Consider the following 122,204-nt stretch of genomic DNA (forward strand, 5'->3'; position numbering starts at 1 on the left):
ATTAATTAAAGGATAAATCACGAACTTAAATTTTTACAATAATAATTAAGTGAATCACTGGAATGCGAATATAAAGACAAAGTTAATAGTTAATATCCTTTCTGTGTATTGGGTGAGTTCTATTCTTTTTCGTTTGCAATTGCTGATATTGTGAACCCTTTTTATTTATTAGCAAACTCTGTCATTTTACATTACCATACCGAACATGCGCGCGTGAAATTTCTTTACATTAATATTTCACTAACGTGGTGGTGTAGTTACAGTTGCTTTGACTTTGGATATCTGATCGAGAACGATCTATACAACCGATACTACTGGCTGTATAGGCTGCGCCACGATGAATATTCGCTCATAGAAAAACTCAGATTTGTAGTCTTATTGTTAAAAAGTGCTGAACTGTTAAATATTAAACATTATTTACGTGATAATCAAGCGTCTTGTTTATGCTTTGCCCTTGCAGTCTCAAACATGTCCTTTATTACTTTCCATGTTTCAGTTCTTCTAACACTTCTAGGTGTGAGCAGAAAATTCGGCCTTTCTTGCACTCATCAGGTGTCAATCCAGTCCTTCAATTGTTTGCTCCTGATCTACTCAGGGATGGGGGGTGGGGTGGAGGTATCGTAAGCTATCGATAGTTCTGTAAGTAGCACGAGGTGGGGGGGGGGGGGGGGTGTTGAGTCTATTGTTTCCAGTTGTTTATTTGTGACCGACTCATCAGTGCCAGTATGACGACACTTGGCAACGAGAGAGCGATTCCTTCGGCTTGGTCAGGTGAGCGGCTTTAATCGTGGGTACGCCACAACATGCAGAGGTCCTAAAAGGCTCAAGTTTAGTGCTTATATCGCTATTGTCATAGAAGCTGTTCACCACCGTGCTACACGTGGAACGGGTGAAACGTTCTGCATAAAGGGATGAGGATAGTATCTATCCCAACGTTGAAAATAATTTTTTTAAGAAAACTTCCAAATATACGGGAGACTCCGTGGCGCCCACTAAAAACCGCAATTAATTTAATCAGTCTCTTAGGCGTCTTGCTCACTTTTAATTCACTGATTCACAATTAACTCTCGGGCAAGTAGCGTTAATGTACTCGTTGAGACATTACTTTAATTAACCGGTATGAGTATTAATCTTAGCGTCAGCAGAATAAAAACGTGCCATTCCAAGAAGAACATCACACCAACTGTCAGTAAGACTTGAAAGTTTAATTTTCTTTCACATTTAAAAAAAAGACATTACAATACTATAAGTTTGTCCTCAAAGACTCTGAAGCTAGGAGTTTTAATACGCGCCTATTTTTTTTTTTCAGTTTTCTTCTTTCATTTATCTAATCAAACTCGATGTGCATGTTTCTCTTTAATAAGAACAAAACGTCGCCTATCTTAATTACATTCAGATTCAAACACCATTTGCAGTTTGAATTTTAAAGAGAAACCTTAACAAACGGCAATGAAGGCTGAAACTTTTAAAACCTACCTTTCGATTATTTTGGAGACGAAGGACGTCCAGTTTCGATTCTTTTTGTTTTTACGTTCAACTTTTTTTGAAGGCTAAATACTCTTCGTTTTACTCTGTTTATTTGTCTAACGTTGAAACAGAATCAGATAACAAGCACGCATTTTCATTGCGAATTTACCATACTAACAAAAAAGCTGTCTCAAGAAAGCTTGAAGTTGGGAATATTTAATTAATACGCGCCCCTTTTCATTAAATTCAAATTCAGCAGACCTATTTTGAATTTTCGACAGTAAAGTAAAAAGCAAAATGATTAATGGGTCTTCGCCTTCATTTTGTAAAGAAAACTCTTAAAATGTACAAGTGGGAGGAAAACAGCTGGAAGAGAACCGCAAGTAAAAATAGCGCTGATGGACCAAGGGAACAGGAATGCTAATTTAGCAGGGGATAGGGGTTTGCTTTGAAGCTGTTAAAACACGTTCATATCAGCTTAACCAAAATGAAGTAAATCCCCTCCCTCGAAAGAAAGAAAACAAACGGTAAGATAACATTAACGCCGGTCGTATAGCCAAGCATGTTCTGACACGAACTACATGAATACGTAATTAACACTTGTCTGTAAACAGCTCTTATGAAAACTACGCGGTGGGCGTCCAATTTGTTTTGTTAGGAGTGCGATAACAGACAAGAACTTCTGTTACCTACTTGAAATCCCATATCGAGAAGTACATTCAAAAATCCAAAGACAGCAAACATTAAAGAAAAAAATAAAAATATTTATTGTTTTGGGAATGTAAACAAGGCAGTGTACAGACACAAAAAGACAGGTGAATATTGTTACCAAACAAATTTAAAATCTTCGGTGCAAGCTGGTGTAAAGAAAGAAGAAAATGTTAAGAGAGAATGTATTTTTTTATCTTGCCAATCACACATAGGATACAGTCTTTTCTTCGGGAGAAGATCAGACTGATGATATCAGTTTTGCTCATCCCTGTGGCCGATATTTTATTAGCCAAAAGTCAATCAAGCGCTTAAATGAGAATTTTAAAAACGAACAAACAAACAAACAAACAAGGAAAAGAAAGAAAGGATGCAAAGATGTAGGAGAGTGATAACCAGTTACTGTTTTGTAGCTTTCTCTATGGCCAGCGAAATATGAAAGAATCTGAGACTAAAAGTAAATGGTAATGTTAATGGTAACACATTTTTAAAACGCATTTTCCATGTTAAACGTGCTTTACAATTAAAGTAAAAGGTGAGATCGGACGTAAGCATGTTATTCCTACCAACGTCAAAACAATGTCGTTAATTTTATTAATATTTTACGAGCAAGCCTGAATTTCAACCGTCTGCTCTTATCACCAACGAATTAGAAGGCTGACATTCAGGCTATATTTACGTGGGCGATTTTAAGTAGTACGTCAATGATTGTTATTTAAATACACAGAACTGATGGAAACTAGATAAAGACGTCAATTTTGTCGACATATTGTCAAACCATAATTATTAAACACACCCACTAAATACTCATTTAAGAAGTAATAGTGTTCCGTGAATGGCTAGCTCTTTCTGATATCAAGTCTCATTTCCACAAAATTTTGGAGCTTTTACGCAAGAAGGTAAGTTAAGTTAGCTAAAATAATAAAAAAAATTAATAGGAATTTAAATAAACGTCTTGTTACGGTTGTATGATGTAATGTTTTTCCTCACAGTGGGAATTTGTCCTTTAGGGAGACTATCCACCGTAAAAGGCAGCTTTTCATTGACAAGTAAGATGAAGCCTTGCTGAAACTAATTTTCTGTAAGTTTTTTATCTGTTGCTAAATTCTAGGGTGAATTTCCACTGGCACGTAATTACCACATAAGGGTCTGAATGGGGGGGTCCACATGTCGGTAGTCAGTTAAAATTTTATTACTTTGTCGGTTGTCAGTTATATTTTTCGACCTTTGTCGCTAGTCGGGTATGAATTGGAGGGTCCTCATGTCGGTAGTCAGTTAAAATAAAATTATTTTGTCCTTTGTCAGTTATATTTTTCGCCCTTTGTCGGTAGTCGGTTAACCCCACTCAGACCTTCCTACATAGCTGGTTTGACGTTTTTCGCGGAAGCAACCCGTCCATACATTTCCGTAATCTAAGGTATATACAAGACACTTCAATCAGCAGGGAAAATAATAGCGTTTCATGCTGAAATACTGATAAATCAAACCTACAAGGCTGGAATGCAGCTCAAACTAGCGAAAAAAAAAAACCGTTCACAAACCAAACTTTCAAGACAGAAAAGCGTAAACGTTAGCAATGCAAATTCAGCAGCTGCTGCACCTTTCTATCAAAACCTCTTCAGTAGGATATTGGCGTCGAAGCCTTCGGTGGTGTTGTTCCTAACAATCTGTTTAGTTTTCTTTGTTTTGTTTTTTTATTTTATTTCATGAGTTTAAGTAAACCAACGCGATGTAGTTATTCCAATTTTTCCATTCTTCCTGGTCCGAAATTTTATATCCTTTTGTTCTCTTTATGAGCGGTGATTGCTAATATAAAGGAAAATTCGAGCAATGAACGTAATGTGCTTCTTGCTCGGAGCGTTTCACTCGAATCATGCCGAATAGTTAAACAATTTATCCTATGATACACGACATTCGCGAGCAAGAATTTTTAAAAGCAACGATGAGAGTGTTTAGTTAATGTAAGACCAATGTTTTGAAGGGTAAAGGAAAAAACTTCGATCCTGTCTTTTAAGTATTTTACATATCTGGTGCGAATGGCTCTAGTAATTACGTAGCCTGCGTGGCCGGCGTTCAAAAGGGAAGGAAAAGGGGAGTTCGAGCTATTCCTAAAACGACGAGTAACTTAGAATCCAAAAGTTCCTGATTTTTCGTCCAAAACTCTTCAAACCGCATAAACGAAACAATCTGAAACTTGGCACGTACCTTTGAACTATATCGTGTTCTAGTGTAGCCTGAAAATTATGCACTACAAATCGACAATTTTTTTGCAAATTGCAATTACATCATTTGTTTGATTTTTTCACAATTTCGGCGTAAAATCCTCCAACTTTATTGATTGCTAAGATTTGATGTAATTCTCCGAACTTTTTAGTGATATCAACCTTAAACGTGGTGGGTATTTGGTCAAGACATCTATCACTTTTCTGCGGTAAAATCTACAGTCAGGATTACCATGTTACTTGCTGTGAGTGAACTTCAACAGTTTGCTATATTATAGCGGTTTTAATATTCAAAGAAATGTCAATTCTATTTGAGAGTTTTAGCATTTTTCATAACATATTTATCAACACACCCAACAGTTTATTTTGCTTTATTGAAAGCTGTTTTTTCTTTTATCAAAATGTGTTGTAAAGAAATCCTGAAGTTATTCCATTTAAGGTAAACTAAAAAAAAGGGGTTGATCTCTTTGACGTGAAGAACATCGCACCAATTGTCAGGTTTTTTTTTAATTCTTTACAATTTGTGAAAAAAAAAAATGACTAAGCATTTTATCTGAATAATGTCGTCTAAAAATACGCCGCAGGGCCAGCTTCTAGCACCACTTTAACCGGCTGTTTCCCCAATTTTTATTTATATTGGTTGTGTTTTCATTGAGACAATTTAAGCTAGATAAAGCCGTCGGAAAAGTCCGGAAATACAGTGAAAACACTTTGTTTAGTGTTAAGCGAGTTAAAAATGCAAACTGTTTTCACAAGGAAAAACAAAGGGTTTTCTCGCCTTTACTACAGGAAATTCACGCAGAGTAATACTACTTCACAAGATGGTTTAACTTGTCCTGACAAATACCGCAGTCAGTCACATTGCGTGTAGTGACTGCAGATGCCTGCCAAACAATCTGGCAATATTTTTTGCCAGACGCTCCCCTCATGGTTATGTTTGCAATACACAACTTTTAAAATGGCAAACGAGCTCAAAAATTCTTCCCGTTTCTTTCGATTTACAATTCCACCAGCTCCGTTAGACTTTTCAGTTCCTCGGCCAGGGCTATGTCTATTTCACAGCGCCAGCGTCTTGCGCTTACGGCGAGGATTGTTCAATGTTGTTTTGCTGCTGGATCAATAGCATTTCATCGCATGCATACTTCTCATTTGTAGAAACGTTCACTGCATCATATAAAAGAAAGTCCTTCTCCTTCGCATAACCATAGCAAGAGAAGTCATTAAAAGCGCTTCGACTCGCTATTTTTTTTTTAAATTTCGGGCGCTTTTGTAATTTGAATATTCTGAGTTAGCGGCTTAAATTTTGGGTTAAGTTTCACAGTGAAAACAGTTCACACGTTAAAACTAGTAAATGTCGGTCTGTGAACAAACACTTAGAAAGAATCGACCAAGTGAGAACACAACCATTGCTTTATGGATGAGAATAAAATGTTTTGGCTTGCTATGTTATTAATTTTCTTTACTGTGTTTCATAATAATTTTCTTTTACATTTGAAACAAAGACATTTACCATACTAAGTTTGTCCTCAAAGGCTCTGAAGTTAGGAGTTTTAATAAGTTGCTTATCTTATTAAATTCAGATTCAAACACCGTCATGCATATTTATCTTTGAAGTTTGAATTTTTAAATTTAAAGAGAAACCTTGATAACAATGTAGGTTGAAGACTTTTTAAACGTTCTTTCCGATTATTTTGGAGACGAAAGCCTTCCATTGTTGATTTTTTTTTAAGTTCAACCTTTTTTTGGAGACTAATTACTTCTTGTTTTAGTGTGTTTATTATTCACAGTTTTAAGTTTCAGATTAAGTTGGAATGGAATCAGATATAAAGCGTGCACTTTAATTGCGAAGTTGGAAATATAAATAAGAACGGTCTCCGCTCACTCATTAAATTCAAATTCAGACCCATCTTGAACTATATAAACGAAAGAAGAGTCTTTGAAGTAAGTATGTTTTTAAGAAAACTCTTAAAAAACTTATTTCAGTCAACAAAGCTCAAAGATTCGGACTAAAAAAAATACCCTGTTGTTTAGCGATGTTTTAGCTGTTGAACAAAATTGCTGAGATGAACTACTGGTTTAAGGTGGCTTACTACAGTTTTGAGGGGGTAAATGAGCCCAACTTGAACTCTTTTTTAAAATGTTCAGAAATGTTTTATCTTTCTCTTGTTACTGTTTGTTAGAGCATACAGCCATCATATGCATCATTTGAACGATACAAAGAGCCATTCTCGTCCCCATAGCCCTTTCGTTTCTCTTAGCTGGCTTGGCACGAGAAAACGGAGGGCTCTGGGGACATAGAATTTTTGAATTAATTCGAATTTTTTTGATTGGCTGTTTGGAACAAAGAATTCCTAAACGGAAGTCGAAAACGTAACGACTCTCTCATACATTCTTTTGAAACGTCATGACTGCATACATGAAGACCGGAAGTCCTAGAATCTAGGACTGGAAATCCTGTGTCCCCAGAGCCCTTTGTTTCCTCGTGCCAAGGCCTAGCCGGCTAAGAGAAATGAAAGGGCTATGGGGACGAGAATGACAATGAGCCAAAATGAACGACCGAGCGCTTAAGAGGAGACTGGGCACTAGTAGTTCCGATGGCGTTTTCCTCAAAATCTAAACGTAAGACCTCGCCTCAAAATTTCAGAAATTGGAAATCCCTAACTCTAACCCTAAACACTGATTGAACATTCATGCAAAATAAAATAAAAATCTTTAAGACAGATTTTTCGCAAAATAGGAAAATTTGAACTTTTGCCTATTTTAAAAAGAGCATACAAAAATGGATTTAGATATTATATCTAAACTAAAGAGAATTGTTTTGCGTTATGGGTATCTGAATAAATTAAGTTATAAAATTAAAATTATTAAGTAAAATAAGTTATTTAAGGCTAGTTTACACGAGCAATTTTTATTTTCCCGTGTAGACGAGGAAAATTGGCCAATTATTATGTGACAAATATATTTGCTGAGAAGCTGGCATACTATCTTTCATGTGACAAATAAAAGTTGTTACATACGAAAAATGGCTTGTGTAGACAACTCGTCACATAAACTGTGGAAAATACTGCTTCAGCATATGTGGTCCAATGGCCAATCTCACAATCTCCCAGTGGGCAGTGTGCGCGCGTTTCTCTGGGCGTATTATCTTCGCTGTCCGAGGTAATTACAGGCGCACTAAACTTTAAACTGCTGAAAAGTATTTGTTGTTTCATCTAAACGATCAAATATGTTTGTCACATAAAAATTGCTCGTGTAAACCCGGCTAAAGCGCCAATAAAATGCAGTAATCTTTTACAGAAGTAAATGTAAATCACTTAATTAGGCCACTCCATCCCTCGCCTTTTTTTGTTTGTAGCAAGAAATTTTAATAAACACCCTCTCTATTTTGAGCCCCCTTCCTTCCTCCCCTTCACAACCAAAAAAAGTGTGGATGTTAAATTCAGGAAAATTAAGGATGTTAAACTGGCCGATTTAAGGAATGTTAAATTCGGCCAATTTAAGGATATTAAAGTCGGTAGATTTAATGATGAATTAGATGTTAAATCGGTCGATTTAGTGATTTAAGATGAATAAATACCGAGAGTTATATAAGGCATTTTTGGTATTTTTATTAAGTTATTTTTATATAGAGTCCTATACTGATCCCATAAACGAGGAAACATATTGCTTCGAAAACATCACTTTATCTAAATACGCGTACACGCAACATTTTTTGTGGAGGCGATTTTTTAAATATATATTGCCTCGCAGCACGAATAATTCTTTTTCATGTTCTTGTAATTTTTCGGGAATTTTATTGAAGGTTTTTACAAATCGGGACAAAAAGATATTTGAAATGAATTTGCTATATATAAGGGCATGAAGGTTTTTACGTTTTACTTATTCAATTGCTCGTTCTTGAAAATAGGAGGTTGTTTAGTTTTCACTGTAAATAAAAGACGAGTCTTCTTTTTAATATTTTAAGGGTCAGCCTACCACATTGGACATTGGAACGTGCTACATTGTTTTCTTTTGAATAGTAATATTTTCTAAGTGGCAGCTCATTTCGGGGGAATTTCACTTACAGTAATTTGGTAGATATAAAACAGAAATAAGGCCCCTTTACACACCACAAGGAAGTTTTAAACGTATGTTTGAAACAGCATCACAGGCTGTTAAGATGACGTCATACTAGTACAAATCACGTGCATATTTCTTTAATAAAACTGGAGTGGTATAATTCCCAACGCAAAAAAAGACAGTAACTCACTGTATTTCTAAGAAAAAACCTTGCTGAGACACTTATAAATTAACTTTTCAGGTGCATGGTTAAGCAGAAAATGCTGTCACTTCCTTACATCCTCAGAGATGTATCATTTCTTGTGTTTTGCCTTACGAGCTGTTTTTGGAAGGAAATCGAAGGCAATGTCACAGGTAATTCACTAAAGAGAATATAAATACTACTCTTATCTCCCTTCACTCAATTCAGTCATTGTCCAAAAAATATTTTTCTATGCTGCACTGATGTCAATGCCCGCGATCATACTAGTTAAAAATGTTACCGTATTACGTACGGGCGTATACCTTTACCGACCTCTCTGATATCTTCCTAGGACCCACTCTTGACACTTTCCTTCTTAGTACTTTGCACCGCAACTGTAGTACTGATGGGATCCAAAGAAATGGTAGGGTTAAAAATGATTTCTTTTACCTGTATAGTCTAAGACGGGAATAAATTAAAAATGCCATCCTGAATTATAAATGGGCCTGAGTTTCTAAGCAACGTACGATAATTTATATAAGATGCGTCATGAAAAATACTGATGAAATGGCCCTTTCTGAGTCATTTTCTGTTGCCATATCCAAAAGCTAGGGTTCTCGCTAATATCTTTCTGACAGACGTCTTTTCTTCCGAATATAAAGCATATATATGATATTGGCTGTACGCACCTGATTTTTCTCGGGCATGCGTAAAAAAATGAATCTGTTTTATCTTCTCTCCTTTGCTTTTAAATCCCGTACTGATTTCACAAAACGAATAAAACCTCCTTTACTATGTGGTTAAAGACCATAACACCCTATTACGCTTCCTCAAATGGCTGTTAGAACCCTCAGTTGTGGCGAAGCTTCCCTGTACGTCATCTCAGTATGTCTTCACGGGGTTACAGTTACTCTTAGGAGATAAAAATCTCATTAAAATAAATAGTAAACGCCAAAGCAGTTATAGTCTGTTGTGTCATTCTTTCTTGTATTTCATACTATCTAGAATGGCAGTGGGAAGAAAACATACGTAAGTTTGCACAGCGCTTCTACATAAAAAGGTACATGTATAGCTGTGAAAGTCGCTGTGGAGTGCAAGAGAGAAACACTTTTTCGCAACCTAAATGTTTCTGTGATGAACTTTGTGAAGACTTTGGTGACTGTTGTTTTGACTTCAATTCATTGTGAGTATCAATTTTTAGCACGTGTAGGGGAATAATTCTAAATTACTTTTATGGCAAGCCAACTTCTTTGCAAGTCTTCTAATAGTTAGTTGAGTCAGTCTCTAGCTGCAGAATTCTTCCAAACGTACTTACTCCTCTACGTGCCCATTTAAGGAAAAAGGAACTGAATGGCGTCACACACGCGACGAAAAGGTGCATCGAGTCAATCGCATCATCATCGAGTATTTATAGCTGCTAAGTGTATAAACAATCTTTAAATCAAACTAATTAACCAATTCTGGTATTAAGAAGATTAAGAAGTTTAAGTCAATCTTTTCGCAGTACACATTGATAAAATATAGTATTGACAAAATAAATGTCTTTATTACATCCATTTTGAAAACACTTGTGATACTTGCAATCTGATTGGCTATTAGCGGTGTGATTTATTCACGAATCGTACTATTTTTTGCTCTAAATTGCATCATTTTTTCAGCCAATGAAAAGGAACAGTTAAACAAAACAACCAATCAGATTTCAAGGCCTGCTTAAAGTAACTAATCAAATTGCAGAAAAATTGTATGAGAAAGAAAGACATTGTCTATTGTTTAGTGAATTTTTAACTGTTTTTTCCAAAATCTTGCTTTAAATATGAATGAATTATTTCAGTTTCTGAATGACAATAATGTGCTTCTTCAGGCCTAAGACCTACATTTGAGGAAGTTTACAACTTTCAGCGTCATTTTGACAAATATTTTGCCGCTACGCGCTCGTTTCATTTTGAAATTACGCGTATGATTTCAGACCAAATTGCACTCCACTCAGTTCAATTATTAATTATTATTAATCACAACCTGAAAAACCACTACCGGAATCCGACCTCAAACCAAAAACCACAGCTGAAACCATCAACTTGGAGCAGTCACAAGTTTTTAAAGGTGAAATGAACAAAAATTTCGATTTTTTTTATTTTTTGTCCATGTGTTTATTAAGAGCCAAATTGCATTGCAGAGATATTGCAAGTTAAAAATGCTTTTTTTAGGCCTTCATAATCGTAGAGTGCTCGGAAAAAATGTCGAAAAATTGTCCGAAATAAAAACTTGTGACGTCATAAGTAGTGTTTTTGAAGACGACCGCAGACCGATTCCGCAGACTGCACCTAAGAATTTAAATACAGTGAAACCCGGTTTACGGACACCCGCTTAATACGGACACCCGGTATTACGGACAGTTTCGTTGGTCCCGACGAAAATGTCATACATTTTCTTTAAAATTAACCCGCTTAATACGGACACCCGTTAATAAGGACAGCGGACACTTTTCTGTGTCGCGAGTGACAAACTCTTATACATTGTCAACCCCGCTTTACTTTTCATTGTTGCGATTTTTTTCTAACCTGAAGACATTAGACCCTGGTCAAATAATAACAGAATTTTACGAGTTAAAACGATTTTATTACTAAGAGATTCCGGTGTTTGACCCTTGTACTTAAAGTCCTTTAATAAGGTTTTCTGACTGCTGTTCCTATTTAAAAGTTTTACTTTCTTTGCCTTTTGCTTCAGCCATCACTTGTACTCTTCTTCCTCTTTGAAGGCTTTGCTTGCCACTAACAGCAACAGCCTCTGTTCGTATCGCTGGGTTGTTGTCAATGGCTGCGGTCACATCTGGACTGCTAACTATAGTTAAGACGGCGTTAACTATAGTAAGCTATTTCGGTAATGTGACAGCTTCTCTGTTTATCCTAACTATAGTTAGAAAATTTACGCCTCGCTGATCCAAAAAAATACACATTAACTATAGTTATACCCAAGCAGGGTTCATGGGTTAGTCTTAAGTTTACAAACGAAAAACCAATCAGAATGCGACAATTCTCTTCCCACGTGAGAGATGGACATAAATATGCAAAACAAAGCGAGAAGGGAAATAAAAAAAGAAAAACACCATGCCAAGAAAGTACATATTACCAATGTTAGCAAAAATGAAGCTTGAATTCTTCGGCTTCCTTACTTCATTTTATTTTCTTCAACGCCAAGATGCCGTGCAAAAATAGAAAAAAATAGAGGAACAACTACACACAGATCAACAACAAGGGCTGTCATGAACTAATTTAAATTTCAAATTATTCAAAAGCTAATCATAACTAACTATAGTTAACTGCATTGGTGTTACCGCAAAGATGACTGAAAGCACTAACTATAGTTAGGTATGACGTCACGTAACTTGAGACTAGCTATAGTTGAACTTCAGTTACGTCTTGATGTGACCGCAGCCAATGTCTAGTAATTGTTTGAGTAAATCCACATGCAACATTTTCAAATAAGTCCACTGTTAAGTTTATTAACGTTTAGTTCGATTGTCTGACTAGATCGTGAAGTTTTCGTAAAAACTTTTAATTCTAGTTAGAGAGTTCACAGTTTGCATTTGTTACCGTAACAGTATAATTAAACATTTACTTTTGTCTTTTTGTCGATAAAACATGTATACGTGACTTTTTTCTGAGATCCGGCTTAATACGGACACCCTGTTTATACGGACAATTTGGCCTGTCCCCTTGGTGTCCGTATTAACGGGGTTCCACTGTAAATGTGTTTGTGACATTTCAAGTAGTTATTTCGTACTGTTCGGCCGTTTTTCAGTTGATTGATTGTTGGTTGTTGTTCACAGATGCGCATTTTTTAAATAAAATAGCTTAAAGTTTTGTTTGCTGTTGTTTTGCATATCATGTGAGACAAAGGTAGAATGCACGCTGGTATAAAAACAAATCAGAAATCTCTATTGTTCTTTCTCATTAGCATTTAACGTTAATGAGCAGTATTATGCACGTGCGTATATATTATGCACGTGCGTTAACTCTGCACATGCGTTTTGAATCTTGGTACAATTGAAAGCCGTTCTCTGCAGAACAACAACGTGAAATGACGAAATTCTGCGTATTTTGGACAACCCCAGCCACAACGGCCAATTTTTGTTTTGTTTTTTTCTATTTGGTGTTGAACACTCTCTTTGAATATTCAGTGGGAGCTAGTTCTTAGACGATAAATAAGCAGAATTCGTCCGAGAGATTACGAGATTCTCAAGTAAAATAAAAAATCATTTTCCATTACACGTTATCGTTGACGTTGCCGTCGTCGTTGCTTAAGCTCTCTATTGTCTCAAACTTTGACAAACAGTGCAGACTGCGGAATCGGTCTGCGGTCGTCTTCAAAAACACCAATTATGACGTCACAAACTCGTTCCATTCCCTCCATCTCAGTGCGCAGTCATTAAAAAACGTTTTCGAGAAACCTTCGGAAATTTTCGTATTTTTTGCTGTAATTCGCGCTTTAAGGTTCGGAAAGCAAACATCTCATTAAATTGCACTCAATAATTAGTCAGGTCGGTTAGCGTAACAATCGTTACTTGCGTGATAAAAGCACCAATTTTAGCATGCGGACTCCTTTCTATACTTTATTTAAGTTTATCCGTGGCTCCATCCGAATTATTTTATTTTTTCTTGAAATTTAAACCAGAACGTTTTTAGCTCATTTGCATATATTCATAAAAGCTGTTCCACAATGTCCCTTCGTAAGCAATCGATTAAATTTTGTGATAAAAACCCCAATTTTTTCATGCGGCCTCTTTTCGATACTTGTTTTAAGTTTATTCGTGGCTCCATCCGAATTTTTTTTATTTTCTTGAAATTTAAACAAGAACGTTTTTAGCTAATTTGCATAAATTCATAAACGCTCAGTTCTGCAATGTTCCCTTTCGTTAGCGGTCAATTAGTTTTTTCGGCGGGTGTCCGTCGCTATTTTGTATAGGAATTTATCGAAGTACTTGATTTTGATTGCCGATAAGGAAAATTGAAGAGAAAACCACGCGATTTCCAGCTTTCCTAACCCTAGCGTTCCACGCAGTCGTTTTTACTGACAAGAGAAAAAAATGCAGTGGCTTAAGGCTTGAAAAAATTAACTGTAATATCCTAGACAGGGGTGGATCTAGTGGCGTTGTATTAGGTGGCTAGCTACCCCCTTGATCCAAAAATAAACATAAAAACATGAAAATATAAGGAGAGTGAAACTCGATAAGGTGTAGAAATCGTTGAAATGTTCGGCTAAATAAAGTCTGGTGAAGGGATATTTTGCTGAGCATTAGTACAAGTGTTCTAGATTGAATGCCCGTCTTTTGAGTTCAAGCAAAGCATGGTCCGTCAGTGGCATCTATTCAATGTACGTTTTTTAAGACAGAAAAGTTAAATCATATATTGTTTAAGGGACAAGGAGGAACTCTCTTTGTCATAAACGATGATAATCAGCCGTTCAATTTTACGGAAGTGCTCACAGTCGGCATCAAAGGACTCAAACGGATGAGAGAGGCTGAATAGGCAATTGTTTCTGTTTCTTTTTTAAATGCCTGCCAAGTCTGCCCTTTCTCCTAAAACTGGATGTGGTGTTACAACCAGATAAAGCGTGGAACAGTAAACAGACCTTTCGCAAGCAGGCAGGGGATACAACTCCATCTTCGTCAAAGTGCTCGCACATGGCTTCTGCTGTCCACTCTTCAAGCTAAGGCGTTCGATCAGGCGTTCCTTTTTTGCGGCGGGAGGAGAAAAATCGCAGGTTAGTGTGACCCTTGCATAGGAAATAGAAATTTCCAGCTGGTGTAAATGCTGAATGATCCGCTTGCTTCTCGTCAATCTATGTATGTTCAAGTCAATGTAGACAGGCAGAGGCAGTTCACGATTTTGTTTTTTTTTCTTTGTCTTGCGGCCAACGGTAAGGCAAGCTTGGGACTCGTGCTTATCTTGCTTTTTCAAACCGTCTCCATCGAAAATTAAGAATATTAAGGTTTTGAGGCTAGATGGTAACGACGCTTCTTGACTATTTTATGGAAACAATCCGTTAAATTTATATGCCTCGTGGCTGAAAATGTATTTTCTTATTATTGAAGCTGCCTTGGCCAAAATTTGTGCGTCCACTGTATAATCTTGTTTCTTCAAGGCTTCCTTAAGCATGTCCCGCATCCCTCGGCGGCCACAAACTACAAGCGCATATATACAGTAGAACCCCGGTAACTCGAAATCTGATGGGAAACGAAAAACAGTTCGAGTTAGCGGGGTTTCGAGTAATATTTAATTTGCTAAGTTAATTGATAGTTACTGATTTTTCAGCACTTCAGTATTCAGTACCAGTACAGTATTCAGTATTCAGTATTCAGTACTGACAGTGCAAGTTAAACTTATCTCGTCAGAAACTCTATCACGATCATACATGAATTCTTATGATAAGAATGGAAAAAGGCTGTCAAATACGTGATCTGTTCGTTGCTCTAATCAATGGGTATCCGTGACGAGTTGCAAGAACCTGAATTCGAGTTATCGGTGTAAATTTGACCCAAATTTTGATCAACGGAAACGAAATTTAGTTCGAGTTAGCGGGGATTTCGAGTTATCCGACTTCGAGTTAACCGGGTAAAAATAACTGAAAAGTGGGTTCAAAATCCAAGGGAAATTAAAGTTAGTTCAATTTAGCGGGGTTGTTCGAGTTACCGGGATTCTACTGTAATTACCATAATAAACATTTTAGAAAACTGCACCTAAAAATAAAAATTTTAGCGAAAACTTCAACTTCATGTCTTCAATTTATATATATTTTGCAACATTTAAGCATAAAACTGCAAATTACTTACGGAGTAGAGAAATATTTCCTTCTTTCCCACTTTAATTTAATCAATTCAAAATGGCGTGGTAGCGGTGCTTGAGAGATCGTACGTGGTCAAAATGTTAAGCAAATTTTGCAAATTGCAAGAAAAAATCCAGGTGGAGCCACGGATAAAATTATTTAATAGTCTTTAAAGAATCATTCTGCAAAGTTTGGTGCTTTTATCAACCGTGTCACGATTTCTCCAAAAATTTGCGCTAAGCGACCTGACTAAATCGATAGTTTTAGTGTTTGGTTGGTTAAAATGGCATTTTGAAATTTCTGTTCATTTGACCTTTAAGCTATTTGTCAATTCAATTCCGCTCCCTTCAGCCACAATGCAAGAGCTGGAGTAAACACAAACAGAAATCTACCCTCGTCATGATTTACCGCAAACCATCATGAAGGCTTGACTACAAGCGGCAATGGCAAGAAATTTAATGATGCTCTAGTAAGAGCACCATGTTGCAACGCTTTCTGTCAGTCCTGTATAAATTACTCTTCTTTTTTATAGATGTCAAGGGCATGTTTATCCTCCGACTAGTCCTTTGAACTCAAATGAAACGTGTTTGGTACCACAAGGTGTAATACATCAATCGTATAGTAGCTATGCAGTTTGGAACACGTGCCCACAGAACTGGACCGATAGAATTGTGCGACAACAATGCCAGGATGAAGATCAAAATGACCTTTTGAGAAATCTGCCAGTATTTGACGAAGACAGTGAAGAACATTACAGAAATGTATTCTGCGCAAAGTGCAATGGTGCAGTAAACACAGCCTTCTGGAAGCTCCGATTCGATTGCAGCCGCAATAACAGATCGTTTAATGCGGAAACCTTTAATTTAGGCAATGAAAAGATTCTTTTACCTAACCCTGAGAATTGCTTGATTGACAAATTACCGCAAGCACGTGAGTTACCTAAGCAGTTAAAAAAATAGGTCACCAAGGGTGACATGAGTCTAATGCCGTATGGCATAGTGATACAGATTGCGCGGTTTTCGTAAGCCGGTTAAAATTGGTTAGAGGTTTGTGTTCGGGAGTTTAATTTAAAATGCTTATAGCAAGCTAGGGGCATCGTGGATGATTATGGATGAAAACGAAACAGTCATAAATGTTATATGCTTCCCATATTTTAAAGTATGAACAGGAGTTGATGTTACTTCTTCCGTATTGTCCGTAAAAGCAGAAACGATTAAACATTTGGACAAGGTTGCGTGACGATTTACAAAAAGCATGTTCATTACAACAAGGGTTGAAGAACTTCACATCGTTTTCTTTCAGATTTTTCACCATTTTGATGATGACTCTTGAAACAGATTTTGCAATAAAAGCACTTGAAATAGTGACTGTTACTCCATTGTACTGTAAGCACTTAGTGACAGATTTTCCTAAAAACGGGTGTAAATGCTCACGTCAATATAATGATGACCTTTTGAACGCTGGAAACTAGGCAATTATTATCGAGCTACCATACACAGGAGCGAAGACTGTTTATCATGATGTACAAATTTCGCGAATCATCACTTCCATATCAATGTAACCATTTTATGATTTTTCTAGCTGTAAGAAGAACTTAAGATCTCTGAGAGTCGTAAAAGCATGAAATTCGATTTCAGTGTATGGCAAAGGCCGGGACAGTGTAATACTGCAAAGCGGCCAAACAAACGCATTTTGATTTAGTCGCGTAACTTGATTTACATTTATCCATGTACATCTTTTATTTTTGAAGGTTTTTGTTTGCACTGTAAAGAAAAAATTGGTCAAAATTCGAATGACTTAAATACAAAAACCGAGGTAAAGTTTTCTATTTTTTAAAGCAAAATAAATATTTGGTCGCATTGTGTAAATAAACGCGAGTCGCCGTCGAAATATTTTTTCTCAAAGACGTCTTGCTTTTTAAGCAAGACGAAAACACAAGTGCTTAACTGAACTGAAAACGAAGATTTATTTTCACAAAAAGCTTACAAATGTCTTAACTGGAAAATTATTTCGTCCTGTTCAAGTGTTGAATAATCGTGACTTGAGAAAGAACTTTTAATTATGCGTGGGAACACGTGTCGCTGATTGGCTGTTTTTAATTGAAACTAATCGTGCGTGTCCGTACGGAGTCCGTTCTTGCAGCTGATCATTGTTTTCTACATTACAGCGAACGATTATCGATCCCGAACCATTCCCTTGGGATTGCTAACAGCTTTTTTCATATAACAAAGAGTCTAATGCGCATGCGCAAAGCGCACGCAAGCATTAGACTCAAAAATGTATTCCTAAATTCCAAGACTGCCACTATATCAGCCCGAATTCGAAGAAAAATGGATCTTACTGCCAAACTGAGTGTCTGAGATACGCTTTCCCAGTCTGCTCTCAAAACATAAGATTTAGAAACCCACAGTGCGCATTATGTAATGGTTTTAAGCTAAATGATCAGGATAGTGGATGTGAGTTTGATGATTATGGAACAACGCCATCGCTTACCATTCTCTTTGATTTTACTTCCACTTCTAAGTACATTGTTCACGTTAAAGATTGGAAAAATGATGTTTTTAAGAACACTGAAAAAGAGTTCTCATGTCAAACTGACGAGGTTTTCGATCCCTTCGTGGGAAATTGCAAAAAGATCGTCTCAACCAGATCACAAGCTACAAGTCACGGACCTGAAAGCAACGACACTGAGATACATAGGGGAATCAGAACAGAACTAGATAATACATCCGATGATGATCATCTACAAGGCAAGCACAACGAAAGCCAAAACTGGAATGCAAACTGTACTGTCATAGCGTTTAACAAAACCGACTTCGTGCAACTATCTAATGGCTCCATCTACTTGAAACCTCACAACAAGTTATACAACAATATGACTTACATGCTTCGTGACAGCAAATTACTGCTGTGCGTGAACTTTTCAAGAAATTTTTCAAGGACGGAGAAAGAAGGCGGCAAACAAACGATCACTAAAACGCCAGCATTACTCCAGCTTCTTTCTGCAATCGGATGTATAGTGTCAATGGTTTCTCTAGTTCTTCTGCTGATTACGTATATCGTGTTTGCTGAACTCCGCAACTTACCTGGGAAGATCATAATAAACTTGGCATTGTCTCTATTGCTGTACCAAAGCCTCTTCCTTTCAGCCGTTAAAACTGACGATCAAGACACGTGCCTGGCAATTGCAGTTCTTCTTCATTTCTTTGTTCTTTCCTCCTTTACGTGGATGACTGTTATGGCTTATGACATGCGTCGGATTTTCACAAACATTTCAGGTAACTTTATAATAGTTGACTTACTCAATAGTGTTCCAATTTAGCTCATAACATAGCTAGCATGAGCCGCGCAATCAAATTTAGTATACGTAAGCGTGCTAAAAATCCCGATAGTGCACGCTGATGACCACTGAGTAAAGCTCACACGCTGTGTTTTGCGAAAGCGATGACATCTTACCTTCGGAATATGGAAAGTAAATCCTTTCAATAATTTTCAAGAATACGAGCTACAAGGTAAGCTGTTTTTTTTTTTACGAGACGGAGAGCGAAAGAGAAAATAAATTCGATTTGCCGTCAAAGTTGTTTGTGTGCTTTTCTTCTTTCAAACAACAACTAACGCCCAAGTCTCGAAGGACGAAATTCATTTTTTTTTCATGGCCCTAACGTGGAAGAATGGGCCAGCCATAAATGACAACAGTTTGATGGCACTAAAACCTAGTTACCAAACAAAAGTTTTCGCGTTTTAAGCGTTACACCAAAGCGTCTACGGCTCTGTTGTGATTTTTGTCGCTCGGGAAAAATTTACTTCATCGGACGATTCATTCAAGTACCGTTTTTAAATAAAAAAACGTTTATTTTCATCACGACCCTAATTCTGCAACCACAAAAGAAATCGGTCATGTATTAAAAATACTTAAACTAAGCACGGAAGCGAATTCTTTGACTCTTTTAACCTTTGGAATCTGCTCGGCTGTTCGAGGTTGTTTTGTTTTAATTTCTTCCACTCGGGAGTAAAAATTTAAACTAACCTCAGAATCAACAGCTGCATATGCTGTTTTCGTCAGATGTTTTCCTTCGCTCTGCCATCGAATAAACTTAGTCAATTTATTGGCCATTTGCCACAAACTGCACCAATCGTGTGAACTTGTACATGTGTAATTCATTGCTCGACCGCTGTGTTTATTTTCTCACACAGCACACAATAAACACAAAGTATAATAAAGTTGTGAAGAAAATTATTCAACATGACTCGAGCGTGGGACAAAGACGGGAATCGAACCCATGGCCTCCCAGATACCGGCAGGGCGCTTTATTATTATTACCATCTTTATTATTTACTACACTTTTGATGATTTCGACATTGCTGATCCTAGCAGTATGCAGGACGCGTGTCATATATCAACCTAGTAAATGGCCGAGCTCACAACGAGTCTCTCGTAGCTCAGTTGGTTAGAGCGCCCAACCGGTATCTGGGATGCCATGGGTTCGATTCCCGTCGGGGACTCAGATTTTTTCTTTGTCCCACGCTCGAGTCATGTTGAATAATTTTCTTCACTATTTATCACCGAGCTTGAAATTTACCATCTTTATTATTTACTATAATAAAGTTCGCACTAAATGTGTTGAAAGGGCCTATGAAACAGTTCTAAGTTCCAAACGTTACGGGCTCAGCCCTACATCAGTGGAAAGTCAAGATTTCAGTTAAAAACGCTGGCTTGTGCTATGAAAAAAATTGTCTTCCGCATATTTGCACTATGCGTGAGAAGTGGGAGGGGGAGGGGGGTCATGGAGCTTGGACGGGTTTGTAAGTCCCATATAACAATAAATTTCGAACCGTATATCTTAGTTAAAGTTGCCTTAATTTATGTTTCTACGTGTATTTTTAGCCTTGAACGTAAAAGTTTTTTTTCGGAAACATTTTTAGGAGCTGTTAATTCATCCCTTGCGGAAATTTTGGTAGGTTAACTATGTGTCCATGATTTTTGACATTACCGCTATAACAAATTACAAGCAGGTGTGGCAAAAAATCGTAATTTTTGACATTTTTTCTGTTTTTTTTTTTTTTTTTTTTTTTTGAGAAATACGTATAATTTTACATTCCATTTGCATTTTGGCTTATTTTTCCCAAATTCTGTCATTTTCTGACTTTTTGTATGAAAGAAGTGAAATCTAAGATTACAATCAAAGTCTCTTCGAGATGTCGACGTTTTTGCATGAAGTATGAGTCGAAGGTTTATCCTGTGCATTGTTCTTCGAACTTATCATTACAGTTTCTTTGTAGTTTAGTTTAACAATTTCCTATCTTCGCGGAGGAAATGCAGCCATATAATTTTGTCAAAAATGGCTCGTCCGCGCCGGGTATTTATACACATATTCCTTAACATTACACAAATAAACAGTGCAAATTTCACCGATATCTGACAATTCTATACTTTAAAATTGCAAGGACCTTTCGAGGCAGTCGATTACGGCAGCGAAATTAGCAAATGAAACAGCAAAATATGCGTTCGACGCTTTGTTCTTGCGACGCCATATTTGAATTGTTATAGTCGGGTAGACCGCTGTTCAATGTGTTCAAGGCCGTATCGTTACGATTGCTCCACGAAAAAGCACGAAAAAAATACGGATAATTCCGACTACTGTCGGAGAAAACATTGCGCATATAATTGGGGCGTAAACAAATCGTTACACTCAAGCTGTGTTTTCTCTAGGCTCTGCAAGGGTCGGATATCAAGACCCAGGATTAAACAAAAGCCATATATACAGTGAATGCTTTCGAATTATATTTGAAGATGAAATACGAAAGAATTTTGCTGTCTTTGACTGAAATTCCACTCGAACTGCGTAGATACGATCGCATGTTGTAAAGCCGATTCATGCAACATTGCTGTCAACGCGAGGTCACGCCCCTAACGACCTAGGCTGATGACGAAATAGAATGGCGCTTCTAGCGACGAAATTTGGCCTAATTTTTAACCGCTCCTAAGCTAAAAGAAGCCCCCATCTCTTGCATTTGTTTTAACTTCAATAATATCTTTGAACAGAGCGAGTTTTTTTGGTATGGTTTATTTTTGACGTTTGTAATTTTGAAACGATGTAAGTGCTAGTGATTATTTATTCGTGTTTAAGCGTTAGTTACGCAATCCATTGTTTGTGCGACGCTTTTTATAGATCGCCTTTCAGACACACGTGCGTTGAGATAAGAAAGCTGACATGTCACTTTTAAAATTGTTATATAACGTTTGTAAATGTGACAAGTCACGTTTTTTCCACGAGATCGCAAGTGATCACCCACAGCGGAAAGTAATCCCTTGAGAAATTAAAACAGTCCCTTGATAAATTAAAAAAGTCCCTTGAGAGTTTACAAATATGTGGTTCCAAATTTTGTCCACTAACCCCTATTCTACGTTTTTAGCTTGTAAACAAGCAAAAACGTCGAAAAAAGGAGGTCAAATGACGTCACAGCCAACAGTCATGTGTAAGCTGAAGGCTTTGTACTTTTTTCTGCTGCGCATTAATAGAACGAAAACCTTTATGGGGGTGGGGGGGGGGGGGGGGTGACCGTCCAATCCCCGATCCCCCTTGTACCACGCTGGGGTATGAATTTGCATGCACGTCCGATGGTTAACTTACCCCAACATACATTAGTCTTAATAAATTTCTTGGTTATTTCTTTTAAAGAGGGTGTTGTGGCACATCGTCAAAATCAAAGCGGAGGCTATACGAAACGTCTCATGAATTATTGTCTGTATGCCTGGGGATCTCCAGTGTTGTTCGTGGTTGTCTGTGTTATAACTGATCATATCAAAAAAGGATCTATTGGATATGGTAAGTGCTACACTTCATTTAGAATGTTAATTGTATAATGTATGTATAAAGTATAAGAATTCGTGATTTCCTGATATCGAATGTGGTATCAAATTTAACTCAATTGCATAAGTTTTGTTTTATCACAACCAATGAAATACATTTTTACAGAACTACTGTGGGAGGCGCACAATCTTTTTGGTGATAAAACATTAAAATTTTATGTTTTCAGGATAAATAAATTTAATTCGAGGTAAAATAATGCTATAATATTATGCTTTAATTGAGCTTCTAACAATGTTCAAGAAGTGCCAAAACTTTATTTTTTTCTAACTTGTGCGCTTTTTCTGTGTAAACAGGGCAAGGAGAAGAGGAATGTTTCATATCTCAGCTTCAAGCCCTTCTTTATTCCTTTGTTTTGCCTGTTGCACTGCTGATGATCTTTAATCTAATTGCACTGGGACACACTGTGGTTCATATCATCAAAACTCGAAAGGTGAGGGAAATCACTGATTAGTTATCTGGATAGGTACTGCCATCAAGCCACTGGTGTATAAAGATAAGCTTTTAATTTACGCCTTATTCAAATACTTACAATATACGTGTACCTCTGATCCCCTCTGGAAGCAATGGATGGATGGATGGACAGATGGATGGATGGATAAATGAATGAATGAATGAATGAATGAATGAATGAATGAATGAATGAATGAATGAATGAATGAATGAATGAATGTAGGTTTGGATGGCTGTGGATGGATGGATGAATAAATTAAACAAGTGTACGAGTTATCGACTCACTGACTAACAGACTGCCTGCCTGACTGATTGACCAATTAATTGATTGAAAGATGGAGAGATAGATTGATTGATTGATTGATTGACTGATTGATTGATTGATTGATTGATTGATTGATTGGTTAATTTGCTGATTGGTATATCAACTGACCAAGTGAACGACAACTGACAGACCAAAAGACCAATCGACGGGCAGAGGTATGGACAGACCTACAGACCGGCAGACTAACCTACCGACTATTGGACTGGCTGTCTGGCTGGCTGGCTGGCTGGCTGGCTGACTGGCTGACTGGCTGATTGACCAAGTGAACTGACAGACCAAAAGACCAATCGACGGACAGAGGAATGGACAGACCTACAGACCGGCAGACAAACCTACCGACTGATGAAATGGCTGGCTGGCTGACTGACTGCCTGACTGCCTGACTGCCTGACTGCCTGACTGCCTGACTGCCTGACTGCCTGACTGCCTGACTGACTGGTTGGTTGACTGTTTAACTGGTTGGCTGATTATCTGGACTATAGAAGGGCGCATAGATAGGTGGATTTGGATTGGTTTGTTGTGGAGGATCATTTTAGCTATGAGCTCTCTTTCCATTTCAGAGAACGCAGCAGCAAAAAAATCGGCGACATGACACCAGCGTAGCCGTGATTTGTGTTAAAATGGCTTCAGTGATGGGTGTCACATGGATTCTTGGAATTGCTGCAAACTTGAAAGCTCTGTCGTTCCTGTGGTACCCGTATGTGGTTTTAAATAGTCTTCAAGGTACGTTTTCTCTAAAAACTTCAGTAAAATTGTGCAAACGAAACCACGAATCTTTGGCGTCAAGGTCAGCACAATAAAAATGGACTAGTTACTTGTAGAACCGAGCTGAAATATTATAGCAATATAGTTGATGTTCGCGGGTGTAAATATGTTCTTGGCCCGACTCAGGCTCATCTTAATAGCCCGAGCCGCAGGCAAGGGCTAAAATGACCTCTGTCTGAGAAGGGCCAAGAACATATTGGAAAAGGAAATTGCAGAATTCTGTAGACAGCAACGGCATCACAACATTTAGAAGGGTTAAAATTTAAAAAGTGTTCTGTTGACTAAACTGGCAGTTTTGCTCGACGAAGACAAACTTACATTCACTTTGCCACCTGGATTCTTCTTCGAGTTTCTGTAATTCCTCTCCATCAAGCTGAAAAGACTTAGAGTTTGCTTTGCCGTTAGGATTTTCAGCCATTTCGTCGTTATAACGTTTAAAAACGGAGGTTTGTAGTTGCAGATGGAAATACCTTGATTCAAATTAACTAAGAAAAACGGCACGAAAAGTTGAATGGTTTTTAGTTCTGATTGGCTTCGTTATTTTCTTGTTTTTGATTGGTCCACGCTGGCGAGCTAAAAATTCGCCACAATGACCGATGAATTATTATAATCAGCGTTTTTTAAGGTATTAGGACGATTATTATTATTTTGTTCCACTGTACACAAATTTTGGAGCTCACGATCAGCAGTTCTGTTGAAATTAATACCCCATTAACTGTTTGCTTGCCGGCCTCAAGAGTCCTCATGGGCCCAATGAGGATAAGTACGTAACTGCTTGCTGTTTAAAGTTAGTACCAAGGTGTCCATTTTGTACTAGGTAATCGTCAAATGGAAACTGGCTAGAGTGAGCCATATTTATACAAGTTTGTCTCTCCTCCGAACTTTGACAACCATAAATTTTTAACTTGTTATGCATCTCAAGCTTTTGGTTTCATTATCTTTCTTTCTGCAGGGCTGTTCATTTTCCTGTCTTTCGCTGCTAGCGGAAAAGCTTTGGAGTTGTACAAGAGTAAATTGGCCGGCATCCTGAGGAATCGCACAACACAGAGCGAAGAAGACAATAGAGGAAACCATAACTGTAACCACACTGATGAAAATCGACATTCACGGGATACGCGGTTGTAAATATATAACAGTGTAATAATATATGGTATTCATGAGGTATATGTTGTGGTTTAAATTTATTTTTGGTTTATTTTTTATTTACTTTTGTTTCAGAATAGATAATGAATAAGAGACAATGAAAAATAAATATCCAACTGGTTTGAAAAGTTGTAAGCCAAAGATAACTTTATAGTTAAACAACAACAACAACAACAACAAACTTTATTCACCCTAATTATTTACAAATTAAAAGGAATATATATATATATAGGGAGAGGATATTACACGATGGCGAGAAGATATGAATTTTATGTTCGAGTGGCAGAAACGATATCAAACGAGTGAGCGTAGCGTCGAGTGGGATATCGTTTTTGCCACGAGAACATAAAATTCATGTCTTTGAGCCAACGTGTAATGTTCTTTTTATTATATGGAGACCAGATGTAGTTGACGTTGCCGATTTTTAATTCATTGTTTTCGAATCAGTCAAGCCAGTTTTACAAATCAGCGTTCGTCTTCATAGAAAATACAAAGCACCCGTGCTCCATATAACACTAAAAACTGAATTCCGATCAAACAAAATACTGTTTAACTAAATAACACGTAAGAACTGAAACATTACTGACTTTGACTTGAATCCGATGCGGCAAAGTCGAAAGTTTTCAACTGCTTTTGTTTTTTTCTTCACGACCTCTTGCAATGGTGAAATCCCTTGCGAAGAATTCCCTCTAAAAACATTGAAATCGTCAAGGTTTCCATTATCGTGTGCTCATTCTTAACTTTTTTGGAAAACTCATTTTTTTCGTTGCTTTGTTAAACAAATTAAACCTTCGTGTCGGTGCTTGCATACAACAAACGACACAAACCAAGTTCATTCAGAAAAATAGAAATGGCGCGAATCGTGACGTCAATGAGCGATATGTCACTCGCAAGAGTGTCATACGGAAAATACGCCACTCGGATCCCGGGCGGAGTGGCGTATGGAATCTACGAGTAGTTTAGTACCCAGTAAAACACTCTCCTCCATATAATAAATTAGAATATTGATAAATAAAATAGCAGAAATATAAATAAGAGAACTTTTCAATTACCGTTACCAAAAGGAGTAATCAATTGGAATTGAAGGAAAAATCAGAGAAAAACAGCCTTATAGTTGAACAATACAGAAGCTAGCTAGTATCTTTCAAGATACTAGCTTATATGACTGTATATTTATTATTAATAACTAGGGGCGTAGCCAGCTTTCTGAAGAGTTGTAGGCCTGGCTAACCGGTTTTTGAGGCGTTTGGGCCGGGCGGGGGGGGGGGGGGGGGTCCACCAGGGAAGGGTTTGAGATCAAGACCCTAAGAAATACTTTCTTTCTCCTTCTAACTTTTTGGTGATTGATCTGTATGTATTTTGACAGCTTCTAAGTTCTAACATTTCATAACAAAGAATTGCCCAGAAGGCTCAAGTTGGCACCTGCTAAATAAGCCTTGATCTCACCAGGAAAGGAGAGTTGTAACATGTATGATGCTAAGATATGTTAAAAAATGCTTTCTATTTCATCTTGAGAGTACATCAGTTGAGTTTTGTTCAATTGTATGTTTTAAAAATATAAGTAGGCCAAAAAATTTGAAGGCCGGGGCCTTCGGGTCTATAGGCTAGCTTCGCCCCTGATAACACATTATTTGTCCTACATTCATGTCTAAGCAACCCGCAAGCAACCAAATTTAACCATTGCTGGTTGCTAAACCGAGAATAAATAAGAAGTTTTACTGCAAAAGGAAAACTGAACAAATGAAAAATTTGTTGCAAGAAAAAAAGTTGCAACTGGGGTAGACTAGCCTACAAGTCGAGCTCACCAGGGTCTACTACCACCGAACCGGAAACGAGAAGCGAACGACTTTTAGTAGAAAGTCTACAACTGGGGGCCGGGAATAAGCTCAGTCAGACTTCAACTTCTAGGATCAGCGGTTTTCTTTATTCTTCAGTTCTTACTCAGCCGTTGCCGGCAGTAACCCATCAACTTACATAAAAAACTGGCGATTAAGTATGCTCGCATTACGTCCATACTGTACTGTGATTGGCCAAAAGCTACATTCTTTTGAAGTTCGCGAAAACTATAGAAATTGCGGTGTCTTTTATAGTTTAACTTTCGCTCAGCTGAAAGTATCTTTAAAAGCTATCCCGATATCGGAATATTTTGTACCAATCACTGCAGTTACAGGACAGAATGCCTCGAAACCAGAATAAACGTGGTCCACTTTTCTTCAAGAAGCACAAGAGAATTGCAAAGCCATCGGAACATCGAAACTATTTCCGCAGTTCTTTTGAAATACACGGCCAACGCAAATACTAAAGAAGTTTTACGTCCAACGCAATTAAATAATGTCACATAACTTATCTCACGACATGTTTCTTTTAACTAAATTCACTCTAACCATATATAGCTAAAAGCACAAACACTAATATTGCCAATCCAATATCACTGTAATAAGCATCAAAACACTTTGAGAACATTTTTGACTATTAATTAAAATAACCCAAGAGATTAGATAAGTTAAGCATAAATTTAATGTCACACTTACTTACGCAATTACTTAAATTATTTGCAAACTATGCTATTTCATATTACCATTCTTATTAATCGTTCACTAGCGTTGTTGTGCTGTTACAGTTGCTATTACTTTGGGCATCTGAGTGAGAACGATCTAACAACAACAACAACAACTACCACCATTTTATTTTGCCAAAATAAATAGAAATAATTAAGGCATAAAAATGAGAAAAAAATAAAGAAAGAAAGAAAGAAAGAAAAGAAAACAGTACCAGGTCTATACAACCAAGGTTATTGCTGTACAGGGTGTATAGGCTGCGCCTCGATGAATATTTGCTCATAGAAAACTGGAATTGCAGTTAAATTGTTAAAAAGTGCTGAAATGTTCAAGATTAAAATATACTCAATAAAGTCTTCAAATTAAACTTTATTTAAAGCTGATGATCAAGCGTCTTGTTTATGCCTTGCCCTTGCAGTCTCAAACACGTTCTTTATTACGTTCTTTATTACTTTTTTACTTTAGCAGGAGATTCGGCTCTTTTTGCAATTGTAACGTTTTGATTTTGTCTGCCACTCATCAGATATCAAACCAGTCCTTCAATTGTTTGCTCCTGATCTACACAGGGATGGGGGGAGGGGAGAGCAGGTAACGCAAACTATGAATAATTCTGGAAGTTGTTATTTTGTACTAGAAAGCATGCGCATCGCAGTTAGCCCCCCCGTCCAACGCCTGACCCCGAAAATCAGAGAGTCAATTTATGTCTGTTCTCTATACGGCATCGGAAACACTACATGGTGTACCGTACATGGCTCCAGCCAACATAGCTGTCAGGGTCATGGAGACTTACAAACCGTTCTACTACGTTTAGGATGAAACCCCTTCGGAGCGGTTTTGCGCGTCAGTAAAAAATAGGGTCAAACTAAATGGCGTGGGTGGGTCGTGGGTCGTGGGTCGTGGGTCGTGGGTCGTGGGTCGTGGGTCGTGGGTCGTGGGTCGTGGGTCGTGGGTCGTAGGTCGTGGGTCGTGGGTCGTGGGTCGTGGGTCGTGGGTCGTGGGTCGTGGGTCGTGGGCGGTGCGTCGTACGTCGTGGGTCGTGCGTCGTGGGTCGTGCGTCGTGGGTCGTGCGTCATGCAAGTTCGCCTTTTTGTTTTCGCCTTTCTTATTAACAAAAACATATTTTTCTTTCATGTCTGGTGCACAGTTGCGCTCTTTTCCCTCCATGTCTCCCGGACAGTTTTACCAAAGTGGCCCGAAAATTTGCTTGACCTTGGCGTGGATGCTGCCTGCCGAGAATTTTCTGATCAGCAACGTTTTGGCAATTAGCAATTTATTGAACGATTAATGAACGTCTCTTAGTAGTTTTTCATTCCGTGTCGAGTAAATTATCATGTTATTCATTTATTATTATTTTTTTCAATTTTATCAGGGAAGTCACGCTAGCCAATATATTTTATAATTTTTAAAGATTCCTCGCTTATCTTGGTCATTTCAAGTGAAAAAGTTACAGCTTCTCGAGTCTGAAGTTTTTTTTTTTAATTTTTAGGGATTTTTACAGAACACCTAATGGAATTTTTTCCTGTGCATGGCCAATTTTTTATTCCTCTAATGAAAAAAAGAGTTGCCTTTCAGTTGTTCGCTACCTACCAGTGATCCAATTAGTGGCGTGGGAACGCTCAGGTATGATTGGTTAAAAATATGTGAAATGTACATGTTTGCTGAAAGCATTTGCGGAAGCATTATCAAAACTTACACTGTATAGGACTATAACGAAAGGAACTCTTTATTTTCTTGAAATGACTTAATAATTGTACACCGGTTTTAAGAGATTTGTTTCACAAAGCCAAATCGATGTTGCTGTTTCAGAATCCGAACTTGCAGGTGCGTCGTCGACAGCGGTCAAAAGACAGAAATATACCAAAACAAGACAAGTACTTCAAAGTTAAGGTTTTGATTTTCACAGCTTAAAGTTTGATACATTACCGGTATCGTGACAATTTACAAAGCTTTTGGGGGCTTTTTTAAAAAAAAATGTTTGACAATGGCGATATGTGGATTTTTCTAAGGCATGTTTTCAAAGCACTTTGGTTCAGATGCAAAACATTTAAAAGTAAAAACACTCCTATACCTGGAATCAAAGGGCACTTAGAGCCAGCTCATTCTTCTGCCTCTTTCGGGGGGGGGGGGGGGGGTAGGGTTTGGGAGTGGTGGTGGGTAATGAAAATGTACTGGTACAGTCCACTTAAGTCAAGTACAGTCCCCTGTAAAGTCAAAATCAGATACGCATGTGAAAAGAAATGAAATCACAATTTCACAACTTCTAAAAATGGTGCTACGTGAATCAAGTTGCCGAGCTGTTTAGACCTTAGGGACCCTAAACGTATTTTCACGTATTTTAACACGCGCTGACACAAGCGATCAAATCCATTGAGGCAGCCGGAAGTAATTTTACATGGCCCCATTCCCCGCTACGTAAAAGTCCACAAGCAATTATTTAAAAAAGAAATAGTATTTCGTTTCCGGATCGCGGTACGATAAGCATAATAAAAATATAAATGATAAGAAGAGAAGATTCTAGGTCGAGAATCAGTATTACGCGGAAAGGAATTGCGAAACAGTCAAGTTTTTTGCATGCATGCACATTCCTTTACCCTTCCGTGCCAGCAAAAACGAGACATCCGAAGACATCCAGTCTTGTTTCTCTTCTTAGCGCTATTATTGATGGAAAATGTACAAAGTCAACAACAACATAGACAGAAAAGCTAGAATATTTACATAACAATTAAACACGGAAAGGGCTTTCACAATATTTTTCACCAATACATCGCTTTTATCGATCTTAAAGCTTTTCGTCTTCTTGACAAATATAATTTCGATATTTGAAGAACATGTTTTTACTGCTAAAACGTGTGGACATTGTGGTTACGAGCTTTCTTCTGGTTGGATAGCGTGTAAATAGTTCACATCTTCCACGAAGCTCAGATACACATGTGAAAAGAAATGAAATGAATATTTGTTACCGTTTTAAATTACTGAATTGCGTTTTGAATAACCTTTCTGTCAGCACGCATCTACCGGGCAGTGACAATCATTGTTCATGGATTGAGCAGCGAATGAAATTTGAGAGAAACATGCGCACGAACACGTCGTGTAAAACGGATGACGTGAGTCACGGGAAATGAGATTACTACAAAGAGAGTTTAAGTGGCTTTATTTTTGGTTCATTGTACACATAGAGAAATGCGTGCGGGTGAACATCAACTGCGTAACGTCATAAGTTAATTTTTGAATGGCTCTTTATCGTTTTACTTGGACGTGTCCAGGGTTCTTAGAAAGAGGAAATTCAATAAAAAAATATACATTTGATACATTTTCGGCGACGTGCGCAAATCGTGCATTTCTAAAAAAGAGAGTTGACGTAACTTTAGGTTTATTTTTGGTTCATTGTACACGTACAGAAATGCGTGCAGGGACGCGAGCGGGTGAACATCAGCTGCGTCACGTCACGAGCCAAAACCAACTCTACTTCAAACATACCAAAAAAATTCCATTGATTCCATATTTTAGATCGCTCTTTATACTTTCTGTTGGACATAGACAGATTGGGGTCAGGGCCGAGGACATGTTGAGGGGTCTCAGAAAAGAAAAAAAAAATGAAAATATACATTTGATAATTTTTTGTAATAACGACACGTGCGGGTTGCAGTCGTAGTTGACGTAGCTTTATTTTTGGTTAATTGTAGACCAGTAGTTCTGAAATTGTCATTTGATGTTAATTTATTTATTACACTATACAATGATTTCATTTCTTTTCACATTTGCATCTGAGCTTCGCTGAAGTTTTTTTTGGCGTTACTAAGGGGGCAGGGGTAGCATATAAAATTACTTCCGTTCTACAACTTCCGTCCACACAATTTTTGTACACGCAGACTTCCGTCAATATCTGTATCACTTCCGGTCCACACAATTTTTGTACACGCAGACTTCCGTCAACATCTGTATTACTTCCGGTCCACACAATTTTTGTACACGCAGACTTCCGTCGACATCTGTATCACTTCCGGTCCACAAAATTTTTGTACGCGCAGACTTCCGTCAACATCTGTATCACTTCCGGTCCACACAATTTTTGTACACGCAGACTTCCGTCAACATCTGTATCACTTCCGGTCCACACAATTTTTGTACACGCAGACTTCCGTCAACATCTGTATCACTCTATTACTCATTCTGGAGAATGAGCTAAAAACGGGAATGTTCAGGAAAGCGTGACTCTCGCGTGACTAAGTTATCGTGACGTTGTGTTTTAGGTCAAAGTTTAAATGAGTGTCAGATGTCAAACGTAAGGTTCGTGCGCTTTTGTCAAGGATTCGCGAGGCAGTAGTTTTCGGAGCTATGTTGTATACGTTTTATTAAATTAAAAATTGTGTTTATTGAGATGTCTTTCCATCAACGCAACAGGGAATATGTTTATTTACACTCAGCAGCTATTTTATTGATCCTTGCTCATTCTAACACATAAATATCAACGAAATTGCCCGAAATAGAAAGTAAAGCTGCCTATAAAGACGTTTGACTGCGGTGAAGTTGCGACGAGATTTGACCTTCCGTTATCACTGAAGCTTGAGCATGCAGATGCACTATCGAAGGTTGCGTTTAATGAAATTAAAGGGACATCAAAACTTGCAATGCCAAGCACTGTAGCGAAATAAACGTTTCATTTTCTTGAACTGACTAAAGTTATATTTTAGGCCATTATTTTACATGAAAATAAAAACGTTTATATTATTTTGCAGTGTAAATATTTCGACACTAGTTTGCCACTGATCCACACATTGGTCCCTGATTAAAATAACGATTTTACACAGATGAAGAAATGGCAGCATTAGCAGTAACTGATCGGCTCATGAGCCAAACTGAAGAAACTTGTCCTTGTCGATGCAATCGTTTTAAGGGTGTTCTTGTTCTTATTTTTCAGTTTTTCTGCGAACTAGTAGCCTGCGTGGCCGGCGTTCAAAGGGGAATGAGAGGGGGAGTTCGAGGTCTCTGAATGAGTGAATTCAAATTTTCGGCCTTGTTAAGCATCACGCATTTTAGCTAAATTTAAAATCCAGAGATAGCTGGTAACTCGGCTTATACACCAGAAGTCCATGGGGGTAAACCGCTTTTGCGTAATGGCAAGTGAAACAGCAAAACTAATGAATTTGATGTGTCAATAACGCACGACGCACGACCCACGACCCACGACCCACGACCCACGACCCACGACCCACGACCCACGACCCACGACCCACGACCCACGACCCACGACCCACGACCCACGACCCACGACCCACGACCCACGACCCACGACCCACGACGCACGCCAATTAGACAATCTCTAAAAAATACAACACACATAAACCAAGAGTTTAAAGTGGTAAACAGAAAAAAGAAACCCGTTTTATTTGTAAGACCGCCCTCCTACGACCTTATTATTATATATTCTCATCCACCTGTAAAGATGGCGTGCATGAACTGAATTCGAAATTCCGGCGACCAGATGATCCACCAGAATAAAATAAAGCCAATCCGAAAAAATACATTTTCATGACTGAAATTCAGAAAATGAAAAGCAGACAAGATGTTCGAAGAAACGCGCTATATTTCGGTGTTTCAGACACCTTTATTTTATTCTATTTGAAACTATTAGCCGGTTCTGGATTTTGGTGTATTTCACCAGTGTTTGCCATATAATAGTTGCTTTATTTTTTTCTCAATACAACTGATTATGAGTGGATGTTTTGGCGTACGTCGTATAAGAAGCTTGCTAAAAGGCACTGTAAAACATATGCCAAGCATATAGAGATTATTAGACACTTTTATCGATTAATTAAGTTTGACTGAGTAAACCAGTTTTGTTTGGTTATCACTAGGAATCGTGAATTGCCGAACGTTTGAAAAATACGATGTGTCTTTTATCTTTACACTTTTGGCACTTAATTTTTTTTTTCTGAGTCTGTGCATGCTTCGCAATGGTTGGACATGAACTTTAATTTAGCGAGACAAATTAGAGTATGTTACTATCCTCTACTGAAATCAAGACAAGTACCCTGGGATCTTGTTATTAATTAAGAATATATGTGGGATAAATATTCCGGGATAGGGCTGATATATGACATATGCTAAATTAACTCGTGAGATAAGTAGTTTGTTATGACTTCAAATGTCAAAATCATATGTAAATTTTTCTATTTAACAGATGTTAGTTTTCTTTATTAGTAAATTTAAACTTCCTGTGGTGTGCTGATAGCTGCGGTGTCTAACAAACTATAACATCGCGTACCTAAAACGAGTTCAGGATCAACCTACCATCTTTCAGTAAGGTACAGTAGTTTCCCCGGTATATCTCAGACAGCTCGAGCAATGGCTGCCTGTTATTTCTCGTCATTTCTAATTAAATGAGGCTTTAATTTCCCCCCCCCTTGACTTGTCTACTAAGCCATTTACACATACTTTTGACTATTTCTTTCCAAATCAAAAAACACCAACAGTTTGGGACAAAATAAGAGCGTAAATTTGTAACCATCGTTGTAAGTGCCCCAGGCGTGATAGTTTTGCAGTGCAAGCCGTGTAGGCTAGTACTAACCATATATTTTCTAGCACACCGTGTATTTGACAATAACGATATTTTGGTCCTGCTTAAGAAAAGGGAAACTTTTTCCGTGTTTCTATTGATTTTTATATATGGCTGCTGTACTCGCAGCGGACTGAATTATTTTCTTAAGCCCCTCTAAAATTTTTGAGCACACGTACCTCGGATGTCGTGAATAGCTAAATTCGTTGAATATGGCCTAACGACTCTAGTTTTGTTGTATAAATTACCTTTTTTGCTGCATGATTTCATTAGGTGGAATATTCTAATTTAGTTAGGTTTCCATGGAATGAGACAGTGTAAAAGAAGGCGATAGTCAATTACATATTTTTCTCTTGTTCAGTTACAAACTCAGGCTAGCTACAAACACTACTCTCTAGAGAGCAAGGGGTATCCTTTCAGTGCGGTTAAGTGAGAGAAAATTAATCAGTCATGCCAACCCGTTATAAATTAGTTTTCGTTGGTCTTTAAAGCTCGAAACTATTCCCTTGAGAGCCTTGCTAAGACTGTATGTTGAAATTGCTAGGTGTATGCGGAAAATGCTGTTACCTCTTCGTCAACTCACAGCGTTATCATTATTCCTCACGGTGCTTTGCTTTATAATATGTCCTTGGAAGAAAAGCGAAGGCCATGTGACAGGTAAAGAAGAATATGTTACTATACAAGTCTCCTCTTGCCGTATTTATCAGTATACAGTGTACCATGTACCTCAAAACCGACAATTTTCACAAGATTCATTTCACTTTTCGAATTTTGATGGCAAAAATATCACATTAAGATCTTTCTTTTCTAAAAATGCTTTCCTTTCTGTTCCACACCGGGTGTTAGGAAAGTTATTTGTTCGACTTCTGGGAGAGCCCGGAACTTTCCTCGCAAGTAGCTTGTGTCACCAACTGATTAATATTTTTCTCATTTATCAACCAAGCTTAACATATACCATCATTTGTTTTCAAAATTATTCTTGCTATTCTTACAAAAGCTGTCGACAGCTGTCAACAGTTATTAACCTTGTATTAACATGAGGGTGACGTGTTTGTTTTGCATGCTGAATAAGCTAGATAACGAAACGGAAAAAAGGTGGATTTGTTCACTAAGAATTAGGCCGATGCACTCGTGGCAAATGATAAAGGATCGTTAATTTCTGTTCGGGCAAATTACTTATTGTATTTAACGCAAGCTACTGGACTATCCAGTGTGCATCACGAGGTGGTGGAGCTGGCGTGGGTCCAAGAGGCAATAAGACAGTGAAGAACTAACGCAATGCCCTGAAATCCTTACAAGCCGTAAGCGGACCCTCGCCCCGCTATGCTAGTTTCGCATCATCACAACTGTGCACCCCTATATCACTATATTCTTCATCTTTTAGAAACATCTGGCCTTCAAGCAGTGCCAGTGAATGATGGTGATTTTGGGTTTTACTGAACAGATATTGTAACTCCAATAGTTCTCATGCTCATGAGATATTTCAGTATTCCTTTTAACTTACAGTGTATTTAATTTTAGCTTGTTTGTTCCGTTATAAATACCATAATGGCGATTCTACATTTCCTTCACCTGTTAGGAAAGATTCTAGTAACAACAAGTTCTTCTATCTGGGAATTGCCTTTATCTTCACCTGCTTTGTCGAACGGCAGACAGGGAGCAACTTCTTTGAAGCAAATGGGTAAAACTACATCTCTTTTATCGCAAGGATCATCCGGAGCGTCACCGTCAGTGGATCTACTGACACTAAAAGACGTGCAGCAATTACAAGCTTCAAACCAAAGGTTAACTGTTATGTTGGAATCATTGCAATTAAGTTCATATTCAATGTCTAGTTTGGTCTACAATGTACCATCCCTAATGAAACAAACGCCTTCGACAGTTGAAGGGCTGCCCTCTAAAGCAACTTTGTACCCTTATCGACCCCCTCTAATGTCCTCAATTGCGTCTTCGAGCGGACCAGCACAGCCTTGCAGTAAACCACTTCTATCATCCCAAAGCCTGTTACAGTCGTTGTCATATATATATGTCGATGAACAGATCACACAGCCTTCGTTTGTGTCTTCGCCGCATGGTCAAAAATCTCCAGTTTCACTGTCTGTTCCTGTTCCATTCCCTTATTCGTCACAGTCCTATGGTCGTCCTTTAGTACTCCTTTCTTCAGATGACCAGGTTCCTCTTCCACCATCATCATCGTCTTCACCTCCTCGCGAAGTACTTCCTCCAGCGCCACCGACCTCGTCAACTTATGGCCAGCTCCATTTACTCTTATCATTTTCCACTGGCAGGAGCCCGGCACCATTTCCACCGTCTCATTCATCTCAAGGAACCGTACCGTCTCCTCTATCCCATGCATCCCCGACATCACCACCATTTGGCAGCGGAGCAGGAGGCTCATGTGGAAACCTCCAAACGTCCGCTGACACATCTGCTTTCAAAAATGTTCCTTTGACTACAGGACCTGCTCCTGAATCTTTTCTTCTCAATACTTTGCGCCGGAACTGCAGTCCAGATGGGGTCCCTACCAATGGTAAGCGGACGATGTCGTTTTTATGTACAGTTCTAATGTGCAAACAAATAAAACGGGTTTCCAGCATAGAACTAAAGCGGTTCTAAAATGTTAGGCCTGGAAATAAAAAAAAAAAAACATTGAAATTCGCAGATTTATTGATTGCATTATACTACGATTGCTTCTGTATCATTCTTGAAAAAATTGGAAGTATTCCGAACATTATATAACATTCAATTTATTCTCCATTATCGTGTATATATGTTTGTATCTTTTTAAACGAGTTAAAACTCAATCATTTGAGGATTTTCTGTGTCCTTATGGGATACATACTGGGAACGTTGTTTCTAAAGTGCAGCCTTTACGTGTTATACAGATCGGATGGGTCTCATACTTTACAATGTAAGGACTAATTTTTGTTTCTCTTCTAGACCACCCTATTCCCCTTTGGGAAGAGCAAATCCTCCATTTCACGAAAAACGTTTTTTGTAAATATGCTGACTTTTCAAAATACAGTTGTAACAACCGGTGTGGAGCAGAACAAAGAAACGCCTCATTGACGTTAGTTACGGATAATCATTTACACAGATGTTACTGTGATAAACTATGTGATGACTTCGGTGACTGCTGTTTTGACTTCGACACATTGTAAGTTTCCATTTCGCCGAAATTTAATAGTATCAGAGGGATTGAAAATAAGTTTTAGGAAAAATGACGACGTTTTTAGTTTTTTAAAGAAACTTCGGATAACTGAAATCAAAATAAGAAATGTTTGATGTAAAGGAATTGGTTTCTACTGCTCTGAGTTTCAGTGTAAATTTTTAACACAGGTACGATACAGGTCGCTACCTGTTATGTCGATAAGACCACTGTAGACATTTCGCCGTGTGGGTCCTCGAAAAGTTTAACATACGGACCAGAATTCTCGCATCTTTGAAGATTTAAAGGCTTTAATAAAGTCACGTAGAAATCTCTGTTCTGAGGCTTGGTTGCCGGATTTTACATCTTGAACTCGGCACACTACTAACTTCCAAATTATACATGACACTTGTAAACATTCATTTACAATAAGTGTATTCGACAAGTGTCTGTTCAATATTTAAAGATGTCGTTGGCTTTCTTAAAACGTATGCAAGGCGTGCGATAAGAATATAAGAGAAAGAGTGGCAAAATTTTTGTTGTTGTGATTTTTTAGAATTTAAATAAGAAAGCATCATTGGTAATCGACAATTTTCTTAAAATAATTTCAACAGAAAATTGAAGGCTGATCGCTTGTTGGTTTTTCATAGCAGCAGGCAATTTGTATAAATAAATTTCACTGTGTTAATTCATTAACGGTCTGATCAGTTGGAGAGAAGATATTAAATAGGACAATATTCTTCTTCCCGTTTCCTTCGTGACAAACGTTTTACATTACCTTGCAACAACTCTCATTAAAAATTCCACATAGATAAGAAGTGTTATTAACGTAGTTACATGGAAGAAGCGAAATTATTTTAAATCAATAAATTGGAATTCACATGAAATGCAATCCCATTTTTCATGTTACAGATGCAGAAAACGTATTTATCCTCAGACCACTGCTCTGAGTTTGAATGAAACCTGCTTTGCACTAAAGAACGAAATAAGTCAGGCAGAGTACACTGGTTATGCAGTTTGTAACAAGTGCCCGCAAACCTGGACAGAAAAAAGCATGCAGGAAAAATGTCAAGATGAGAATCAAAGCGACCCTTTAAGGAATTTGCCAGTCTTCGACCAGGACAGTCACGTTACGTATAAAAATATTTTCTGCGCGCGGTGCAATGGTGCAGGAAACACGACATACTGGAAGCTGCAGTTCGATTGCGGGAAATGGTTTAATCTGACAGATGTCAATTTAGGCGATAGTGTGGCTCTTTTACGTCAGAATTGCTCGGTTAATGAAACACCGGAACTTCGCCAGTTAAACTTTCTAAAGCGATGCGTTTCTCGGTATCAAGACTGCCACAACATCAGCCGAGAGAAAAACGAGTGTTACTGCCAAACCGAGTGTCTGAGGTATGCTTTTCCAGTCTGCTCTGATTCCAAGAAGATACGATTTCGAAACCTACAGTGTGCTTTGTGCAATGGTTTGAAGCCAAATGAGCTGGAAACTGAATGCGACTCTAGCCGTGAAAACATATCACCTCCTCTGACTATACTCTTTGATTTCACTTCCACATCTAAGTACAGCGTTGTGGTAGAAGATAGGAAAGAGAATGTAAGAACTACAAAAGAGTTCTCATGCCGTCTTGATGAGGTTTACGATCCCTTCGTGGGAAGCTGCAAAAGGATCGTCTCAACGGAGGATTATCAAGAAAACGCAAGATTACATCCGAACTGTACGTCCATAGCGTTTAATAAAACGGACTATTTGCAGATATCTAACGGTACATTTTACTTGAAACTTCACAACAAGATATATCGCAATACTACATACACGATTCGTGACGGCAAATTACTGTTGTGTGTGAATTTTTCAAGAAATTCGTCAAGCACAGTAAACGAAGATGGCAAACATAAGATCGCGAAAGCTCTGCCATTTCTGAATTTTTTCACTTCCATTGGATGTATAGTGTCAATGGTTTCTCTACTCCTTCTGTTGATTACCTATATCCTGTTTGCTGAACTGCGTAACTTACCTGGGAAGATCATAATAAACTTGGCATTGGCTGTGTTGCTGTACCAGAGCGTCTTCTTTTCAGCAGTTAAAACCGACGATCAAGACACTCGCCTGGCAGTCGCTGTTCTTCTTCATTTCTTTGTTCTTTCTTCCTTTACGTGGATGAACGTTATGGCTTATGATGTACATCGGACTTTTACGAGCGCTTCAGGTAGGTTGGCTAAGTAGTTCACTAATTCATAGACAGCGGTGGCAATTATATTGTTTTCATTTTTGCCTATATATCACATAGCTCCACGTATTGGGTTAATTTTTTAAAAATAAATTTTCAATTATAAAAATCCCATATCTGCTCTTGGTGACTGTTTTGGGTAAACGGCATTCATAGAGGTCAAATTGAATGCGTGACTACCGTATTTACTCGAATAAGCGCCGCCCTGGAATAAGCACCGCATTTGGGACAAAAAAGTTAATAAGCGCCGCAGTGCCAATGCGACGCTCATTCGAGGAATTTTGTTTCACTAAAAACAACACTACAAAGCAACTCTAAAACAAACCTAGACATTTCTTTTCATCAAAAGCGACGTTTTTCAGTTCAAAGTGATTGTTTTATCGCTCGCCCATTAGTTTTTATATCCAAAATTCTTACAATATGTAGTTCTGTAAATGTTGTGAAGGCTGCGAACTTAACCAGGACAGCTAGCTGCACTTTTCTCCCAGAAACAGATGTATACTGACAATCAAAAAACGCTATTTATTCAATGTGGCGTCCAAATTTTAAATACGCACCGCCCTCGAATATGAGCCGCACTTAAAATCATGTAAAATATATGTGAGGGTCGGAAGTTAAAATATGCACAAAGGAGAACGCTTCGTGGGGGTTGGATGAGTTTGTACATGTAAAACAAATTTTAAACGGCTTTCTGATCTGTCCTTTGTCAACGTTTAAAATTTATGCGCTTAACTTTTCGATATTTCTTTTAAAGAGGGTGTTGTGGCACATCGTCAAAATCAACACGGAGGCTATACGAAACGTCTCATGAAGTATTGTCTGTATGCCTGGGGATCTCCAGTGTTGTTCGTGTTTGTTTGCGTTGTAGTTGATCATGTCCGAAAAGGATCTATTGGATATGGTAAGTGTCGACAAGTGAGAAAAGTTTGTAGTTTGCATATGTCGCGTCCTCGTTTTGAACCTGCTTTAATGTTCAATAATTGTACCTGCACTTTCAACAGTTTTAATACGATTGTTTGGGTGATATCACTTTTTATACGTACCTTCAATAAAGGATATATTAAGTAAAATAAGATTAATCAACAACATCCTCTGTCGCGATATAGAATCCAGAAAAAAAATTATATGTGTCATAAAAACTGGAAAGTCGACTTTGCCGATATTTCGTGTTTATTAAAAACACTTCATCAGGGCAACATAAAATAAGTATATACAATCAGTATACTTTGTCAAACTATATTTTCCAACTTATGTATTTTGTTTGAATAAACAGGGCAAGGAGAAGAGGAATGTTTCATATCTCAACCTCAAGCAATTCTTTATTCGTTTGTTTTGCCCGTTACACTGCTGATAATTTTCAATATGTTTGCATTGGGACACACTGTGATTTATATTGTTAATTCGCGAAAGGTGAGGAACATCATTGCCTCATCAGAGATTAATTAATGAAGCCATTATGCCGAAGTCGGTTGTACATGTGAAAAATAGAGAAAGGAGGAAGCTAGAATGAATGAAGAAAGGAGGAAGCTAGAATGAATGAATGAATGATTGAACGAACGAACGAACGAACGAACGAACGAACGAACGAACGAACGAACGAACGAACGAACGAACGAACGAACGAACGAACGAACGAACGAACGAACGAACGAACGAACGAACGAACGAACGAACGAATGGACAATGAAAAATGGATGGAAGGATGCAGGAATGACTGCCACCCCGATAAGGTAACCTAGAAACTGATTTGTATTCAAGTTGAAAGAGTAAGAATCTGACTCAAACTGACTCACTGACTGATTGATAAAGTAACCTAGAAACTGACTTGCTAATCAAGTTGAAAAAGTTGATTGACTGGTTGCCTAATTAACTGACAAATGACTCACTAACTCACTGACTTACTGACTGGCTAATTGGCTGACTGGCTGATTGACTGGACTAAAGGAGGCATAAATAAGTAGATTCGGATTCGTTAGTTGTGGATCATCGCTCTCTTTGGACCTCTTTGTATTTCAGAGAACACAGCAAGTAAAAAATCGGCAACATGGCACCAGCGTAGCTGTGATTTGTGTGAAAATGGCTTCAGTGATGGGTGTCACATGGATTCTTGGAATTGCTGCAAACTTGAAAGCTTTGTCATTCTTGTGGTACCCGTATGTGGTTTTAAACAGTTTTCAAGGTACGTAAAAAGACATATTTTGGTTTTGAATCGAGATCGGTACAATGGTTGGTCCAGGAATCGAACCAGGGCCACATTGGGCGCCATCTAACCACTGTGCCATTCCTGCTCCCTCCAAAGGTACGCTGTATAAAGACTATTAAATAGATTTAGCCAAGTCTAAAAGCGGAGCTCAAAAATTTACTGACCATATGACAGAAATGTAGCACTTGAGCCCGCGATCCAATGGAAACCATTATTTGGTCTGCGGTAAACTTAAAAAAAAACATTCGAACTCGATTTGTTCTATAGTTCTATGTTCTATGCGATATGGTCATGTGATACTGGTCAGCGGATACCTTGTTTTGACAGCTTTTAATTGAACATGACATGGATGTCCAATATCAAAGATGCAAGCTGGCGTTAACCATAACCTTAAACCGATTTCTGGAGTATGGCCGCCATGTTGAAGCAACTTCGTCGCACGCGCCCGCGAGCCATGCCGCCTGCATGATGACCATGAAAAATCAAAAGCATGGGTCTGTTAATTTTTTATGGGTATGAGGCTCTGCTTTGCGGCCCTTCGGGCCGCTGGGAGCTCCGCTAATAATTTCTACCTTCTTCCTCGCCACCTTACATAAATTCTGAAGCTTCTTTATCCTTTATCTACAGGGCTGTTCATTTTCCTGTCATTTGCTGCTAGTGGAAAGGCATTGAAGTTGTACAGAAGTAAATTGGCTGGAATCCTCAAAAATCATACAAAAACGAGAGAAGCAGACAAGAGGAATTAAATCTACAACTGTAACCACGCCAATAAATATCAACATACGTAGGAAACGCACATGTAAATAACGAATGACAAGTGGCGTGAACAAATATTAATCTCAGTCTTGGCACACCCCTAAGTAACTAAAAGCAAACATGACATGTTGCTAAGCCTAGACTTAGTTAGCTCCATAATTAAATAATTAGATTAGAATTAATTAACTAATTAAAGAATAAGATAAATAAATGGAATAAATAAGACAATCACTTTGAAACAATAATAAAAAACGCCATTATCAAATGCAAATTGTAAGTTTCAAACTTTGGTTCATTTTCGCTCATTCCCTTTCGGAAAGTTTATCGTCAATTTTCTCAAAATGAGACCCATTGTTTGAAAACAACAGCAAAAACAAGCGACCTAAGAGCCAATATTTTTAAACAATTTTGCACTCAAAAGTAGAGGTAATCAAGAAAAAAATGCCCCCTGTCTCGACCAATCAAAATTCAGTATTTTTTATTACCCTCTGTTATAATTATAGTGAAGTTGAAACCAACAAACATTCATCTTAAGCCACCTATACTTGGGACGGACTTATTGTTGATGCTTTTAATTTTAATTTTAAAAAGACCAATTCTCAAATAAAAAAAAAAACAATAAAAAACAAAAACGGAACTCTAGCTACATAGTGAAAGGCACCCCACCTTCCCACCACTGTAAATGCGTTTTTTTTTCTCTCCAAACTCGATGATATAAAAACTAAAGGGAATGTCAGTCTTTTTTTTTCTCTTCTCCCCTCTCTTCTTTACCTTTCAGCGCTGTATTTCTTTTTTTGTTTCCCTTTCTTGTGGCGTTTTAAAACAATTCGCGCAGTAACGTACTTGTTCAAGAATACTGACGTCACTTTTCTTTGACCCGGTTTTGATAAATTCAGACATATATAAATCAATAAGAGCTACTCACAGAGAAGCTGTAAAACATACCAGTGCATGATTCCCGGTGCAAAGCCCGGTTTACAGCTTCATAATTATCCATTACATGTTCTTTCGTCGTCCTCGGATAAAAGGAAGTTTATTTTAATTTAATTTAAAGGACGAGCAAGTTTCCCTTCCCAGACCTTTCATTTATGTCGAACAATTAAAGTAGCTAATTACATGCTTCATCTAGAGACAAATCTGAATATAAATTAAATTTATCTAAAATATATTTATATTCGCAGACTGTAAAATTTTCAGCACTGACGGCGTTTTTATCGCCCTTCGCAAAGTTAAGATACATTACGATTTTCGTAGACGAATGTCGTGACTGAAAGTCGATTTATTTTTAGCGTCATGCCATGAAATTTACAACTCTTTGAATTAGATTCATTTACTAAGCGAAGCCTTAGATGAGGGTCCTGAAGGGGTAAAATGGGAACTGGGATTTACCTATTTTTACTGGGATTTGCATATGTTTTTACTGGGAAAATGGGATTTGGGTCACTGGGACTGGGATTCACAACCAGAAAATGGGAATGGGAAGCACGTCAGTACATGAAAAAAAAAAAAAAAAACATATATTTCAGGCTCAATAATATTCCTCAAGGCATAGTTACAATGTTGAAAACTCTGAAACAAAACCAACGCCTGCACGCAAGTGTCTTTCAAGTGGCGGTCAATTTTCCTGTCAGTGATTTAGTTACTCAGCGGAATAGCTATGACTGAGCATGCTCAAACTAGCGTAATCTAATATGGGCGAAACACATCCTCGTACCCAGGGTCTTCGTTCTCTTTGAACAGCGGTCTGGAAACGAGCGAGCCTGGAAGGTTCTGATTGGAAGTCCAGCAATATCGGACTTCAGGTTGAATTGCGCATGCTTAGCTTTAAAAACCATGACTCAACGATCTTCTTGGTATTTACTTCCGGCCATTTTATTGTTTTTAAAACCAATCAAAATCAATCTTGCAACGGAGCTTTTAAAAGTCGCTCGTGTCGTCAAGATTGCGCAGAATGGAACGAAGACTCGAGGTACGAGATTGGACAAATCATGTGACCGCAATTCCTCTACTAACCTAGTAACACACACGGAAAATTGTGAATAAGACATTCCTCTGAACTGCTCACTCAAAGAACTGGAGAAAACGTTAATACGGATGTGTTGAGTTGAGAATTTCAGAAAACGAAAGGGGTTTACCGATTTCAACTAGCAGAAATAAAAACAGGATTTGGGACAATTACAACAACACAGTTACTGCACATATAGAGCGTTTGAGCCTTGATTTTTCATGCACTGGGATTTACCAAAAATTTCACTGCTGGGACTGGGATTTGAGCGAAAAATAGGCTGGGAAATGGGATTTAAGCAAAATTTTGGCTGGGAAATGGGATTTAGAACCCCCCCTTCAGGACCCTCTTAGATGCATAACTAAAATGCAACATCAAACACTCAGTGGTAATCAAGCCCTTTTTATTACTCAATCTCTACCACTAATTTATTTCGGTGTTTTTAAGCTCTCAGCAATAACTATAGCAAGTGATGAACGTTTACATTTCAAGCTAAAATTTGAGTAACATTATCTGAAATTTAATATTTGGCATATTTACCAAAGACTGTCCTTCACGCTTTAATAGACCAAATATTAGATCACAAGGAGCTACAAGGAAAATGCGTTAATTGGCTATCCGAACTCAAAAGGATGATTCCAAATTGACATTTGGGTTCTTTTACGTCCTGTTTTGCTTTTTTTAAAAGTTTCACTTCAGGGGCTAGAAATAACAACATAAACAAGTCATACATTTATGGTATAGATAAATGAATCTTACACTTTAATTATAGTTTAAAGATAATTACATTTTCAAAAAAGGAGACAGACACCCATCATTCGAAATATTGCAAATTCATCCCGAGATTTTAATCTCAGGTCGTCAGATTACAACCGTTAATTTATACATACATTAATAATTTACTGTTAAATCTGCATTTCAAACACGTTCGCTAATGAAAACGCAGCAACACACAACGCCTTTTTGGATGGAAACCAAGGTACTCCCATGCAAGCAAAAAAGACAATTAACCACAAACTCGAGGTTTATCTGGAATACGAGAACTTAAGCACTTAATAGATCGATTCAATATCCCCGAATATCCCTGTCATATCGAAAGGTGGTAAGTGTTTTCCATTTAAAAATACCTTGGTGTTTATTGTTTTACTACTTTTCTTTAAGAAGAAAATGAATGATCAAAATGAATTTCCAAGATTTCACAAGAGAAATAGAAAGGAATAAACCGGAACAATGTTTTCGACCAGCCGATCACTTGTCATAAAAATTAAATATCAAATGATATCTCACTGTACCGAAATCTGAAGCCTACAAAATTGTTAAAATGTGTCTAGGTAATTGTGTTTTTATTGAAAGCACGACTCTTTTGATGCTTACACGGTTTCATTTCCGATGCTCTCTACAGCCTTTTGTTGTACGTTATATTTCTAAATTACGAATTATTTCATGGGCTTTATTTCAGTTTTAAACATCCAATTTTCAGACACCAAACAATAGGGGGTATATATCTTGTCAGAAATGACCGGATTTTAACGTCCAAAAAGACAGGTGTGTTTTAATCTATAACAACACGTTTAATTGAAGTAACTTTGTGCGTTATCTGAGTTAGAGCTTCATGCCGAATTGTTATTTCTAAGGAGAGGTACATTTGGTGAACGTTACAATAACTCGTTAAAAAAAAACACTACACCGTTGTGCCTTTGAAATTCAATGTCACCACCAGTTTACAAAATTTACTCAACACAAAATGCTTTCCAAGTTGTAATAAGACGTTTGCTCTTTCAAGAAAAGTAACAAATAAGCCTTACTCTGAGTTATTCGATAATAAATCTGTATATAAACGTTTTTAAAGCATGCAAGGATCAGTTGAAGCGGAGGTTTAAAGGCATTGACTCGTTGGTGAGAAACCGAAAAGGTGGGTACGGTAAATTTTATTATTTTATACCAGTGTTTGTGTGGCTGGGACAGGTTGCTAATACAATTGATTCATGACTTCAAATTAATAAGAAAATCTTAAATATCCAGTAAAATAAAACACCATAAAAACGGTTCAGCACCTTAGCAGAAATCAAGAAATTTTCCACAACCAAAATAGGTAAAAGTAGGTGTCAAACTGTCGAAGCTGCAATGAAAAAAGGGATAATTTTCTTTTGTAATATATGTGGCTGATTTTATATTGGTGGTTTATGTTTCTTCAAGAAGGTTTCCTTACGCAAATACTGCAACTATTCCCACATGCATCAATTAAGCAGCTGGTGATATACCGATAACAGAATGACAAGCTTTGAAATTTATGTTTAATAAAGCTAAACATACAGAATATCATGTGGATATTTCGAGATATTACTTAATAAATCTGGAGACCTTTCTGTAGACAACCAATTAAGCCAATAACTTTATACTGTGAAAAGAAAGCCGTCCTTTCATGTATTTTGCTATTTTCAGGTATACACAGAAAATGTTGTTCATTCATCGACATCTACACGTTGTATTATTTCTTGTGGTGTTTTGCTTGACAAGCTGTTTTTGGAAGGAAATCGAGGGCCGAGTCACAGGTGATAATTACTAAAATCTCTTCTGATCGATTCACTTCACTGGGGACCCAAGGTCGCCGTAACTTTGGGCGACTTAAGGCGACTTTAGGCGATTTAAGCTTATTTTGTCCAAAATTACGGGCGATTTTGGGCGATTAAAGGCGATTTTGGGCGACTTTAGACGATTTTGAGCGACTTTAGGCAATTTTAGGTGTCCTTTTAGGCAATTTTAGGTGACTGACCTAAGTACAGTTGTGGTATACATGCACATGGGAATCATCATGGTACACCATAAAGCATTGTTACAGAAAATATCTATACTATCTATAAAACAACTTAGAGCGTTTTAGGGTGACTTAAGGCGACTTTAGGCGACTTTGGGCGATTTTGTGCGATTTTGGGTCCCAGAGTAGGCGATATACAATGATAATATTACTGTATAAAATGATGTGCTGCACATGATGTTTCGAGACAAGGTTGTGTAAAAGTTTCCCGCCCCACGCACTCGCACATAGCAACATTTGCATTGACCATGTATGCAAATTAAGGACTTCCCAATTCGAAATAATCAGTTTTGGCAAGGACAGATAGCTTTATTTATCAGGTTCTTAAGCATTAAATTATCGACGAAATAAGATATATATATATTATTGAATTTTCTCGTCTGTATGCGAGCTCTGGCCTCAATTTATGGGAATCATATTCACCTGAAACTGTTAAGTGGTAGGCTAGCATTTTCAAATAACATTGATTTATTAAAGGGACTTTGTCACGGGGATTTCAGCTTTACCCGTGAAAAACATTATCTTTAAACATTAAACGGAAGATAGAAATCAAACTTCGGCTATAAATATCGATTTTATTGAAGGCGCTCGGAAACAACTTGAAAGCGTTGCAAACGTTTTCCAATTGCAACCCATTTCCATCCGAGCCATCCGCAGTCAAACGCACTTTTAAACAGTTTTACTGCTCTAATATCATAGATGACAAATTACTCCTTAATTTTGGCGTGCAACGTTAATTTATAATTTCACATGTGAAATCATAAAATTGCCATAGCAACGTAGTTAGCGGCAAGATGGCGTCCGTAATAAAAGATGTTTTTTAAGAGGCTTAAACTTTGTACATTTTCGCTTGAATTTCATCTTAGCCAGCTAGCCTTGGCCTGTTATAAAACTTTTGATGATATTTTATATTTCAAAACGTCAAAACGACTTCTAGACACTTAAGCCAATTACATATATGGCATCGAGCGGATTTTTGAGCGTTTTACACGGGCACCGTTTTCCGTTCATTCAAGACGAAATACGGTCATAATGTGAGAAATAATTAAAAGTTGATTCATCTTTGAAACTTAATGTCAACAGCAAAAAGGAATCTCTAAAAGGTTTTCATCAAAGACTAAAAAACTTGCGAACTTGAGCAAAATGTATGCCTTCAACTTTTCAAAGCTCGAAGTTTGCAATGAAATATACCAGTCAAAAACTTACGATTGCAAACGTATTTTTTCACCTATGATATTAAAATGTAATCAAATGGTATACTCGTGAAATTAGGAAATAATTTCACTTGCGTTTTGTGCTATTAGCAATTTGACAAAACGCGCGTGAAATTACTACCTAATTTCACTCGTCACCATTTGATTACCAATACTAATATAGAAATTGTTAATTAAAATGGGCCATTATTTTTAAGTTTCCTACGACACAAATATTAATTCAGCTGTAAATGTTGGCTGTTCAAAAATCTGTTAAAATACGTGACATAGCCCCTTTAATTTATAGCTTTTGTTGCTGATATTCTATTCTTTTTACATTCTGCACCACGTTTAGGTAAGGTTGTTGTGGAAGCTAACTCATCTACCAGGGTGTTGCCGTCATCTTCTCCAACTGTTGACAAGGACTGGAATACAGAAACTATATCTCTTTCATCGCAAGGTTCATTCCTTGCCTCGCGATCGTTGCGACTACAGCCATTAAAAGAAGACGGACAATCTTCAAGGCAAAGATCTATTGTGATATCACAATCATTGAACCAGCCTCCTCATCCACCATCCTCGCCTTCAGACGGACAAATGCCGTTATTTCCAACTTTACCACCTGGTACCGTACAACCTCCAGGATCACCGTCTTCGTCATCCGATGGCCAGCTTCCGTTATCCCCATCGTCTTCCTCTGGCGGAAATCTGCAACCGCCACCGTTTCTTCCATCATCCTCGCCTTCAGACGGACAAATGCCGTTATCTCCACCTTTACCACCTGGCGCCGTACAGCCTCCAGGATCACCGTCTTCGTCATCTGATGGCCAGCTTCCGTTACCTCCATCATCTTCCTCTGGTAACCCACCATGTCCACCGTCTCTTCCATCATCATCACCTTCAGACGGGCAAATACCGTTACCTCCACCTTCACCACCTGGCGCTGTACAGCCTCCAGGATCACTGTCTTCGTCATCTGATGACCAGCTGCCCTTACCTCCATCATCTTCCTCTGGTTGGAATCCGCAACCTCCACCGTTTCTTCCGCCATCATCACCTTCAGATGGACAAATGCCGGTATCTCAACCTGCACCTCCTGGAGCTGTACAGCCTCCAAGACCACCGTCTTCGTCAGTTGATGGTCAACTTCCTTTACCTCCAGCATCTTCCTCTTGTGGGAATCAAACGCCTCCACCACCTTCTGGCGGAGGAGCAGATGCAGGTGGAAACCTCCTAACGACCACTGCTACAACTGGTTTTACGACTGTGCCTCCTCCTACGGGGCCTCCTCTTGACTCTTTCCTTCTCCGTTCTCTGCGCCCCAAATGCAGCCCAGATGCGGTCCCTACCGATGGTACGGTCATAAATGTATTTATTCCTCGCGAAGCGAGGCCGAAGGCCGAGCGTAGCGGGATGTATAATTTTGTCCCTCAAAGGGCTCAGGCGGGATGAAATCTCGTGTGGAGTTTACGGTGATATTTGTGAGCTTGGTGTCTGGCGGAAATGACGTCACACGGCCGCGCGCTGGTGGCCTAGTGGTGTGACGCGCTGGCTTGAAATCAGATCTTCGGGACTGAGGGCAGGGGTTCGAATCTGGCTAGGTTTTTTTTTTTTTTTTTTTTTTTTTTTTTTTTCTACTATTATTTTTTTGTGGGTTCGAATCCTGAGCCTTTCATTTTTATCATTTTTCTTTTCGGATTAAAATAACACTGATTTCCACATAATACTCCCTCAACGCCTATTCAGGCTATAAACTGCTGGCCGTTGAAAACTGTTCATTGCCTGCTGTATTTTGTCCAAGTCTCTGTAATCGGGCAGTTCATTGTTGTTCAGTTTCTGTTTGTATTCTGTCTGCTGTATTTTGTCGAAGTCTCTGTAATCGTGCAGTTCGTTGTCGTTCAGTTTCTGTTTCTATTCTGTCTGCTGTATTTTGTCCGTTACTAGGCAACAATAACCCAGAGCTTCGCGAGGCCCTGCGAGTCACGTATTACTAGTATATATATATATATATGTCAGAATTTATCAAAACCGGTTCAAAGAAAAGTGTCGTCAGTATTCGTGAACAATTACGTTACTGCGCGAATTGGCTTAAAACGCCACAAGAAAGGAGAAAAAAATACAGCGCTGAAAGGTAGAGAAGAGAGAGCAGAAGAGAAAAAAAGACTGACATTCGCTTTAGTTTTTATATCATCGAGTTTGAAGATAGTTTCTGGCTAGAAAAAAAACGCGTTTACAGCGATTGGTGCTTAAAACGGTGAAAACTTCCTTGACCTGGTTTTGATAAATTCAATTTAACTTAACAAGAAGCGATGTTTTAAAACATTAGACAATAAAAAGCTGCGATAAAATGTTGCTTAAAAACATATTACGATATTACGTCGTTTATTAAAAAAGTTCTTTTTAATAAGTTTTTAAGAAACATTTTATCACAACTTTTGATTGACAGTTTAAACTCTTGAGTAAATTAAAATAAATTAAAGTAAAGTTGAGATAAAATCTTTAAGGTGAAAACTAAGCCATGAATATTAAGAATGATTTTGGGACTAACAGAAAAGACGATCGATTGTACTTGGTATTTATTAGTTAGATATATTGTCATTGTTTAGTGATCTTTTACTGCGCTATTTTTGACTATTTAAGGCGTGATGTAAATCGTGATCGCCTCTTAATAATTTTTTTGTTTTTGGATTCCAGCTCGATGTATCATGTTGAGCAGTTACAAACTCACTTACAACTACAGTAACATTTAAAAATGCTAGACCCCCCCCCCCCCCCCTCTCCTGCAATACGACTGTAATATAGGGTAACTGTTTTTTGTGTTGTTTAAGACTCTCTAGGCCCTAAATGGGATGAACACATTCGCCTCTTAATACAGCGCTGCATTGTGAGTTATACTGACTTCAAGAAGTACAGTTGTAAAAATCGCTGTGGACTGGAAGAGAGAGACGATTCTGTGCCTATATGGAGCAACCACTTACCCAGATGCTTCTGTGATAAATTCTGTGATGACTTTGGTGACTGTTGTTTTGACTTCGACGCATTGTAAGTTCCTTTATTTCTAGTCTACCGTGAATTTCTTGTAAATAACGACCCACTGAAAGAGACCGCCTTACTAAAGCAGCAATGAAACTTCACGGCTTCTTGTAAATTCTGAAAGTAACGATCCCCCAAAAGTAGAATGCTCAAATGTAGTGCCACTTTCTAAAAAAAAATAGAAACTGAATGCAAAGCAAAGGTCATCCACTAGGACTGGTCACTGCAAATACTGATCCACATTACACAGACACAAACACAAACCCAGACCAAAATCCATCCACTAGCAGACCTGGCGCAAACAAATTTACAACTATATTAAATGAGAGCATTTTCTAGTTTTTTTGCAAGGAGTAGGCACAGTTTCACAAATACATTGTTTGTTTCACAGATGCCGAAGGCATGTTAATCCTTTTAAAAGCCCCTTGACTTCGAATGAAACCTGCTTGGTTCTTAAACACGGATTTATCCCAGGATACATTAGTTATGCAGCTTGGAACACGTGCCCGCAGAACTGGACAGAGGGAAGCGTGCGTCAAAAATGTCAGGATGAAGATCAAAATAACATTTTTAGGAATTTGCCAGTATTCGACAGAGACAGTCACGTGACGTACAAAAATATATTTTGTGCGAGATGCAACGGTGCTGTAAACACGGCATACTGGACTCTCAAATTCAGCTGTGCTAAATGGTTTAACACAACGTCCTTCAATTTTACCAGTGGTATGAGCCTTTTGCACAATAATTGCTCGCTTAAAATAACGCCAGTAGACTTTCAAGAAAGATATTTAAAACGATGCATTCCTCGGTTTCAGGACTGCAGTAGCATCCACCAAGAGAAAAATGAATCATACTGCCAAACAGAGTGTCTGAGATACGCTTTCCCAGTCTGTTTCGATACAGGAAGGATACGATTTGGAAACCTGCAGTGTGCTTTGTGCAATGGCTTTAAACCAAGTGATCTCGCATGTGACTGTCTTTCTGGAAGTCGTCCGGGAATCTCTTCTCTCACTATCCTTTTCGATTTTAGCTCCACATCCATGTCTATTAAAGTACACGACAGACAACAGCAGGTGAATAAATACGATGAGCAATTTTGGTCTTGTTCTTCGGATGAGGTGTACGATCCATACGCTGGAAGCTGCAAAAAGATCGCCTCACCCGGATCGTATAACCATTGGCAGAATAAACACAACGAAACTCAGGCATGGGATCCAAACTGTACTTTCATAGCGTTTAATGAATCAGATTACATGCAGCTTCCTAACGGTTCCGTCTACTTGAAACTTCACAACAAGACATATAGCAATACTACATACAAGATCCATGACAACCGATTACTGCTTTGTGTAAATTTCTCGAGGCATCTCAATGGAACGGAAAAGAAACGGGCCATCTACAAGGTCAAATCGACACCGGCATCTCTGCGCATTATTACTTCAATCGGATGTATAGTGTCAATGGTTTCTTTAGTTCTTCTGCTGATTACGTATATCCTGTTTGCTGAACTGCGTAACTTACCTGGGAAGATCATAATAAACTTGGCATTGTCTCTATTGCTGTACCAAAGCGTCTTCTTTTCAGCGGTTAAAGCAGACAATCAAGACACATGCCTGGCAGTCGCTGTTCTTCTTCATTTCTTTGTTCTCTCCTCTTTCACGTGGATGAACGTTATGGCATATGACGTGCATCGGATTTTTACTCCCACAGGTAAGTTACTTGGCTAATATTCAGTGATCATGTTCGCGTGTGGCAGGCGCGATGGCCCAATGGTTAGCGCGCTCGACTCCGTGTTCTTGTTTGTGTTCTTGAGCAAGACACTTTATTCCTACAGTGCCTCTCTCCAGCCATGCAGGAGTATTTGTAAATGGGTACCGGCGGATTTACTGCTGGGAGGTAACGCTGCGATAGACAGGCATCCCATCCAAGGCGGAGAAGCAATACTCCATTAAAATGTAAAATGTACAATAATAGCGCCCTATCAGCATATGTCACATTTGCTACACTTATCTATTAGCAATGAACTAGTTCCTTTATAATATGTAGGGGTCATGAATGGTCTATTAACATTTTACAGTGCTCGCAAAATTAGGCTTCTACTCAGAATGCTCGCAAAATGTTAGTGGGTGCTCGTTTGCTCGTGGTCGCATATTTTTACAAGAGCTCGCATGCTTGGTTTTTAGTGGAGGAAGCTTTTTGATAAGTGCTCGTTGCTCGCAAGGCTAACTTTTGCCAATGCACGTGCTCGCGAAGAAAAACGCTTCGCTCGCATGCTCGTTAATGCTCGCAAAGACCATTCGAAACCCCTATATGTAAGTATTTTCTCTTAATCACTCAAAAGATGGCGTTGCGGCAAATCGAGAAAGAAGCCACAAGAAACGTCTGATGATGTATTGTCTGTATGCTTGGGGAACCCCTTCCGTTGTCGTGCTTGTGTCTGCCACAGTTGATCATTTCAAAAAGGGCTCTATCGGATACGGTAAGTACACTGGACTGTATCTGCGTTACAAGACGCTATAATGTAAAATAAACAGGAAATGATCATGAGTTTAAATTTAGCACATACACATGAGCTGAAAAATCAAGGCTATACAAGTTGCTGCACTTGAATATCTATATTGTTAAGTGGCACCATTTTGGTGGTTGAGTGGTAGAGAAGAATTTTTAAAAGCACTATATATAGCTGGCATACGTTGTTTTGAATTAACAGGACAAATTGAGGACAACTGTTTCATATCGCAACCTCAAGCCATCCTTTATTTGCTTGTTTTGCCCGTTGCTCTGCTGATGCTTTTCAATCTGTTTGCATTGGGGCACATTGTGTTTCATATCGTCAAGACACGCAAGGTGACCAAAATCATTAATTAAATGTGAATTCATTTATGAAATAATTGATAATAAGAAGTATGAATAGCCCAAATCGTCTACCACTGTCAAAATACAGCTCAGACTAGCTCACAACTGGCACAGTGGCAGAGGGTCTAAGTAAAGACTTATTGCCAGGTAAATAAGAAGATTAAGGACCAACTGACTATTAAACAGACAAACAAATAGTTAGACACTGATAGAAAGGCAGGTAGAGACAGACAGACAGACAGACAGACAGACAGACAGACAGACAGACAGACAGACAGACAGACAGACTGACAGACAATAGATCGACTGAATTGAAGTGCCCCTTTTAGAACTAAAATTAATTATAGTCAACTGCTGTAGCAGTTATGAATAGCTAGCTTTTGTAGCGTTCGCTGGGAAAGAGGACTGAGGTTGTGAGACACTGAAAAGCTGGTGATTATACCTAATAACTGTCTAGTACCGAGCTGTGAATGGACTTACCCACTATGAAACTGACCGTCCCTTTAGGGTAGACGCATGCAATAGATACAGTAATCGTTTTTGTGCAAGATATCATATTATTACAAGTTATCACTTTTTATATCCTTTAGGAAACGCAGCGAGTAACCAATCAGAGGCAAAGCACCAACATAGCTCTAATTTGCGTTAAAATGGCTTCAGTGATGGGTGTCACATGGATTCTTGGAATTGCTGCAAACGTGAAAGCTTTGTCATTCTTGTGGTATCCGTTTGTGGTTTTAAACAGTCTTCAAGGTACATATCCTTTTATTAGTTTTTACTGTTATACAATACATAGAAAAAGCAAAAATTATCGCTGCATTCAGTCGGAGAAAATATAACAAGTCTCCTGCAATATAATCAGGAGCGTTCGTCTTATGAAATGTCTGCTTTAATTAAATTTGTTAAGATAATGCGAGAAGAAAAAAAGATTACCGCTTAAGAAAAGGGTTATACAGTATATAGTTTTCACCGTCTTGCCAACCGTTTCGTCTCATTGTTTAGTGTACTGATTTGCTCTACTGTTAAGCTGCATGTTGATTTCGTTAAGCAAAAAGAAATTAGCTTTTTTTGTTAAAGGAGAAGTTCACTCCAGAATGGCCATTAATTTTTTTACGCCAATAAAAAGTTTATGCAAAGATATGTTATTCACCAAAATTTCAGCTTCTAACGAGCGCTTAAACCCTACGAAATCCTTTTCTGAAGTAGCCCAAAACTCGACAACTGAACGCCGCCATCTTGGAGCTGTTAATGTATGCGTGACGTCAAAGAGCTCAGTCTGAAGTTGAGCGGGAAAATTTTAATTACTTCAAACTCCTTGTTTCTTTGTAGTGGCTTTTGTTTGTCAAAATGCCTGTTTGTGCAGCTCCATTTTGCTTAAACAGTGCTCCAAGACAAAAAGGGGTATTTCCGTTTTCATCGTCTTTCAATATTTAAAGAACAATTGCTCAAAAGCGGACACAAATATTTGTGTGTTCCGGCGTTAAATCGGGGTCCGATCGAGTTCATTATCGAAGTGCAATTTTCTGCAACTTTTTCAGGTTGATCTATTATTACCTATCCTTCGAGACCCTCGATTTTTCTCGTCGTCCCGCTCGACAATCTGTCTCTGGGTCTCCGAGGATGATCATGTTACCAATGTTGCAGTATTGCATACGGTACGTGCATGTTGCAATCAAGATTTGTGACAAACAGAACATAAACAACCAATAAGTCCATAAACGGCAATGTCGCCAATGTCCTTCGCGGTAATAAACGTCCTCCTGCACTGTTCGCGTCAGTCATGACGACATGATCGCGAACATTGCTGTTTCGTTTTGTTTACAGCATCCATCCTAGTTATTTTACGCCGGATGTTTCCTTGAACATTATAAAAAATTACCAAAGTAGCAGACCGTACCAGTTTGTCGTAGCAGTGCTACTGAAAAGAATATATTTACTTGTTTGCTTGACCACAAATAATCGCCGGGACCTCGATCAAACGCCCCCAGGGTTTATTTAAAAGTTAGCAGTTTTGACCCGGCGTTTATACGAAGCCGGCGTTTAATCGGGGACCCGCGTTTAATCGAGAAAATACGACGAAGTCAACAACAACAACAGAGAGTTTCTCTGGTTGATTAAAAATCCTCCCTGAAATAAAGTAAAAAAGTGAAATAGCATTATCGTAACATTGGTTGGTATTGCGTCTGCCTTTTTCTTTTTTTGTGGGTATTTTCACTCAGGAGACTGTATCTGTGATCTTCTTCGAAACAGTCTTCCGTATAGTTTTCGGAACACACAAATATTTATGTCCGCTTTGCCAGGAATTTTTCGTTTCTGCCCATTCTTATAATCATGATTCGTGAGCATTTTTCTTTTAGATATTGAAAGACGGTGAAAGGTTTTTTGTATCTCTTAGAGCTCTGTTTGAGAAACATGGAGCTGCACAAACAGGCATTTTGACAAACAAAACGAAACAAGGAGTTTTGAGTATTCAAACTTCAGGCTGAGCTCTTTGACGTCACGCATACATTACTAGCTCCAAGATGGCGGCGTTCAGTTGTCGAATTTTGGGCTACTTTAGAGAAAGATTTCGTAGGGTTTTAGCGCTCGTTGGAAGCTGAAATTTTGGTGAATAACATATTTTTGTATAAACTTTTTATTGGCGTAAAGAAAATAAATGGCCATTCTGGAGTGAACTTCTCCTTTAAAGAAATAAAAAAACGCAACCGAGTGCATTGTTGAGTTACATAAGCACGCGGGAATTTTTGAGAACACGAGAGAAAATTCCCAAGTGCTTATATAACTCAACAATGCACGAGAAGAAAGTTTTTTTTTTCTTTTATGAAATGTTAAAGAAATTGCGCGCGCTAAAACTCGTGACGTAAGCAGCGTGCATTATTTAACAAATAAAGAAGCCTAAGCCATGTTTTATATTGTCATAAAACACGACGGGCATTTGAGAACACGAGGGAAATGTAGAAAACATGAGCCGCAGGCGAATGTTTTCTACATTTCTCGAGTGTTCTCAAATGCCCGGAGTGTTTTATGACAGTATAAAACATGGCTTAGGCTTCTTTCTTTGCTTTATGATATAGATTTTAGACACCGCGAGTGAAAAGTTTAATTAAAAATATGTACAACAAGAGCGAGTAAACAAAGATGAAAAGCAGAAAATAGTTTACGGGAAGACCAGAAAACTGACACAATTTCATACAGTATTCGACGTAAAATAAGGCTAAGCATTTCAGGTAAGTTTGTTACCTTTTAATCTTGATCTTGTCTTTTTGAACTTCGATAAACTTCACCGACTGCACCGAGTGCAATTTCGTCTCAGCATAATATAGTAGTCTCGATGACATCCGTCCCTTGCTTCGTTCGACTTGAACAAGGCGTATAATTTCCAGAAAAGCTATTGCTTCGGATATTCCCGTAAACCTTAATTGTTGTCACAATCAAGTCCCAGCATGAATAGACGATTTAAGAGGAGATTGTCAAAGAAAATCTTCGAAAGGAAACTCTCTCGCTCGCTTTCCTTGCGAGTTTCATTCAACTCAAGCAGTGGACACCGCGCCACAATTTTTCCCGCCTCACTTCGTTTACATCAAAATGAAATGTCCAGTGGATTTATACTTAAAAAGGAATTTAATAAAACAATTATTCCATTCGCCCTTGTTGGATACGAGTGGTTATAGCCAACGAACAGTCAACGACGCGCGAAGCACTCGAGGAAAGCTGACGAAAAACAATAAAACATGATTTTTCTATGTTTTATACTCTGATAAAACATAGGTTTTTAGCCAATCAGACCGCGCGTAGACTCCTATCTATATTATAAAACTCAATAAAGCGAGATAATCTAATCGGCGCGTGTCGCGGGTAAAATGTCGCGTGTCGCGGGTAAAACGTCGCGGGTACACAAAATTGTCGCGGGTAAAATGTCGCGGGTACAAAAAGTATTCGCGGGTACACAAAATTGTCGCGGGTCCGAAAAAAAAGTTTTATTTTTTGTTTTATAGTTTTTCTTAAGTTCAATACCTCATTACAGATATATATGTTATTTGCCGGCCTGGAGGTCCGTATAGGGACCTCCCTCGCACGAGGGCCGAGCTCAAGACCGAGGGCACAGTGTTTCCCTATATGGACCGACCTAGGCCAGCAAATAACATTTTTATTTTTTTCCTACTTTAATTTGTTTCGTTAAAGAAACCGAGAAAGATTGTGTCGCAAAATCTTTATTTTTTACGCGCGCATTCAAGTTCATTGCTTAATCGATCGACGGGTTAGCAAGAGTGAATAATAATGCTGTTTGTTATATTTAATTCCGTATAAAATAGCTTTGCTAAAATGAACCTTTTTCCAGGAAGGGTTCAGCATATTTAATTTACACTTGAGAAATCTAAGAAAAACAAATGAAGTAATAAATATAGCACAAATGTAGCACAAAACTAAACACTTTTAAATCGATTTCGGCTTCCGAATCAAACCCGCGATAACTGCTTTGAAGGTCTTGAAGGTCTGAATGAAAAGCATTTTCTCAAGCTATTGACACTTGCAGATGACGAATTAATAATCTCCGCGTTGATTCCCAGGAGAATTTTATTCTGATAAACAGTGCGAAAGCGTAACTGAATGAAATTAGTAGTTCGGTCGTCTACGTACGGCACAACATTGGAAGATTAATTTGACCGTTTTCAATCAACGAATCTTATTTTCTTACAGCGCGACGCGCTTTACCGTGGCCACCCAACAGACTTTTTTTACGTGTCATATTGTAAAATTTTACGTATTTACTACGTTTGGTTGATAAATACGATGTAACAATTATCTATTTGATCATATTCAACTTTGCAGGAGGCATGTTTGTCAACTGACAAATAATAATATTACGAGAGCACACTTGTAAAAGAGTTTGTTGGGTGGCCACGGTAAGGCGCGTCGCGCTGTAAATGATAGTAGATAATGTTTGCAAAAAGTGACAGATAAGACAGATAAACAGGCAATTTAACTCATAAATGGAGTCTGAAAACCTGTGCACTTTGGCAATGGCGTGAATATTTTGCGATGTTCGACGCACAAACAACGACAAACTTAGTACGAACGGTAAACTAACACTCGATTTTGTTGTGAAAGAAATTAATACTCGCCTTTTGAAGAACTTCGAGGTCTTTAATTCCATTGCAATTTTGTCCTTTCACAAGTACAGAGGTTGGTGGGCAGCTACTCCGATTTTGGAGAGCAAAACTTTCATGTGTTTGTTAGCCCAGTGATCGCGACCAAAGGAAAAAATTTGGCAAAGCCGGTCCGGATAGAAAAAAACTGGACCGGCGGAACGCGCGTCAACAGCCAATCAAATTCAAGGATTCCGGATTCCGGACCGGATAGATGCTTTAGAAAAAAATAAAATAGAATAACAATAACAAGTGCTTGAAAGTAGGTGGACGAAAAATTGAACTTTACTTTTGCTTTCTAGCTTTTGAACAGCAAATACTACACCAACGTTTAACATAATAAAATAATAATACAATAGCAATAACTTGTTGACATTGTGTATGTATCGTAATTTGGTTTTCCATCGCCACATTTATAACTCTTGACGAAAGACTTGCACACATTTCTGTCAAACTTTAGCTAAGTTACACAGCGAAAAGCAGAAGTGATGCGGGATTTCTGCGTTTGACCGCTGTGAATCGCCTTCAACATTAGTCACTCCTCCACTTTGCGACAGATTGTTCGCTCGTGTTTACAGCTCTATACTTCGTGGTACAAGCTCTATATTTCGTGGTAGCGTTCAGACTTTTTTCCTTTGATCACCGTACTCAAGAATCTCTCAGTGGAATTATTTCGAAAGGGCGAAGCCGGCGACAATCTTTCTTCAACCACGCAGAGTTGGCACTGCCTGGAATCTTTTCCATAACCTTGCTGTATACAACACCTGTCTACTACATCTACTTGGTCTAAAGCTGGTTCTACTTGTATTTTGTTTATTACAAATAAAACGAAAATTCAACCATTGGAACCTCGTTTACGCGATGTAAGCTTACCTTTGACACAGCTGTGCGCAGCGCGTCGAAAAAACAAAGCTGCAAAGGTGCACATCGCTTCGTTTAAAATTACACAGACACATATACATACATGCTACCGACAACCTCTACTAGACAAAAAAGTATGGAATAAATACCCTGTGTTACTTTTTAAAGGCATAAGTATTGGAATAGCACCGAGAAAAAATCGAATCAACTAAATTCGCTGGTAAATTCGAGAAAACAGTTGTGATGATACCGGTTCCCACTAGCGACGTACCGGTAAAGCGGAATCGGAAGCGTTTAAAAAACCATAAAATTTTAATAGTCGAAGTCAAAACGCCGAACGCGATGGAAGATGAATCGGAATAGAAATTAAAAGGAGACCTGCACCCTTGAATGTGTAAGCCTTTAGAATTAGCCACCTGAATGTATTGGCACAGGCGATTTCCATAGCAGCGAAAATATCCGCACAATTGTAATTTATGAAATTTTATTTGAGAATACATTTTTCTTCCCAAATCTCTCTTGGAAATTTAAAATGATGTATCATAAAATCCAGAAAGCGCATTGGACAAATTTAAAACCGCCTGTTAGTATCAGAGCGGACAGCTCGATAAATGACGCGAAAATAGCAACTCTGAAAGCGGATGGTTTGCCTTTGTAATTACTGTGAAGTGGTAAAAATAATAAGGATCAATGTCCTTGAACTTCGTAGGTTTTTGTTTGTTTAATTGAACGGCTGTGTTGGAATTATGTTAGTTAGTTGTTTGTCTAATTTTGTTCTCTCTTTATGCAAGCAGAAGTACCTATTCCATTTCAGGAAGCAAATACATTTTAAAATCTATTCAAGTTATACACTATTGGCTGAGTTTTGAGATATTGTTGTTGGTGCTATAGTCAACGTCAATTTATCATTTATAACGTTCAACTATTTTTGGAAAAATAGAAAAGAAAATAACGTTAGAGTAGTATACTGGTCGAAAATTGCCCATGGAAAACTAGAAAACTAAAGTAAAGTTTAATTTACATTGAAGTAAATGTTATTGTTATTCTATTATCTTTAATGAGATATTGAACTTAAGAAAAACTATAAAACAAAAAATAAAACTTTTTTCGGACCCGCGACAATTTTGTGTACCCGCGACAATTATTTGTACCCGCGACAATTTTGTGTACCCGCGACGTTTTACCCGCGACACGCGACATTTTACCCGCGACACGCGACACGCGCCGATTAGATTATCTCCAATAAAGCACGCGCGTGACGTATGCAGCGTGCTTTATGGAGCTATAATGAAGTCAAACTGACCAATCACAGCGCGCGCAATTACTCGGACATTTTATAATGTTGATTAACTCGCGAGAGAATAACTGACAAAGAATCAGTGTAGCATTGAGTGTCCCCTCTTTATCACACGTACAACAGATGCACGTCCGTTTTCTCAGCTCGTGAGATTTTTTTTTACTTAAGGGTAAATTCACATGGAGTTGCAGGCTTGTATAACAAAGAAATCATTTACGATTTATTTTGCTAAACATTTGTGATGTTACTCGTCTTATTCTTTACAGGAATGTTTATTTTCCTGTCATTCGCTGTAAGTGGAAGAGCGCTTGAGCTGTACAGGAGTAAAATTACCGACATCTTGATGAATCTGACAGCAGAAACGGAAGAAAACAAACCCACCAGCTCCAACTGCACCGTGCAGTCCACTTGCAACACATCTGCTGGTGACTATCGAGATACGCAGGATACGCGCTTGTAAAAAAATAACAAAATAATTTAACTTGATTCTTTGGGCTATAAAATTATCATATTCCACCTGCATACGCTGACATGTGTGATATTTACCGCTTGTTCGAATGCAAATTTTGTTTGTAGTTTATATACATATGTATTTTGACAAGCCTGTGTGGCGTCCACATATTCCAAATATCGAGTTAAGCAAAATTTGAACATTTTCCTCCGTTAACTCCTCGTTTACTGTAAGTTCTCCCAACAAAGTTAGCAGGAAAACAGGCACTGTAATTGGGCTCGTTGTGTTGTGCTCTTAGATGAGGATACCCTTATACATTACCAATTTCTCTAACCAGGCAAGTTTCGCCAGTGGGATAGCCGTTAATTAATTTGCTTAGATTTTCGGAAGGCAGGCAACACAATAAGATCACACTCTCAAGCTTTCAACTAGTGAGTCGTAACCAGTTTCAGCCTTCTTCATGTCATTGCTTGTTACTTGTCTTGTTTATTTTAACCCTGTTTTATGGTTTTTCTAATGTTTAGCCTTACAAATTCACAGGAATATCGAGAAAAAATGCAAAAACTTGTGAAGTTATGGCACTTTCTTGTGCCATGTCGTATCAGATCAGCGCGCGCGCTCAGGTTGAAGGCATACGTCAGCGTGCACCCATTGGAAAATAGTAGACGCTAAATCAGAACAAATCAGAACGCGCGCTTTACTTTAGTTGAGCTATAAAATACATTTGTCCTCCTAGTTAAGTAAGTTTGCGGAACGGAGCTCCGAGCCAACTACCAAACTCGTAACTACAGAAACCGATCAACCGATCTATTATAAAACAAAACGGTCAGCGAAAGTGATTTATTTATAGGTTTTTTTGTTCGTGATTTCGGCAATTTTACTTGCACGATCTACGGGAAGTCTATCGAAAATTAAACCGACCATGCGAAGCCAAGGAGATTGCGAGCTTGCCTAATAGTTGGTTACTTGCAATTGGTGCTCCTGTCCGCAAATGGAACAATAAAGGCTTTACAACGTGTAAAGAAAATTTATTTTCTTTAAATTCGCCTTTTCATTTGAAGATGAGAAGCCCAAAGAAAAAAGTGGAGATAAATGCTTTACGTGATAATGTTGTCGTGAAGTTCCCTTAAAAACCATACCCAATGACAGACCCAAACAGCGCAAAAACCAAGACCGTTGTACATAGCATGTATATATACCCACTGTACCGCGGATATCTTTGTAGTTACCACAGGCAGTCCAAGCTCACGTTCGAGAGGTCGGTAAATAATCGCGCGACCGCGGGTGTTTCGTAACACTAGACCGTTATAGAGTGATTTCAGTTAACCCGTGAAACAGTGAATAACATTTAGTATGTAATAGTCAAAACTCAACAAAAGAAAACAATGGAATTATTGTCTAGTACTAGCTAAAAGTGTAATAACTATTTCACGGGTTTTGTGAAATCACTCTTAAGCCAGTGACGCACTAGGCGATTTTATTCGCCGATCGCCGCGACCGGCGAATAAAATCGCCGATATATCTGGCATGTCAGATATCGGCGATTTTTATTCGCCGATCGCTAGCGATTAAATTCGCCGCGATCGGCGAATAAAATCGCCTAGTGTGTCGCCGGCTTAAGACTTGTATAGGATTTGTTATTACTGGGTCGATTTTGCCGTACTTATGCTTAAAATTCAGTAAATATACAGAATAAACTTACTTTTTCCATTTGCTGTGTCCATTTGCCTGGCTTGCGCCTTGAAGTGGTGTTTTTGCGATTAATTTTTCTCTTTCCTGTTCCTCTTTCCTGGCTTACACTGTGGCAGAACACTGCCACGGCGATCGATCCCGGGGAGGGGAGGGGAGGGGGCCCCCCGGGCGATCGATCGGCGATGTTAAGTCTTAAAATTGGTTCCATTGGCATCTTTTTCTTTTTCACATAAAGGTCGATAAATGTCCACTTTCTAATAATGCACAGCTTTGGAAAATCTCAATGCATACCCTTTGAAATAAACCGATTTTCACGACGAATCAATCGGTTTCGGAGGTCTGCGATTCCTGCTAGGCTTAGCGGCCTGGTCTGGAGTCAAATACACATACGTCCACGGGAGGGAAGGTAAAATATACTTAGTCGCAATCCGAAACTTTCGCCCCTCCCCACAGTGTTTTAACGTTTCTCGATTAAACTTATTTACCAATCGGTAACCCTTCTTCCTGCATCTCTCCGACCTCGAGCGATAGCTACAAGCAGAGATGTGCTTTTGATTAAAACATTTTACGATGTGCCAACAAGTGACCATCCACACTGTGGGGAGGTGCTAAAGTTTTGGATTGGGACGAAGTAATCTTTACCTTCCCTCCTGTGGACGTATGTAAATTTGACATCAGGCCAAGCCACTAAGCCAAGTTTCAAACGGTCGTCTCCATTTCGAATTACACAGGAATTGCTGACATCCGAAACGGATGGATTAGTCGTGGAAATCGGTTTATTTCAAAAGATTACATTGAGATTTTCCAAAGCTGTGGATTCGTGGGAGGAGGACAATTGTCGACCTTTAATTTATGTGAGTAAGAAAAAACCGCCGATGGGACCGATTTTCGAGCAAAAAATCGCCGCTCGATCGCGGATCCATCGCCATGGCAGTGTTCTGAAGAAGGAACTGAAAAGGAAAAAAATCGCCTAAAACAACACTTCAAGACGCAAAACAGGCAAAAGGGCACAACAAATGTAAGTTTATTTTGTATATTTACTGAATTTTAAGCATAAATACGGCAAAATCGACCCATTATATTAATAACAAATAAATCCATACAAAGCCTCAACGGTCTAGTGTCACGCAACAACGATTACCTACCGACCGCTCGAAACGTGACCTTGGCTTCCTGTGAAGTTCAAGCAATTTCTCACCTCGGTTGATTGGTAAATCCATCCCGATCCACAGGATCTTCAGGATGTAGTACGTGATCGGAATTGCCCAGTTTAGGCGACCTATGACCTTCGTCCGCAAGCTTAGGACTAATATTATAAGACAATTCTCTTTTCTGAAATGGTGTGCCAGGCACGAGCTCTCTCTAGATCTTTTTACCATCAAACGTTTAATCACGTGTCCTTGCAGAGCTTTACCCTCCTGAACAGGTTTCAGTTTCAAGATACGGCAATCTGAATAATCAATAGAATAAATTAAAAAAGTCAATTCATGATCAACATGCACCTCTACTTAAAAGTGACATTTTCTGATATAATTTCTACTCGAAAGAGTTTAACCAGGCTGTTTAAATCTAAATAAACAACATGATACGGACGAGACTTATCCTGAAAATAGCCAGTGACATTACTCAACACGACAAATTTATGTTGGTAAAGAAACTGTCAGTGTTTGGAGACATTTGTACTTTTTGTTTTGTCTACTTTCTATTTTTTTAGCTTTCCCCTTTTAATTGTTTCGTTCTTGAGCCTTAGGTGCGCGGACAAAATTCCCCCCATTTATAATTAAGTACATTATCTCCGAAATTAACTTCGGCCTTATGTGCCCAAGGGCACGAAGTGGATTGACTCTCCGAAATTAACTTATTCATGTTATTATTTTTACGTTTATAAGGTGTCTTAAACATTCCGAATTTTTTTAGCGGTAGTCATCTTTCAATAGTGACGTAATAGCACGGCAAAATGACATCCTGCATTTCCAAAGTCCGCCATATTGTATCCCCCGTCGCGTCACTTTTTCAAAAATGTCAGCCACTCTTAAAATAATTTAATGATTCGAAAGCTTACAGGTTTTAGAACACAATCTTCATAAAAATCAAAATCTTACAAATAAAGACCGAATAAGCTTAAATATAAACACCAATTAAGTGGCAGAAACCTTACTAGGTTTGGCCACTATTACGTTAATGTTGTTGGAGTACCTGAGTACGTGTGAGCACTTTTTGCCCGTCCCCCTCCCCCCAACAGGTCTAGGATAAATAAGGAATAGTAACGGAAAATAGTGCCAAGCAAGAATATCAAATTTCTGAAACCAAACTGGGATTTTTTTTGAGTAAAAGCACCCATAGGGTCCATTCAGTTTTAATAAAGTTAATCGTAAAAAATGAAGAGTTCAAGCCTGTTTTTCTGACGTATCTAATACGACCAATTGTTGTGCTTGGAAATATATAGCGCTCGAGACAAAACAAACTATCCCAGTTTTTATTAAAATACATTCCTGCCAATGGCAATATTGACTGAGAAAAAAAGTAATCAGATTCCACCGGACAGTTTGAAAAGAAAAGGAAAATTAATGTTGAATTGAGCCTATGAGAAACATTCACTTGTATGAGTAAAGTCACATGGAACTACCTTAATTATTACATGAAAATTTCGCGACACGTTAATTTCGCGACTTTGAGGTGTGCATATTTCGCGACACTTAAATTTCGCGATTTTGCGAGAATTTTGTATTTTGAATCACTTCAATTTCGCGTTTTTGAGTAAGACACAATTTACATTTCCTTGGCAATATTATATTACATGCCCTTGAATTAAAAAAAAAACGACTTCATCAAAGGAACAATGACGTCAAAATTAACAAAAATGCAAGGGCGGGACTAAATCTTGGCAACGACTGAGCAGTTCTCACAATGTCTACAAGTAGGTCATGCTTGTACGTGCATGAGTTATTGTTCTTGAGTCAATTGACGATAACATCAATCTACATTGAAAGTCCCTTCCTTTAGTGGTACTAGACTTATTCTTCCTTGATCATTGAGGCATGTGAGTCACCTAATTTTCGCGTCATGTTATGTTCGCGACACTTATTGTTCGCGTCACTTTAATTTCGCGATTTTTTTTAGAATCGCGAAAATCGCGAAATAAACGTGTCGCGAAAATTTCATGTAATTAGGTAAAAAGAAGAACTGAAAAATATGAAAGTGTGCTTAATATGATAAGTTTTGTGAGTTAGGCTAGGACCTTTGCTTGTCTGAGGTCGTGAGTAATTTAAACAACTTCTTTTTTTCTACAATTTTTTTCGGCCAAAATCGTCATCGAAGAGATTATCCATAGTTGTAAAACACCGATAGTGGGATGAACTGAAGTTTTTAACATTGTTGAATGTTATTGGCGGAGACCCAGCGGCCCGAAGGTCCATAGAGCAGAGCCCCATACCCATAGAAAATAAAAGGACCCATGCTTTTGGTTTTTCATGGTCATCATGGCTAGCGGCATGGTCCACGGACGCGTGCGCCCAAGCGATGACGTCACCCCAACATGGCGGCCATACTCCACAAATAGGTTGAAGGTTTTGGTTAACGTCAGCTTACATCTTTGAGATTAAACATCCATGTCATGATCAATTAACAGCTGTCAAAACAAGGTATCCGCTGACTAGTATCACATGACCATATCGCGGCTCACATATAGAATTCATTGAGGTTGAATGATTTTTTGAAGTTTATCGCTGACCAAGTGATGGGTTACATTGGATCGGGGGCTCAAGTACTAATTTTTTTTCTGTTAACGGTCAGTAAATTCGGATTTATAATAAAAGGGCGAAGTAAATAACCATGGTCCTCCGCTTTTAGGCTTAGTTAAATCTATTTAATAAAGCCTTGGTAACATTCCACTAGCTTGAATTTAATTCTTCGATAATCCTTTTGTCGGTTTACGTACATTTCCGATGTCTGATGAAAAAAAGCTGATATTAAATGTATGATCTTTTAGACACCCCCGAAAAAAGGACTGGTTTACTGATTGAAGCTGTTAATAATTCATAGACATCCTTACATCATAATGGCTTACATTTTAAATATCCGTTTTCAAAGACAAACTTCATGTTGGATAGTATACTATCAAACATGAAATTTGTCTTTGAAAACGGATATTTACTAGCAGCATAATAATCTTTGGCTGCTGCTAAGCGAACTTATCTGTGAGGCTTCAAAGCCGGAGTAAATACTGCATATCACACGCTGTGACGACAGTTTTTAATTTGTAGAACAACTTGAGATTAAATGACTTATAGTTTTCGCCGGTACAGAAATTACCCTTCCGCTCTAACGTACTGTGAATTCAACTTCTTTATTGATCTGGAGTTATGAATAAACAGTTTACATTTAAAGGCTTACAATTCACGGAACATCTTTTTTTCTCAAATTTAAGCTAAACGCCATTTCGCCATTTCAAAACCATAAATTTAATGCCTCAAAATTTTGTTTGCGTTTGTCTCCACAGGAATTGTATTAACTGAAAAAAATAAACATTAAAGTACATTGATAGAAATTGAAATCCGTTTATACAACTGGAGTAAAGCTTTGTGGATTAGGTAGGGCCTGACTGAAGAACTGTTATAAATCATGAAGTTATATTGGGTTCACAAAAGCTTGTATAGTAACAAGCAAAATGCAAATTTTGCGAGTACAGTTGTCCAAAATATTGTTCCTTCCTATTATACTTTAGATAGGTATGTAAGTTAGGTATAGTCTACTTCCAAAATGCCGCCTCTATTCGGAGAGAGTTTGACGAAAATTTCTTATTCTTACTCTTACTCTGAAGTCAGAGAACCTCACATAATTCGTTGACGTAAAATACTGCAGTATGGTAAAATCTACTTAAAATTCAGTGTCAGTAACAGTAACAGCTGTTGTCGCTTCCATTTGTAAATTTTGCACAATCCTTGCTATTCAACCGAAAGAAACTTCAAATGCGGCAATTTCTCGTCGCGTTTATTCACAATCAGAGAGAGGAGCGTTGGGAATAGAAAGGGGAACCGCAGAGGTAAGATTGCATAACTGCATACGGTCTTGCTCTAGATCTTTTCAAAGCATTATGATCAAACAGTAACGAGCGACAAGTCACAACCAGCGAGGAAAATAATATTTGCTCAACAAAGGAAAATGAAACTGAATCTTAAGATGTTTGATGATTTAACAAATGTTTGTTTCTATGCTGCGTTTATAATGTGGTGTTTGCTGTGACGGATAAGAAGTGCCGCTAGCCTACGGCTCCACAAAACTCTTCTGACATTTTTTGCTGAATGGTGTTTGATGAAAGGTGTTTTGCTTCTCATGCGCATGTAACACTTGTCAATTAGCAAAGTACGATTGAAAGACCAACCAACATGGCGATAGAAACTAATGTTAAGGTGTAAATTTTTAGAGCTTTGTTTCCTTTTTTTTAGTTAAGAATGTCTGTTTAAGCCAAAATACTCCAGTTTCATCATGTGCGATAAAAACAGTCAATCGTCCACAATTAGCTCTTTTGAAATAGATTGATCAGTCGACAATTGGCGTACTGCATGCAGCTCTCGTGTCGACCGTGTCCGGCAATGACTTGACGAAGAAGAAAGGTTTGTTTCTTTTTTATTTTCGTTTACACGTTCCGTCATGAAGTGAACCGTTGATTCTCGCTTTTGTCTTACATCGATCACTTTATTTCCTATAACAATGCCCAGTTTAAGCTTGTAAGCTGACATACAAACTTCAAATTTAGGTGTTGCAGCGCTTTCAAGCATAGAGTATATAAATTAATTTATGCTCCAGTTAGGAACCGTACATTGTACACTGAACCGCCAACGCACACGAAAAGAGTAAATGAAGCCAGATCCATTAATAACAAGTTATTTTTCTGTGCCTGTGAAGCTATTAATTCCACCATTTTTAATGCTTGTTGAAGTAAAAATCTCAGGTAAGATAAAACAGCAGAAAAGGTTGGTAATAAATCGCTATAGTTGGTGCACTTTTTTCCATTTTCTTTCGGAATAAGTATTTAAAATCTGTAGTTTTGTACCATTTAAAAAACCATACTATCACTTATACTATTATTTGGCGGAGTTTTGAATAAACATCAAAATATAAATACGTTAGTATTCTATGAATACGTAACATTGGATCCACATTATTTTCCAAAATAAAAGCTTATGGGAACAGTTTGGAATTCACTTAATTTAGAACGTAGTGGAAACCAGGCCAAGCAAAATTAATGCTTTAACTCTTCAATTTTTGCCAGTTTTCTGAAATCTGCTGGCGCTTACCTCGACTCTATCACTTCTTCTTGTGCAAATATACAAATATATATAAAAAAAACTCATTACCTATGCAAAATCGAAACATTTAAAAAACGTTTTAATATAAGATCCCCAACAACGAAAATTGTGTTAAAGGAAATGTGCCAAGTGCCATTTTAATATTTAGTCTAGTGCCAAGTGTGCTTGCCTTTTTAAACGGCTGAGGTCGGTTTCTCTGTTCTAGATATTGATAACACCCTGCTTGGTTAGTTGTCTACAGAACGAAATTATTTCTTTGAAATTTAGTTTTAATTATTCTAAAACAAATATAATTTTTTTAATAAAGTTGTGACAAGCAGAAAAGCAGGTGAGCGCATAAGCCGTCTTTCAAAGACCACTAGCGTTCCTTGTTATTTTACCTAGAAGGGTATATGGCACAAATTTTGTTCGGATGCCATGTAAGGATGCAGTTTTTCTTATTTCGAAGAATTTTAATTCCCTTTAGCTTATCGGTTGCCGCCTAGATGAAAAATATACTGATTTTGTTTTGTTAAGGGTTTAATTTCCTACGTTCTGTAATGTATTTGCTTTTTTAATGTTCAGAAACACAGGTGCATTTGTCAAATTTATCTGCGTCTGGTTGGAATGATGTCCGTCAACAGCAGCTTAACGAAGTCGAAGAGGTAATGTCCATATCCTCAGTTCATGTTTTAGCCCGATCGTCCGGTCAGGTTAATTCTGAAAAAAACTTTTGTTGGTGCCTGACGTTTTGACAGTTTGGGAAAACGTCATGCATCTTCAGAGTCAAGAGCCTTGATTCTGAAGACGACTTCCGCTCAGGTTGTCGAAACGTCAGGCACCATTAAAAGTTCTTTTCAGAAGTACTCTCACTCGGATGGTCAGACTATACGACTACTGCTGTAGTTAATTCGAATTGTGAACGATTGAGAGCATATTTTTTTCTTTTTTGTTAACTAATATAAAGTTATGTATCACTTTTTTTACAGTTTATCTTCAAGAGTAACTAAAAGGACTGCAAATAAGCTCTCGCCAGTTTTTCTTGTTATCTTTATTGTTGTCTGGACCAGTTTTGTGCCAGGGGCTGATCCTAACCAGTGCAGAGAAGAATATAACATACAAGGCATGGCTCTGGAAGGGTTTGTCTTCAAAAACTTCTCAACAAGAGGTCCTCACGTTTGTGCTGACAGGTGTGATCGAGAAATCACTTGTCAAAGCTTCAACTACGCCATGGAGACGAAAACCTGTGAGCTCAACAACAGAACAAAGGAGGCAAAACCCCAGAATTTTAAACAAGACCCTGCTCGGTTTTACATCAGGCGCTTAAACAGAGGTGCGCTATATGTTAATAAGATTAATACAGAAACATTCACTACAAACTAGACAAAGGAATATGGAAGAAATTGAAAATAAGTGTAACTTGTCCTGAACACATTTCTTTTATGCATGTACAAAAAATAATTCTCTAATTCGAATAAACAGAAAATTTCTTGATCTTTCCCTACGCAAACATCGTAATTATCTTTCTAAAACTATAGTTTAGTTTAGTAATTTGAATCTTTCAGGGAAATCCAGACAAATCAAGATACAGTAATGACACCTCAATATAGTATTTTGTGATAAAACAAAACGATTATTTCAAATATTTATTGAAGTTATTGCTAAAGTAAAAATGTTTATTTCATTGCATGCAGTTCCTTTGGGTTCCATCCTCGAGCTGCCAGCACAGTCCTGTCAGGAAATAAAAGCAAGTGAAGGGAAAGGAGCCATTAGCACAATCTACTGGCTGGACCCCACAGGCACTGGATTTCCTTTTTTGGTCTATTGTAACATGACAATAGGAGAGGGTAAGTCCTAATGAGCTACCGTAAACCCCATCCACAATAAAACAGCCTTTACAACGTTTTGTCATAAGTGACATAAAAAGTCCCAAAAACAAAGAGCAAGAAGAAGACAGTCAATATTGCTTAATAAAGCATACAAATTACATGTCATCACGTGCATAAAAATATTTTGTCTATAGCTACACTCGACAACTGTATTAACGCTGTCGGAATCACCACTCTACACATTATCCCTGATAATCAAATGGATGCTTCATCTTACTTTGGCGAGAATTACCAGCCTGCTTACGGGCGCCTCAATGGTACCAGAGGAGACGGTTGGTGTGCGAAAGAACCTAACAGGACACACGATTGGCTTCAGGTTGATCTTGGAAAAACAATGCAAGTGTGTGCTGCCGTCACTCAGGGAGACAGAAATGGCAATGAATGGGTTACGCACTTCAAGCTGTCTTATTCATCTGATGGAAATACATGGAAAACATATCTGTTTGAAAATGGTTCCGAAGTGGTAAGCTGTATTCCTTTTTAAACAAAACGTATGACAGACAAAGCATTATGACGTTAATTATTCGTTGACTTTGATGATGACGAGACAGCGAAGACAGTTTTTACGACAAAGACGCAACGAATACGACGAAAATTGAGATGGCCATGGCGATAATGATGACATATTTTAGTTGATACAGATGAGAAGAAACGCTTTACTGTTTCTATAAAAAAAAATCACAGCGAAGGTGGTAGAACGAAGCTGACCAGCACACTCAAGTTGCCATTTGCGTCTGCAGTTGTAGATGTTTACGTGAGTCTATCACTTTTTTTCTCATTTAAATTAATTACGTTCCTTGTTATTCGAATAGGAATTTCACAGGAAAGGCGACAGTAACACAGTTGACCATCACAAGTTTCCAACACCTGTGTCTGCAAGATACATTCGTTTTCATCCAACTAAACGGCACAACTGGAACTGTCTCAGAGTAGAATTGTTCACTACCGAGAGTAAGTTTGTCATTCTTCAATTAAAGCTTTTTTTTAAAGTACATGCTTGTTTGTCTTAACATTTCCCACGAGAGATATTCTGTGTGCTTATTTTATTTTAGCGCTATATAAATTTTATTTTTTTTTATCTTCACCAAGTAGCTAATGGCTGTATCCTAACTTGATTTGAACTCTTTTACATGCGTAGACAATTGTCACAATAATCCTGTTGGTGTTGCCAGTCCAGTTATCATCCCTGATGATCAGATGAATGCTTCATCGCACTTTGGCGAGAATTACCAGCCTGCTTACGGTCGACTCAATGGTGATAGAGGTGATGGCTGGTGTGCGAAAGAACCTAACAGGACAGACGACTGGCTTCAGGTTGATCTTGAAAAAACAACTCAATTGTGTGCTGCTGCCACTCAGGGAGACAGAAATAACAATGAATGGGTTACACATTTCAAGCTGTCTTATTCATCCGACAGAAACAGTTGGAAAACATATCAGTATGGAAATGGCTCCGAAGTGGTGAGATCTTAATGTATGTATAAAAAATAAGGCATGAAAAGAAAAGTATCATGATATTTAAAATGACCAGGATGATGACCATGACAATGACGGTAAGGTTGTGTTGTTGTTGTTGTTGTTGATGATGATGATGATGATGATGATGATGATGATGATGATGATGACGACGACGACGACGACGAGGTGAAGGAGGAGGAAGAGAAGGAGGCGGAGAAGAAGAAGGAGGAGGAGGAGGAAAAGGAGAAGGAGGAGAGTAGTAGGGGGAGTAGGAGTAGGAAGACAAGGATGTGGTGACAATAACGATAGCTGTGACAATGATTAAATATAATGACTACGATTTCGTTGACAGTAATTTAATAATAATATACAACATTGTAGTTTCATATAAGCAGCTCGCTTGTATGTATTTTATAGGGATTTCACAGGGAAAGTGACAGTAACACAGTTGAGCATCACAAGTTTCCAACACCTGTGTCAGCGAGATACATTCGTTTTCATCCAACTAAACAACATAATTGGAACTGTCTCAGAGTGGAGCTGTACACCACCAACAGTTAGTTGTCATTTTGCAGTTGTATTCCCTCTCATGTTAACGTTTATGCTATTTGAGCCTGATTATAAAGGTGTCGTTTATATTTCGTCTTTAATAAAGCTGGGTGACGTGCGATACAAAAAAGATTCAACTTATGGAACTTTAAAGAGACTTTGTCACGCAGAGTTAAAGTTATTTTATTAAGTTTTACCAAATATTCGCTGTGAAACTTAATGCTTGCAAATAAATTACTTCTATGGATCTAAATGAGAAAACTATAGCTTTATTACAACCAAATGTGTCTCCCGGGCGTTATAATTTAAAGTTACAAGCAAACGAGATTAACTTTGAAAACTATTCAACCCAACAGTATTTCAAAAACCCATAGCGCAATCCGTTTCAATCTTCTACATTTTTGGAAATCCGTTCCTTCTTTTGTATTTGCTGTGTTATTGAGATGTTCCTTCACTGTTTTAAGCGGATATTTTTATATTTGACCGAATTCAATGGCTATTTCCCATGCCAAAATTTGGCTAACATCCGTGACACAGTCCCTTTAATCGATTAGGCCTTGACATCAATTCAAATTTTTATTAACTCTTCGTTTTCTCGTAGAAATGGCAAATCAACCTTGACATAATTTACTTTGGAACTTCAGAAGATACAATGCATCAACGAAAATGAACTCACATACAGACTTAAACTCGTTAATCAGAGATTGCTTATTGGTTTGAGTCCCTGGTCACCAAATTAGGTAGAGGATTCACTGCCAAAAAGTGCATTGGAAATTCTCAAAAGGAGACTTGAAAACATGGTTGTTAATACATATTATTTGTACAGGTTCGGTGAAGAATCACAGATTGGTTATCACTGAATGATTAGTAATCGCTGGGACAGCGATATTACAATCGTCTGACAGTGCTGCTTTTTAAGCGTTGTACACTTCAAAGTGGGAAGGTGTGGTGGCCTAATGGTTATATTTAGCACGCCAAAATACATTACATATACTGTCAAATTGTACTTCCTTACGTCACTGGTACAAAACAGCCCGAGCCATTTATGAATTTGCATACGAATCCGCAGCGCGAATTCGTTTTTATCCTATTGTTTTTATGTAGTAGATAAAACATTCGCGTCCGATCTGTATGGGCGTTTACAATGGTGATCCGTTACTTGAGAAATGAAAACAATAGATTTAATGCAAAGTATTGTTATGCGATTCGGTAGAGATCTGTATCAAAAGTTAATGAATACTAATTAGCTGAGCAGGAGTTTGTATCAAAAGTTAATTCAGTTGTGTACATGTGATCTGAATACTGTGCTGGGATTGGTTTGAACCATTATGAATAGTTAATGAATTTTACAAATATTTTTATAATACCATGTTTATCCTATTGTGTTTATATACTGCAAGAACTGAAAAAATGGTCAGACATTACTTGTAACACATACGATTGTACAGAAAGGAATGACATTAAAGATAACACTTAATCAGCTGCTATCTTAAGTTACCTACTAGTATAACAAAAATATTTTAAGCATATGGTTTAATACCAGGCCTAGGGTTTGATCTTAATCGCAGTTGGATGTACCTTTTGACATATATGCAAACCCTAGCGATCTCACACACAGTGTTTCACGGGGAATAGTAGCTATAGATTGAAGAAGCCGTGCTATTCTGTTCTTTTGGTTTACACATTAAGATAGTTACCTTTTGCTTTTGATTGAAACATAATGGATTATATTACAGGTATAAGGTAAATTGGAGTTATAGTTGGTCGACACAAGTAACCCGTTCCGTTTTAGTTTCAAATAGGGTTATTAAGAGGCTCCGACTGAGAATATGGAGAATCGTTGGACCGGCTGGGGAAATCGAAAATCTTGAAACTTTGCCTGAATAACACCTTTGGGGAACTATGTTCGAAAATATTATTCTCATCTTCTAGGAATTTATGGTTTTCGAGAAATTAAGAAAAAACGAAAATAACGGTTTTTGGCTCATTAAATATGCAAAAAATATGCGTAAAAATGGCAAAGTTCTCGATATTCCTATAAAAGCAATTTTCAATGCTTTAAATCGAAATAAACTTAGAATAATAGCTTGACCTTTCTTCTTTCAGGCAACATAAACTTTCATTTTTTTCCGGCTATTTTGAGGTTTCCTTCGCCTTTTAAAATATTGCTTTATCAAGCACTTCGGGAAAGGGCAAAAATTTAGAAACTTTGGAGGCCAAAAAAGCACCTTGATATGTCCGATATGGAGTCAAACTAAACACTGTGCAAAAGCTCAATGTCTCTTCTGTTATAATATTAAATAAAAAATCTGGGTACTCAAGATTCACACAAATGAGAAACGAAAGTTTACGACCTCCTCGTGCCTAATTTGCATAAAGCTAATTTTTGAATTCGTCCTCCGCTAAGTGATCTGGTCCGCTAAATTTACATTTGGAAGCTATGATTTGCACAAAGAAAGCAAGTTTAAACTTTATTTGATTTTGTTGACGTCTTATGCCTATCAACAGGTTATATAGACGCGAAGAAAGAAGAACAAATAGTAAAATCATCGACTGAGCTCATTGCGTGACCTGCGTCACGTTATGAATTTTCTTGTCAATAATTGAATTAAAAAGATCGGAGGAAAGATTTGTTTGTTAGGACTCTTACATTTCAAATTTAAGATTAAAGATTAAGATAATATCATTCACTTTAATACCTGAAATTGGGAATGATTTGTATATTTTATTTACTCGCGTAACTTACGTCAAAAATATAAATCGTGTAGTTATTATTAATTTGGAAGTTTACTTTTTACGAACATAAACGTACATAATTATTAAAACTATGATGGACATATATCGCTGTTAGCTTTCGTTCAGTTGTCATTAATGAAAATAAAATACGAAAAGTTTCTCATCTTGTTTTAAAACAACTATATAAAAGGTTTCGATCGTGCAAAATCCATTCATTCATTCATTCAGATGTACATCACAAAATTAGATTAAAGAGACCGAACATGTACACAGCGACAGGACCCGGTGCCAGGACATTTAACACAAAGGACGAAATTATTCGGCTGAAATTTAAAAATAGAATGACCCTTTACAGTTGTGCCTCTCTTGTTGGTGGGGCTTGGAGTCCAAGCCCAGAAAATCCAGAATTTGTCCAGTTTGTAAATTACTATGCAAAAGCACACTTCAAATTTTGTTACAGCTTGTCTGACAGAAACTGAAAGCATCGTAATAGCGAAGGAAAATTGTTAGTTGCCCGTGCAGGTAAGTTAAAAATTTTTTTTTCTTTGAACCACTTTTATGTATGGGTATCTGAATTAATACAAGCTTAACTATCCAATACCTTAGGATTTTTGTAGCGCAAGAATGCCAAGAACATATAACAGTTTGCCATAAATACAAGAACACGTTCTTTCGCTGGCGGACTGGAGAGCAAGATGTTCTATACCAATGGAAATTGCGAGCCATAAGCCTCCTTTTACTCAGGGACGATCGCGGAACTGCAAGCAACCCTACTCTGTTTTACAAGAGACGGGTATGCTTTTTTTGAGCTAGATCACATAAGCATTAACTTTCTGTTACTTAATTTTGTTTTAAGCCCACAGTAACAACTTCCAAGTAAAAATTTAATGAATAATAGCTTACATGATTACTATAGTATTTCCTAGACTTTTAAGTTATAACACTTTTTTTAATATTGTGAAAATCGCTTTTGGTTTTAAGTTATGAAATGACAGTTGACCTTACCCTACTAGCCTTCAGAACAAGCGGTCTTGCTCAAGGGATAGAAAGCGTATGTAAACGTGCGAGCAAGCGAGTGCAAACACAAGAGCACGCACGCGATTGCTAAGTGGTACAGTTGTTTATCCGCTTGATCCTTCGCGCCGCGCTAAACCACTCGTTCTGTAGACTAACACTTTTGCGAAGGCATTAAGTGACAGACGTTGGTTTTCAGCCAGTGATGCCAGATATTCGTTCTGCACGGGCAACTAACAATTTTCCTTCGCTATCGATGCTTTCAGTTTCTGTCAGACAAGATGTAACAAAATTTGAAGTGTGCTTTTGCATGGTAATTTACAAACTGGACAAATTCTGGATTTTCTGGGCTTGGACTCCAAGCCCCACCAACAAGAGAGGCACAACTGTAAAGGGTCATTCTATTTTAAAATTTCAGCCGAATAATTTCGTGCTTTGTGTTAAATGTTCTGGCGCCGGGTCCTGTCGCTGTGTACATGTTCGGTCTCTTTAATCTAATTTTGTGATGTACATCTGAATGAATGAATGGATTTTGCACGATCGAAACCTTTTATATAGCTGTTTTAAAACAAGATGAGAAACTTTTCGTTTTTTATTTCCATTAATGACAACTGAACGGAAGCTAACAGCGATATATGTCCATCAAAGTTTTAATAATTATGTACGTTTATGTTCGTAAAAAGTAAACTTCCAAATTAATAATATAATAACTACACGATTTATATTTTTGACGTAAGTTATGCGAGTAAATAAAATATACAAATCATTCCCAATTTCAGGTATTAAAGTGAATGATATTATCTTAATCTTTAATCTTAAATTTGAAATGTAAGAGTCCTAACAAACAAATCTTTCCTCCGATCTTTTTAATTCAATTATTGACAAGAAAATTCATAACGTGACGCAGGTCACGCAATGAGCTCAGTCGATGATTTTACTATTTGTTCTTCTTTCTTCGCGTCTATATAACCTGTTGATAGGCATAAGACGTCAACAAAATCAAATAAAGTTTAAACTTGCTTTCTTTGTGCAAATCATAGCTTCCAAATGTAAATTTAGCGGACCAGATCACTTAGCGGAGGACGAATTCAAAAATTAGCTTTATGCAAATTAGGCACGAGGAGGTCGTAAACTTTCGTTTCTCATTTGTGTGAATCTTGAGTACCCAGATTTTTTATTTAATATTATAACAGAAGAGACATTGAGCTTTTGCACAGTGTTTAGTTTGACTCCATATCGGACATATCAAGGTGCTTTTTTGGCCTCCAAAGTTTCTAAATTTTTGCCCTTTCCCGAAGTGCTTGATAAAGCAATATTTTAAAAGGCGAAGGAAACCTCAAAATAGCCGGAAAAAAATGAAAGTTTATGTTGCCTGAAAGAAGAAAGGTCAAGCTATTATTCTAAGTTTATTTCGATTTAAAGCATTGAAAATTGCTTTTATAGGAATATCGAGAACTTTGCCATTTTTACGCATATTTTTTGCATATTTAATGAGCCAAAAACCGTTATTTTCGTTTTTTCTTAATTTCTCGAAAACCATAAATTCCTAGAAGATGAGAATAATATTTTCGAACATAGTTCCCCAAAGGTGTTATTCAGGCAAAGTTTCAAGATTTTCGATTTCCCCAGCCTGTCCAACGATTCTTCATATTCTCAGTCGGAGCCTCTTAAGGTCTTACAGTTTTGTTATTTTGCAAAAAAAAACTTGGAGTCCCAACCTCGTTCGCAGGGTTTTCCCCTTGGTAATTTTCCCAAAATGCCAAGGGAAAAGCCATGGGAACGAGGTTGTAAGAGACCGTACTTTCCAATTTTCCAAGAAAGAGTAATCAAACGGAGTACATTAATCGGTAAAGGGCGACAGGAAGGAAGCGGGCAGCACACTCTTCTTAATAGTATATTCAAGTTGTATCAAAGAGGCAGGTTCCCAACGGCATGTATCGATTTGATTTCTAACTGCTTCACAGAAAGAGAACCTGCTCCAGTCACAAGGGTCCAAAATATACAGGCGGTGCATATTAAACTCGGACATGACATAGATTTGTCCATTCAGAACATATCGTTAGGTTGTCGCAACAATGCGAAACCTCTTCCTGTATGTATGAGACAAAATGTATACGATGTCCAAACTCAAATCATTCCATAACACTTCAATTTTCCAAGCGTGTGATATCCTTCCTCTCCTGCGTGATCAGTGTCACCAAACCTCAACTGAGTGACAGGCAGGTGAGACTTGTTAGTCAAAAGACCGCTGTCTTCTCGCCAAATAAAATCATTCATATCACAATTACAAGACTTAGAAGGATTAGCGCAAGAGTTAGTCATACCGCATGCACACCCGTGAGTAGCTCCGCCCCAATACGTCATTTTTTCTCCAACACCTGACACCCACCAAGCATATAAGTGTTCTAAATATCTCATTAAAGAACCTTTGCATTCGTATTTGATGAACTGTTCGCAGGTAGTCGAAACGTTTGTTAGACCTTCTATCTGGGAGAGATTGCAGCCAATGTAACCGATGTCATGTCTGTAACTTCCGGCGTTATCAAATCCTATCACGTGGGTTCTGTTCTCGCTGCCATGACTAACAACTGTCACTCCAACGCCACCTTTGTCACTCATGTTACAGTAAACAGTAAATGGAGCCTCGCCTTGTTCGCCGTCAGGATCAATGACGTAATCACCACTGACATCACTGATGTTTGTTTTCACCGTGCTGCAGGTTTCAGGATACTTGATATTAACGATAATTTTTGTGTAAAGTGAACTAAGTGAGTTAATGGCACTGCAAGTGTACATACCGCTATGCGTAAAGTTAGCAGACAAAATAATCAAGTTGTTTGATGCATCAATAGATGCGCCTTGAGGCAAAGAGAGGTTGACATCGAACATCCAGGAGATTGATGGCTGCAGATCACTTGAAGCGGAACATGGCAGCTTCAATGTTTGACCAGTGTACACAAGCACTTTGGACGGGGGCCTGGTGATGAACTTAAGAGCAGTGTAGACTTGCAGCTGGGCTACTGATGAGCTGGCACCCATAATGTTTGTAGCTGTACACACATATGAACCACTGTCATCTGTGGTGACGTTTAGTATGGTAATATTTCCTTCATTGACTATGCTTCTTGAGACGGAAAGACTTCCTTGAGATTTGCTCCAGGTGATCAGGTCCAGAGTGGGATTAGCAGTCACATTACACATCATAATGACGTCACTTCTTTCCTCAGTGACGATTTCGTCTGGGACAACTGCTACAAATGGAGGTCCTGAAAGTTTAAACATGAGCACGTCATTACATCTCAGTGCTAACAAACCGATCGACCAACCGACTGACCGATTAGCCGATTGCAAAAGATCGACCGATTGATCGACTGATTGATTAGCTACAGCTGACTAACCGACTGGCCGCCTGACATACTAATCGAATAACCGACCAAACGTCCAACTAAACCTGCAGAACGAACTATCGACTGACTATGTAAATACATAAATAAGTAAAGAAACAAACGACCGAACAAATGAACGAACGAAAGGACGAACGGACGAATGAATAAATGAATGAATGAATGAATGAATGAATGAATGAATGAATGAATGAATGAATGAATGAATGAATGAATGAATGAATGAATGAATGTTGAATAAATACAATTAATACAATGCAAAATACCTTCGTCGCAGTTTTGTCCCGTGAGTCCGTTTGTACATACACAACGGTAGCCTTTGCTGGTGAAGCCTGTTTGACATCGCTTGATTGCAGGACAAGGATTACTTGAACATAGGGTCTATAATAACAGAAATTAGACACAAAAAGAAGTTATAACTATAATAACAAACACATGATAACTGGCGCCAAGGAGACTTTACTTCAGTTGTTATATGTTGCTAACATACGATGCCCAGTCTGTATCCCAGGGGAGCCCCCTGATTGTCTGCAATGTACCAGTACTGGTACACTCTGCCTCGTGGTGCTCACTGTAGTTGAAGCACTGTAGTAAGGAAACTGAAGTCTCGAAAGGAGGCTTGAAAAAGGCGTGTTATGGGGCTTTGCCTATTACAAAGCAAGAGTTCATATGTGGTTTGGTCTCCTTCAGGACCAAGTGAACTGTCCGTAATAAGGAGGTTCGACAATATGATCACCTGTTCCTCATACATTTTTTTTTTACCGACACGTCGGAGGAGGCGCCGACGTGTCTACCGTGACGATGTCGACCTTCAAAGTCAACTTCGCAGGCACACCCGGCGGTGAAGACCTGGGAAAACTTCTGCCCGTTCAGGTGTTTAATGCTCGCCGGACAGTATTGCACGCAGGCTAGTGCTCAGCTTAAAAGAAGACAGGACTTATTGAGTTGTATTTTTCTGACCTGAAATGAGGTATATTTAGCCCCGCGTTCCTCTTTAAGGTCTTCAGGATGAACGTCGTCACTGGAATTGCTCAACTCACACAAATGATTTCCGTGCTGCTGTAGCTTGACATTGAACGAAACACAGTCACCCTCCATGAAACAGTTTACCTCACACGCGCTGGAGTCTTGTATCAACATACTCTTGAACACGTGACCCACGAGAGTGTGATCCTCGATTGGAGGATTGATTTCCACTTGCCGACAATTTTCTAAAGATAAAATCCAATTAATGGCTCAGGAGCAATGAAATAGGTCTAGTTATTGGCGGGTAAGTTATATACTAAAGAGTTTTATCTCAGTAGGGAGGGTTTATTTGGTTTATATTTAAAGCGATGTTAAACATTGCTTTGACTCAATCAAAAAGTTCAGGTTATGTCAAGGACACGAATAATAAATATTGAAAGTTTACATATATAAAAAAATCGACTGGTTATTAAGCCGGTTATAAACGGGTAGGTTTCACAGCAGAGAGCATTTCGAGTACAACTATATCGAATTAAAACTCATCAGTAAACGGTTGTAGAGATTATTCTAGAATAACAGTGTGAGTTGGGGCCTGTTTACATGTTTCATTCCGGAATGAAAGTCATTCAGTATTCATATGACAGAGTCGACCGGCTCAATTTTCTCCTTCCCTCCGCCGCGAAAAAAAGAAAGCCTGATCGCAGGTTAGCTCAACCTAAGGCGTTTTCACGTGACGTGCGTGCCTTTCGTGCGAGATCAAAAACAAAGATGGCGCAGGTTTCGCGCAAACATGTTATTGTGCCCATTAATGGCCACATTTGCAATTTTAAAGAGCAATTTGACCATAGGGCTGCTTCTTTGGGCTAAACAGGTAATGCTATTTTAATAGCAGTTTTTTTTCGCTCTAAGTTCAAACTGTGGCCCCGTACAGGAATCAGAAGAAAAAAATTAAGGGCCTGTGTACATGATTCCGGAATTACTTTCATTCCGGAACGAGTTCATTCCATCCCCTTCTCTATATCTGTTTACATGACAACGAGTTGTTCTGGAATGACGTTTCATTCTGGTATCATGTAAAAACAAAATGAATTTCCTTCTGAGATGAAACCGCACCTCATGAAACCGCATACGCTCAGCGTGATATGCCGCTGTCCTCTCCGAAATTAAAGTTGACATATAATTAAGATATCTGAGTGAATTTCCACACGTTTTTTGGCCTCATTCACGTGAACTTTGGCGAATCCGGCCCAGCGTTAAATTGAATAAATTTTGCAGAAGTGCATGAAAACTCAATCTCTGCAGCAAAAAACAACACTGATTACCCTAAATGGCAACGTTAACTAGAGCGTAGGTTATGCACCATCGAGGACGTTCCCTTATGCGGGTTTTTTAACTCCTTTCATCTTTATAAATTTGCTTGAGAATTTCGTATGAAATTAAATTTATTTCCTAAGTGCTTCCTCTGGCCCGTTTTCAATACAATTTTGTCGCAATTTCCTCGACGAATGTTGTCTTGCACTAGAGTTGCTAACTACTTACAGTGCGATAAGGTCGTGATTCCAACCTGATATCGCCGACGGTACAGTTGATTACGACAAAATATCATCCTTCTTTATAAGACGCATGTACATGTTCTGATACAAAACTTTCGTTCATTTTATAGCATTATATAGAAATTCGAGCGATGTCGCTCGCCAAATTGCAGCGTTTGTAACAGCGCGCCAACACTGTTGTAACGGCAGCAGAGATCGCGACAGATCGCGACAAAAATTGCACTGAAATCCTCTGTATAAATCGTTTTTAAACACTTACCCTCTTCAGGTTGTAATCCATTGCAACTGTCCATCGGAATCCAAATCAGAAAAAGAAATGATATGCCCATCACTGATTTCATTGTGAATTATGTCACTACTGTTGCTCTGCAGGCTTTGATCATTATAAAAACTGATCTGACTATATAATCATTCATCTCCCCCTCTTAATTAAATATTTATGCACTGTTTAATAAACAAAATGAAGTGCTTTTTTACAAAATTACACATTTTGTCTTTAAGAACTTCAAAAATGTTTTATTAAAGAAGGAAGTCAAAGAAAAAACTACTTACAACTTTCCCGAGTTCTCGTACCTTTGATATTTCGAACCTCGCGAGAATTCGAACTACAACGCGTACGCTCAGTCGAACACCCCAGATTTTTCTAACCAATTTTTCCCATTGACGTTCGAATGTGTTGTTTATAGTGGTCAATGCACTCGGCTACACCAAGCAAGTCCCCAGGCATGCTACTTAAACTGCAGGAACAAAACAAATATTTCGAAAAATCAGGATATCATTATGTAATATCTAGAAGTTTAACTGTTAGATCAGCAGGGTGCTAAAAACTTTGTGCATAATTACTACTTGATTAACATTTGTAACATTACAAAGTTTCTTTTTAAAATATGGGAATGCTGTACATCTAAAAATAAAGTGCGAGCGAAGCCTTTCTAAAATGTATTCTTTTATCGTGAGTACACTCATTAATTTCATGAGTTAATTTCTAATTTGAAGTCTAAAGAAGTTCCAGCCTTTTACGTTTTTAAAAAGAACGCGACTTGATCACAGTGTGTCATCTACAAGTTTCATCGAGAACCTTCGCTGACAGCAAATCATTTGTTTGCGTTGTGTCTACGAACCTTAATTTGAAGAAGATTCTCGATAAAACGTTAACCGAAACTTGTTTTGCATATTTAAACAATTGCTGTAATGTATAGCGTGTGCGAGCGAGCGAGTCACTATTGGTTTTAGGATTGGTGGCAGGATTTTTTTTTAAACCGGTCAAAAAACGTAATAATTCAAATTCAAAGCAAATGGGTATTGCCTTCCACAACAAGGTGAAAACTGCTCTATACAAAGTCGTGTTCTCTTTCAAAAAGTATTTAATTACTGGAAACGCATCGTACGCATCTCCTCTCGTATAGGGCGATCTTTGCTGACGTCATTGTTTACATTTTACCTCATTAGCATAAGACTTTACATGGAGAAGGCATCATGCTAAACACCAAGTGACTTCAGATTTTTAAAGAACTTGTGAAACTTAATTATTCACGAAATTTGCAGCACTTTTCGTGCAATATTCGGCAAGGAGATATAAGCGTTCAAAAACTGCAAAATTCCTTGGCGGCAAAAGCGCTAATGAGCCTATATACATTCTTTGTGCAATATCAAGTGTTCAATTAAACCAGCTTCACAGGTGAAGTATTTAATACATTGGGCTCAAATTTATAGCGAAAGTTATTTGTACCAAGTACTTTCAATATTCAGAACTGATTTTTCTGTAGATCGCTCAAATCAGACAGTGAAGCGCTTACGCTAATGAGGCAAATATTGTAAACAAAGATTCCTCTAGGGGACTCATAAGCCTGGTTTTCACGAGCGACGCAAGCACAAGCGCCAGCACAAGCGCGATCACGCAAAAAGGACAAATTTTGATCCTTGTGCTTGTGCATGTCGCAAGCACAAGCACTAGGCATCAAAATGCAATGCGCTTGTGCTTTTGCTTGAGTCAAAGCCCTTTTCACAGAGAAATAAGAGCTGTTATCCTTGCGCTTATGCTTGCGTTTGTGCTTGCGTCGCTAGTGAAAACCAGGCTATAGTTGTAAGCTATTTTGGACTGCAACATATATCGTCACTGATGCTTGTCCTGGCAACAGCTTGCACGACTGTTCTGCTTGTATTTCATAGCCGCGTATCTTGCGTGTCAAGAGTGTCGGTGTTGCAAGTGGACTGCATGCTACAATTTCTTGAACTATCCGCTTCTTTCTTGATTGTCAGATGTCTCAGGATGCCGGTCAATTTACTCCTGAACAACTCTAATACCCTTCCATTAAGAGCGAACGACAAGAAAATAAAGAACCCTGTATAAAAAAAAAAAAGAAATGGGACAAATGTAATAAAGCAGTGATTGTGATAATAAGTTATGTTAAGCAGTCTACAATACTTTACCAGGGTCCTAAAATTTGGAAATCTATCCCAATATCGATCACTGGCTCGACTAGGTTTTCTACTTTGAAGAAAAGAGATGATTGACTTTTATGAGATGAGTCTTAATTGACCTAGCCGTCCATCCACAACTAAATTTCTAACAAATTGATAACCGAGGTGCCCCCCCTCCCTCCCCTTATAAGCCTGGTGGTTTCTTGGAGGTCTCCTCGCTTTACCATAATTATTACTGGAATATTTCCAATCTTAAAAAGGCTAATAGATGATGATGATGATGATGATGATGATGATGATGATGATGATAAATTAACCGAAGCAATTTTGATTATAAACTCTACTGCTACATGATTTTAACAACAACCAGTACAAATGGCAGAAGCTTAGGCGCATGCAATGCCTAGCGGTAATCACGTTACTTCAAGATAGAGATTAGACTCACCACCCCACCCCACCTCAAGGGTAATGATACATGGTCGAGACGGAGGACAAAGAAAATGTCGTACACCTAAAGTCTCAACCTCGTTCCCAGGTGAGAGAGATACCCTGGGAACGAGGTTGCTAAAGTCTAACCTGTCTCACATAAAATGAAAACTTGAATAGGGACTTGCCTTGAAGACTGTTTAAAACCACGTACGGGTACCACAAGAATGACAAAGCTTTCAAGTTTGCAGCAATTCCAAGAATCCATGTGACACCCATCACTGAAGCCATTTTAACACAAATCACAGCTACGCTTGTACCATGATTCTGATTGGTTACTTGTTGGGTTCTCTGAGTATAGAATTACTGTAATTTAGTATAAAAAATGTCATTCTGTTATTCTTAGTACCCATCACCTGATCAGTTCGTCTGTTACACTGTTAACTTTAGTCACAACTGCGGGTAACCTTATAAACTAATGCACTTTTTCAATTGAACAAATGTTTACTAAGCTAAACTGAAGTCAAACTGTAAATTAGTGAGATTTTTTTGACAGTTCGAAAAAATAACAACAAGAACTGCAAGCAGTTTATAATCGTGCGGGTAATGTTTGACCACCGGACCTCTTACAGTGCTTTGGCCTAAAGGCACGGCACCACACAGTAAAAAAAAATCTTTAGAAAAGCAGTCACTTGAGAAACAAACAAGTCGTGTTTGCGTTAGTCACGGAGTAAACGTGACATCAATTTCCTTTACCACGCCATCTTTTGCTTTTTAAAACCACTTGCCTAGCCGGAAAAATGCCTGCTTACGCATGCAAATATTTATTTTGTTCCGAATGTTCAATAAAATAAACCCAAACCAGTTCATTTAAAAGAAAGCCAAATCACGCCAAAATAAAGAGTAGACTAAAGCCATCCCATTGTGTTTCTCCGTTTAGCGTCTTCCGACAAGCTTTTGGTAATTCCCCTGGCGCGATGACGTGTATCCCGTGCTTTGACATATTCTTGCTGAGCTTGCAACTTACGTTTCGATAACGTTTCGATTCTCAAAATACCGTAAACTCAAAACAAAAATTGGGATATCCAGAAAATAAGTCGTCGTTTTGCAATATTTAACACGTTCCGGGTAAATTGTACGACTTGTACTCGCTCCGAGCCAAACGCTTGAGTAACACAACAATAAATATTTCACACAAACAAAGCGCAGAGTATTCAAACAGAAAATAGGTGAATGATTATTTATATAGCTACAAGCGAGAGATCGCGTGACATGGGTCTGACGTAGTGGTAGTTTTAAATAGCTTGGACATGTCCAAGCGGTCTTTGTTTTCGCTATGTGATTATATTCAGCCCTCTCTTCTTGTAAAATATGGAATGAAACAAAATTATACATTTTAGAGAATAGAGTGTTCATGTTAAATGCGAGTGATCGGCTGATCTCTATTAAAAATATTAAATCTTGCGTGACCGTGACAGAAGAGCCGGCTGGGCCGCGTGGGTCTGGATCGATTTACCGACAAAAAAAAAATTCCGTGCAGATTATGAATCGGGCCCAGGCCCTGCCCGATTAAGAGTGTGTCCATAAGAGGACCAGGCAACAGGTGATACAGCTCATATCACCGATTTCGCCCAAACTTAGCATAAATGCTGGGTATGGTGAGCTTTTTACTGTGACAAAACATCAGCTTAAAATATTTTATTCCCTTCAAGTTATGGCACCTTTTGCAAAAATGGCCATTTTTCACTAATTTATGCATATTTAATTAGCTGACTTTGATTGACCAGTTCCACAAGAAAAAAAGACTTCTGAAAATAAAATTCACTGCATTATATTCTGTGGTTATTAGGCTTTAAGTGCAATAATTCACTTCAACCGTCTGATTTGATTTCTTCTCCTCAAACGGTCTTTTGGAAGGTACACATTTCGTACTGTTGGAAATAGCCTTTAACTAGTGCCCAATATCTCCCATGAGCAACAACTTATATACATTATTCTTACATGGGTAATGAAATCCATCTCTAAACTTCACAAAAATGCCACAAAATGTCTGGGGACTTCAATATTTTATTAGTATTGAGGAACTAAACACACGTAACTTAACGATTTCTTGCTATTTCATCAAAATCAACGAAACACAGAAGCCATTTATTTGCCTCAATGCATAAAATTGACGAAAAGCTAATCAAGCATAAATCTATAGATAACAATCAAAATATTGGCGAAGAAAAGGCAGTTAGGACATTTTTCGGAGCGTTTTCAGAGCCGATATAATTCAGCAATGTTGTGATAGCAAATGTAAAAATAGCAGCGAAAGATTTTCTTCACAAGCTCGCTCAATCAACATTAGGCACATCAAAGTTAAGAAACAAGAAAGTAATACTACATACATGCCACTTATCGACACACAGATGCTTTCTTTTGAAGGATTTGTTCTTCCTCGCTGCACTGCGATCCTCGATCGATCTCAATTGATACTGTGCTTTGAGGCGCGATGAACTTAGCCAATACACGTGTTCATTCTTCGTGAAAGGTGTAAACAGGTTGTCAATAAAGTCATTCAAAGAGCTGTTCAAAGTTCACGGAAGGACACTTCTCTCAGCTTTGAGAAATAAATTAACTGGAAAATAAACAGCCGCCATTTTATTTCTACCTTTGAGCCTGCCGTTTCAGTCAGCGGTACGGCCGCACGAGGTACTATATATGGTAATATAATGTACCCAAATGTGGTTTTATATGGTAAGGCCATCCCTTTTTTTTTCGTTTATCGTCGTATTGTTTTTGAGGGTCGCGGTCGGAAAAAAAAAAAAATCAAAAAAAAAAGGATAAGGAGTTGGAACTAGGAGGCCCGGTACCTCAGCAAAGTCCGTGCGGAAAAAGAAGAAGGTACAAAGAAATGGCGGAAGAGGAAGGAAAAATCGACACTAAAAAGAAAGCGTAAAAAGGATAAACAATAAAATATTATTCCCCCTCTTTATTTTTTTTTTTTAAAACGCGAAAATCTGGGTCGGTCGGACGACGCTAAACAGAGAAAAAAAAGGGGAGGCAATAATTACAATTATAGTAGTCATATATAGTTTTTATAAATCCTAAAAAGGGAATCATAGAGGGGATACATAGCCTAGCCCACACAGATATACACACCTAACAAGTATAGGGTGACCCTACGGCGGAATGGCGGAAGATGGAACGGCACGGCGGGGGGAAGGGAATACGAGAGGCGTAAAACGCGGAAAACAAGGGTCCTACGCTTGAAACTAAAAAAGAAGGAAAGCAACAAAAACAAACAAACAAAAGGAAATTACTGCTAACTTCTCAGAGACAAAGCTAAGAATGTCGCTAAGAAGATAGTATTATTGATCGTCGAAGAAAAGCCAATTCAGCGGCGCACAGTAGAAAATCAGAAAACAGTAATATACCCATAGACGAAGGCACATATCTTTTTTAAAATCCTGAGGACGTCGACTGAGCCGGGACGAGGTAGGAACTGAGGATCGACTGGGAGGAAACACCGGGCGTCCCCGGACAAAGCCGAAGACGCTAACGAAGCCGTTAGAAAGAAAACGAAGGGCCGAAAAACGATTTGTACTGAGAATTAAAAAAAAACCAAAAATTTCAGATGGTCACCCATCCAAGTACACCCCGCTCAACAGGCTTAATTTGGCGATCGGATGAGAACCGTTTTCAGTGTATCAGAAAGAGCGCGTAAATCAGCTTATAACATTAAATCCACTTAAATCATCGTTCAAAAGATCCATATAACCAGTTTTTTCTTATTTCATGACTCTTGTAAGTCTTTCTTCGTCTGGGACTGATACCACAAGGAAAGCACTGGTTCTCGTCTGATCGCCAAAGTTAAGCCCTGTTGGGCGGGGTTAGTACTTGGATGGGTGACCATCTGGAAACCCCTTGTTGTGGGTTTCCTTTTTTAATTTCTCAGTACGACTCATAATTTCAGGCCCTTTCTTTTCTTTCTAACGGCTCGTTAAAGAACTTCGGCATACATTTCATGTCTCGACGGGACGAACCGCTGTAATTTTACGAATCCTCCCAGTGATCACTCGAGTATCCTACCGAATCCCGGCCAGATCGACGTCCTCGAAGATTAAAAAAGATATGTAAGAACCCTTCGTTATTATTTTACTTTTTTATTTTCTACTCTAGCAGCCGCTGTAAAGTTGCTTTCTTAGTAAAAGTATCTATTACGACATTTTAGCCTTTCGTCTCTGAAAGTTAGCATTTTTTTCTTTTTTTTTTTTTTTTTCTTTTTAATCTCTTTTTTTAATTTTCACAATTCCGCTTTTAGATATTCCGTCATCCCTTTATTTTCCGTCATTCCGCTTTAGGATATTCCGCCATTCCGCGTTTTAGGATATTCCGCCATTCCACCGTGCCGTTCCATCATTCCGCCATTCCGCCGAATAGGGTCACCCTAGCTATACACAGCTATACACACGCGTGTTCATTTGCTTTTCCTCCGCAAATGTTTGTTTTCGTTCAACCGGGGCTTGATCTTAGCCTTATAAGTAGTGTGCGTTTCTTGTAAAAGTGAGAATTTTTTTCAACTTCTCCATTGAATTTTTTTGATAAATAGTTGATGAGAAATACACTGGATGCAGTGTAATGTATGCGATGCAATAGTTTTGATGCCCTGAAATTAGCTCTGAAATGTCGGAAACCATTAAATAATCAGAGCAAGTTTTTTCCATCTTATATCAGGTTAAAACTAGTATTTTATTTTTTGTTTTTGTTGTTTCTGTGTTTTTGGGAGGTGGGGGAGGGGGTGAATATGGACATTCGAAGAAATGGCGGTCAGGTTGTCAGCCTGGCCTGTGTACATCTATTCCTTCTGTTCAAATCGTCTATATTATATTACACTTTGCAGCTAGGAGACTGAATTTGTACCCACTCTCTTTTTCGGGATCCCACAAAGTTCTCCATCTGTCCATTTACCGATAAACGTCATTACTGCAGTTTTTTTTAGAAAAGGGCTTTTATGGGGACAAATTTTTCCTCCTGAATGCCCACATTGCAAGTGACGAATTGCGGCTTCAAATGATAATTTTCTTCATCACCGACTCAATTTAAGTGGCTATGTGAGTTACAAAGACGCGAATGCAGACTTTTGTAGAGAGCTTAAACCCCGCATTAAAACTAAACAAATTTATTGCAAGACTAGGACTACGCAAGAAGGCAAAACTTATTAGCTAATGTTTCAACCAGCACAGGTAGTCTTCTGTCTTCTTCGAGGTCCACGCGAGGGAAACCCGTTTTATTCCTTTTTTGTTTTCTCTCTCTACATTCACACCTTTATAGATATATGTATATATTTGCTGCGCCATATAGACTGCGTCGCTAAAGGCATTTCGTACGTGAATACTTTGTTCAGTTCAGCACAGACGCTCCCCCAACTAAAGCACTTGCGCAAGAAAGACCACCTGCTACGATTACAAAACCTACCGCGCTATCCACCGGATAGTGATTTATTCCGTGGTAAACGTTATTCTCTCTCTCGTGGGAGGCGCGGTGGCCTAATGATTAGCGCGCTCGCCTCCGAGTCGAACGGCCCGGGTTCGAGGCCTGGCCGGGGCGCTGCGTTGTGTTTTTGGGCAAGACACTTTTCTCTCACAGTGCCTCTCTCCACCCAGGTGTATAAATGGGTACCGGCGAATTTACTGCTGGGGGTAACCCTGCGATGGACTAGCATCCCATCCAGGGGGGAGTAGCAATACTCCTAGTCGCTTAATGCTATGGAAACCGGAATAAGCTCCGGCCTGTATGGGCCACTAGGCTCGAAGCAGACTTTACTTACTTTTAAACGTTATTCTCCAATTTTGCTGAGTTATTCATTTTTCCCCATTTATGCCCCGGGGGTAGGGGAATTTGGTCAAAAAATGTAATCGTTATGCGCGGTATTAATCCCTATTTCCGTCAGGGGAGGGGAATTTGAGCAAGCAATAAAAAATACAAATGTCTGGAAAGTAACTAGGAGACGTTGACATTTCGATTTGTTTGACTGTGTAGCGTCTTTTATGCTAAAAATAATTGTTTATGTTCCAAAATGACGCTAAATGGCGGTATAAAACTGCTCCAATGTTTCGGCAATACTGCCTTCTTCAGGGTGCCACCCCTCAAAAAAGGCAGTATTGCCGAGGCGTCGGAGCAGTTTTATCCCGCCATTTAGCGTCATTTTGGAACATTAACAATTATTGATTGGTGCCGTGCATGCCGACCGTTGAACATAAAAATCAAGAACTCTGTTTCGGTGAAAGTCAAATGGAACAGTATTTTTTCTGGAAAATCTTTTTGGAAATTGACGGAACGTCAGAAATTTTCTTACCATTTGTAAGGTTTCCCAGTTCTAGTCTCCCATCCTTTAGGTCTCCCACCAACGGAAAGAAATAACAGGAAACTGAGCTACAAATGTAAGCGACATCTATTTCGGTTAATTTGCTAATTTTGGAAAGAAGCCTTTCAATTCCAACCGGTTCTCTCCAACAAATGGCAAGCACCCTAGAGTTCGTTCAGCATCACATTGCGGTAAACACGTCAAGCTGTAGCGGAGGAAATTGTTTTCCCTACGACAATTTGAAAATATTCTCATTTTCATCACAAACGCATTCAACGAACACTCGCGGAGGAAAAGCAAATGATCGCGCGTGTGGTCACGCGTGATGGACGCGTGATGCCCAGTGAACGGCCGTACCGCTGACTGAAACGGCAGGCTCAAAGGTAGAAATTCAACATGGCGGCTGTTTATTTTCCAGTTAAATTTATTTCATTCAAACTGGCTGAGAGAAGTGTCCTTCCGTGAACTTTGAACAGCTCTTTGAATGACTTTATTGACAACCTCTTTACACCTTTCACGAAGGATGAACCACAATGGATTGACTAAGTTCAGCGCGCCTCAAAGCAACAGTACATGTCAATTGAGATCGATCGAAGAATCGAAGTGCAGCGAGGAAGAACAAATTCTTCAAAAGAAAGCATCTGTGTGTCGATAAGTGGCATGTATGTAGTATTACTTTCTTGTTTCTTAACTTTGATGTGCCTAAATGTTGAATTGAGCGAGCTTGTGAAGAAAATCTTTCGCTGCTATTTTTATATTTGCTATCACAACATTGCCGAATTATATAGGCTCTGAAAACGCTCCGAAAAATGTCCTAACTGCCTTTTCTTTGCCAATATTTTGATTTTTTATAGATTTATTAATTATCTATTTCGTACCGATTTTTGCCAAATTGAGGCAAATAAATGGCTTCTTTTTCGGTGAATTTTGATGAAATAGCAAGAAATGTTAAGTCACGTGTTTTAGTTCCTCAAATAATAAAATTTAAGTCCCCAGACATTTTGTGCATTTTTGTAAAGTTTAATGATGGATTTGTTACCCATGTAAAAATAATTATATAAGTTGTTGCTCATGGGAGATATTGGGCACTAGTTAAAGGCTATTTCCAACAGTACGAAATGTGTACCTTCCAAGAGACCGTTTGAGGAGAAGAAATCAAATCGGACGGTTGAAGTGAATTATTGTACTTAAAGCCTAATAACCACAGAATATAGTGCAGTGAATTTTATTTTCAGAAGTCGTTTTTTCTTGTGGAACTGGTCAATCAAAGTCAGCTAATTAAATATGCATAAATTAGTGAAAAATGGCCATTTTTGCAAAATGTGCCATAACTTGAAGAGAATAAAATATTTTGAGCTGATGTTTTGTCACAGTAAATAGCTCACCATACCCAACATTTATGCTAAGTTTGGGCGGAATCGGTGATATAAGCTGTATCACCTGTTACCTGGTTCTGCCCTGTTCTCTCACGGGCACACTCTTAATAAAAGAATAAAACAAAGCAACAAAAGTGAAGATACAAGAGCGTGCCGTTCACTATAGTTTTGCCATTTCTTACTGGCTGTTTTCAAAGGTGGCTTTTGATTGTATTTTAACCTGACAATTAACCTGCATGAGTCGGTCGGTCGTTTAGTCAGTTAGTCAGTCAGTCAGTCAGTTAGCCAGTCAGTCAGTCAGTCGGTCAGGCAGTCATTTAGTCAGTTTAGTCAGTCAGTCAGTCAGTCAGTCAGGCAGTCATTTAGTCAGTCAGTCAGTCAGCCAGTCAGTCAGTCAGTCAGTCAGTCAGTCAGTCAGTCAGTCAGTCAGTCAGTCAGTTAGTCAGCCAGTCAGTCAGTCAGTCAGTCAGTCAGTCAGTCATTTAGTCAGTCAGTCAGCCAGTCAGTCAGTCAGTCAGGCAGGCAGTCATTTAGTCAGTCAGTCAGTCAGTCAGTCAGTCAGTTTTTTCCTTACCTTACGAGTTTTGACGATATGAATCACAGTGTGTCCTAATGCATACAGATTGAAGATCATCAGCAGTGCAACAGGCAAAACAAACGAATAAAGAAGAGCTCGAGGCTGAGATATGAAACATTCCTCTCCTCCTTGCCCTGTTTATTTAAACGAAGATACAAAACGCTAAACTGTATGAAAAGACTGTTCATTTTGTCGCTATTTTCTATAGTACGGCGTAATGTCAATTAAATTAGTTTTTGGCCGATAAATAATAATAGAATCGTCTTTCGTTTTAGATGTAACAGGAAGTGAACATTAAAGGTGACATTTTCTTTTGTGCTTTACGGGATCGATCCGTGTTAAATTATACTCAAAAAGCGCTTACCATATCCGATAGATCCTTTCTTGACATGATCAATTGCAACACAGACCAAGACGACAATGACAGGAGCTCCCCAGGCATACAGGCAGTACTGCAAGAGACGTTTGCTAAAACCTCCGTGTCGATTTCCCACACCTCCTATAAAATGTTTAAAAAATTTAAATAATTAGCATGGACAGGAAGATAAGGAAGAAAGCTCTTTTAAGTGACAGATGGGGTACATATTTCAGCCAATATATGTCATATATATGTCAGCATATATACACCTAATTGCAATAACGTTGTCATAGAAAAAGGTAAAAAAGAAAAAAAGGTGAATAGGAATTAATTAGCTTAGTTTCATAACTGGTAGCATTAACAGAAATTTCACGAGTTTTATCTGCACTTTTTAAGTCCACATTTTTATGCTGTAAGAAGATTAATTGATTTATTCGTATTTTGAAGCATTTTGAGGCCATTTGTACAAATAAATTTCATGCATGCGCTTAATTAATTCCTATTTGACTTTCAAATTCGTAAGCCTTGCATAACATGCCGGGGTCAATTTGAACGAATCACGTGGTCTACGAAAATTAATGATTAAACGCGCACGTGACATTTCCGGGCCTAATTTGGACAATCTCGTCCCCAGGGCCTTCTCGGCGACGAGTTTTCAAAATGGCGGCTCGAGGTTGTTTGATATCAACGAAGCGTTCTCTGGTCGAAACGAGGGATTAATTGATATAAAACTCGGTCACCGGTTCAGGATTGCAAGCAGAAGCTACCTTTTATAAAAAAAATATTGGATTCCAAGGAGAAGGCTCCTCTTTTGTATAAAGGTATGAGTTTAATGAACAGGTTAACAAAACATTCATACAAGCGTTCGCCTGCGTGCAGTGTGTTTTCTTTTAGATCCGTCCCCGGATCGGCAATATTAGCTTGTTTTCCGATTTACCTTAAAATTATATTGAAACCTAATACTTCAGCGGTTTCAAAACTTTTATAAGTCGGTCTATTTTTCCTCAGATCCTTGCAAATCAAGAAGAATAAAATGAATTAACACAATACTTGATAGAAACCAACGAGCATTCTTGTGACTGTGTACTCTTTTTATGTCTCCAGGCAGCATTCAACAAAGAGTCCGAGTGTTTTTTTTTTTTACTTTTATCACACATACACTTTACACCAGGAAGCTGAAGTTTGAAGTTTCTTGTTTTTGGATGTGTTTCCTGGTGGACATTTTCATAATTAGAGGAATGTACTGACAAGTCGAGCTAAGTCTGACATCACCTTCCTTATGGTGGTTTTTATAGCATTGTCTTAACATTGGTCAGTATAGTAGTAGTTTCAAATTAAGTTGTCACCCAGTATTTGTTTCTATAACCTGCAAACATAAAAGAGTGAAACACCATCATATTGTTAACTACTGTTTAATTTTAAAATTGAGTAAGGTAAGCTTGTAATTCTAAGATAGCAAGGTCATTTGAAAGTAGACTATGAGCAGTCCCTATTTTATCGCAGAGTCCTCTTTGAAAAATAATTTTCGCTTCAAGCTCAACGGACTCTGCGGAAAATTAAGGACTGCTCGTAGTCTATTTGAAAGGATAGACTACAAGTTTTCTTATATCAAGTGCAATGGGTCAAGATTATTTTGTACTTATATGCACAGGATAAGTTAGTGAACTAATGGAAAGCTGAACGCTGTATTTTAAATCAAGTAAGTTGACATTGCATAGTTAGCAGACTATTCGAGATTCACCAGAAAAAATTAAGTTCCTATATTCATGATTAAGTGTAAAAAAGAAATAGGATTATAATCTGACCCCATGAACTAATCTTGATTTAAGATTATGATACAGTGTATATTCCCTTTTTAATACTTGACCATACTCTGCCTGATCAAGGATACTTCAATAGACCGAATCAAAATACATTTTTCCAAAAGAAGTAAAGGTTATTCGCTTTTTTGTAGGAACATTTTAAAATTGTACCATGCATTGGATAGTGTATAAACAGTTGAATCCCGACTGGATAACTCGAACCCTCCGTAACTCGAACTCCAGCGCTATAGATAGCTAACTCAAACCTTTTTTGCTTCCCCTTCGGGTCATTCTCTTAATAATTTTACCCTCGAACTCGAACTCCCGATATCACGAACCTTTGTCAATTTCCCTTGAAGGTTTGAGTTATCGGGATTCAACTGTACATGCATGGATTGAATTTACTGGTAATTTTTGAGTCTAATGCTTGCGTGCGCTTTGCGCATGCGCATTAGACTCTTTGTTATATGAAAAAAGCTGTTAGCAATCCCAAGGGAATGGTTCGGGATCGATAATCGTTCGCTGTAATGTAGAAAACAATGATCAGCTGCAAGAACGGACTCCGTACGGACACGCACGATTAGTTTCAATTAAAAACAGCCAATCAGCGACACGTGTTCCCACGCATAATTAAAAGTTCTTTCTCAAGTCACGATTATTCAACACTTGAACAGGACGAAATAATTTTCCAGTTAAGACATTTGTAAGCTTTTTGTGAAAATAAATCTTCGTTTTCAGTTCAGTTAAGCACTTGTGTTTTCGTCTTGCTTAAAAAGCAAGACGTCTTTGAGAAAAAATATTTCGACGGCGACTCGCGTTTATTTACACAATGCGACCAAATATTTATTTTGTTTAAAAAATAGAAAACTTTACCTCGGTTTTTGTATTTAAGTCATTCGAATTTTGACCAATTTTTTCTTTACAGTGCAAACAAAAACCTTCAAAAATAAAAGATGTACATGGATAAATGTAAATCAAGTTACGCGACTAAATCAAAATGCGTTTGTTTGGCCGCTTTGCAGTATTACACTGTCCCGGCCTTTGCCATACACTGAAATCGAATTTCATGCTTTTACGACTCTCAGAGATCTTAAGTTCTTCTTACAGCTAGAAAAATCATAAAATGGTTACATTGATATGGAAGTGATGATTCGCGAAATTTGTACATCATGATAAACAGTCTTCGCTCCTGTGTATGGTAGCTCGATAATAATTGCCTAGTTTCCAGCGTTCAAAAGGTCATCATTATATTGACGTGAGCATTTACACCCGTTTTTAGGAAAATCTGTCACTAAGTGCTTACAGTACAATGGAGTAACAGTCACTATTTCAAGTGCTTTTATTGCAAAATCTGTTTCAAGAGTCATCATCAAAATGGTGAAAAATCTGAAAGAAAACGATGTGAAGTTTTTCAACCCTTGTTGTAATGAACATGCTTTTTGTAAATCGTCACGCAATCTTGTCCAAATGTTTAATCGTTTCTGCTTTTACGGACAATACGGAAGAAGTAACATCAACTCCTGTTCATACTTTAAATTTTGTGAAGCATATAACATTTATGACTGTTTCGTTTTCATCCATAATCATCCACGATGCCCCTAGCTTGCTATAAGCATTTTAAATTAAACTCCCGAACACAAACCTCTAACCAATTTTAACCGGCTTACGAAAACCGCGCAATCTGTATCACTATGCCATACGGCATTAGACTCATGTCACCCTTGGTGACCTATTTTTTACATTTCATGTGCCTTATGTTGATTAGCACATACAGTAACATCGGCGCCATTTTAATGGATAGAAGCCTTTCCCCACCTTATTCATTAACTGTAGATCAAAAGACAGAAACTTTGATGTCGTGCTATTTCAGTTCTAGCTGGTCCCAAAGTGGATCTGTCCTAGTAAGTTGACTGTATAAATAATGCAGGCCAAAGCACTGGTCTAGTGGAACAGCTCAATCCATTTAATTCATCCATTGTATACAGTGTACATGTCTTTATATTGTGGAATGCATTTCTTTTGCTGCTAAATTATTAAAGATTTTGTTCAAGGCATTTTCTCATCAACATTTTCATGGAAAATTAATAAGTCACGAAATTTCATGATGATTATTTTTATGATATTTCATGACCCATTAATTTTTTTCATGGTTTAATCATTGAACTTTTTGGTGTGTTTCCATTAAGTGGTATTTCGTTGAAAATTCATGACCCATGAAAGCCAACTCCTTTTTAATTCATGGGTCATGAAAACACTTTAATTTTTTTCTCGAGAATTTAATGACCACAGATGAGGCCATGAATAATTATTTTGCAAGATTCACCAGTCATGAAATGATGTTCATGGTCTTTTCAAGGGATTTTCATGGAATTTTAACAAATCTGAGTTTCATAGTGTTATAAGACTTAAGGGGCCGAGTAGGTTCGCGGATTGGCGGATTTAGCTTTAAAAAGTACACGGATTGCGGACTTTTGCGATAAATTGAGCTGATTCGCGGGTTTCGAAAATAAATTGAGTCACGGATCAGCTAAGAATTTTTTCCCGGATTCTAGACTCCGCATGCTATGAATTGACACTGCAGCGCAAAAAAAATTCAAAGTAGTGATCAGTAGTTTGTTTAAAGACGTAGTGGAGAATATCGACAGACTGGGACAAAAAAAAAAAGCACGGATCGGCTGATTCAACAACCGATTTTAAACCCCCTTGGACTAAGACCCTACCATGCCTCCAAATTAACCTAATAGTCGCAAGGGGACAAAGGTTAATACCTTATTATAGGAAATTAACGCTTGTGTTAATTAAGGTATTTGAAATAAACGCGACTTAAATTAACGCGAATTGAAGGAAAAATTACTTCCCAATAAAGGAAATTAACGCGAAAGAGGGGGTAACATTTCAAAATGAAGGAAATTAACGCGACGTACACAACAGGAACAAGTTTATTTCAACACTTGTAGGCGTATAATCTTAAACGAAAACAATGTTTGTGGTACTTTTCCCACTTTGAGCGTTCGTCAAGGTATCAATGATAGTGGCAGATAAAATTATGCTTTTTTCTTGGCGTCAAGAACATCTGAACTGTAACGAAAAATTGGGGCTAAAATAATGGAAATTAACGTCATGGAAATTAACGCTCACTTAATTAACGGCGCGGAAATTAACGTTAACAAAAATTAACGCGACTTAAATTCGCGTTAATTTCATGACGCGTTAATTTCCTATAATAAGGTAATTCGTGTTTGGTTTTAGTTGTAGTACTCAGATACGTAGTTTGGCAGTTTTATATTTCCCAGTATTGTGGACTTTCTAATATTGATGACTAGTCAGTTTTCAAGAAAGTAACTAAATTGTTACTTTTGGAACTTCAAAACTAAACTGAAACTGCGCTGCAGTAGTCTGTATGCAGATCAAAAAAGCGCAAAAATGCTCTTGTTAGGGAGCGCAAAAAGCGAAAAAATGGGATTTTCAGGAGCTAGTTTCAGCTTTAAAATGGTAGATACTCTAACTTGTCGTTTCCTAAGCATGTCACGTTTTGTGCAGCCATTAGTACTGACTTTTTTAGTGTCGCATCATCACTTTGAGTGGCAACTATTTAGCAACCTGGAATTAGGCATCTCTGCAAAAGAAAAAAAAAATGTAAAGTGACCATGTTTTACCTTAAGTGTTCTATTTTAACTTGGTTAAATTTGGCATCTTCCTTTCGTCTTTTACATAAAGCAAAGTAAAATACCAGATTGTACCAAGGGTGAACCACAACAATCACATGTTTTGTCATAAGTGATATAAAAAGTCCCAAAAACGAAGAACAAGAAGAAGAAAGGCAAAATTGCTAGCGTATTTGATTCCATCGTCTACTGATAAATGTTATAAAGCATACACATATCTTCTCACATGCATAAAAACATTTTGTCCATAGCAATTCTGATCAACTGTAATAACGCTGTTGGAATGACCAGTCCACACATTATCCCTGATAATCAGATGAATGCTTCATCTTACTTTGGCGATAATTTCCGGCCTGCTTACGGTCGACTTAATGGTGTAAGAGGTGATGGGTGGTGTGCGAAAGAACCTAACAGGACAGACGACTGGCTTCAGGTTGATCTTGGAAAAATAATGCAAGTGTGTGCTGCCGCCACCCAGGGAGACAGAAATAGCAATGAATGGGTTACACACTTCAAGCTGTCTTTATCATCTGATGGAAACACATGGAAAACATATCTGTATAAAAATGGTTCCGAAGTGGTAAGCTGTATTTCTTTTTATACAAAACGCCTATGACAGACAAAGCGTTATGACGTTAATAATTCGTTGACTCTGAGAGACAGCGAAGACGCAGTTTTGGCGATAAAGACGCGAGGATTACGACGACAATAAAGATGGCCATGGCGATAATGATGACGAATTTAAGTTGTTTAAAAAAAATGTTCAACTGTGTTTTATAAAATTTCACAGTGAAGGTGGTAAAAAGAAAGCTGACCAGCAAACCCAAGTTGCTATATGTGTCTGACTGAAGTTGTGCATGTCTAAAATTAGGTTCCTCTTATCACTTTAGTCTTTTTTATTATTGAGTTTGATAACGTTCATTTTTACTCGAATAGGAATTTCACAGGGAAGGTAACAGTAACACCGTTGACCATCACAAGTTTCCAACGCCTGTGTCTGCAAGATACATTCGTTTTCATCCAACTAAGCGGCATAACTGGAACTGCCTCAGAGTAGAATTGTACACTATCGAGAGTAAGTTTGCCATTTTTCAATCAATGCTTTTTGGAGTACATGCTTGACGTTTGTTTAACATTTTCCATCTCATTCAGCGTGCTTATTATTTTATATTAACCGAGTATCTCATGGTTATATCCTAACATGATTTCAACCCTTTTACATGCGCAGACAATTGCCACAATAATCCTGTTGGTGTTGCCAGTCCAGTTATCGTCCCTGATAATCAGATGAATGCTTCATCTTACTTTGGCGATAATTTCCAGCCTGCTTACGGTCGACTTAATGGTGTAAGAGGTGATGGGTGGTGTGCGAAAGAACCTAACAGGACAGACGACTGGCTTCAGGTTGATCTTGGGAAAACAATGCAAGTGTGTGCTGCCGCCACCCAGGGGGACAGAAATAGCAATGAATGGGTTACACACTTCAAGCTGTCTTTTTCATCTGATGGAAACACTTGGAATACATATCAGTATGGAAATGGCTCTGATGTGGTGAGATCAAACTGCATTTATAAAAGTAAGGCATAAAAAGGAAAGTTTAATTATAACAGTAATGACCATGATGATCACCATTACGATGATAATAACAATGACGGTAAGAATGGCGATGATGATAATGACAATGACAATGACGATGATGATGATGATGATGATGATGATGATGATGATGATGATGATGATGATGATGATGAGGAAGAGGAGGAGGAGGAGGAGGCGAACTAGGAGGATGATGATGAGGAGGAGGGAAGGATAAGAGATGATGAGGAGGAGGAGGAGACGGAGCAGTAGCAAGACAGTGACGACGACAATGACGTGATGACAATCATGATAACGATAACAATGATTGTTATGATAACGAGCATGTTGACAGTATTTTAATTATTGCAAATTTACAACATTGTAGTTTGATGTAATCAGCTCACCCGTGTATTTTTATAGGAATTTAACAGGGAAGTTGACAGTAACACAGTTGACCATCACATGTTTCCAACGCCTGTGTCAGCGAGATACATTCGCTTTCATCCAACCAAACAATATAACTGGAACTGTCTCAGAGTAGAGCTGTACACTACCAACCGGTAAGTTGTCATTAATGTTTATCCTATCAGAGTCGTATTGTAAAGGTGTCCTGTATATTTCGTCTACAATTAAACTGGGTGATGTGCGATATAAAAAAGTTTGAACTTATGGAAGTTTGATCTTTTAAACATTAATTCGACTTTTTATTAACGTTTTTCATAGAAACGGAAAATTAACCGTCACATAATTTGCTTTGGAACTTCAGAAGATACGATACATCAAAGAAAACGAACTCACATACATAGTTAAATGGGTGGCTCATTGTTTTGAGTACCTGGCCACCAAACTGGCTAGAGGATTCACTGCCTACAAGTGCATGAGTGGGAATTCTCAAGAGGAGATTTCAAACATGATTGTCAATTAATATTATTTATACCGGTTCGGTGAAGAATCACAGATTGGTTATCATAATGGTTTACTGTCGCTGGGACAACGATGTTACAATCGTCTGACAGCGCCGCTTTTTTAGCCTGATGCACTTCAAAATGGGGAGATGTGGTAGCCTAATGGTTAGAGCGCTGGTCTCCGGGATAGGCTCCGGCCTGATGGGCCACTAGGCTCGAACGCTGCCTTTAGCTGTTTTATACATTTCGAAGTAGACAAGTGCAGCAACGACTAACGACTAAACCGAATTCTAGAGGTTGTAGCGAAGTATTTTGATTGATCAGCCGGAATACATCACGGATACCGCCAAATTTTACTTCCTTAAGTCACTGGCATCAAACATTCCGAGCCGTTTATGAATTTGTTCGACATGTTATTCTATTATTATATTGCAAGGAAAAAAGCATGGTCAGCCATTACTTGCTACGCTTATGATAATACTGAAAGGAATGACATTAAAGATAACCTTTAATCAGCTGCTATCTAAGGTTACCTACTAGTATGACAAAAATATTTTAAGCATAGGGTTAAATATAATACCAGGGTTTGATTTTAATCGCGGCTGGATTTACCTTTCCACATATATGCAAACCCTCGCGATCTCACACTCAGCGTTTCACGTGAAATAGTAGCTATAGATTAACCCTCGGACGTACAAGGGGGGGGGGGAGAGGGTGGTGGATGCCACCCCCTCATAAGATTTTTTCCAAATTTCGAAAAAAGGATTTACTCTATAATGCTTTACTCTATAACTTTCAGTAGCTGTTCATTCGTCCTGCAGAAATTTTGATATGTCAACCATGTGTCATGATTTTGACGTTGCCATGGCAACGTCATAATCAAGTAGGTCTTGCTAAAAGCGTCTTTTTCTTTTTCTTTTTCCGTTTTTGAAACAGAAGTGAATTTTGTTTATTTTTACATTCCATAAGTATTCTGCTGATTGGCATCAATTTCCGTTATTTTTGACTTTCTAAGAAAATTTTGATCCAAGATGGCGGATCCAAGATGGCGGCTCTAATGACGTCACGTGACGTCATATGACGTCACAGCCCATTTAAATTATATCATCTTGTAGAGTAAGCTAAGGGCTTTCTTCTCAAAGCAAAATGATTTATCTTCGCCTTAATATAACAAAAACTCCGGGGAGGGGTTCCATCCCCCCCCCCCCCCCCTTGTACGATGGTGGGGGTATGAGTTTGCTTGTACGTTCGAGGGATAAAGGAACCCTGCTATTCTGTTCTTTTGGTTTACTCTTTAAAATGGTTACCCTTTGCCTTTGATTAAAACATAATGGATTATATTACAGGTCTAAGGTAAAGTTGAGGTATAGTTGGTCTACACAAGTAACCCGTTCCGTTTTAGTTTCAAATGGGGTTTTTAAGGTCTTACACTTTCGTTTTTTTCCAAAGAAAACTTTGAGTCCCATCCTTTTTCACAGGGTTTTTCCCTTGGTAATTTTCCCAAAATGCCAAGGGAAAAGCCATGGGAACGAGGTTGTTAGAGACCGTACTTTCCAATTTTCCAAGAAAGTAATCAAACGGAGTATATTAATCGGTAAAGGGCTACAGGAAGCGGGCAGCACACTCTTCTTAATAGCATATTCAAGTTGTATCAAAGAGGCAGGTTCCCAACAGCATGTATCGATTTGATTTCTAGCTGCTTCACAGAAAGAGAACCTGCTCCAGTCACAAGGGCCCATAATATACAGGCGGTGCAATTAAACTCGGATATGACATAGATTTGTCCATTCAGAACATATCGTTAGGTTGTCTCAACAATGCGAAACCTCTTCCTGAATGTATGAGACGAAATGTATACGATGTCCAAACTCAAATCATTCCATAACACTTCAATTTTCCCAGCGTGTGATATCCTTCCTCTCCTGCGTGACCAGTGTCACCAAACCTCAACTGAGTGACAGGAAGGTGAGACTTATTAGTCAAAAGACCGCTGTCCTCTCGCCAAATAAAATCATTTATATCACAATTACAAGACTTAGAAGGATCAGCGCAAGAGTCAGTCATACCGCATGCGCACCCGTTAGTAGCTCCGCCCCAGTAGGTCATGTTCGCGCCATCACGTGACACCCACCAACCCACTATTCCAATCGTCGAATTCAGCATAGAACCTTTGCATTCGTGTTTGATGAACTGTTGACAGGCAGTCGAAACGTTTATTAGGCCCTTTATCTGAGAGAGACTGGAGCCAATGTAACCAATGTCACGTTGGTAACCTCCCCATTTTTCAATTCCAATGACGTGGGTTCTGTTCTCACTGTCATGACTGACAACTGTCACTCCAACGCCTCCTTTGGCTGTCATGTTACAGTAGACGGTAAATGGGGCCTCGCCTTGTTCGCCGTCAGGATCAATGGTGTAATCACCACTGACATCACTGATGTTTACTCTCACCGTGCTGCAGGTTTCAGGGTATTCAACATAAACGATGACATTTGCCTGAAGAGAACTAAGTGAGTTAGTGGCACTGCAAGTGTAGATACCACCATGAGTAAAGTTAGCAGACAAAACAATCACGTTATCGGATGCATCAATAGACGTGCCTTGAGGTAATGTGCTGGCTCCATCGAACATCCAGGAGATTGATGGCTGCAAATCACTTGAAGCGGAACATGGCAGCTTCAATGTTTGACCAATGTACACAAGCACTGTGGATGGGGGCCTGGTGATGAACTTGAGAGCAGTGTAGACTTGAAGCTGGACTGATGCAGACTTGGTGCCCCAAATATTTTTAGCTGTACACACATATGAACCACTGTCATCTGTGGTAATGTTCATTATGGTCATATTTCTTACATTTACGATGCTTCTTGAGTCGGGAAGTCTTCCTTGCGATTTTCTCCAGGTGATCAGGTCATGAGTGGGATTAGCAGTCACATTACACATCATAGTGACATTACTTCTTTCCTCGGTGGCAATTTCGTCTGGGACCAAAGCTACAAATGGAGGTCCTGAAAGTTTAAACAAAAGCACTTCATTACATCTCAGTACTAACATACCGATCCACTGGTCAACTGACTGACCGACCGACCGACCGACCGACCAATCGACCGACCGACCGAACGACCACCTAGCCGACTGCAAAAGATTAATTAAGTGACTGACCGACTGACCGACTGACATAGTAATCAACCAATTGCAAACGTACCTGCAGAATGGATTATCAACTGACTATGCAAATGATATAAATAAGTAAAGAAACAACCAGACAAACAAGAACGAACGAACGAAAGAACGAACGAACGAAAGAATCAATGATCAGAAATTAAAGAGCGTATGAATGAATGAATGAATGAATGAATGAATGAATGAATGAATGAATGAATGAATGAATGAATGAATGAATGAATGAATGAATGAATGAATGAATGAATGAATGAATGAATGAATGAATGAATGAATGAATGAATGAATGAATGAATGAATGAATAGTAATAGTAATAGTATATCTTTATTCGCCTTACTCTCCAAAGGGAGGTATTGTCTGTTTACAACAAAGGTTTTAACATTTACTAATACATTTAAGAAATAACAAAAATTTGATTCTTATACAATTCATAATGTCAATATATGTAAAAAATTAAATAAATTATAATTTCATTGTGCTTGTAAGTTAAGAAGCTTTTCCTTTTTTGAAACATTGAATGTATATATTTACCTACTACTTTTGATGTATGTTCATTGTCAGCTCTAAGTAGGTACTTAATCCTCTCGTTCTCACTTAAATATATGTACCTTACATCAACCTTAGAAATGTGAGAACATAATTCATGTCTTATGGTTGTAAATCCCTGGCAACACATCAAAAAATGAATGCTGTTTGCTAATTGTTGATTGTGTACTAAAATACAATTAATGTAATGCAAAAACCTTCGTCGCAGTTTTGTCCCGTGAGTCCGTTTGTACATACACAGCGGTAGCCTTTGCTGGTGTAGCCTGTTTGACATCGCTTGATCGCAGGGCAAGGGCTACTTGAACACAGGGTCTATAATGACATAGAAAATACACACGAAGAGAGGTTAAAACTATGACAACTAACACATGATAACTGGCGCCAAGGAAACTTGCTATATGCCTGCCTCATATGAGGCAGCGATCACTAAGTAAGATGCCCAGTCTGTATCCCAGGTCAACCCCAAGATCATTGGTCTGCAATGGACCGGTACTGGTACACTATGCTTCTTGGTGATCACTGTAGTTGAAGTACTGTAGTAAGGAAACTAAGTTGGCTTGGCCAACCCCTTTTTGAGGGTTGGGGGTTGTGGGGTCCGCCGGGGAAGGTTTCGAGATTGAGACCCTAGGAAATACCCTCTCCATCCAACTTTTTGGTCGCTCTGTATGTATTTCGACAGCTCCTAAATTTTAACATTTCATTTTCTATTTCATCTTTAAAGTGCATTACCTTAAATTTTTGTCTATTGTACGTTAAAAATACGAGTAGGCTCAAAAATTTGTAGGCCCGGGCCTACGGGTCTATAAGCTAGCTACGCCCCTGACAAAGGAAGAGTTTATATGTAGTTTGGTCTCCTTCAGGACAAAGTGAACTGTTCGTAATAAGGAGGCGTCGGTATTATATATACTAGGTGTAAGTGTATAAGGAGAGGTTCGAAAATAGTATCGCCTGTTCCTGCTGAGGGCGTCCTCATACAATTTACAATTTTTATTACTGACACGTCGGAGGAAGCGCCGACGTGCCTACCGTGACGATGTCAACTTCAAAGTCAACTTCGCAGGCGCAACTGGCCCTGCGATGAAGACCAGGGGAAGCTTCTGCCCGTTCATGTGTTTAATGCTCGCCGGGCAGTATCTCACGCAGGCTATATCTAGTGCTAGACAGGATTTATTGAGTTTTGTTTTTTCTGACCTTAAATGAAGTATATTTAGCTCCGCGTTCCTCTTTAAGGTCTTCGGGATGAACGACGTCACTGGAATTGCTCAACTCGCACAAATGATTTCCGTTTTGCAGTGGTTTGACATTGAACGAAACACAGTCACCCTCCATGAAACAGTTTACTTCACATGCACTGGAGTCTTGTATCAACATACTCTTGAACACGTGACCCACGAGAGTGTGATCCTCGATTGGAGGATTCATTTCCACTTGCCGACAATTTTCTAAAGATAAAATCCAAATAATGGCTCAGGAGCAATGAAATAGGTTTAGTTATTGGGGGCAAGTTATATCATAAAGAGTTTTATCTCAGTAGGGAGGATTTTTTTGGTTTAATTATTTAAAGCGATGTAAAAAATTACTTTGACTCAATCAAAAAGTTCAGGTTATGTCAGGGTCTCATGAATAATAAATATTAAATTTTTACATATATAAATAAATTTGACAGGTTATTAAGCCGGTTATAAACGGTGTTTCACAGCAGAAAGCAATTCGAGTACAATTATACCGAATTAAAACTCATGTAAACTGTTGTAAAGAATTTTCTAGAATAACAGTGTGAGTTACGGTCTGTTTACATGTTTCGTTTCGGAATGAAAGTCATTCTGGAACGAAACTCGTTTCGGAATAAAATTCATTCCGAATTCATATGACAGAGCCGTCGACCGGCTCAATCTAAGGCGTTTAAACGTGCGTGCCTTTCGCGCGAGATAAAAAAAAAAACAAACAAAGATGGCGCAGGTTTCGTGCAAACAGCTTATTGTGTCCATTAATGGCCACATTTGCAATCTTAAAGAGCAAATTGACCATAGGGCTGCTTCTTTGGTCTAAACAGGAAATGTTATTGTTTTTTTTTCGCTCTGAGTTCAAACTGTGGCCTCCGTATGCAGTTTCATGAGGTGCGGTTTTATCTCGGAACAAAATTCATTTTGTGCTTACATGATACCAGAATGAAATGTCATTCCAGAACGTCTCGTTATGATGCAAACAGATATAAAGAAGAGGATAGAATAAACTCGTTCCGGAATGGATCCTGAATCATGTTAACAGGCCCTTAAATTTTTTCTTCTGATTACTGTACGCTCAGCGTGATCTGCCGCTGTCCTCTCCGAAATTAAAGTTGACATATAATTAAGATATCTGAGTGAATTTCCACACGTTTTTTGGCCTCATTCACGTGAACGTTGGCAAATCCGGCCCAGCGTTAAACTGAATAAATTTTGAAGAAGTGCCGGAACTCAACCTCTGCAGCAAAAAACAACACTGATTACGTATACCCTTAATGGCAACGTTAACTACAGCGTAGGTTATCACCATCGAGGACGTTGCCGTATGCGGCTTTTTTAACTCCTTTCATCTTTATGAATTTGCTTGAGAATTTCGTATGAAATTACATTTATTTCCTAAGTGCTTCCTCTGGCCCGTTTTCAGTACAATTTTGTCGCAATTTCCGCAACAAATTTTGTCTCGCAATAGAGTTGCTAACTACTTACAGTGCGATAAGGTGGCGATTTCACCCTGATATCGCCGGAGGTACAGTTGATTACGAAAAAATAACATCCTTCTTTATAAGACGTGTGTACATGTTCTGATAAAAAACTTTCGTTCATTTTATTACATTTTATAGAAATTCGAGCGATGTTGCTCGACAAATTGCAGCGTATGTAACAGCGCGGCAACACAGTTATACTGGCAGTAGAGATCGCGACAAAAATTGCACTGAAAATCCCCTGTTTAAATTTGTTTTTTAACCACTTACCCTCTTCAGGTTGTAATCCATTGCAACTGTCTATTGGAATCCAAATCAGAAAAAGAAATGATATACCGGTCACTGGTTTCATTGTGGATTATGTCACTACTGTTGCTCTGCAGGCTTTGATCATTATGAAAAGCTGACTAATCTTTCATTTTCCCCGGCCATCTTAATTAAATATTTATGTACTGTTTAATAAACAAAATGAAGCGTTTTCTTTACAAAATTAAACAACTTATCCCTAAGAACTTCAAAAATGTTTTTATTAAAGAAGGAAATCAAAGAAAAACTTCTAATAACTGTCCCGAGTTCTCGTACCTTTGATTTTTCGAACCTCGCGAGAATTCGAACTACAACGCGTACGCTCAGTCGAACACCCCAGATTTTTCTAACCAATTTTTCCTATTGACGTTCGAATGTAAAGTGTAAATGTTGCTTATAGTGGTCAATGCACTCGGCTACACCAAGCAAGTCTCCAGGCATGCTACTTAAACTGCATTATCAAAACAAATTTTTCGAAAAATTAGGATATCGATCATTATGTAATATCTAGAAGTTTAACTGTGTAGATCAGCAGGTTGCTAAAAACTTTGTGCATAACTACTACTTGATTAACATTTGTAAGATTACAACGTTTCAATCTTTTTAAAATGTGGGAATGCTGTACATCTAAAAATAAAGTGCGAGCGAAACCTTTTTAAAATGTATTCTTTTATCGTGAGTGCACTCATTAATTTCATGCGTTTATTTATAATTTGAAGCCTAAAGAAGTTCCAGCCTTTTACGTTTTTAAAAAGAACGCGACTTAATCACAGTGTGTCATCTAGCTACAAGTTCTCATCGAGAACCTTCGCTGACAGCAAATCATTTGTTTGCGTTGTTTCACTACGAACCGTAATTTGAAGAAGATTCTCGATAAAACGTGTACAGAAACTTGTTTTGCATATTACTAAAGCAATTTAATGGTTTGCAAAACCAAAAAATTTGGTTTTTACTGTAACGTACAGCGTGTGCGAGCGAGCGAGTCACGATTGGTTTTAGGATTGGTGGCAGGATTTTTTTAAACCGATCAAAGAACGTAATAATTCAAATTCCAAGCAAAATGGGTATTGCTTTCGACAACAAAGTGAAAACTGCTCTATACAAAGTCGCGTTCTCCTTCAAGTAGTATTTATTTACTGAAAAAGGCATCATACGCATCTCCTCTCGTATAGGGCGATCTTTGCTGACGTCATTGACATTACCTCATTAGCATAAGACACATGGAGAAGGCACATGCACATCAAGTGACCAGAAAAGAACTGTGAAACATATCACGAATTCTCAGCACTGCGGAAAGCAAGGAGAATAAGGGCAAAAACCACAAAATTCCTGGTGGCAAAAGCGCATGAGCCAACCTGAACAAATCAAGTGCAAAACCAGCCACAGATGAAGAAACAGGCCAAAAGCGAAAGTAGACCAAGACCAAACAGAATTCATTCAGTGAGCCGATAGAAAGTGAGGCGCATGCTTATGAGGCAAATATTATAAACAAAGATTTATCTAGGAGACTAATAGTTGTAAGCTATTTTGGACTGCAACATACATCGTCACTGATGCTTGACTATACAATGTGTATCCTAGCAACAGCTTGCACAACAGTTCTGTTTGTGATTCAGAGCCGCGTATCTTGAGTATCAAGAGTGTCGGTGTTGCAAGTGGACTGCAGGCTACAATTTCTTGAACTATCCGCTTCTTTCTTGATTGTCAGATGCCTCAGGATGCCGGTCAATTTACTCCTGTACAACTCTAATACTCTTCCGTTAAGAGCGAACGACAAGAAAATAAAGAACCCTGTATGAAAAAATGAGAAAGAAAAATGGGACAAATGTAATAAAGCAATGATTGTGATAATAAGTTATGTTGCAGTACAATACTTACCAGGGTCCAAAATTGGAATCATCCCAAATCGATTACTGGCTCGACAGGCACGAGAAAAAAGAGATGATGACATGAGATGAGTCAATTGACCAGCCGTCCATCCACAACAAATCAACAAATGAAACCGAGGGCCCCCCACCCCCCCCCCCCCTTATAGTCATAGCTTGGTGGTCTTGGAGGTCTCCTTTCTTTACCGTAATATTACTGTAATATTTCCAATCTTAAAAAGGCTAATTGATGATGATGATGATGATGATGATGATGATAAATTAACCAAAGCAAGTTTTGACTATAAACTCTACTGCTGCATGACTTTAACAACAACCAGTACAAATGGCAGAAGTTAAGGCGCATGCAATCCTAGCGTTAATCACATTACTTCAAGATAGAGATTAGACTCGCCACCCCACCCCACCCCAAGGGTAATGATACATGGTCGAGACAGAGGACAAAGGAAATGTCATACACCTTAAGTCTAACTTTATTGCCTGTCTCGCATAAAATGAAAAAAAAAAATGAATGGAACATGCCTTGAAGACTGTTTAAAACAACGTACGGGTACCACAAGAACGACAAAGCTTTCAAGTTTGCAGCAATTCCAAGAATCCATGTGACGCCCATCACTGAGGCCATTTTAACACAAATCACAGCTGCGCTTGTACCGTGATTCTGATTGGTTACTTGTTGGGTTCTCTGAAGAAAGAATATATTGTAGTTTAGTAAAGATAAGGCCACTCTGTTATTCTTGGCATCCATCACCTGATCAGTTCGTTTTTTACACTGTTAACTTTAGTCACAACTGCGGGTAACCTTATAAACTACTGCACTTTTTTAATCGAACAAATGTTTAATTACCAAGCTATACTTTCAGCCGAATGGTAAAAAAAATGAGACCTTTAGACAGTTTGAAAAACTAACAACGAAAGAACAAAACAAATCAACAAAAGTGAAGATACTATAGCGTGCCGTTTTACTATTGTTCTGCCACTTCTTACTGGCTGTTTTCAAAGGTGGCTTTTGATTGTATTTCAACCTGACAATTAACCTGCATGAGTCGGTCGGTCGTTTAGTCAGTCAGTCGGTCGGTCGGTCAGTCACTCAGTCAGTCAGTCAGTCAGTCAGTCAGTCAGTCAGTCAGTCAGTCAGTCAGTCAGTCAGTCAGTCAGTCAATTAATCTATCAGTCAGTCTATAAGTCAGGCAGTCATTCATTCAGTCAGTCAGTCAGTTTTTTCCTTACCTTACGAGTTTTGACGATATGAATCACGGTATGTCCCAATGCAAACAAATTGAAGATCAACATCAGTGCAACAGGCAAAACAAACGAATAAAGAAGGGCTTGTAGCTGAGATATGAAACATTCCTCTTGTCCTTGCCCTGTTTATTTTAACAAAGAAATAAAACGCAAAACTATATGATTATGTCTTTTGAAATAAGATTGTTCATTTTGTCACTATGTTCTACAGTACGGTGTAATGTCATAAATAATAATAGAATCGTCTTTCGTTTTAGATGTGACAGCCAGGAATTGAACATTAAAGGTGACATTTTCTTTTGTGCTTTACGGGATCGATCCGTGTTAAATTATACTCAAAAAGCGCTTACCATATCCGATAGATCCTTTCTTGACATAATCAATTGCAACACAGACCATGACGACAATGACAGGAGCTCCCCAGGCATACAGGCAGTACTGCAAGAGACGTTTGCTAAAACCTCCGTGTCGATTTCCCACACCTCCTATAAAATGTTTAAAAAATATTTAACAATTAGACTACGAGCCCGGTTTCATGAGCAAATAGTCAACGAGGGCAGCCGAGTTGACTATCGCCAAGAAACGAGGGAGTAGTAGTAGAACTCAACGGATTGCAGTCTAAAAACAAGTGCACGAAGACAAAAATCAAGAAAATTACCGCAAAGAGCACGGAGCGCGCGACTGCATCGGCGAAAGAAATCAGTGGGAGAACCAATCAGATCGCGGACCAATAGAACACAGCTGAGTTTCTACTAAAAATAATTAGCATGGACAGGCAGAAAAGGAAGAAAGCTCTTTTAAGTGACAGATGGGGTACATATTTCAGCCAATATATGTCATATATATGTCAATAATACACCTAATACAATAACGTTGTCAAGAAAAAGGTAAAAAAGAATGGTGTTAACTGTAGACAGTTCACGAGTTACCTGCACTTTAGTCCACTTGCTGGATTGATATTCGTTTTGAAGCTTTGAGGCCATGACAATATTCATGCATGCGCATTATTCCTTTGACTTTTTCCGTTTACTTTCATGACAACCTATTGCAATTAGGTGTATGTCAATATATGTCATTAACCACAACATTTTTTACAATATATGTCATTATTAATAATGCCATGTTATCACTTCGCGCTTGCACGTGACTGATAAATATTAAGTATTGTTCAACCCACCTGAAGCAGTGAAAATCCGATGCACATCGTAAGCCATTACGTTCATCCACGTAAAGGAAGAGAGAACAAAGTAATGAAGAAGAACTGCAATTGCCAGGCATGTATCTCTATCCTCATTTTTAACCGCTGAAAAGAAGACGCTTTGGTACAGCAATAGAGACAATGCCAAGTTTATTATGATCTTTCCGGGTAAATTACGGAGTTCAGGAAACAGGATGTATGTAATCAGTAGAAGAACTAGAGAAACCACAGACACTATACAACCGATTGAAGAAAGGAGTTGAAGAGATGCTGGTGTTTTTGAGATCACATGTTCGCTGCCGCCTGCTTTTTCTGTTCTTGAAAAATTTCTTGAAAAGTTCACGCACAGCAGTAATCTATCGTCTAGAATCTTGTATGTAGTATTGTTATATATGTTGTTGTGAACCTTCAAGTAGATGGTGTCGTTAGATAGTTGAACATAGTCTGTTTTATTAAACGCTATGAACGTACAGTTCGGAAGTAATCCTGTCCTGTTTCCTGCAACTTCCCCTGTTTTGTTCTCCTTCCCGTGACCTGCAGTTTGTGGTTCGGTTGAGACGATCGTTTTACAACTCCCAGCATAGGGATCGTACACCTCATCAATGGAACACGACAACTCTTTTGTAGTTGTTTTAACCACATTCTCTTTCCTGTCATTTACCTCAACACTGTACTTAGATGTGGAACTAAAATCAAAGAGGATAGTAAGGGGAGGTGAATCCCCACCACTTCCAGATTGGCATTCAGATTCCAGATCATTTGGCTCAAAACCATTGCACAAAGCACACAGTGGGTTTCGAAATCGTGTCTTTTGGTAATCGTTTATGCAGACTGGGAAAGCGTACCTCAGACATTCTGTTTGACAATAAGACTCGTTTCTTTCTTGGCTGATGTTGCGGCAGTCTTGAAACCGAGGAATGCATCGTTTCAGAAAGTTCAGCTGGTGTTGTTCCGGTTTTATATCAACCGAACAGTTTTGAAACAAAAGAGCCAGACTATCGCCTAAATTGACATCTGTCAGATTAAACCACTTCTGGCAATCGAACTGCAGCTTCCAGTATGTCGTATTAACTACACCATTACACCTTGCGCAAAATACATTTTTATACGTCACATGGCTGTCTTTGTCGAAGACTGGTAGATTCGTCAAAAAGTCACTTGACTCTTCTTCCTGACATTTTTGTCTGACGTTTTCTTCAGTCCACTTCTGCGGGCACTTGTTCCAAACTGCGTAACCAGTGTACACTGGTTGAACTATTCCGTTCTTTAGTGCAAAGCAGGTTTCATTCGACGTGAGAGCGCTGGCCCCAAGACTAATACGTTTTCTGCATCTGAGTCATGAAACATGAAAGAAAAAACAGAATTGATGTATAGAATATTGTCGGTTGCTTATGTAGACAGGTTATAGATTAATTCGTTTATTTGTGGAATTTTCACTGAGAAACTTTTCGCAAATAGAAAATCAAAAGGATTATCAGCCGACAACAAACTGGGGCGAATGTTTCAGCTTTTGATTTATCTTCTTTGACTTTTTTATGCCGGAAATGTTTCTGTAGAACGACAGAGTGTCGAAATTCCATAAGGTTTCTATCGACAACTGGCAAACTTCAACTCACAGCAGACCTGTTGCCTGACAATAGCCTTGTCAAATCACTTGTAAATTAGGAAGTTGTCCAGCTTGTTATGAACTCGAACAAACGTTCGGGTTTAAAATTTACCTGTAGAACAAGGGTCGACTTTCAATATTCTTAATGTTTCTGAGTCGAAAACTGGCAAACTTCAACTCACAGAAGACAAGTTGCATAACAAGTAGTATTGTCAAATCTTGTCACAAGCTCATCGCCTTAATCTTTTTATCTAAACCAAAAAACGTTCAGATTTGAAATTTCATTGAAAATCATTTTAAAAAATTAACATGATATAAAAAATACTTTCTTATTCAGATTCTGATACATGTGAATCACAAATCATTTTTAATAAAGGTTCACGTAGCTAAATCGTTGTTACTCGTATCGTGTGGCTAGCATTTAATAATAAAGAGCACAGTACACCAAAAATCGACACTTACAATGCGTCGAAGTCAAAACAACAGTCACCAAAGTCATCACAGAGGTCATCACAATAACATCTTGGCAAGTCAAAAGGTAAACCCACTGAAGCGTTTCTTTGTTGCGCTCCACACCGATTGGTGCAACTGTATTTAGAAAAGTCAGCACTCACGTACAAGAGGTGTAAAAAACGACGGACTTGCTCATCCCACTGGGGTCTTGGAGGGTCTAATTGAAAAAGAGATACTAAAGTTTACTTAATCGTATAACATTGTAAATGGTGTAACCCTTCCGTTCTGCATATGAAAACTAGAAAATGCACTATAGGAAATATTAAATGTCTTATCGACCAAAGCTAAATTTTGTAGGATAGTTGATTTGAGTTCTATTCAAATACCAGTCGTTGGACTTATGCTTGCTAAAAAAAAAACCATTAATTTGAGGTCAATAATTCACCACAATCTTCAACTCTCTAGATTGATTGTAACTTTACTTCCCATAAACAAATAAAATACGTTACGGGGCAAGAGACGTTTAGATTCGTCAAGATATTCCTTATTTTTTCAAATTATTGAGTCACATTTTAGAAGTTGCTTCAATGTTTCTTACTGCTCTTCCCTCGGTAAACAACCACCAAAATGGCCTTTTAATTAAACTGCAAATAAATTGATGGTTTTTACATAAGAAAAAGCAATCTTACCATCGTTTGGGGGTACATCTGGGTTGCACTTATGCCGCAAAGAACGCAAGAAAAATGAGTCAAGAGGAGGACCAGTTGGGGAAGGAACAGTTGTGGATGCACTGAAAGTGGCAGTGGTGGTTGTTTCGCCGCCAGGAGAAGACGATGGTGGGGATCCATCAGGTCCTGGAGACGAAGGAGATGGAGCCCCTGTTGGCGGCCCGACTGGTGGCCCCGTTGGTGGTCCTCCTGGTGGCAAGGTTGGTGGCCAGTCTGTTGACCCAGTTGGAGGCCCGGTTGGTGGACCGGTTGGTGGCCCTACTGGTGGCCCAGTTGGTGGTCCTCCTGGTGGCAAGGTTGGTGGCCAGTCTGTTGGCCCAGTTGGAGGCCCGGTTGGTGGACCGGATGGTGGCCCTACTGGTGGCCCAGTTGGTGGCCCTACTGGTGGACCGGTCGGTGGCCCGATTGGTGGCCAGGTTGTTGGTCCGGCTGTGGATCCTGTCGGTGGCCCAGTTGGAGGCCCGGTTGGTGGACCGGATGGTGGATGTCCATCGGAGGAGGGTGGAGGAGGTGGGGGCGGACCGTTAGTTGACGGAGGCTGCAGCGGACCGCCAAGAGGTAAAGTTGGAGGCTGGTAATCTGGTTAAGAAGAGGACGAGAAGGAAATAAATCAATTATGTCGGAAAAAGTAATTTTTGACGGATGAATTATATGTCAAATCAAACAGGCTACTGACTGAAAAATTATAAACTAAGGCTGCAGGCAAGTAAATGTGCACTCTGATGAAAACGTTTAATAAATCGGTTTTGTCAAAAATAAATCACATGAATGTTCGGCGGATAAACAGCTAGTACAAACAGGGCAAATAAAACTGATGAAACAGACCACTGAAAACAAACAAAGACTAGCTACATGCAATGAGTTTTTGAGATCAAATGAGCACTGTGATGAAAATTCAAACAAATGGTAATAAATAATTTTAATTAGTTATAAAGGCCAAAAAGACACGGGGCAAAAAGTGAAAAAGAATCCGCCACTGCTAATTTACCTTTTCTTTACCCGAGCAATAGAGCAATATGTCATTGGGATTCCTTGCAAAAATAACAGATTGACTACCAGGTTGGTCTCAAATTTGCATAATGCGACAAAACAATAAAAATGGTCTGAAATGATTACTTCGAATTTTTCAAAAATATGGCTTTTATTAACAGAGAATTTTAAACGCTATGTTGCAAGGTACACAACGCAGTTTTGAAGAAAGGAAATGTAACAAGTCAGTGCTATATATATAATCTGTTACAGTTGTATAATTTAACACGGCAAGTAAGTTATATGCGACTGAACTGCGGGGCGCAGGAAATGCTGAATAGTGATTACTAGTTTCGCTACACTGAATTACCTGTGGTTTGGCCTTCATTTCCCTTCCACCAACAAACCGTAAGAAGACATGATATAAATGTCAGGCGATGAAGAAATCTGAACAGCATTTTTGGCAAACACCTGAAAAATGAAGTCCGTAGAGCAAAGAGTTGGCGGCGTTTACAGACCTGGTCTATTTACAGAAAGCTCAGATCTGCGCCTCAGAAAAAAAAAACGTTCTGACAAAATGTTCTCTGTTTTTCGATTTTTTCCTTTTGTTCTCTTTATGTACTATCGTGCGCAGTGATCAATAAGCAGCTGTTAATACCGGTGTGGAAACACTAATTAAAAATTTGAACGTTTATAGTTGCATTGTTTGTGTTAGAAAGAACAAAGAGCTAATATTTAATATCGAAATATACCATAACAAAATTTCTCTTTCTTTACCAGTTTATGTGGCGTAACCAATTTCTATTTTAGAAACTTTTGTGATGATAGCCACTTTGGTTCAGGGAAAAAGCCTACCAGCGCCAATTTATCTTCAGTTTTCCAACCTTCGCAATAAAGAGGTGTAGCAAATTAATTTATATCGGTTACACAACAGAACTAACCATAACAGTACTTGACTTATGTATAAACTTGGTCACACACACACACACACACACACACCTTGTAAGTTAAGCGTTGAGACAGGCGTTGAGAAGGTGTTATCTTGAAATCACTACTTACATCCTCGCTTTGAGCACATTTAACAATCATCCAGGTTCAAAAGCAGCTTCTCATAAAACCCTGTCGAATAAATTTGCAGTGCAATTTGCAAACAAATGTTTATGTTGAATTTAAAGTCACAGCGGTGTTAAAATATATAATTAAAAAAACGGGCGATCAACTGACTTCTTACACTGGCCAAAAACCTCCTACCATGGTAATTTTAAAAATGTACCTCAATATAATTTCGTATTTTTAAAACATGAATGCGCGCAATTGGAGCTTGGTTGTTGTGTTATGGAAATCAATCTTACAACATCTATTTGTTTATTTCTAAATTTTGACCGCATGGAGCATCAACCTATAAGGTAACAAGTTTTTTTGAAATATATCAACAATTAAAGCATCCGGTGTAACTTCTAACTACTTTAAAAGGCTTATTGATGTTGTTGTTAAAATAAACGACTGCTTAAACGGAAAATTGTCAATTTTTGAAATGCAATATATGTATGTTTTTTTTCTGCTGTCAAGCTTAAGTTAAACTTCGTGTTGTTAATTATAAATTCAAAAATGACTTCAAAAGTTGGATTTCCCATTGTACAAAAAATATATTTGGAACGCGCAGCCGCTTTTTATCCACCTAAAATGGGTCTTGCTGGGTTTCACTAGAGAATATCCTTATAAAAGCAGGTTTAGCGGAGCTTTTCATGTACATGTATAATAGACATGTAAAGTGGGCTAATCTCTAAATCAGCCCACCGGCTTCTTGATATTTTGAGATTTAAATTTAAGACGTTAGTTAACGCGGTACATATCCAATAAAACTCTGTATTACTGTTTAAAGACTTACTAAAAGGAGATGTGTTTTTCATGATACGTGGATTTCTCGCCATTACAGTATTGCTAATGTTTATTTGATTGTTATCGTCGAGGTGAAAATTTTGAATAAAATGTTGATGAAGATAAACCCTGATGGATCCATCAACGTCACCATTTAGTTTTAAAAAATAAAAATGAAACACAATATTTAAAACACATATGTTGATGCAAGCTACGAAAAAACTGAATTAATAGCGACCTGTCAAAAATCTAAGCAAAACTGCAAATTTTCACGGCATACAAGATTATTAGATATGAATGTGTCTTACCTTTTTTGTGCCCTAACTATTCTAAGTTTGCTCTAGTTTCTTTTCATTTTGAAGCCAATGGTTTATTCTTATAACCTTTGTTGCAAGGCTCTGCTATCGGATATAATTCAGAACAGTACAAAGGGAAATTTCACAGCTGGATTACAATAATGTGCTCTTTGTTCGGCTTTAAGTTGGCATCCTATCTTTCCGGAAAATATAACAATGCAACCAATATCTTTAGAACTTGGCTATGTAAACGTTGCTTTGTTGTAAGATAGACTGAAATAGAACTAAAATAAACAGCTGTTGTTGCTAAAATCAGTGTGACTGACAAAATGAATGATTTCAAAATGAAAACCGAAAAGGGAAGTTAAAAATACGTACCAAAGACACAGATATTAAAAAAAGCATCGAAGACATCGATCATTGATGTCACTTTGCGCTACTTGATGATGCCATGATGTCAGTTCTCATCACTTTCGTTAATCATACCCACCAAATGCATTATGCATAAACAACAGTTTAACCGCTTGTAAGAAAGGCCGTTACTTTTTAATTATTTACTAGCAAATCATTTAAGAATAATTTCCCCTTTCAAGAAAGCACTTCGGTCGTATTTGGAAGAATATTGCTGATATTAAATTTTAAAGCCATTCGGAATTTGCTACCGCAGAATGAAGTGTTTGCTAATTAATTGTACCTCAGTCCTCTGGATACAGAATATATCTTCACAGTTTCGTCTAGCCTAATTTTTCATACGACCAACTACAACCGTCTTGGTGTCCAAGTCTTGGAGGGATAGGCACTGTTTGTTGCTTCCTAGGATTTATAATACTTTATTAAAAAATAGAACGATTTGTTTTTTTATTTAACCGAGGCAACAGATCGAGCGGAATGGTCGATCGTCCTTTCCATTTTGCAGCCATTTACCCAGTAAATACATAAGAAGAACTAAGAAAGATTTAATACTGCTCGACGTTTCGGAGTCATCTTGACTCCATTATCAAGAGACTTGTACAGTATGCAAATAAGGAACGCTACAAAATAAGCATAAAACAAAGAACGACCTAAACGAACACCTTAGCGCGGATCGATGGAATCCGTTTGCACGAGCCTTAAGTGTTGGCTTACGCATGCGAATGTACAACATTTCTTTCACGAGGCAATCAAATTTGCCGCTACATTTTGTGATGACGCGAAATTGTTCGATGAAGTGCCCCGTATATGTAAGAATTTTCTGAACTAAAATAAGAGAACACGCAGCTTGTTACGGAAAATGAACCGTTAGTTTTGGACCGACCGTTCTGACCTATCGAAGTGGACCACCTCCAGAGGAAGTCCTAAATTTTCCGCTCGCAGCGAACCAAGACGGACCTTTACATTTCACTTCCGACATAAATTTCCAAAACTGTTGGGTTAATGGAAAGCTCTCGTGATTTTCTTGCATTTATGAAATAAAACGGTTCTTAAGCCGATCCGTTTTTTAGAAACTAAATATTCGGTGACTTTCCTGTTCACCTTCATCAGAGTTCAAAAGTTCGTTTTTTCGTTTGAATTCTGATGAAGGTGAACAGGAAAGTCACCGAAAATTTAGTTTCTAAAAAACAGATCGGCTTAATAACCGTTTTATTCCATAAATGTCCAATACCGATCGCAATACTGGTTCCAGTATTTTCAGTTATATTTTCTTGCATCTAGACTAGCATCTACATCGATTACATCTACTGTTAAAAATTCCCGAACAAAAATACTAAAACATTGACTTGCTTCTGCTTTTAATTCTAACTTGATGAGCCAAAAAGTTCGACGAGAACAACTTATATAAAGAATTAAAACGAGCAGGCTTCGGGATATTTGAGTTAAAGTTCGGGCATGAAGTCAAAACACCAGCGCTGGAGACGAAATGGAATGCCGACGAAATTTCGAAGCAATTGCAATGCCAGAAGCTAAAAGCATTCAACACGATTAAGGCGACTTAAACGCCTGAAGAAATATTCCGTTATTCAATGCAAAAGTCTAATGAAATTGAGAACATACCTGCTGCCAGTGATCTTAGACTTCTCTTGTCCGACCTTG

General features: G+C 38.3%; 7 protein-coding genes and 2 pseudogenes across 18 annotated transcripts in view; 7 read left to right on the forward strand and 2 right to left on the reverse strand.

The window, feature by feature from the left end:
* LOC144657241 (uncharacterized) overlaps nt 1–342 on the forward strand; it is a 16,399-nt gene extending 16,057 nt beyond the window's left edge. For all 3 annotated transcript variants that reach the window (XM_078517553.1, XM_078517552.1, XM_078517554.1), the window contains one exon: nt 1–342. This exon is cut by the window's left edge and continues 536 nt beyond it. The gene's annotated coding sequence lies outside the window, so the exon portion shown is untranslated.
* A 15,473-nt stretch (nt 343–15,815) lies between these two features.
* On the forward strand, nt 15,816–25,035 carry LOC144658062 (adhesion G protein-coupled receptor L4-like). Its single transcript, XM_078518384.1, has 8 exons — nt 15,816–15,829; nt 15,992–16,247; nt 17,729–18,122; nt 18,180–18,737; nt 22,140–22,286; nt 22,625–22,761; nt 23,667–23,829; nt 24,824–25,035. The coding sequence occupies exons 1-8, from the start codon at nt 15,816–15,818 to the stop codon at nt 24,994–24,996; spliced, it is 1,842 nt and encodes a 613-aa protein (XP_078374510.1). The 3' UTR covers nt 24,997–25,035.
* Nucleotides 25,036–33,786: 8,751 nt separating this feature from the next.
* Nucleotides 33,787–38,226, forward strand: LOC144657252 (uncharacterized). Its single transcript, XM_078517573.1, has 4 exons — nt 33,787–33,877; nt 34,673–34,785; nt 35,708–36,658; nt 38,189–38,226. The coding sequence occupies exons 2-4, from the start codon at nt 34,677–34,679 to the stop codon at nt 38,224–38,226; spliced, it is 1,098 nt and encodes a 365-aa protein (XP_078373699.1). The 5' UTR covers nt 33,787–33,877; nt 34,673–34,676.
* Nucleotides 38,207–42,978, forward strand: LOC144657246 (adhesion G protein-coupled receptor L3-like). Its single transcript, XM_078517561.1, has 5 exons — nt 38,207–39,489; nt 40,265–40,411; nt 40,784–40,920; nt 41,527–41,689; nt 42,341–42,978. Exons 1-5 carry the CDS (start codon nt 38,331–38,333, stop codon nt 42,457–42,459), a joined length of 1,725 nt encoding a protein of 574 aa, XP_078373687.1. The 5' UTR covers nt 38,207–38,330; the 3' UTR covers nt 42,460–42,978.
* Nucleotides 42,979–45,276: 2,298 nt separating this feature from the next.
* LOC144657232 (uncharacterized) lies at nt 45,277–63,249 on the forward strand. 3 transcript variants are annotated; one of them, XM_078517540.1, is made up of 10 exons: nt 45,277–45,576; nt 46,324–46,386; nt 46,917–47,026; nt 48,838–49,836; nt 51,311–51,524; nt 51,907–53,225; nt 53,857–53,994; nt 54,226–54,362; nt 54,962–55,124; nt 61,943–63,249. In XM_078517540.1, exons 3-10 carry the CDS (start codon nt 46,930–46,932, stop codon nt 62,134–62,136), a joined length of 3,261 nt encoding a protein of 1,086 aa, XP_078373666.1. In that variant the 5' UTR covers nt 45,277–45,576; nt 46,324–46,386; nt 46,917–46,929; the 3' UTR covers nt 62,137–63,249. The 3 variants fall into 3 exon arrangements, 2 of the variants coding, with proteins under 2 accessions (XP_078373666.1, XP_078373665.1); XM_078517539.1 differs by lacking the exon at nt 45,277–45,576 and having other exon boundaries at nt 46,123–47,026; XR_013571487.1 differs by lacking the exons at nt 45,277–45,576; nt 54,226–54,362 and having other exon boundaries at nt 46,123–47,026; nt 61,943–62,080.
* A 6,043-nt stretch (nt 63,250–69,292) lies between these two features.
* LOC144657248 (lactadherin-like) lies at nt 69,293–103,647 on the forward strand. 3 transcript variants are annotated; one of them, XM_078517568.1, is made up of 9 exons: nt 69,293–69,431; nt 70,692–70,771; nt 71,096–71,439; nt 71,801–71,953; nt 100,901–101,229; nt 101,586–101,724; nt 101,878–102,200; nt 102,648–102,787; nt 102,951–103,647. In XM_078517568.1, the coding sequence occupies exons 2-9, from the start codon at nt 70,734–70,736 to the stop codon at nt 102,973–102,975; spliced, it is 1,491 nt and encodes a 496-aa protein (XP_078373694.1). In that variant the 5' UTR covers nt 69,293–69,431; nt 70,692–70,733; the 3' UTR covers nt 102,976–103,647. The 3 variants fall into 3 exon arrangements, with proteins under 3 accessions (XP_078373694.1, XP_078373696.1, XP_078373695.1); XM_078517570.1 differs by lacking the exons at nt 100,901–101,229; nt 101,586–101,724; nt 101,878–102,200; nt 102,648–102,787 and adding exons at nt 72,130–72,458; nt 72,808–72,946; nt 73,134–73,456; nt 73,871–74,009 and having other exon boundaries at nt 69,294–69,431; XM_078517569.1 differs by lacking the exons at nt 100,901–101,229; nt 101,586–101,724; nt 101,878–102,200; nt 102,648–102,787; nt 102,951–103,647 and adding exons at nt 72,130–72,458; nt 72,808–72,946; nt 73,134–73,456; nt 73,871–74,009; nt 74,604–75,264 and having other exon boundaries at nt 69,294–69,431.
* On the reverse strand, nt 79,695–119,113 carry LOC144657233 (uncharacterized). 5 transcript variants are annotated; one of them, XM_078517544.1, is made up of 9 exons: nt 119,020–119,113; nt 118,331–118,431; nt 116,953–117,570; nt 116,273–116,480; nt 114,184–115,535; nt 113,357–113,491; nt 112,992–113,128; nt 112,284–112,446; nt 111,346–111,666 (listed from the first exon to the last, which is right to left on the reverse strand). In XM_078517544.1, coding segments are annotated over exons 1-9 (2,895 nt in total). In that variant the 5' UTR covers nt 119,022–119,113; the 3' UTR covers nt 111,346–111,487. The 5 variants fall into 5 exon arrangements, with proteins under 5 accessions (XP_078373671.1, XP_078373670.1, XP_078373667.1 ...); XM_078517541.1 differs by having other exon boundaries at nt 116,273–116,498; XM_078517543.1 differs by having other exon boundaries at nt 116,273–116,498; nt 118,960–119,079.
* LOC144659027 (5S ribosomal RNA) lies at nt 90,330–90,446 on the forward strand (annotated as a pseudogene).
* Nucleotides 104,204–107,150, reverse strand: LOC144657251 (neurexin-4-like; annotated as a pseudogene). Its single transcript, XR_013571489.1, has 2 exons — nt 107,060–107,150; nt 104,204–106,140 (listed from the first exon to the last, which is right to left on the reverse strand). The product of XR_013571489.1 is annotated as a neurexin-4-like (transcript).
* Nucleotides 119,114–122,204: the final 3,091 nt, after the last annotated feature.

This window comes from Oculina patagonica, chromosome 6 (assembly GCF_052425735.1).
Source record: "Oculina patagonica isolate OP01 chromosome 6, crgOcupat, whole genome shotgun sequence".
NCBI classification, from domain to species: Eukaryota; Metazoa; Cnidaria; class Anthozoa; order Scleractinia; family Oculinidae; genus Oculina; species Oculina patagonica.

Bases quoted from the DNA above. Each gene is read 5' to 3' on its own strand.
- LOC144657233 (XM_078517541.1), bottom strand. The intron at 115,536-116,272 runs GTAAGTGTCGAT...TTCATGACTCAG, and splicing joins TGTTTTGACTTCGACGCATT to ATGCAGAAAACGTATTAGTC. The intron at 111,667-112,283 runs GCATGTTCCATT...TTTTTCATACAG, and splicing joins TGTTTTAAACAGTCTTCAAG to GGTTCTTTATTTTCTTGTCG.
- LOC144657246 (XM_078517561.1), top strand. From the start codon at position 38,331: ATGCAGGAAAAATGTCAAGATGAGAATCAAAGCGACCCTTTAAGGAAT. The intron at 39,490-40,264 runs GTAGGTTGGCTA...TTTCTTTTAAAG, and splicing joins GACTTTTACGAGCGCTTCAG to AGGGTGTTGTGGCACATCGT. The intron at 40,412-40,783 runs GTAAGTGTCGAC...TTGAATAAACAG, and splicing joins AAAAGGATCTATTGGATATG to GGCAAGGAGAAGAGGAATGT.
- LOC144657232 (XM_078517539.1), top strand. From the start codon at position 46,897: ATGTATTTTGCTATTTTCAGGTATACACAGAAAATGTTGTTCATTCAT. The intron at 47,027-48,837 runs GTGATAATTACT...CACCACGTTTAG, and splicing joins AATCGAGGGCCGAGTCACAG to GTAAGGTTGTTGTGGAAGCT. The intron at 51,525-51,906 runs GTAAGTTCCTTT...TTTGTTTCACAG, and splicing joins TGTTTTGACTTCGACGCATT to ATGCCGAAGGCATGTTAATC.
- LOC144657252 (XM_078517573.1), top strand. From the start codon at position 34,677: ATGCGGAAAATGCTGTTACCTCTTCGTCAACTCACAGCGTTATCATTA. The intron at 34,786-35,707 runs GTAAAGAAGAAT...TTCACCTGTTAG, and splicing joins AAGCGAAGGCCATGTGACAG to GAAAGATTCTAGTAACAACA. The intron at 36,659-38,188 runs GTAAGCGGACGA...TTCATGTTACAG, and splicing joins AGATGGGGTCCCTACCAATG to ATGCAGAAAACGTATTTATC.
- LOC144657248 (XM_078517568.1), top strand. From the start codon at position 70,734: ATGATGTCCGTCAACAGCAGCTTAACGAAGTCGAAGAG. The intron at 71,440-71,800 runs GTGCGCTATATG...CATTGCATGCAG, and splicing joins CATCAGGCGCTTAAACAGAG to TTCCTTTGGGTTCCATCCTC. The intron at 102,201-102,647 runs GTGAGATCAAAC...GTATTTTTATAG, and splicing joins ATGGAAATGGCTCTGATGTG to GAATTTAACAGGGAAGTTGA.
- LOC144658062 (XM_078518384.1), top strand. The intron at 16,248-17,728 runs GTAAACACAGCC...CGCAAGCATTAG, and splicing joins GCGCAAAGTGCAATGGTGCA to ACTCAAAAATGTATTCCTAA. The intron at 18,123-18,179 runs GTCACGGACCTG...GAACAGAACTAG, and splicing joins AACCAGATCACAAGCTACAA to ATAATACATCCGATGATGAT.